Source organism: Marmota flaviventris, chromosome 9 (assembly GCF_047511675.1).
Source record: "Marmota flaviventris isolate mMarFla1 chromosome 9, mMarFla1.hap1, whole genome shotgun sequence".
Lineage (NCBI taxonomy): Eukaryota > Metazoa > Chordata > Mammalia > Rodentia > Sciuridae > Marmota > Marmota flaviventris.
Window position 1 is genome coordinate 118,063,689 of NC_092506.1, and position 144,179 is coordinate 118,207,867.

Sequence of the window (144,179 nt, forward strand, 5' to 3'; positions counted from 1 at the left end):
AAGAAATAAATGAACCTCTAAGAAATAAATGAAAAAAAAATTTATATATTAAAGTGGGAATATATGAAATGAAGAATGGAAAAACAATAGAGAAAATTAGTACAAATGCTAATTATTCAAACAGCTTAACAAAATTAACAAATTTTAGTGAAACTCACTAAGAAAAAAAGAAATACTCAAATTAGTAAAATTATAAATGAAAGAAAGAACATCATTGCCTACCTTACAGAAATATGGAGTATTTATAAATAATACATGTCAACAAATTAGATAATCTATATGAAGTAGACAAATTCCTAGAAATACACAAACCACCAGTCTCATATAAAAAGAAATAGAAAATCTGAATAGACCTACAAAAGGTAAAAAGATTAAATTAGCAATCAAAAAGCTTCTCAAAAATAAAAGCGTCACTTGTCAATTGTACCAAATATTAAAATCAGAATTAACATCAATCCTCCATAAACTCTTCCAAATAATAGAAGAGGAGGACACACTTTCCAACTCACTTTGTAAGGATTCTACTACCCTCATACCAAGAAGTAGACAAACACCCATCTGAAGAAAACAAAACTACATGCCAATATACACTAGGGAGATAAGAAAATCCTTGAATGTCATCAAAATGCTATCAAACTAAATTTAGTAATATATAGCTAATTAAAACAAAGAGAAAAAACTATACACCATTAACAAGTGAAATTTATTCCAAGAATTCCTGATTGATTTAATTTATAAAAGTCTATATCATATACTATAGTAATAGAATCCAGGGCAAAATCAATAGACAAAGCATTAGCAAAACTCACCAACTTGGTTAATGACAAAAATACATACTATTAAAGGTAGAGGAAAACTTCGTAAATCTGATAAGGTTATTATGAAAAATCCACTCTTAACATCACACTTAACTGACAGAAGACTGGCTGTTTTTCCCTTAAGATCAGCTATAAGACAAGATGTCTTGTCTTTTTACTTCTTTTCAAAATGGCACTGGAAATTCCATCCAGAAGGATTCAACAACAAAACAACAAAAAGTCTGACTTAGTTGCAGAATATAACATCAATATACAGAAGAGTTGTATTTCTATTTACTAACAATGAAAAGTCCAAAAGTGAAATTAAGAAATTTTTTCACAAAAACATCAACAAGAATAAAATACTTAAAGCTGATACAATACATGTAACATTTATACATTTAAAAACTACAAACTATTTCTGAAAGCAAATCTAAGTGAATAGGAACACTTACCATGTTTATTGGCAGAAAAATAATATTAATAAGTGGTAATACCCTCTAATGTTGATTTATAGATTCAATGCAAGCCTAATCAAAATCTCAGCAGTACATTTTGAAGAAATTGGTAAGTTTATCAAAACTGATACAGAAATGTAAGGGATTCAAATATTCAATTCTGGGAAAAAAGAAAAAAAAGGCAAAGTTAGAGAATTTGTACTTCTTGTTTTCAAAATTTACCAGAAAGCTATAGTGATGAAGGTAGTATGGTACTGGCATTAGAAGAGATATATAAACCAATGGAATAGAGTTGAGAGTATAAAAATAAACCTAAATATTTATAGTCAACTAATTTTAAAAGGATATCAAGACAACTCACTGGGGAAAGAATATTCTTTTCATCAAATGGTGCTGGGAAAATGGAATACCCTATGCAAAGGGAAGAAATTGGATCCCTACCTCATACCATATGCAAAATATAGGAGGTTAAAGTGTATTAAAAACCTAATAAGAACTAAAATATAAAACTCTTTGAATAAAACATGATCTTGGATTAGATAATGGTTTCTTAGAAATCACGCGCGTGTGCACACACACACACACACACAAACATGAGCAATGAAACAAATGGACTTAATAAAAGTTAGATATTTGTGAGTTTCAAGTGATCCCATCAAGAAAGCTAAAATAATATCATGCTAAGTAAGTGAAATAAGCCAGATTCAGAAAGCCAAAGTTCAAATGTTTTCTCTCATATGCCTCATATGTAGAAGTTAGAGAAGAAAAAAGGACTAAAAAATGGGCATCTTACAAAAATAGAAGATAAATCAGTAGAATAGAATTAGTGGACCATAGGGGACAGAGGAAGATGGAAAGAAGAAGAACTGAGAAATAAAATTGACCAAGCTATGCTATATGCATGTATGAATTTATTACTATGAATCCAATTTTTGACTAAAATTATAATGCACCAATTAAAATAATATATATGTATTATATATATATATATATATATATATATATATATATATATATATATATAGTATATGTGCATATATACACATGAACAAAGAGAAGGAAAATCAGAAGAGTAGAAGAAGGGAAACAGGGAGAGAAAGGAGGGAAAGGATAGGGAAATACTGGATAATAAATTGGAGCAAATTATTTTGTGTGCACATACAAATATATCACAATAAGCTAGACTATTATGAATAATTTAATGCAATAATAAAAACAGAGAAAGAAAATTCACAAAGTGTAAGATATTTGTAAATCATATATTGGATAAAAGTCTTATATAAAGAATGTGTAAATAACTACTACATCTAAACAATAAGAAGTCAACACAGCCAGGCACGATTGTGCTTGCCTGTAATCCCTGATGCTTGGGAGGCTGAAGCAGGAGGATCATGAATTCAAAGCCAGCCTCAGCAAAGTGAGATGCTAAACAACTCAGTGAGACCTGTCTCTAAATAAAATACAAAATAGGGCTCAGTGGTTGAGTACCCCCTGAGTTCAAAATCCCTTATACCCCCCAAAAAAAATCAATCCAATTTTTAAATTGGTGATTCATTTAAATACATTTCCCCAAAGACATATATATATATATATATATATATATATATATGTATATATATATATATATATATATATATATATATATATATATTATATTAAAATGTGCTTACTATCATTAATCATTAGGAAAATCCAAATGAAAACTTTATACCCATTAGGATGGCTGAAATGAAAAAAAATAATAAGAGGAGAAGGAAGATGGCGGCGAGGGGAGTGCATTGCCCCCGTGTGCTGCTTCACTGTGTGGGAGTATGACAAGTCAGGACGGCTAAAGGATATCTTGTTAGGAATTTCCAGCAATAGTGGGGTGCTCCGGAACCTGGAGGAAGGATTTCCATCGCACGAGGATCGGCTACGGGGACTCAAACACGAGAGGTTTGTTGCACGGAGGGTAACACTGCTTATTCAGCAAATCGCCCCGCGGCTAGAGTCTGCAGCGCGCGCTGGGATAGAGACGCAGGGTAACAGCGCTGCAGTTTCTGCCAGCCGCGCAAGCACCGTACTCAGGGCTGAATTCTGGGTTCGAGACGGGGGAAGGAAGCGGTCCATCTCGGTTCTCCACACCGGTCAGACCACAGAGGAGGCCAGCAGCCACCATGTTGGTAAACTGACGTCACCATCCCTGTTTTCGACTGACCGCAGCTCATTCAGCCATAGAACAGGTAATTTCAGGCTGCAATTCGCCTGCGGCTTGCAGACAGATTGCTAGGGTTCAGCGCCTGGGTGCTTCTTAGAACCTGATCTTATCGGAGAGAACCGAGCGCGGGGCGGCCGAGTTCCGGCTCCCGGAACTGTCCCGGAACCACCCTGGCCCAGGGCTGCGGAGCCTGTGGAGGCTGCTTCTTGGACCCTGCTCCTATCAGAGCATACACCAAGCACTAAGCAGCCGAATTCCGGCTCCCGGAACTGAGCCCGGGGGGACTGCTTCTTGGAGCTTACACTTATAGGAGCTTACACCGAGCACGGAGCGGCCGAGTTCCGGCTCCCGGAACTTCCCTGGACCGGGGCTAGGAGCCCGCGGAAACTGCTTCTCGGTCCGGGTCCTGCTGAGGGCCGGTCAGGACTCACCCGTTGCTTTGGTTGCCCGGCAAGGGGAACGAAATGCTGCCATTCGCATAGGATACCAACATGGCAGAGATCTGATGTCAGCAAAAAGTGGCGGAGGAGAGAACTTCATCAATACCAGCGGTGACATAAGCAGTTGGTCTCCTGGTAGGGGGGGTGAGGCACAGTCACCCGAGTCTCCTCAATTTGTCGTCGAGCCAGAGGGGAGGAGCCGGGCCGCCGCCAGCGCCCGGAGCAGGCCCAGCGGCTCGCCAGCGTGGTGACCGCGTGACCCCAATTGGAGAGGGGGCGGAGCGGAGCCGCCACCCGCACCCGCAAGGTGGGCAGACCCGCGACCCAGTGGTACATGGGCATGGTAGGAGGGGCAGGGCAGAGCCGCCGTTCGGGCTTGCAAGGTAAACAGACCTGTGACAGCCTGGCGGGTCAGGCCCAGTGGCCTGCCAGTGTGGTACACACGTCACCCCAACTGGAGTAGGGGCAGAGCAGATCCTTCTCCCACGCCCGGATCAGGCCCTGCGGTGTGGTGGTCACGTGCCCCCAATTGAAGTGGGGGCGGAGCGGAACCGCCACCCGTGCCCGCAGGGTGAGCAGACCAGTGATCAACCTGCAGATCAGGCCCAGGGGTCCGCAGGCGTGGTAGGAGGGGCAGGGCAGATCCGCCGCCCGCGCCTCCAAGGTAGGCAGACCTACAACAGACCGGCGGATCAGGCCCAGGAGCCTGCCGGCGTGGTACAAACACCACCCTAATTGGAGTAGTGGCAGAGCAGAGTCGCCGCCCGTGCCAGGAACAGGCCCAGCGTCCTGCAGACGGGGTAGTCACGACACCCCAATTGGAGTAGGGGCAGAGCAGAGCCTCCACCCGTGCCCGAAAGGTGGGCAGATCTGCGACCGACCAGCGGGACAGGCCCAGTGGCCTGCCAGTACGACAGACACGTCACCCCATTTGGAGTAGGGGCAGAGTAGAGCCGCCGCCCGCACCTGCAGGGTAGGCAAACCTGCAACCGACCGGCGGATCAGGCCCGGTGGCCTGCCGGCGTGGTACACTCGTGACCCCAATTGGAGTAGGGGCAGAACAGAGCCGCCGCCAGCTCCCAGAACAGGCCCAGTGACCTGCCGGCGTGGTAGCCACGAAACCCCAATTGGAATAAGGAGAGAGCAGAGCCGCCGCCCGCACCTGCAGGAAAGATACGCAAGCAGTATGAAAAGACAAGGAAAGAAAGGACCACAAGCAATGCAGGTCAACGCAACTTTAGAAGAGGTAACAGCTGCAGCAGATGGAATGTCAGATAAAGAATTCAGGATATACATGCTTCAGATGATCTGGAGTATCAAGGAAGACATTAAACAGCAAAATCAGACAATGAAAGATCACTTCGACAACGAATTACGCAAACAAATCCAGGAAGCAAAGGATCAACTATACAGGGAGATAGAGGTTATAAAAAACAAACAAACAGAAATCCTAGAAATGCAGGAAGCAATAAACCAACTTAAAAACTCAATGGAGAATACTACCAGCAGAGTAGAACACTTAGAAGATAGAACATCAGACAATGAAGACAAAGTATTTCAACTGGAAAAGAACATAGACAGCTCAGCAAGACTGTTAAGAAACCATGAGCAGAACATCCAAGAAATATGGGATAACATTAAGAGACCAAACTTAAGAGTCATTGGGATACAGGAAGGTACAGAGCTCCAAACCAAAGGAATGAGCAGTCTATTCAATGAAGTAATACAAGAAAACTTCCCAGACTAGAAGAATGAGACAGAATCCCAAATCCTAGAAGCCTACAGGACGCCGAATGTGCAAAATCATAAGAGATCCACACCTACACACATTATAATGAAGATGCCCAACATACAGAATAAGGAGAGAATTTTAAAAGCTACAAGAGAAAGGAAGCAGATTACATTTAGGGGTAAGCCAATCAGGATAACAGCTGATCTTTCAACACAGACTCTGAAAGCTAGAAGATCCTGGAATAACATATTTCAAACACTGAAAGAAAATGGGTTCCAACCAAGAATTGTGTATCCAGCGAAATTAAGCTTCAGGATGGAGGATGAAATTAAAACCTTCCACGATAAACAAAAGTTTAAAGAATTCGCAGCTAGAAAACCATCTCTTCAAAACATCCTCGCCAAAGCATTACAGGAAGAGGAAATGGAAAATAACAATGAAAACCAACAGTGGGAGGTAGGACAGTAAAGGGGGGGGGGAAATAATCAAAGAGGAAAACAAACCATGTTTAGTAACAAAAATAAACAAATATGGCTGGAAGAACAACCCATATCTCAATAATAACCCTAAATGTTAATGGCTTAAACTCACCAATTAAGAGACACAGACTAGTAGAATGGATCACAAAACAAGACCCAACAATATGCTTCCTACAGGAGACGCATTTGATAGGAAAAGACATACATAGGCTGAAGGTGAAAGGTTGGGAAAAATCATATCACTCATATGGACCTCGGAAACAAGCAGGAGTGTCCATACTCATATCAAATAAAATAGATTTCAAGCCAAAGTTAATCAAAAGAGATAAAGAGGGACACTACATACTGCTTAAGGGAACCATACACCAACAAGACATAACAATCATAAATATTTATGCCCCAAACAATGGTGCAGCTATGTTCGTCAAACAAACTCTTCTCAAGTTAAGAGTCTAATAGACCACCATACCATAATCATGGGAGACTTCAACACACCTCTCTCGCCACTGGACAGATCTTCCAAACAAAAGTTGAATAAGGAAACTATAGAACTCAATAACACTATTAATAACCTAGACCTAATTGACATATATAGAGTATACCACCCAACATCAAGCAGTTACACTTTTTTCTCAGCAGCACATGGATCCTTCTCAAAAATAGATCATATATTATGTCACAGGGCAACTCTTAGACAATATAAAAGAGTAGAGATAATACCATGCATCTTATCTGATCATAATGGAATGAAACTGAAAATCAATGATAAAAGAAGGAAGGAAAAATCATGCATCACTTGGAGAATGAACAATAGGTTACTGAATGATCAATGGGTTATAGAAGACATCAAGAAGGAAATTAAAAAATTCTTAGAGATAAATGAAAACACAGACACAACATATCGGAATCTATGGGACACATTGAAAGCAGTTCTAAGAGGAAAATTCATTGCTTGAAGTTCATTCCTTAAAAAAAGAAAAAACCAACAAATAAATGATCTCATACTTCATCTCAAAATCCTTGAAAAAGAAGAGCAAAACAACAGCAAAAGAAGTAGAAGGCAAGAAATAATTAAAATCAGAGCTGAAATTAATGAAATCGAAACAAAAGAAACAATTGAAAAAATTGACAAAACTAAAAGTTGGTTCTTTGAAAAAATAAACAAAATCGACAGACCCTTAGCGATGCTAGCGAAGAGAAGAAGAGAGAGAACTCAAATTACTAGCATACGGGATGAAAAAGGCAATATCACAACAGACACTTCAGAAATACAGAAGATAATCAAAAACTATTTTGAATCCTTATACTCCAATAAATTAGAAGATAGTGAAGGCATAGATAAATTTCTTAAGTCATATGATCTGCCCAGATTGAGTCAGGAGGATATAGAAAACCTAAACAGACCAATATCAATTGAGGAAATAGAAGAAACCATAAAAAGACTACCAACTAAGAAAAGCCCAGGTCCGGATGGGTATACAGCAGAATTTTACAAAACCTTTAAAGAAGAACTAATACCAATACTTTTCAAGCTACTTCAGGAAATAGAAAAGGAGGGAGAACTTCCAAATTCATTCTATGAGGCCAACATCACCCTGATACCTAAACCAGACAAAGACACTTCAAAGAAAGAAAACTACAGACAAATATCTCTAATGAACCTAGGTGCAAAAATCCTCAATAAAATTCTGGCGAATCGGATACAAAAACATATGAAAAAAATTGTACACCATGATCAAGTAGGATTCATCCCTGGGATGCAAGGCTGGTTCAATATACGGAATTCAGTAAATGTTATTCACCACATCAATAGACTTAAAAATAAGAACCATATGATCATCTCGATAGATGCGGAAAAATCATTCGACAAAGTACAGCATCCCTTTATGTTCAAAACTCTAGAAAAACTAGGGATAACAGGAACATACCTCAATATTGTAAAAGCAATCTATGCTAAGCCTCAGGCTAGCATCATTCTGAATGGAGAAAAACTGAAGGCATTCCCTCTAAAATCTGGAACAAGACAGGGATGCCCTCTCTCTCCACTTCTGTTCAACATAGTTCTTGAAACACTGGCCAGAGCAATTAGACAGACGAAAGAAATTAAAGGCATAAAAATAGGAAAAGAAGAACTTAAATTATCACTATTTGCAGATGATATGATTCTATACCTAGCAGACCCAAAAGGCTCTACAAAGAAACTATCAGAGCTAATAAATGAATTCAGCAAAGTGGCAGGATATAAAATCAACACACATAAATCAAAGGCATTCCTCTATATCAGTGACAAATCCTCTGAAATGGAAATGAGGACAAACACTCCATTCACAATATCTTCAAAAAAAATAAAATACTTGGGAATCAACCTAACAAAAGAGGTGAAAGACTTATACAATGAAAACTACAGAACCCTAAAGAGAGAAATAGAAGAAGATCTTAGAAGATGGAAAAATATACCCTGTTCATGGATAGGCAGAACTAACATCATCAAAATGGTGATATTACCAAAAGTTCTCTATAGGTTTAATGCAATGCCAATCAAAATCCCAACAGCATTTCTTGTAGAAATAGAGAAAGCAATCATGAAATTCATATGGAAAAATAAAAGACCCAGAATAGCAAAAACAATGCTAAGCAGGAAGTGTGAATCAGGCGGTATAGCGATACTAGACTTCAAACTATACTACAGAGCAATAGTAACAAAAACAGCATGGTACTGGTACCAAAACAGGCGGGTGGACCAATGGTACAGAATAGAGGACACAGAAACCAATCCACAAAACTACAACTATCTTATATTTGATAAAGGGGCTAAAAGCATGCAATGGAGGAAGGATAGCATCTTCAACAAATGGTGCTGGGAAAACTGGAAATCCATATGCAACAAAATGAAACTGAATCCCTTTCTCTCGCCATGCACATAAGTGAATTCAAAATGGATCAAGGAGCTTGATATCAAATCAGAGACGCGCCGTCTGATAGAAGAAAAAGTTGGCTACGATCTACAGTCGGTGGGGTCGGGCTCCAAATTCCTCAATAGGACACCCATAGCACAAAAGTTAATAACTAGAATCAACAAATGGGACTTACTCAAACTAAAAAGTTTTTTCTCAGCAAAAGAAACAATAAGAGAGGTAAATAGGGAGCCTACACCCTGGGAACAAATCTTTACTCCTCACACTTCAGATAGAGCCCTAATATCCAGAGTATACAAAGAACTCAAAAAATTAGACAATAAGAGAACAAACAACCCAATCAACAAATGGGCCAAGGACCTGAACAGACACTTCTCAGAGGAGGACATACAGTCAATCAACAAGTACATGAAAAAATGCTCAACATCTCTAGCTGTCAGAGAAATGCAAATCAAAACCACCCTAAGATACCATCTCACTCCAGTAAGATTGGCAGCCATTAGGAAGTCAAACAACAACAAGTGCTGGCGAGGATGTGGGGAAAAGGGTACACTTGTACATTGCTGGTGGGACTGCATATTGGTGCAGCCAATTTGGAAAGCAGTATGGAGATTTCTTGGAAAGCTGGGAATGGAGCCACCATTTGACCCAGCTATTCCCCTTCTTGGTCTAGTCCCTAAAGACCTAAAAAGAGCATGCTACAGCGACACTGCTACATCGATGTTCATAGCAGCACAGTTCACAATAGCAAGACTGTGGAACCAACCTAGATGCCCTTCAATAGACGAATGGATTAAAAAAATGTGGCATTTATACACAATGGAGTATTACTCTGCATTAAAAAATGACAAAATCATAGAATTTACAGGGAAATGGATGGCATTAGAGCAGATTATGCTAAGTGAAGCTAGCCAATCCCTAAAAAACAAATGCCAAATGTCTTCTTTGATATAAGGAGAGTAACTAAGAACAGAGTAGGGACGAAGAGCAGGAGAAGAAGATTAACATTTAACAGGGATGAGAGGTGGGAGGGAAAGGGAGAGAGAAGGGAAATTGCATGGTAATGGAAGGAGACCCTCAGGGTTATACAGTGGAGGGGGTAGAGAGAGAGGATGGGAGGGGAGGGGAGAGGTGGGGAGGGGGGAGGGGGGAGGATGGGAAAGGCAGCGGAGCACAACAGACACTAGTATGGCAATTTGTAAATCAATGGATGTGTAACTGATGTGATTCTGCAATCTGTGTATGGGGTGAAGGTGGGAGTTCATAACCCACTTGAATCAAAGTGTGGAATATGATATGTCAAGAAATTTGTAATGTTTTGAACAACCCACAATAAAAAATTAAAAAAAAAATAATAAATGTTGGTGAGGTTGTAGAAACTTCATATGTTGCTAATGATAATGTACAAGAGGGTAAGCACTTTAAGAAATAATTTGGCAGTTATTCAAACAGATGGGGTTATCAAATAACCAAAAGAAATCTACAAATTCAATTCAACTTCCATCAAAATACCAATAATATTCTTCTCAGAACTAGAAAAATAAATTCTAGAATTCATATAGAAGAACAAAAGACTCAGAATAGCTAAAGCAATGCTGAACAAAAAGACCAAAATTGGAGGCATCACAATACCCAACTTCAAATTATACTGCAGAGCCATAGCGATACAAACAGTACAATACTGATATAAGGAATAGACACAAAGTCCAACATAACAGAATAGAAGACACAGAGAAACCCTCCAGCTATAGTCATCTAATTCTTGACAAAGGTGCTGAAAGAATACATTGGGGAAAGACAAGCTTCTTTAGCAAATGGTGCCAGGGAAAGTGAATATTCATATGTATAAGACCGAAACCAGATTTCTCTCTCACCCTGCACAAAAGTCAACTAAAATGGATCGAAGACCTAGGTAGGAATAATACCAAAACTCTGCAACTGATAGAAGAAAGCACTGGGGAAACACTCCAATGTAAAGACCTAACAGTGACTTCTTCAAAAGGATTCCTATAGTTCAGGAAATAATACGAAGAATAAATAAATAGGACAGCATAAAATTAAAAGCTTCTATAGTGATACGGAAACATTAACATTTTTAGCAGTGCAATTCACAATAGTCAAGTTAAAGTGCCAGACCAGGTACCCATCAACAAATGAATAATAGATAAAGAAAATATGGTATATATTCATAATGGAGTTTTACTCAGACATAAAAAAATAAAATTATGGCATTTTTCAGGAAAATGGAGAACATAATGCTAAAGGAAATAAGCCAGACTCAGAAAACCAGTGTCATATGTTTTCTCTCATATTAGGGGGAAAAGATTTAATTAAACAAAAAGGTTCTCATGAAAATAGAAGGAAGATCACTAGAATATAGAAAGGGGATAAGTGGGAGGGAGAAGGAGAGGACAGAGAGGACAAGAGGAGGTACTTGTGAGTGATATGATCAAATGTCATGTGCATGTGTGAATATGCCACAATAAAAATATTTTGTATAATTAGTATGCACCAATAAATAAATAAAAATTTAACAGATGGGGTCTTTAAAGGATATAGGGTTACCATGTGACCCAGAAATATTTCCTCTAGGTATATACCCCAGAGAATTAAAAACATGTCCACACAAAAGTCTGCACAAAATATTCATAGCAGCATTATTGATAATAGCAAACTATGGAAACAAACCAAATGTCCATCAACTGCTTAATAGGTAAACCAAATTTGGCATATGCATACAGTGGATATTATCTGGTCACAAATAGAAATGAAGAACTAATCCTTGCTATAGCCTAGAATAACTTTGAACACATTTCACTAAGTGAAAGAAGCCACTCACAAAAGCTATCTGTTGCATGTCTCCCTACACATTAAATGTCCAGTAGAAGCAATTCTTGTAAAGACAGAAAGTAGATTAGTGGTTTCCAGAGGTGAGAGAAGGAAAACAGACTATAACTGTTAATGGGTAGGGAGTTTCTTAGGAGCAATGAAATATTCTGGAATTGGATAGTGGCGATGATTATATGATATGTTATGAATACACTAACAGCAACTGAATTGTACACTTTAAAGGAGATAATGTTATGCTATATGAATCATAACTCAATAAAACTGTGCTAACTACACACACACACACACACACTTACACTATGTAGCCAGCAGTGACCTTCTGGCTGCATCAAAGAAAACTACTGTTATCCGACCAACTTTCCATGAGCATGCTGGGAATTGTAGTAGCTCCCAGCGCTTAGGGCTGATGAAAACTAGACAGAGTGTTCCAAAAAGGGAAAGAATGTGAATAGCAACAGCAATTTTAAAAATGGAAAATCCAAGGTATGCATACTCATGGGAAGAACTGGTGCCATCTATCACACATCACACTTAAAGGCCACACCTCTCTGAGGGGAGCAGCTTTTCTCTGAGGTGTTATTTTAAATATATGGGAACTGATATGGGTGTAAAAGACTGTAATAACAACCACTTACTTTTGACCTACATCCTACAGTTTATGAAATATTTTTTAATTCATTCATATATCAATTTTTAAAACCTCCCTGACAATCACCATTCCTGCTCTGAATTTGTGGAAACAAAAAGGTTTCCAAGAATTGCCTAAAATAACTCACTATAGGCAGTGACATGGAGCCCAGAAACCAGCTCTGCAAGGGATGGACAACAAATGGCAGGGAGAAACTGTGCTGCTGGAAAGTTACAAATCCAACAATTTTGCAAATTAAACTGCTTTTCCTCCCCTGGCCTACTAGGAAAAGATTTGGGCCACCTTCCAACAACTTATGCTGCTCTTCTATTGCCATGTCCTCAACAACAAGTGCACATGCAGGTCAGAAGCTGGCTCTGGGAAAGAGTAGTCCCTGAAGAACAAGCATCACAGCGTGGCCAAGCTGGACCCAGATTTCCTGCAGGCAGAATGCTTCATGTTATGTCACACAGTGACCACTCTGTATGTTACATCACCCTGGCTGGGTGTCTGCTGGGTGATCGTCCTCTTGGGGTAAGCACAGGCTCATGTCTGCTCTCCAGGCTCTTACAAAGTACAGTGCTCACTCTCGTTCACTCTGCCACTACCACCTGTATCCTTTTTTGCTTTATTTTAAGGATCAGGAGCAGGCCTTGGGCCAGCAAAGACTCAGAGTGGGGCATGGGATGAACATAGCTGGCCCAAATTTTCAGAGGTATAACAGTTGTGACTTCTCTTAGAAAGCAGTGAATCCCGTAAAGGGAAGTAATTCAGCCTTGTCAGAAGTTTATCAACTATACATTTACTAATGTTAAATCATTGTCATTCTTGCCTCAGGAAGGCATGGATTTATTATCCTCATTTTACATAAGAAAAAGTGAGACACAGAGAGCAAAAGAGACATGCACATGGTCTCAGAGGAAGAGGCAAACTTCAGAGGAGATCATGAGATATGTTGTGTTCAGGGATAAAAGCTTAGTGGGGTGGACTTGGAAAGATCTCTTACCATCTCTACGTCTCTGATCTCTCATCTGTAAAAATAACAGCAGACTTATGATTTGGCAGGTGTACTTCAGGATATTTTTGTGAAACCCAAATCTAACATTCCTGTGAATGCTCTTTGCATCGTAGCTTGCCAAGTGCTAGCGATCATTATTCTTGCCCAGGGGTTCTACAACCAGTGATTGCTTCCTTCAGGACTATCCTTGGGTAGGAAGGGGAAAAAAGCTACATTTATTGAGAAATAATTATATGGCAGACACTGGATGAATCTTTCACATACACTATCTTAATAAATCCAACCCATGCCTCAAAATGTATCATAGTATCCCCTTCTGCAGAAGAAAAATTTATAGCCCAGGAGCACACAAGAAACAAGAGGGGGATGTAATTCAGGATGTAAACCCTGAATCCCAAGCTCACATCCTCTCCATTACTTAGGATAAACTATAGTCTTAGCCCACAAAGGTCAAATCCCCCCTTCTCCACTCTGTGTATTGTCCAGTGCTGTTCTCTCACAGCAAAGGCAAAATTGAGTGGCTACACAGGCTCTTGCAATTAACTCTGCATAGCCTAAAATATTTACCCTCTGGTCCTGTATAGAAAATGTTTGCTCATCCATGGCTACTAACTGCTAAGAAAGTGGATACAACACTTGACCACTGAGTTTGAGGATCAGTGCTCCAACTGAACAGTGTGCAATTAAGGGAGAGTTCTATGGTTTGGATATAGTTTAAGTGTCTCCCAAGGTCCATGTGTTGCAGACGTGGTCCTGAGGATGGTGGTATTGGGAAGTGGTATATCCTTTAAAAGGTGGGGCTTAAAGGAAGGTTTTAGGTTAGGTGGAGAGTTCATGAGACATTTTCTCTGAGGCTATGAGTCAAATGAGCTTTGTTCAGGTCTAAAACCAACAGGGAGAGAGGAGGAGAGGGGGTCAGTCACGAGGGACAAAGGAAATGAAGGACAGAGCTAATGGCCCAGGAACAGATGAAGAGCCTCCAGTTTTCTGGGGAAACTTGAGAGCATTTTTGTTGAACATCCTGGGCAGCGACAGGCTGGTAAAGCTGTCTATTTTTGACTGTCTAATCTGTTCTCCTGGGTCTTTAAAGACTGTGGTTCAAATACATCTTTCAAATAGAACTGCCCTCCTTTGAAAGTAGTTGTGGTCTTTTAAAGGCAGCATTGAGAGATTTTTAAATCAGATTCTCTAGTTCCAACCCTGCAAAGATTCTTTGGGTAACTCAAAATGGGATTTGCCTCCCTGGTTCTAAAGACTCCTGCTGTCAGCACCAAAGGCAGGAACCAGGAGCTGAGCCACCGAAGCCATCCCATAGGAAGCTCACTTTCAGCCCTGCCTTCAATGTGGGGCGGAGAGGGGGCTGCCTTTTCTGAGTGATAGCCTTTGATCTCTAGGAGAGCTGGAAAGAGGACCACAGCCTTGGGCTCACTAGACTACTCACTGGGACCATAGAGGAGACACGTGGCTAAAACACCTGGCAGTTAGACCTAAGCACCTGATTCTCCCCCTGGACCTTCTCCCTGTCTCAGCTGCTCTCTTTCCTGGAATGATCAGTAACGAATGGCAACTAACTGCTGTTGCCTTCTGGCCTTGCGGGAGTCCTAAGAGTCTTTCTGTCACTACTGGTAATGGATTGACTGAGTGTTCCAGGTCTCCCAATGGGCCGTCAGCTAGGAAATGCTGGCATTAGGGCTTGATCCCAGTTTGTCCTGCTGCAAAGCTCCTGAAATCTTTAGTCTGCTCTATCCTTCCTTTTCCATATACCAAACAGGTGACCCCCAGGACCTCTCCTCCCATCTGGAACAGTTAAGCATGCAAACAGGCACATGGGCTAACCTGTGAAGGGTTCTCTGCTGCCCCAGTAGACCTGGGCTCTTTACCTGTGGTGGGTGTTAGCTTCAAATTGAAAGAATTAAAGGGAGGTGGAGCCCTGAGGGGAAGGAGGCATGCCTTTTATGGAATACTGTAGTTGTTTTAGGCAGCTTTTTCACTGCTATGACTAAAAGACCTGACAAGAACAATTTTAGAGGAGGAAAGATTTATTTGGGGGCTCATAGTTTTAGAGGTCTCAGTCCATAGTCAGCTGGCTCCATTCTTCAAGGCTCTAGGTGAAGCAGAACATCAGAGCAAAAGAAGAGTATGGCAGAGGGAAGTGGCTCACATGATGGTTAGACAGCAGAGAGAGAGACTCTACTTGCCAGATACAAAATATATACCAAAGGCATATCCCCAGTGACTCACCTTCTTCGGCCACACCCTACCTGCCTTCAGTTACCACTCAGTTAATCCCACTAGGGGACTAACTCATTTATTGGGTTAAGGCTCTCATAATCCAATCATTTCTACACTGAACCTTCTTGCATTGGCTGACACATGAACATTTGGGAGATACCTCACATCCAAAGCATAACAGTAGGGTAAAACAAATACCTGCAGAAATGCTAGATAAAATATCTATGAAGAGTTCAATAGTGACAACAGTAGAGAAAACCGAACAAGCCCCAGTCCACATCATCTCTAGCTATCCATGCTTGTTTCCCAGGTTATTAGAACAAAATACCTCAACCTCTAGTTATCCAGATTTTTTAGTATAGGTTGATTTTAAGGGCATTTAGTTGTGCTCCTGGCCTCAACTTTGGTCTTCTCAGTTCTTACTCCACTCTGTCCCCTTAGATATAAGAACATAACAAGGAGTATGAATAAGGGATGGACCCTCAAAATTACTGGACATTGAAATCATAGACTCAGATCTCAGAAGGAAAGCATGTGCTGAGAATGAAAGGAGCAAGAAGAATCCCCAGCAACAATAGCTAGAATAGACTAAACCACAAAACTCAAAAAAAGGCTCTCAGGGTTTCAAGTCCTTCCTCCTGGGACTTGTCAGAAGAGGCCCTCTGTCCTTATCTCTTCCCAGAAACCAACAGCTCCACAGACATCGAGTCCCATAAGAACAGGAAGTAGCATTCCCTGCCTGGGTGTAAGGCTCCTGCTTCTCATTTTCAGAAAGCTTTCACAGACATTAGCTAATTAATTTTGTTCCACACAACTTGACACTACACCAGAGCTGCACGTGTAGGGAGAGATGTGTCAAAGTGTCAGTGAGTATTGACAGAGCCAGGAAATCATCAGTGAACACAAACTGTCTGCAGTCAAGGATGGAGAGAGCACAGGGGCATGAGTTGAAGGGGATGCAACAAAGTACACTCCCTTCCAAGGCTACTGAGGATTAGAGTTTTTATACTCTCCTATCCTCCTCTAGAATAAACATCAGGGCAAGTGTCCTGACCTGCCATAGTTTGGATGTAAAATGTCCCCCAAAGTTCCATGTGTTAAGGCTTGATTCTCAGAGTGGCCCTATTGGGAAGGAGCAGAACCTTTAGGAGGTAGGGCCTACTGGGAGGTCATTTGGTCACGAGGCGTGTACCCTTAAAGTGGAGTGTGTGAACCTGGCTCCTTCTTTTCCTCCATTAGGAAATGTTTTCCTGACCATTAGGTGAGGAGTTAACCACCATGCACTCTTCACCCTGGCCATCCTGCACACACAGCAGAGGCCCAATCTTGGATAGGTTTCTTGGACAGGAACCACCTGAGCTTGAATGGGAACCTCCGAAACTGTGAGCCAAGATAAACTCTTTCTCTTCATTAGTTAATTAGCTGAGTATTTTGTGATCATGTTAAAAAGCTGACTAGCACACGTTCCTGGGTGTAGTCATGCCTCTACTGCTTAGGAAGCATGTAGCCTTGAATAAGTTCCTCAGAATTTTGTGGACCCTGTTTCTTTGTTTTCAAGCCTCTAACATCCTGTGATTCCACACTTTTAAAAGTTCTTGTCCAGGATTCTGGATATACCAGAAAGTGTGGAACAATGGGAAGAAAGGATGATACTGGTAAACATGTGACCCAGGGCCACTAGAGCCCCTCTAATGACTGTCCTCAACGCCTCTGTAATGGTTAATTTCAAATATAGACAGAGCCGTGGAGTGCCTAATATTTGGTCAAACTTTATTCTGGGAGTGTGTGTGAGAGCTTGTGTCTAAATGAGATTAATGTTTAAATCTGTGGACTGAGTCAAGCACATCGCCCTTCCTGGTGTGGGTGAGCCTAATCCAGCATGCTGAAGGCCCAAGTAGAGTGTAAAAAGGCTCCTTACAATGGGATTCCTCCTACCTACCTGCTTGAGTTTGGGACGTTTTTCTTTTCCTGCCTTGAAACTCAAACTCAAACCTCAGCTCTTCTTGAGTTTCGATCCTGCCAGCCTCAGCCTAGGATGGCACCAGGGGCTCTCCATCTCGTTGACTCCAGAACTGAGGACTTTGTGGCCTCCATGATTTTGTGAGTGAATTCTTTTTAATAAATTATTTTAGTAAGATATTTAGCTGCTGTGACTAAAGGACCCAAAGGAAAATTTTATTTGAGGGCTTATGTTTTCAGAGGTCTTAATCCATGGACAGCCGACTCCAGTCCTTGGGGCTTGAGGTGAGGCAGAACATCGTAGCAGAAGAGTGTGGGAGAGGAATGTGGCTCACATGATGATAAGGAAGCAAAATATATACCCCATAGCCACACCCCCAATGAGCCACTTTCTCCAGCTACACCCCACCTGCCTCTACTTAGCACTCAGTTTATCCCATCAGGGATTAATTATTTACTGATCAGGATAAGGCTATATAGCCCAATCATTTCTCCTCTAAACCTTGCATTGTCTCACACGTGAGCTTTTGGGGGACACCTCACATCCAAATCATAACATAAATACACCCACATAGACACATATAAAATATATCTAGAAAACCCTAACTAGCATAGCCAATAAGAGTATCTTGGAGAGGCTGGGACTGGGGCTCAGCAGTAGCACACTTGCCTGGCATGTGGGAGGCACGAGTTTCGATCCTTAGCGCCACATAAAAATAAATAAATAAAACAAAGGTATTGTGTCCAACTTTAACCAAAAAAATAAAATATTAAAAAAAAAAGAGTATCTTGGATACATATGTGTCAGAAAAGATGATTGAAACCCCTGATCGCAACCATTCCTCACCTGATAGGCATTAAAAACAGCAAAGATGATCTCATACTGTTAGTCATATGCAAAAATAACCATAGAAGTTGGTATTGGTTGTACCTTTATTGAGATCATATGCCACAGGTGAAAAGCCTAAACCTGAGCCCAAACGTGGATGTTAGGAAGAAAGACACCACCATGATAAAAGAGAAAATTGTAGATCCCTAGCAGAAAGAGTGGGTAGGGCAAGTGGGTAAGTTCAATTGGAGAGCAGAGGCCTGGGAGTGGATTACAGAGCTAAAGCATATGTGGCATTACTTTTGAAAATATTCTTTTACCATGACAGTAAAGATTGGTTTTCTTTTGTTTGTTTATTTAGAGCTGGAATTACTCTGTATCTTTGTTATGATATAGACACATGAAATCACATGAGTAAAATTGCATGGAATGATCAAAAATACAAACATGTACAAGTAAAACCAGAAAATCTGATGATCATTGGATCATTTCAATGCCAATTTTCTGGTTTGGATGGAGTAACTTCAGGGTTACATGGGATCACTAAATTATTTCCTACAGCTTCATGTAAATCTATACATATTGCAAACTAAAAACTTTACTTTGAAAAATATAAAGCATTAGTTTTAAATGAAGAACACAAGAAGCAGTTGGCAGGCATCTAGAGGAAACTGTTGAATGGTTTGTAAGAGAAAAATGGTACCAACAGTTTGCTACATATGTTTTCCTAAGCTTTCTCTAGATTCAGCTTTCTCTCCCTCCCCCATCTCTCCTCATACCTCACTCAGTTTTATATACTATTTCTTTCACTTATAAAAACATAATGAACATTTTTCTAAATCACCAACTACTTCTGGGCACCATAATTTTTAAGTAGATGTATGTCATTCTATCACACAGATAAATCACAATTTCTTTAACAAATTCCCTATTTGGGGGCTTTTAGATTTCTTCCCATTTTTCACTATTTTAAAGAATACTATGATGAATAGCCATACCCTCAGATTAATGTTTCCACCTTTCTGATTATTTCCTTCGAATAGATTTTCAGATGCAGAATTGCTGACTGAAAATTTATGAACCTATTTGAGGATGTTGAAAACTATGCCTAAACTCCCTCAGTAAATAGATAGTTGCCACGATCACCAGTAATGGAGAGAGGATCCATTCCTCCATGGCCTTACCAGCACAAGGCATATTTCTTTTGCTTGATCTTTGTATGAATTAATTTGGAGTGGGTGAACATCAAAGACTTTATGAACGAAGTGATATTTGAGCTAGCCCTTGAAGGAGTGGTAAGATTTCAATCACTGAAAAAGGTGGAGAAGGACATTTCAAGGCAAGAAATTTAGCACAGCAGCTTAGACGGAATGCTGTTTTTGGAAAATCTGGATGTACTCAAGTGTAGGGTTCCTAGGTAACATAGAGGAGCATTTGACTAAAAAGGCAGGCTAGAACAGGATCACAGAGGGCCTTGAATGGCATCCTAAGGAGCTTATATTTTAGTCTACTGCAATTGGAAGCCATTAGCAGCTTCTGAGCAGGGGAGCGATGTGTTTTTGCACGCTATCCTGAGGGTGCCAAGAACCTGCCAGAAGGTTGTTAAGTGGCAGGATTGGGTTTCATAGTTTTGACAGTAACCAGGAGACATGTCTATTTTTCCTACTCTGGTGTGACACTGGAGCTAGAGCAGTTCACTAGTGTTCCAACATGCTTCCTATTAAGAGGACAAAACCCCATCTGAACAAATCAAAACTGGAGAGAGAACAAATGGGTGCAGATCAGGCAGCCCAGACTGCAGCAGGTCTGCAAGTAGCATTTGATAATTCATCTTAGTCCTTATTTCTCTCATCAATATTTTATGTCGCTAGGAAACTCCAGCTTCATTTTCTGGTAATGAATTTATCATGAGCCTAAGAGCAAGTTGCTGAAGCAGATGCCTGGGGAAGCCAAGGAGAAGGGCAGTTCCCCGTCTCAGCCTGCTGGCTCTGCCGCCTGCAGGGCCGAGGTGCCATGAGACCCAGGAAGAGAGCCCTAGCCCTGGGAGTGGGGTTTCCAGCTAAGTGGATCACTGATTCCCCAAATATACCCTCTTCAGAAAATGCCTTCCCTCCATGGGGGGCTGAGTAGTGTTGGGGAAGGTTCGTCAACACCACTGATTAATCACCCACTGGGCAAAGAACCCTGTAATGAAACTGGGAGAAAATAAAAGTATTCAAATATAGGCCCTTGTTTTCACAGAATTTGCAATCTTTGCTCACATTCTAGCATCCAGCAGAATGCTTGGGGCATAGTAGGGTTTCAAAACGCCTTCCGGGAAAGGTGAATGACTGCCAACAGCTGTCCCACAAGGATATAAGTCAACCCTAACTCTGAATTTCTGTGTGTCTGAGTTGAGTCACTTAATACAGTCTAGTTTCAAGAAATATAATTTTACAAATAAAAAAATAGCAAAAGCATCAACTTAAATAGCAGTTACTATGTCTGCTTCCCATATATTCAATTAAGTTCCACAATAATTGCAAGGTAGATACTATTATCACTTATATTTTAGAAAAGGAAATACCCATCTAAGTAGGATAAGGACTTTGCCCAAGGTCATTAGCTACTTCTGAATACAGGGGTTTTAGTCTTAATCAGTACACCACACCATATTGTATCACCTGTATACATTATAAAAAGTTCCTCTTATTACATAGTTAACAAAAAGGAAAGAGAAGAAGAAAAAAACTTTAATCCCATTCAAGCAGGTTTAGGCAATAATGGAATTTATTGGTTCACAGAAAATTCAAAGTATATTACTGGTTTTGAATAAGTGGGCTTCAATGCAAGCCTTTGTAGTTCATCTCCAGGACTCGGTTTCTCTCTGTCTTAGCTATACTTCCTATAGGAGAATTGCACTCTCAGTCATCTGAACCAAGCCTGGAGGTGAGGAAAGTCCTTTGACCCCTCCTTTCTCAGACCAAAATCGTACCATCATACAACTGTATCTTCAAAGAGATTGTGAGGTGAAGATTTCTGAAGAATGGTAATCAAATTCCTGGTCTTACTGAGCAAGTAAATCTGTTTTCATTGAGAAAACTAAAATAAGATTATGATTCATCAATGACATTTACTATACAGATTAATTAATTACCTAAGTAGAACTGAATTCGAAAAAGGAGATAATTTTGGATAATCATAGCATAGAACATTCACAATTTCAGGGAAATATATGAAAAAGTCACTCTACAAGGCATATGGGATAATATTAGTTCATTTTACCTCTTTAAAATTAAGTTTTGTCTTTTCTCATTTCCCATTTCCCCATAGGGTAACCTCTGATATCTATTGAATATGTAAAGTTCATTATTGCAAGGTAACATTATTGCATGTACTGCGCCTCTGGAAGGTCATAAATACCCTGCAAACAGTCCCATCTTGTTCTATGAGGCAGAAATTATCTTTCCCACTTCTTATTAAATTTCTGATGAACAAAATAATGATTGAAAAGTGCTTTGCAAGAATGATGTAGTGCATGCACAAGGGGAGCACTGACCCTTACAGCCAGGCAGTACAGTGGCATCAAGACTAAATGTTTAAGATTATAATTGAAGACTATTGGTCAAAGGGCAGCAAGGTATGGAAAAGGCAATAAGCATGTAGGTTCAAAACCCTGGGACCCTCCCACTTCAGAACTAGTCTTCAGTTGCCAGGCTCATCTTTCTTCTTTAGTCCTGCCACTGGCATGTCAGAAGTTTAACCTTTCTGCAGGAATGCATATTGTCAGAGAAAGAAGTCTTTTACTCCAGTAAGGCTCATCGTTTCTGTTCCCAAACATACCAGCCATCTACCCACTTCTGCATCTTGCTGGAATTCCCTTCATTTCTCCTTAACAAACAACCCAAGGCCTCCTCCTCTATGCTGACAGTGGCTGTGTATTGTACTAAATGTTCAGTACCCTTTACTTTTCACCTCATTCTCACAACAACCCATGTGGGAAAAATAACATTATTCCGTTTCACAGGTAAGAAAATAGAGGCCTACTATAGGTTGCTATAGTTTGGATCTAATATGTCCTCAAAGGCTCATGTGTTTGGATCTTAGCCTGTGGTTCTATTTGGAGTGGAGGAATCCTTAAGGGGGTGGGGCATAGTGGGAGGAAGTTAAGTCATTGGGGTCTTCCCTTGAAGGGGATTGTGGGATTCTAGTCTCTTCCTCTCTTCTTTCCAATTACTAGTCTGAAATAAAGTTTCCTTTACCACACATTTCTGCTATGACATACTGTGCTGCCACACACCTAAAGCAAGGGAGCCAATTGGTCAAAATTGTGAACAAAAATAATCTTTTATATGTTGGCTATCTCAAGTATTGTTACAGAAATGGAAAAATGACTAATACAGAAGCTGAGAAACAGAAGCTGAGTTAGCAACAATTGGTAACACTTGCTTAAGAACCCAAGTCTGGGGCTCTCAAACACTTCAGGGAACCTTGGTCTCCTACCTGACACCAGCCTCCAGTGATCACACCCATTATGAAACTCCTTGAGCAATGTGTCTCTTCAATTGCTTTGACAGTTAGTCATAAACTGCCTATGATAGCTCAGTTATTATTATCTTGAACTAGTCATTTTTTCCTTTATTTAGATATTTATGCCTCATCTTCTTGACAAGCCTGTAAGCTCCTTAAAGGAATTTATCTTCCTAGTATCACTCCCACCACATATAAAAGACTTACGAATTACATCTTGATTATTTTGTCAGTGCTCAAGATGGTAAAGCACAGACCCAGGTCCAAAGCCCTTAGATTTGCAGTGTTTCCCCATCATAAGTGCGTATTACTTACCCCCTCATCTTTGTTCTCTCTTGTAAATCAGCAACACTGTCATCAGGTCTTACAGGCTTCTCTTGACCCCATAAATTATTACTTGTCAATTTAATTAATTAATTTTAAAAAGGAGTACATAAACTTTAACAAAAATAAATTAGAGTTGAAGGTAAAAATACACAGCTAGGTCCTAGTCTCTTTCCAACCAAGACTTTGCAAGATGTCATTTCCTCATCTGGGATGTAGAGTTCCACCTGGTCTGTGACATGTTGTGCTGTGATATCTCCTCAGGTCCTGTTCAGTGGTCTGGGATCTCATAGGTCCACAGGGAAAACTAAGTGCTATTTTTTTCTATTGAAGTGAAAAAGACAGCATGTAACTAATCACTTTAACCATTTTTAGGCATATAATTCAGTGGCATTAAGTGCATCCACATTGCTGTGCAGCCACCATCACTGTATTTGTCATCATTCCAAACTGAAACTCTGTACCCATTAAACAGTAATTTCACATTCTATATTTAATTTGTTTGAAGAACTGCCATACTGTTTTCCACAGGGGCTGTACCATTTCACATTCCCACAAGCAATATACAAGGATTCTAATTTCTGAGTAACCCGGACAACTTTTGTCTTTTTAGTTGTTTTTCTTTTATTGCATTTATTGTTGTCTTTAATAGTAGCCATTTTAATGGGTGTGAAGTGTTACCTCATTTTGATTTTAAATTGCATTTTCCCAATGACGAATGATATTGAGCATCTTTTCATGTGCTTATTGGCCACATGTGTATCTTCTTTGGATCAATGTCTATTCAAGTCCTTTGCTCATTCTTAATTTTTTTTTCATTTTTGACTTATAGGAATTCATTATAATTTCCAGTAGTAAGACATTATCAGATGTGACCAGCAAATATTTTATCCTATTCTGTGAGTTGCCTTTCCACTTTTTTAATAATGTCTTTTGACGAAGTCTAATTTATCAATTTTCCTTTTGTTGCCAATGTTTTCGGTATCACATCCAAGATAACTGTGGAATCCAATGTCATGAAGATTTCCCCCCTGTTTTCTTCTAGCAGTTTTATTGTTTCATGTCTTATAAGTTAGATCTATAATTCATTTTTAGTTAGCTTTTGTAAATTGTATAAAGTGAGAGTGCAGTTTTGTTTCTTTGCATGTGCTTAAACGGTTTTTCTAGCACAATTTGTTGAAAACACTGTACTTTTCTTATTTAGTGGTCTTGACACCCTCTTAAAAATATTGTTTGACCATATATGTGAGGACTTATTTGGGGGCTCTCTATTCTATTCCATTGTGTCTCTATTTTTGTCTTTATGCCGAGGCCATACAAAGTATATAAATAATAGTAAGTTTTAGAATCAGGAAATGTGAATCCTCCAACTATATTCTTTTCTACATTTTTGGCTATTTTGGATTAGGTATTTCATATGAATTTTAAGATAGATTTTTCTATTTCTGAAAGAAAACACCATTGTGATGTTGACAGGGATTGAACTGAATCTGTAGTTCTTTGGTGGTATTGTCATCTCAATAGCATTAAGTCTTTTCATCCATGAACAAGGGATATCTTCCCAGTGATACCTCTTTAACTATGAAATAATCATTTCAAAACAAAAAGTATTTTTGTTTACCCCAAAAGTTTGTGCAGGTGAAATATAATCAAATTATAGAAACTATAATGACAAATCCATAACCAGGTTAAAGGAAAGCTAGACATAATAAATGGTGACCATTTGGAGAGGGCTAACTATGAGCCAAGCGCTTTCTTCAGTGCATTATGCATATTAAATATTTTTACATATTAAATTATTTAACCCTCACAACTAACTTACAAAGTTGACATTATTTATTTCTTCCTTTTTGCAAATAAAAGAAATCAAGATCCCTCAGTTAAAAGATTATGGGGCTAGAATAACAAAGTGGGAGTCTGGCTCTGGAAGTATAGTATGGCCTATCCTTCCATAGTCAGCTGAATAATTATCCCCAAAATATATCAAGTCCTAGTCCCTGGAACTTGCAAATGTGATGTTATAGGGAAAAGGGTCTTTTGCAGATGTAATTGAATTAAGGCTCTTAACATTAGAAAAACACCCCAGATTATATGGGGTGAGTCCTAAACACCATCATAGATGTCCTCATAAGAAATACACAGAGACAGATACACAGAAGAGAAGGCCATGCGAAGACAGAGGCAGAGACTGGAATGATGTGGCAAGGAAGCTGGAAGAGACAAGGAACAAATATTCCCCTGAAGTCACCAGAGAGTGCATGACCCTGAGCATTTTGAAATTCCAGAACTGTGAGCGAATAAATTTTTCTTGTTTTAAGCTATCGAGTTCTTGGTTACTTTCTACAGCAGCCACAGGAAACTCCTCTTACTCCTAATCAGGGTTATGGGGAGACTCATATGGAAGATTTCAGACTTACCTACACCAAGTGAAATCATAGCAGCTACCAGAACAATTCACAGAAGGATCTTGGTGAAGAGAACATATCAAAGCTGGTTGGGTCAGTAGCTAAACAAGTAGTTCAACAACTTGACACTTTTCAGACCACCCTCCCATTGATTCTATCATTCAACCACCTCCCCGACCTGCTCTCCCCATACACAAAAGAACAAAGATCAGTATACAGTTTTCAAAGTTCAAGATTTTTTAAAATATATTTCCACCTTTCACTTCAGAGCTCTACCCTTCCCATCGCATCACCTTCCAACTACTAAAGAGGGAACAAGAGGGAAACCCCAATATCTGTGATAGCCATTTATAGTTTAAAGTATTCATGCATCTACATTATTCAATTATTACAACAATATGAGGTTACTCTCATTCTCCCTGTCCTTAGAAGAAAAAAAAATCAAGGCCAAGAGAAGTCTGGGGACTTTCTTCACAACACACAAGGACCAGAAATTATTTGATCTTCAATCCACCCCAGCTACTCCAGTATCCTGCATTCTTAGGGGCCCAGACGGAAATGCACAAATACTCTACCCAAATGCACATGATATTTTTTTTTGCATTTAAAAATAAAAATAGCCTTGATGTAAAGTTAAAAACAGGAGGATGATTTGCATGAGACCCTGAGCTCTCAATTACACCAATTACTTTATAATTACAGGCAATGCCATCTTGGGTTTTTCAAAACCTACATCTATTCTTAAAGAATCTGTCAGGAAGAGGCTTCTTCTCTGGGAGAGATCCCAATTAGTATGCATGTTATATTCAGAGGAAGAGAAAACCTGCTGGAGCTCTGAGGAGAAGCAAAGAGACAGGAGCTTTAAATGCTTCAAGCTCAGCAAATGGGCCTTTTGGTCCAATGGGAAACCAGAACCTTCACAAAATCCCCCGTCTCTCAGCTCTAGGGGAGTGTTATATCAAGAAAAACTCTGTCTGAACCCTCTCATCCCTGCCTCCTCTCCTCCCACCTGTCTGATGCCCCGGCAGCCACCTCTTAAGGTGGGTGGGGAACCACTTAACCTGCTGAGCTCGGATTTCTCAGAGCTACCCTTAGAAGCCCTAGGGAGAAACAGATGGAATGGGTCTTTCTCAGATCCCTCCTGCTACAAACACTGTCATCTTTATGATGTTAGATGAGCCCTGAATATGAAAATATCACTATCTTCTCTCTCCACGGAGTTAGTGACATTTCCTAGCTCGGGAACTTTCTTGGAACGGAGGGTGGAAGAGTGATCATGTGCAGACCATAATCCCAGCACTTCGTATCATCAACACTCTTGCTCCAGGGTCTAGTTGCTTTCCCAGCCCCAACAACCATGCCAACAGCTCAATGTTCAGACACCATCTCTCAAAGAACAGTTTGCTGTCATGAGGCCCAATTTAACTCAGAGTTAGAAAGGGAATCTTGGGAAGTTAGAGCACCAAGGGATCTTGGTGCAAGTAGGGTCTCTGACTCTACCATTTTGGAGCAAAGTCCATTTGAACAAATGGCAATGTTGCCACATAAAGTCACTGCTCTATAAAGCATGCAACATTGAGCCTCACTCCCTGGCTGCTACTAATATGTAATGTGATACGTGGAGTCCACCACAGACTTGGTACTCAGATCTAGATAAGCACCTTATAAAGGTCTGTCTTTCTTTCTCCCTGTCTGTAAAAGGAACTAACATATTCCCACAATTAAAAAATCTCTAGGATTAACTGACTCTCCTAAAGATCTATGATCCATAACTGAAACCTCATTTTTTTCCAATGCCAATGTCTCTTTTCCACACTGTATTTTTATAATGACAACACCTCCAGTTACAGTTTGCCAAGCACCTTCATTTCTGTTATCTCCATCTCCAGGGCATAGCATTACTGGGAAGACATTTTTCTCTCTATTCCTCTACCTTCTGCTCTCCCCATATCTGCTCTTCAGAAAACTGCCAAAAAAATAATAGAACAAGAAAAGAAAGAAGCAAGCCTGGATCCTGAGAGATTGGAGTTCTCAGCAGGTTTAATCCTTGAGTGGCTCCCTTTAAGCAGAAAACAAAGTCTGAGCTCTTTGGTGATGTCTTGCATTAGCGACTTTGCTCTCCTCCCGCCCCCTAAATTCCAATCAGACTTCTCATGAATGAAAAGACCTTTCCTGCTTGACTCACCAGGAATTCCTATTTCTCTTTCTTTGCTTCCCTACCATGTGGTGCCTCTATTAAAATGGTATTTCTTATCCATCCTCTTACAGGCATGTGCCTGTTTCACCTTCCCTGCTAATTTTCTGTGTCACCCACAACACATACTAGGTGTAGCATCATTCGTTCTCATATCATCATTCATACTCTGTACAATTTGAAAGTGAAAGTTTAACCAATTTTCCTAAGGTCACTCAGCTAATAAGGGACTACCAAGCATGAAAGCAGAGTGAAATAGTGGTGGGCAGCATGGACTCTGGAAATTCTGCCCCCAGGTTCAAATTCTGCCTCTGAATTCAACAAGATGTATGGCCAGGGGTGATTTTTCAACCTGTTTATACTTCCTTGTCTTAGCCATTACATGAAACTAATAACAGTGCCTTTTGTAAAAAGTTGTGAAAATTCAATGAGTTAATTCATGTTAAATGATTCTTTAAATGTCTGGCACATAGAATACAATCCCAGAATTTTAGCCGCTTAGATCAATCATTTCCCTTCTTAATTCCAGTCTTCACAAGCAGCCCTCATACCCAGACTCAGACTCTGACACTGGTAAGTTCTTACCTTGTCACCCTCTGTCCCCTTCTACTAACACCACTGACCTCTAGAACTCAAGGAAATTATTAGTAGGAACTACATTCTTGCAAGACCTCCAAAGTGTCACCTTCTACCTATAGGATGCTGAAACCTTAACCTTCATCTATGAATACCCTTCTACCTAGTACTACTTAAATACCCTTATAACTAGTACTACTTAAAACCTGGCTTTACCCTGGAGACTGGTTTCCTTGGCGGTTTTCTTGCAAAGGACTTCTTTGTCCTTTGAGGACTCCTGGTACATACTTTTCTGACCCTCAGGGCTGCCTTTTCCTATTCTATATCCTCCCCCATAAAAGTACCTTGCTTAGAATCTCAATTCATCTGACCAAACCACATAAGTCACTCTCATTCTTGTCACAGTTATCTGGTACCACTCTTACCTTGAAGAACGTAGCCCTTCATTCTTCCTTTCTCTGAGATTATTCTCCTCCTATTTGAGTGACTGCATATACAAACAACCATGCTTCAAATATCCTGTCCTCTTCTTCTCCATGGAGCTTTCCTGTTTCCTGACTTATCCAGTCACTCTTATGGTTGTACCTTTGATCTTGCCATTATTAACAACTGCTGACTATCCCTAAGCACAATCTCAATCATCTCGTATTCTGACTACGACATCCTGTACTTCACGTCTTCTCCCTCAAGCAGTCCCTTTCCAGCATTCCTCTCCCTGCATCCTGAGCTTTCAGGTACATGAACAACACAACAAGCTCCCTGACTCTTACTTCCCCGCCCTGCAACTTAAACTCCATGTCAATCATTACATCGTACCCCATCCTCACCCTCAGCATTCTGGCCCTCATTCTCTCTACTACCATGTACTTTCTTGTACTCAGTTCAGTCACAATCTAGTTTTGTCCAACCAGATTGCACTCATACAACTGAACATGTTTAAGAAAAGCCCACAGCCCTGCTAGCTTATTTTAATTCATGATCAATCCACTCAAGGAGGCCCGTGATGCTGTCTGGCATTCATAACTAAGTACACTTGCATGCTCACTCTGCTGCTCCGCTAGATGGCTATGTCATGCATTCTCATTCTTGATGTGGAATGTCTGCTCACAAATCCTCACTCTCAGCTGATGACCTTGTTTGTATTTGATTGAGAAAAGTGAACAACATGAAAAGAATATCCACGCACTCTCACCACCACATCTATCTGCCTTCAAGTATTTGCACACATAAGGCTTCCCTCTCTTCTGTTACACTGACTGATTCTGCTCCTACCTACAGCTGGCCTTTCTACTTGGCTATTAGATGCATTCCTCCTCATCTATTCAAGGACAATGCTCTAGCAATTCCCTCCTTTCTCTTGCAGCATCAATTTTTCTCACTCTGCTAGACCTTTTCCATTAACATACAAATACATTGTGTTTTTCTATTAGGAAGCCCTCTTACTCTTGCTTTCTCCTCCAGCTACCCCCCCCCCATTTCTCTGTTTCCCTGAAATCTTGTCTTTCCAGTGTGTCTCCTCACATTCTCTCTTGAGAGAGATAATAGGGGCACAATGTATTATCTCTTGAGAGAGATAATAGGGGCACAATGTATTGTGGCTGAACAAATAATTTGATAGCCAAATAATTTGATAGCAAATAATTTGATAACCTCTACTATGGTTTCCATTCCCACTCTTCATCAACACTGCTCTTATGAATGCCACAGTTGTCATCCATGTTTCCAAAATCAATGTCAATTTTCCATCCTCATTTTCTTAATAATCACATTTTTCCTGCTTAAATACCTTCCCTGACGTGGATCCATGAATCACACACCCTCCCGGGTTCCAAAAACATCCCTATTGCCTATTCCTTCTTGTTTCCTCTTGTGGTTCTCTCACCTCACCCCTAAGTACTGGAATGACCCAGGACTCACATTCTGGGTCCATTTATCTTTATCCTGTGTCTGATTTTCAATATCATCTTTGTGCTAATGACTCCAAGATTTTGTATTTCTAGCCCATGCCTTTGCTATAGACTCAATTCAGATACTACACTGACAGTGAAACATTCTAAATAGGGTGACTGGTGGACATCTTAACCCTAACATCTTTAAACTATGCTCTTGCCATACTATAACCTTGTGCTTCCCATTTTCTTCCAAATATCAGTTAATGCAACTTCATCCTTTCAGTTGTAGGGCTAAAAACACTAGAATGGCCTTTGGCATTTCTCATTTCTTCATCCCTGCATCCAATCCATTGGCATATGCAGTCATCATCCCTTTAACGCATATACACAGAATCACACTCCTTATCCCCACCCCCCCACCGCTCTAAGTCCCTATGATCCAGCCACCCTGGGATTATTCCAAAACCCACTGGTCCTTCCTACCTTCTGCCCTGCCCTCACCTCTATCACCTATTCTCAGCACAGGTTATCAGAGAAGTATTCAATATACCACATCCTTTCAGTTCTCTGGTTGAAAACCCCCACTAAGTCCCAATTCTGTCCAAGAATATCACAAGGCCTTGTCCTAACCTCCCAGACCCATGCACTCTGCCCTCCCACTGTGATGCATCCATGCTCAGCTTCATTCATTCTGCTCCAGCCACACTGGCCTCCTCTCTGTTGAAGGACCACCACAGGCTACTATGGTCTTCAAACTCATGCACTTGCTGTGTCTCTGTAAGGAAAATAAAAAAGAGACACAGAGCAAGATGCAGAGGCAGGAAAAATGACAGAATGTTCAAGCTTCCAGCTTTATTTATATCAATAGGTTACATTAGGTCATTGGCATCAGTAGTACATTATTATTCATTGTGTCATTAGACAGGTTACAGAGTTAGCAACATTATGCAGCTTATTCCTCAGTTACATACTATAATTGCAATGTGCAATGTTAGGAGATTTGTGTAGCTCTCAAGAAAGTCCATTGTTTAAAATTTCTGTTATGTGGACAGGTTCAGGCACAGCAGATCTTGGTGAAACATTGTGGTGGTCTAACAAGAGAGTTTCTTTATATCTGGGAGCTGTGTGCCTGAGATCAAGGTCGAGGTTGACAAGACTCTAGCACATAGCCTCCTCATACAGGGCATTGCTACAGCAGCCAGGCATCCTGTGTCTTTGCACAGAAGTTTTCCCAGCAGCCAGGCATTCTGTGTCTTTGCACAGAAGCATCCTAGACACCAAGCATGCCACAATCATGAAGCTATCAGAGACCTCATTCCCAAACACAGATCCCTTATATCTCTCCTGCCTAGAAGATATTCCTCTAAACTCCACTCATTGCTTAAAACTGCCTAAATTTTACCATCTAAAAAGAACCCTCTAGACATCCCATCTAAAACTTTAGCTCTCTTTATTTTTCCCTCCTCTGTTTTTCTCCAAGGCACTGTTCCCCCTTTAGTCATTCTATATATTTTATTATTTATCTTGGGTGTTTGTTTCCTGTCTCCTCTAGAATGCATGCTCCATGAGTGAGCCAAGTTTTATCTGCTTTGGTACCTGCTATATCCCCGGTTCCCAGATCAATGCTGACACATAATAGGGGCACAATGTATTGTGGCTGAACAAATAATTTGATAGCCATTATTATGTTTGACAGCAATACATCCAGACTATAGTTTTTTATTTCCACCACCTAAATACTCACCTACACACTTCATTGTCCAGATTCCTCAGTCAAAACTAGAAACCTGGGGCTCATCCTTGATTCCCCTTTCCCCCTGGTATCCTGGCTCAATCCATCATAAGCCTGGCTACTCTGCCTTCAAACAGGGTACACCTCCAGCCCCTGAATCCATCCTCCATCCTCTTCACTCTCTGCCACCACCCTTCCAAAGCAAAGCTCTCTCCAAAATGTTGAAGTAGCTCCTAGATGCCTCTCCTTGGACTGCACCCTTCCACATTCACTTGGTTCTCATGATTTTGATCTCTGCCCAACCTCAGGCATTTCTCTAAAGCATCTTCCACACAGGCCAGATGTCCTTGCCCCATGTGCCTTCCCTGACTCTCTACCTGACTGGCTTTTCTTCCTTTGGGTCACTTCAGTGAATCTCTAAGCAGGTCACACCCACCTACAACTTCCCTCCACTACTCCCATCATCAGTTTATTTCCCTCTGGGCAATTATCATACTGCAATTACCTCATTTATTTGTGTGTTTCTTTTCTATGTCCCTATTGAAACTGTGACATCAAAGGTAGAGACAGCACAGAATCAATAAACAGTAGGTCTCCAAATATACAGAGGGTTGGGTGAAAGCTAGTTTCAAACTGCAGCAATCTCAGAGCCATCAGTGGTCCCCATCTGCCCCAGGAGCAGCTGTTATACAGAAGTGGTGATAAGGATGAAGCAGTTTCTAAAACATCTGGCCTCAAGACTGAGTGATCTTGTTTCCCACTCTTAACCCAGCCTTGGACTTTTGCTATAGTAATTGTTTTCCTTGCGTTTCATGGAAATGAGAAGAGCCTTCTCCATCAAACAGCACCATCCTAGACAATATTCTTTTAAAAGGGCTTAAGATGCAAGAAATAACTCATCCTAAAATAACCCCTCCTTGGCTTCCAGCTGCTCTGAACAGCTGGATGCTTTCTCCTAGCCAGATACTTCTGTCTTTATACTAATAACATGGGGAGAAACCAAAATCATTGAGATATGCTAAACAAGGTCATTGTTGCTAATTCCCCTAGGATGATAAATGCCATCAACATTTTCCATGCAGATTTTCAACAAAAAGTTTTAGACTCTGTGCTTAGCATCAGGTTGGGTACCATCCAAGAATAATGAAGCGACCACCCTTATGAAATTTATAAACTAGCTGTGCTAAGAAAAAAAAATGGCACACATTAGACAATTAGCAAACAATATGATGGAGCATAATTAAGCACTAAGTAGTGTCATTAGGGTTCAGAGAGGATTGAGGGCTAGAGTAATTGAGAAAGGCCTCTTGGAGGAATTTCAATCTATGTTTGAAGGGTCTGAAAAGTTGAAGAAAAAGGAAGTATCTAGAGGAGAAAGCATTCAAAAGCTCCAGAGGCAGGAATGAAGCAAGGGCCTGATTTGAGCCTACGAGTGGTGAGAGGGGAACACACAGAATTAATACCTGGGGTGAATCTCAAATTTACCACTTACATAAAATTGCTTAACCTTTCTGAGCCCTTTTCTTCAACTTTCAAATAAAAATATTGCCTTCAATACCTCCCTACTGGGCTCACACAGACTATGTGGGGATCAGAAGATGAAGTCCCTCTATAATCATGCAGAGGGATTTGCATATAGGATTCTGGTACTACTGCACACACACCCCAAAAGATGTGAGGACAGTGGGTGGGATGGGACCAGCCAGTCCAAGGTTTGAAAACCAAGCTGAGATTTAGAAATGCTTGCCTTGGAAAACCAGCGAAGTCTTCTCAGTTTGGATGTAACGGATGCCTGCTTTGTGGAAACACATTTCTTTTCTCACATTGAATACGAGATGGCTGGTAAGCCAAGGCTACATGCTAACAAAGCAAGATTAGCTCCTTACTTGACAAGAAAAAGATTTTATAAAGGGCACAACCCCAAGATTGAAAAGGCATCTGGTGCTCTTTCAGGAAAGCTATGATGCCCCAAAGTTACACTTTCCCTGCCTCATGGATGTCTTACAGCACTTTCTCTGGAAAAGAGTCTTTGGCAACTTTCTGTGGCAAGGCTTTGTTCCCTCATAAATACCGCCATCTGTATTTAGCGTATGAGAAACGCACGAGTTCATCTGGCATTTCGTTAGCCTCCAAGTAGGAAAACGCGACCTTCCAGGAATGAAGCAAACTGCAGTCCGGAGCAGGTGGGGTTAACAGAGGATAGAAATAGCAAGCGGAGAGTAATGGAAATTTGCCAAACATCCCAACTTTTTGAATGTGCATCTTGAGTCCCACAAAATACTTTGCCCTAATGTAGACTCTAGTGTGGTATGGGGTCCAAGCTTACTTAATGCATCTCCTGCTAAATGACACTGAAGGAGAGGGTACTGAATTTGGGAATCAGCAATTCTGAACTCAGATCCCAGTGCTACCACTTACCAGCCACTTGTTTTGAACCAGCTAGTACACCCCTCCATTGTTCAGTCCAAATTGCCTTCTCTATGAAAGCAGGAAGGGGTCTCTTTCAGATTTAGTGTATTGCCAGAATCACCTGAAATATTTGTCTAAATAGAGTCCCTCATCTTTCTGGAACTCTTCACTTGGACCATCTCAGGTGCAGTCCTTGTCATCTATGTTTTATTTAACAAGGACTTGGAAAAATTGCAAAATTTGGAAATTTCTCAAAGACCCCTCCCATTCTTTTATCCTCTGACCTTCTGACCAGTTTTGGTAGAGATGCCTGTGCTGCATGCATAAAGAAGGTAAGAAACTTGTTTCTGCTTCAGAGACCTCCTTGAGCCCTTTCCTTAGCCAAGAAGAATTAATAGTTGCCTCCTGCATGATCATGGATGTCTCTGGGCACATGACTAGTACTGCAAATAGTTGCATTGCTTGATGTGATCTTGCTCTGAGGGAGTGGGCATGTCTGATTTATGTCTTTACTGCAAAATCTAGCACAGTACCTGGTATGAAGTACTCACACAACTGCAATTTTGAATGATGATGCCCTTAATTGTAGCTCTGTGTTCTTTCTATTCTTTCCAACTCCTTTTGTGATGAAGGTGACACTTGAATTAGAATTGGCAAGCCAAATGTCTGCATTTTCAAACTGGGGCGTATGTTCCAGACTCAAGCCACCCTTGAATCAACAAGTGCAGCCATGGCCTTAAGATCATTAGTTGCCCTCTCTCCCACCCTACCACTCACTACCTCCCTTCCCCATCAATCCTGGCACAGCATGAACCATAAGGTTAGGGTAGATTGAACAATAAAGGGAAGCTGTGGGTCCAGGAGGGTTATGATTCAGCCCAGCATTCTGAGGCATGGCTTGGGAAGAAAGCTGACCACTCCAGCAGAGAGCTGGACTGCAGCCCTTCAGCCACAGACTCTGCTCTACAGCTTTGCTCATCTCTCCTAGCTCAGACCAGTACCCTCTCCCCTAGCCGCACCCCTCTTGAGAAAGGAGTGTGTTTAAGATTCCCGGCACGGGTATCTTAAGCGATTCCAAGCATCTTGCTGCAGAGTGAACTAATCCTACCAGGTTAATTCTCCCTCTCAGTTCATTCCATCTTATTAGAGCTGGCAGGCACCCTGTGATGCTTCATTACCTGTGCCACTCGAAGGCAAGGCTTTCTTTTAATGAGCTAAGCAATGTGGGGAGCCCCCTACTAAGCACCCCAGATGATGCATTTGTCCCAAAAAGGGGAAAACCCTGAAGTGCCCAGTCTGTCCAGAGGCAAAACTATTAAGAAAAGAAGGGAAGGGGCTAAAGAGCTGATGGTGTCTCTGTGCCTGTTGAGGTCAGAGAGGAAAGAGGGCCACTGAATGAGAGGGACCATGCTGTCTCTCCTAGCCCACCCCCATCTCTTCCTTCTCACACTCTTGACGGCTTATAGGAAATGTTTAGTCTATATCAACAGCCCTGAAACTGGAATGATTCCACCCTTTGCCCACTTAATCCAACTATTGCCTCAATCACCACACCTATTTTCCAACAGAAAAAGCACAAACCTTCCTTCATTTTCAGGCCTTTAAAATGACCCCAGGGAGAAGGACAGAAAGGGAAAAAGAGGCTGCACAAGTGAGCACAGACTTGCATCATCCAGGCACCAGGAGGTGGGGTCCACAGGTAGGGGATGGATGGTGGGAGGAGCGGAGCAAGAGGCAGTGCCAGCCCCGTGGACACTAGATGTCTTCATCCCTAAATAGCTCTGCCCTCCCCTCCAGCCAGCTGTCTGTGTGAAAGAGATCTCCCTTAATTAATCAGGTCCTCTCTTCCTCCTCCTTGGTGAGTGAGGGCTCCCATCAGAAGATAATATACTGCAGCGGCTAACAGAGGATGGCCGACTTGGCACAGAGAACTGGGATAAAGCAGAGGATCCATCAGGAGGGCACAATTATGTCACCAGCATGCTATGCCTCTGTTCCCAGAAACCTTGCTGCCAAGCACACTCTCCCACTCTCCTGCACTCTCCTGCTTTGCTTTGTTTGATCTGCATTTCATTCACCCCTCCCTGCTCAGCAATCAGGCCCCCTACCCTTGCTGGGTGGCATTTAATTTGTTACATTCCATGTGCTCCTTTTCATGAGTTTGTGTCTGTGAACATTTCTATCTTTCACTACATTTCTCAATTTTTGTTGTCCAAAGGGAGGAGGAAAAAAAGAACTAAGGCCAGAGGGAGAATAGTGGGGGTGGGGGAGAGCTGCAGGGTGGGGACAGCTCCCCAGATGAAAGGGCCTTTGCATGCATTGCATGAAGGAGGAAAAAAATTCTGAGAGGAGTGGAAGGCAGTGGGGGGTGGGGGGAATAGTTCACTGAATGCACTATGGTTTTTCGCATAAAAGGGTTACAGACAGAACAGCCCCTGTGAGCCTTTACTCATAGGGGAACAGCAAGTAACATTCCAGAAGAAAACCAAAGTAAAAATACTCCTGAAAAACAAAACCAAATGGGCTCTGGACACCTGGCAGTAAATCAAAAGGAATGATGAGACTTTAAGACCCTTTGCCATGTCTTTAGTCCCTTATGCTGCTGCTCATCTCCCACCCTACCCCCAACCTCAACAGAGATTCTTAAATTTCTCTTTGCCCTTTCACTATAGATCCAGATACCTCTATTAGCTTTGCATCAATGTGAAGAAATGGCTGACACAGTCTTATGAAGCAAAAAGAGTAAAGTATTTATAAAGTTAAGAGGTAAATTTAGCTCCCAGTAATAGAGGTTCAAGTCCAAAATCAGGCAGCCCCACCACTTTGGGCCTCTATTGACAGTGGCATGTCCTGGCCAGGAGAGCATGTCAGAGCAAACCACTCACATCATGAGCCAGAAAGCAGAGAGAATAGAAAAGATGGGGGTCCTACAGTCCCTCTGGAGGGCATACCCCAATAGCCTCTCTCAGGTGCCCCTTCTTAAATGTCTCACCGGCTCCAAATTGGGCCACTCTGGGGATCAAGACTTAAGCACATGGACTTTCAGGAGACACATATCCAAATCAGCAGTGTCCAAAGAACTTACCAGAACGGACCCCTTTACTGGACAAGTCTGTGGGTACCTCAGTTTCTCTTCCTGTAAAAGGGGTACTCTGATAGCTTCCACATTTACATCAAGGAAATTAAGAGACTAACATTTAGATGCAAAAGTATTTTCCACTTTCTGGCTGCAGAGCCCTAGTCCAATGAAGGAAGTTGAGTGAATTTTGTTGCTTTGGGGGACAGCAGGTAAGGAGGTGTATGAAATAGTTGGAATCCTAGGCTTTCAACTGGCACAGCTTTCTACAAAAAGAGAAACTCAGAAATCTTACTCCAAGCCATCATAAACTCATGATTCTGTTCTCTGCCGCTTCAGCCTCCCACCTCTCCTTGTCCTGTTCCTCTCAGCTCTTACCAGCTTCTAGCTCCTAACATGCTAAGACATAAGATTCTCCCTTCCCTCTTCACTACTACTCCCCCAGCCTCCCTTTCCAGGCATCCACAGAGAAAGGGGTGATTAATGAAAAGGCCACATGAGCATTGCATTACTAGATTAAATTCTATAAAGAGCAGCACCTGCAAGATTGAAGAACACTGCGTCAGCATCCGGGTCACACCTGGGCCACTGCAGGGTTTCTGCTGGCGTAAGAAATGGCCCAGACAAAGGGCAAGAAACTGCTCTTGGAGTCATCAAATCACAGAAGCTTTGAGCTGAACAGGGTGTCAGAGGCCATCAGGTCCATTTCCCTAATCAACTCAAATCTCCCACAACCTATTAGATTAAATGATCATCCAAACTGCTTATGGAATTCCTCCAATGTAAGAGACTTCCCCTCTCTATAAGGTGGTCTGCCCCAAGGCTATAACTTGTTGGAAAAGTAAATTCAAGCTTGCCTAACTTTTACTGCTATTGACTTTTACTGCTAATGAATGGTCTCATTCATTCATTCACTCATTCAGCATATGTATGTGGATTATTTTCTATGCACCAGGCATTGTCTACATGTCAGAGACACCATGGTGAACAAGACGGATTAGTCCCTGTCCTTGCAAAAGTTAGTCATGTATGTAGCGACACACTAGCTAATCTATGGGAACACATGGGGGAAATGCCAATTGAATTTTTAGGGGGAGAGGTTACAGGGGTACTGTTCAGAAAAGGCATCTGACAGAAGCAACACCTAAGCTGAAAAGGGACCTAAGAGTTAACAAGTTAAATGGGGAGTAAAGGATAGGAATACAGTGGGAGTGTCAGGACCAAGTTGGACCTGTAAGGAAGCTGAACAGAAGATGAACTAGGGTGGTGCCAGAGGGTGAAGGGAGGGGATAGGGGAGAAGGCGTTTGCTCTTGAAATTCCATAAGCTACTTAGCTTTATATGGCCAGCCTGGGTCCTACACCCTGGTCTTCGTCCATTCAGGCTGTTATAACAAAGTATAATAGTCTGGATGATTTACAAACAACGGAAATTAACATGTCACAGTTCTGGAACCTGGGAAGACCACATTCAAGGTACTGGCAGATTGAGTGTCTGATGAAGGGCCTTTTCCTGGTTCATGGATGATGCCTTATACTATCTTCATGCGCAGAAGCTGGAGGGAGAGTTTGATGAGTATAGAACCTTCTCTCTCTTTCTTGCAGTCGGTGCTATTGTTTGAATGCCCAAACCAAAACTCACATGGAAATTTAATCACCATTGTTATATATTAAAAGGGTAGAAACTTAATCCAATTATGGTTCTGGGAAGCAGGACTTTGGGGAGGTAATTAAAATTAAATAAAGCCATAAGGGTGTGGCACTAATTCAATGGGATTGTGGCATTCTAAGAACAAGAGGAGACCTGAGCTAGGACATCCATGTCACATGTGATGCCCTCTGTCACCTTGGAACTCTGTAGAGAGTCTGCACCAGCAAAAAGGACCTCATGAGATATGTCCACCTGATCTTGACCCTCCAACCTTCAGAATAAAGAATAAATCTTTATTCCTTTTCTATGTTTTTTTTATAATAACAGGGTTCATTATGACATATTCATACCTGCACAAACACACTTTTGTCCAATTCATTCCCCAGTTTCTCTCCTCTCTCCATTTCCCTCCTCTCCTCCATCCCCCTGTTCTCTTTCCTCTACTCTTCTGGTCTTCCTTCTATTTATCAACAAATAAATTTTCATTGATGCACTATAATTATACAATGTATCACAGTGAATTCTACTCTTATATTAATTATAATGAACCTTTATTTCTTATAATTTACCCAGTCTGTGGTTTTCAGTTATAGCAACAGCAAGTAGATTTTGGCATTCAGGAGTCTCTTACTAGAGAGGATGAGTGTAGAAGATCATGTGGTGAGGCAGGGGAAGAGACACCTAGAATTCTGATAAAGGCACCAAAAAAGGAGGCAGGATTGGGAAACATGAGTAAAAGTAGGGATGGGAGGGCAAGCAGGAGGAAGAGCAATGAGAACAGCTACTGATAGAGAGAAGGTAGGTATTAATCTGAAGGGGTCTCAGTCTTTACAGATGGGCAGACTATGGAGAAAATATGACCACTACAGTCTTCCCTTCTCCTGACAGCTCCAGAGTGTAGGGAAGTTCACATTACACTGAACTGGGAACTTTCTCTGCTAAAGTTCCTTTCTTATCTTACTGGCTACGAATAGCTATTAGGACCAGTCTAACCCTATATGCCAGTGGCAGGTGAGGGGACAGAGAGAGGATAAGCCAGGACTGACTGTCAACTTAGAAGGAAGTTGCCACTGAGAAGTGATGTTGGGCAGGGGGCCCCTGGAGAGCTGGGATCAACCAGGACTCAGCCCTTTGACATGGCCCATGGGGCCCTCAGGGAGGCACAGAGACTGCATTCTGGGACTGCCAGAGTAAGGATAAATGGAGGTCCCAAGTCCTAGAGACTTGCATTATCATACTCAGAGCCATATAGCAAAATAAACAAAAGACTTGCAAATGTTATTGAATTTACTCTTTATAAGAATTTCTCAGACACTGAGGCTTTGGTTTTGTAAAGGATTTGAGCACACAGCTGAGGCACAGGAATTTGAACCTAAGTTAATCACATTTCAAGTGGTTTCCCTTCCTGTCCCCCAGGGTTAGAATTCAGGTCTTAGGACAAAAAGCAATGAGGTGGGGGATGAGGGGTGAGGGGCAGGAATGACCAAAAGGCAAAACTGTGCTTTCTGACCTCAGGTGCTGAGCATGGAGCTAAAGGTGTGGGGCAGGGAGGACACCCTGTCAGTGTAGACATGGGAAGGGAGAGAAGAGTGCCCGCCTAGCACATGCTAGAGACACTACCAGGCACAGTCCCAAGCACACTTGGGCAGGAAGGCCCACAAGGAAGCCTGCCCGGAGCAGCAGTTCTGTCAGATCCACCCATTAAAACTGCTGGACTGTTCGCTCTCCTCCTGAGCTTTTCAATCTGTCTTCAGTAAAGGGGATTTCCCATAACTGTGCCCTGGCCTCAATCTAAGGACATGTTTCTTACCTATGATTCCTATTTTGCAGACAGGAAATAATTAAGAGAGGTCAAATAAGACACCTAAGACCACCTGGCTAATAATGATGGGGCAGATATTTAGTTCTCACATACTTTGACTCCACCTGCTTTCCCCCCCCCCGCCCCCGACACAGACTGCATGCTAATTTCTCATTGACATTGTCCTTGAAAATTAGTGCCTAATCAGGTTAAAAAATTCCCAAGGGACAAATGCAAAAGAAAAGCTGTGTGAAGCCCCACATGGCACTCCAACCCACGGTGTGTCATGGAGTCAGTGGTGGCCCATCACCAACAAGTTTGCCACTTCTAAGTCCAAATTCTTCTGGGCCTGAAACCACTACCAGAACCATGTTCAAAAAAAAAAAAAAAAAAAAGAAGAAGTCACCTAACAGCAGGAACTATTCGTGTCTCTTTCTAATTTATTTCGAATTCAAAGTGTATTTCTTTTAGAAAACTAGAAACTGTAGTCCAAAGCCCAAGTTGCAGGTTTTGGTACAGGATGCAAAACATAATCATCCAGATTTTTTTCACCCATTTTGATATTCTTGGGAGACTGGAGACTTTTGTTTCAGGAAATCTTCATCATCTGCCACTCTGAGGAAAGTATTGCCCTGAATCCAGCAATGTCTCCTTCTACCCAGACACATCAAGTAAAACATTTAGCCAGCCTGTGCCTCACTTTTCCCATCTGAAACACAGATGAGAGGAGCTCAACACATTGATGCAAAACCCTGTTTTGCTGACTTTGAGATCTGTGGCCCTAACCAAGCCCTCAACCTCTCTGAGCCAGTTTCCTCATCCATAAAATGGTTATTTAACCACTGCATACTTTGTTCCTTTTGTGTCTGCCCAGAATTATCTTCCCTTATCCTGGAAACATCTTTCTTCCTTTGGGTCTCATGAACCAATTTTTTAAGGGGCTGTCCTGTGCCCCAGATCCTTCCAATCCATATATTCCAGCCCTCTGTCCCCTGCAATCAGCATGGAACTTAATTCCAGGACATTTTTTGGAAATGCTGTTCATGTTTCAGGAAGGATGATGTTAGCTTGGGGTGGCCTTGGGGTCACTCACTCTAAGGAAAGAATTTTCCAGGCTGAAACCAACACATAGGAAAGCAGAGTCAAGTTTGGGAGGGAGACAGGGAAAGAAAAAGAAAAGGAGAAAGATGGAGTCCCTGTGGCATTATGAGAGTCTCTGAGACCAGCTGTGTTTTGAAACCAATCCTAACTCCTTCACTTTCTGTTTACATGAATGACTTGAATTGAATTTTTGACACTAAAACTAAAATGATGCCCATATAATACACTTTCCAGGAATCTTGATTGAGATAATATAAGCAAAGCACTTAGCCCATTGCCTGGCACATAGTAAGCCCTCAATAAATACTGATAGCTATTATGGGCAGCAAATAAGATGATGGATGTCAAAAACACTCAGAAAGGCATAAAATGTTATATAAAACTAAGGTACCTATTATATGCTTTCCTGTTCTCCAATGATCTATACCTCACATTGTGGCTTTATTGCCCACTCTTTCTTTTGCTAAATATTTCATGTGCCCAATTATACTGTGAGAACCTTGTAGCAGGAGCCACAGTTTATATTCTGTTTTAGCCATCATAGAACATAACTTGGTTGTCAATTGTACCATAGCATAGGAAAGTGGTTGAGATCAGAAACTTTAGCTGGCTCTGATTCTTGCTTAGCTGGTTGACCACAGGGAGATGATTTCACTCTTTTGAGTCCATTTTCTGCTATAAAAAGTGAGGCTACTGCTGGTGTCTACCTCATTTGATTGTTATGTGGTTTAAGTTAATTTAATTCATGAAGTAAATTAGTTACAACTATTGTTAAAATTGTTTTAAAGCATTGTATAACGGCACTTGGCAGATATTCATTTCTATGAAAGCGTTTGATAAGTAAACACCTCCCAATTATCTTATTATTGTACTTCAAATGTGTTTATTGAAAATTCAAGGCATATGCAACTGTGATGGAGAAGGCAAGCCCCTGCCTTTAGAATTATAACAGCTATCACTCACTAAGGCCATTCTACATCCCTTCACCTGTAATCCCTGTGTTCTACTTATTTGCCTCAAAACTGCAAGAAACAAAGAAGATATCTACCTTTGCAGACAAGAAAAGAGAGATCCAGAAGGCTACATGATTTATCCAAGGTACACAGCTTGTTAGAAACAGCATGTGTGAGAATCCAGGCCCTCTGACTCCAGACTCATCATGCCCTCCCCACTATACCACACTGCCTAAGGAGATGATACACAAGCATATGGCTAAAACATATAAACACAAACAACTGCAGCTGCACAGATTCCTCCCTTCCTTTAACAAATATTTATTTAGCGCTGAAATATGTACAACTGCCAAGAAATTGGGAAATGGACTAGAATGAAGCAGAACCACTCCCCACTTTGTTGTTCTTAGGAAACAGGTGGTATAGCTACCTTTCATTCATTCGCTCGGCAAATATTGAACCATTTACAATTTGCCAAATGCTAGAGATAGATACAGTGTTGACAGAGCTTAAAATATCTTGAGTTTAAGCATATCAGAAGTGTTCAATAATAAGCCAAGGAATGAATCATTCAAAGTATCAATGAATCAATGAAAATATGGATGATTGAATGAATGGATGGATGGGTGGATGGGATGGATGGACTAATGAATGACTGGAAGGAAGGAAGGAAGTATGTTTGGATGGATATATAGATGATTGGATTCATGGGTGAATGGATGGATGGGTTTTTCCACAGGCACACATAGTTTTGAATTATGTACATGGAAGAGTTTACAATTGTCCTACCATGGCTTTTCCCACAAAAGACTTCATATGTAATCTGAGAGATCAAAAATGCTAATTTAGGAGATGGAAGAAATCTAAGAGGTCAAAAAGCCTAATTCTCTATCTTTATAGATGAGGAAAGTGATGCCCTGAAAGATGGGCTCATATATGAGCATTTGAATCTGTAAACTACTTTGAAAACATATACATTCAGCAATATAGATTTCTACTCCTTGAATGGGATAACATCCTAGGGAAGTTAAGTCTCATCCTCAGAGGCCCCCTTGACCCAGAGAAGCCATGCTTCATGAGAGCCTCTCTTAGAATATGCTTATCCAGGAGAGTTGATCAGGACTTTATTCCATTGGGAGAGGATAGATTTTGATTAAAGAGTCAAAGATCATCAGATAGGTCTTGGAGCACCGATTTATAAAGCTGCTAATAAAGTCCATCTGCTTATAACAGGAGTCTGCCTCTGCTTGTGATTACTGTTCGATAATTGTTCTTGAGGGAAAACATCTGCTGCTCCTATCCTGTTGCTTATTGTCATCTCCTATTTGTCTCATCTCTAATGTCTATCCAATCCTGGCTGGGCTGGCATTCGGTGACTAGGTAAGACATGGCAGGAGCTCTGGTCTCCTCCTTCTTTGCAATTGCCTACTGTCCTTTTGTCCCTTCATCCTTCCCCTTTTAGCCCATGTATATTCTCTATCGCTTCTTGCACTTTCAGTATCTTGGTTCAGGAGGCATGTAAGCATCTATTTCAACCCAAAATTACTGGGCCCACTTTCGTAATTCATTGACTATGTTGGAACTTCAATACCTATGTCTCCCATGCCAAGGCATTCCATGAAAGCACACCCTCACACTTTAGGGAATTATATTAGTGTTCTTGGTTTGCAATGAGATACTATCATGACCAAATATATCCCAAACTCAGACTTACAGGTAATAGTGTAAATCCCAAAAACTTTTGAGACAGGACACAGAGCATCTATTTCTTGAAATTTTGTTGCAAACCACCAAGTCTAATGTAGAATTCCTAGTGCACTTTAACTGCTAGAAGGCAGTGAAATTCCTCATGTTTCCCTGTGGAAGCAAAACATCAAATGACACAGGTTAAGAAATGCAAACTGAGCCACCTGCTGTGCTCTTCAAATATTTCTAACGATTTTTCTGATGCTTTGAACTGATTTAACCCAAAGTGTATTTGGCCCCTAAACAGTTATTCCTTTGATTTTTAAACTGGGGTGTAATTTGATTCAGATTCCCAACTCTTCACAACTTCTCAGTACAAGGCTAGAAGCAAAAAGCCTCTAAATCCAGTGGTATTATTTTTCTTATGGTTTATTTCTTTCCAAAGCATATGACCAAGTCAGGAGGCAAAATGGGCAAGACTACAAAACTACTGTGAAAGGAGTTATGTTGAACTTGGAGAAACCAGGTGTGGTTTGTGAAGGAATTTAACTACCAAATGGGAAATGTGTTCTATTATTGACCCCTACTCCTGTCCTTCTTCAACATACTCATATTACTCAACAGCAGAAGAATGATCAGGACATGGGAAATTAAGAAAGACTGGAGATCATTAGGGAAGATGGTTAAAAATTAGATCATCCTCCTCCCCTTGTCTTTATCTCTAAACCAGAAGATATGCCACCACAACCAGTTTGAGGTGCACTACATCTCATAAGGCAGTGAACTAAAATAATCATCTATGTACAGGAAGGTGGGCAGAGGTCAGAGACTCACACTTGCAACAATTGTAAGCAATATACTAAGAAAGCAAAGGGATGCCAACCTGCATTTGTAATGTCCAGCTTCTGGTGTGATCCCAGTCCTTCTAACTCCACTTATTTGTGTTGAAGAGCTAGTGTATTTGTTCTCAATCAAGAGTTTCCCTGTAACCACATTCAGAACCGTTTGCAGAGCCTGTGTCCTTAAATGTTCACAGTATTTTTATCAAACATTAGGAAAGCCCTTGGTAATTTGCAGCAATTTAGTATGCTTGCTTTGCTTTTAGAAAATCCACAGCAATTCAATAAACACCCAGTCACTGTGGCAGTTAACACACACACACTATCTCTACAGCTGCCTGCCAGCTGTCACTCCAGGAAAGACAGCCATCAGAACCTTTCCACAGCCTCCCCTATCTTTGTGACCCTTAATCCATTCTCTCTCATATTCAGTGTGAACACCACCCACAGAAAGCCACATATCCCCATTACATGACTTCCATGCCACATTTCTCCAGGGTATTGGGAAACAATGGGCACACAGATGAGTGGGGTAGGCCTATTGTGTGCCCCAACTTGGCCTCATTTGGCTGTTAGGTGCCATCTGTTGCATTTCCGGGGTTTGAGCAAGACCCAAGAAGAAGGATCCACCTCTCCATCTGCTGTCTTTAGCACAAGCCGGTTTGGACTTGCTGAGCCTGGCTGAAAACATAAACGTAAAAAAGCAATAATCTGAACTCTACTACCAAACCCTGTTTCTGATAGTCCATCAATTTAATTGCTGATCTTTAAATTCTTAATAATTTTGTCTTTACACATTTTTTCCCACTTATCTGAAGTTCTGGGGGTAACCACAGAGATTTCTCCCTGAATAAAGTTCTACTCTTTTCTGTTTTCCAAAGAATGTACTTATGTAAACTATCCAATAAGATTTATGGGTATCATTCTATTGATGAAGCCCAAGTTTTGGTAAAGACTGACTGCTTTAGGAAGCAAAGGACACATCTTTTCTGCTTTATACCCATGCCCTCAGCAGAAGGCCTGATATATAATAAGCACTTAGTAAATATGCATTGACTTTGATACCTGAAATAATTTGTTATTGAGCACCATTGTCTATAAGACTTAGACAGTTGACATAAAAAGTTTCCATGATTTTTGCACCTTGACCCCTCGATGAATCCAAACAAAACACCTTCCTGGAAATCTCTATGAGCAACATTCCATCAATCTCAGCACCGCCTCCAAAGAAGACTGGAATCCTTGACATTACCCCAAAAGCACATGTGCCTGATCTTCTTTTGTCATCATGTGACACAGAGCCATCAAGTAGCTAGAAGGAAGTGTATGACAATGGCAGCTATAGGAGTGCTTCTTCAATACAGCTCCTACCTCTGTTCTCTTCTCTAACTTCCTACGACAACTAAGAGCTAGGTAGATCTGGCCACCTACATCACCCAGCTGTAGCACTCCCTGAGCACAGAGCCAAGTGCTTGTCCTCAGAGGCACAGAGTTTTAAAGTTGAGTAGCATCTTCTATTTGGGCCACCCTCTCCCTTGTGGCAGGACACAGACCTCAAAATCTGTATATCAATGGCTGCTCTGCAGTCTCTCCAGGGTAAAAATTTCACTGCCACAAAAAGACTTCAGCACTGAACCAGTAACTTTCCTAATCCGTGTCATGTTCTATGTTCAACACACTGCTTCCCAGCTGCAGATGCACACTGTGACCAACACCTGTGACGTATGCCAATGGCCCAGATGGCCCCCACCCCCAGCACTGTCCTCCCAAAAAGCACAGTCTCCCCTCTGGCCACATGCTATCATGTCCTCCGTTGCGCCAAGAAGAGAATGGAACTTGAATTTTTAAATGGTGCTTCCTGTATCTATGGCCTGGATCAGAAGTCCCTAAAAAGGCACGTTTGATAAATTCATCCAAAAATCACAGGCGACGAGGAGCTGGGTGAGGACAAATCCTTCACACACATACGCTGTATTAAATATTTAAAGTTGCTACATAGATCTAAAGAGCCAGGTTATTTATTTTTGCAGGGTTGATCAATCATTTGTTTCCCTAAAGAATGCCAGACCTTTAACTACTCATCTGATTATGTCTGCGGCAACCACATTGCTGCGATCCTGGTACTTAATATTTTATCCACCCAGCTCCCAGGAAGACCAATGTCTGCAGGAGGCTGATTCTCCAATGGGACTCTTATTTGCTTTGAGGAATCATTCTGCCCACCCCTATTGCACACAGCTCCCCCCTCCCCAAAATTAAAAGGTAAAGGACAGAATTGGAATAATAACTGTTTATTTCCTTTCCTTCTCACTTCAAACGGGAGATTTACTTTCAAAAACCCCATTAAGGGCTTGATGTGTTTGCCGGGGGAAAAAAACTGCTGCTGACTTAAAAAGCACCAGCAAATTACATTGCCCTGCAGCTCCCAGTAGCTGTAAGGCTTCAAGATAAGGCGAAGTTCTTGTCTCAGCAGCCGTGGTATGGTTTGAATTGATACCAGCCCAAGCAGCAATTACCTTTCCACATGTTGGGTGGCAGGAGGGATTCCATTATTTGTCAGTCTCAATGATAAGGATGAATAGGTGTTAAGTGCCTATAGGTAAGCTAGACATGGGACCAGATAGAGAAACAAGGACACTGCCCTCAAGTTGCTTCATCCTGGAAGGGACAAGACAATTAATCTGTCACTATTTTGGGTTCCCCATCTCATCAGAGATTTAGTGTCTTCCTGGGGCCAGTTATTTCCTGCTATTATTCATTATTCAGTCGAAGCATACCTTTATTTTGGCATGGAAAGAAATGGGGGAGATAAGTATGCCATTCAAATATACGGTATAAATAAGAGAGTGATACAATTTATATTAACATGGAAAAACCTGCCTGATTTAAATATTTAGTAGTGGGCACCTGCATTATCTTGTTTCATATGGGCTACTATAACAGATACTCTGAATTGGATGGCTTATAAAAAACAGAAGTTTCTCTCAGTTCTAGAGGCTGGCAAAACCAACATCAAGGCATTTTTGGATTCAATGTCTGGTTAGGACCCACTTTCTTGTTCTTGGATGACTCTTTCTTACTGTGTTCCTACATGATAGAAGAGACAGGAGTGTCGCTCAGATCTCTTTCATCCTATTCATGATGCCTCTACCCTCATGATTTAATCACCTTCTAAAGGCCTCATTTTCTAATACCATATCCTTGGGGATTCATTTTCAACATACATATTTTATAGGGGACACAAACATTCAGACCACAGCATGCATAATTATTAATGTCCCAATTCTATGGGCCAAGGGGGATTTGATCAAAGTTTGTTAGACACTAACAAACTTTGTGAATACATATGAAATCAGAGATTTTGTTCACATACAAGCTGAAAGGAACCATTTTGATCTAATGTGAACATTTTACAGATATAGAAATTGAGGTCCAACAAAAAAAAAATACTTTCCTAGAGTATCTGTTTGCTTCCACTTTGCTGATTATCAGTGCTTCATCTTTTGTTTGCAGGAATACACAAATTGAGTGCTTTAGAAGTCAATTTGAGATAGGGCTGACATGTGTACACACACACACACACACACACACACTTATTCCTACACTAGCATCTTTCTCTGGGTCTATAACTTAATCAGGCATACACAGCTATGGGCATAGTAATTTACTTTGAACACACAATCTGATTAAGATGATCTGGTTCAAGGAAAAAATTACAGAATGGAAATACAGTAGACTACCTGTTAAAGTGGACAACATAGACTCTAAGGGACTCTGCATCAAATAAGATGTACAGAACCAGTGAGTGTGACCAGTACAGGTGACCATCAAGAAATGTCTCAACCCAGCTGGTCAGGACTTGACACCATCACATCACCATCATCTCTTCCCTGTGCTATAGAAAACTTTAAACTCTTCTCTCCACTTCTACTATTACCTACATGACTCCTCCTTCTCTAATTTATTCTCAATAAAGGAGTCACAGAACATCCTGATACATGTCAGATCATATCATTCTCCTGAGTAAACCCCCAGCCACATGGCTTCCCATTGCACTTGGAATAACTCCTTACCATGAACTCCAAGGCTCTTCATGATTTGAACCCAGAAAACCTCTCCAAGTTCATCAGCAACCTTGCTTTTTCATGTTCACCTGGTTCTAGCCCTCTCTGGCCCTTAAGCACTTCAGGGTGGTTCATATCTCAGGGCCCTGGATGTTTCTTCTGTCAAGGACATTGTTATCCATGAATATCTCTCTGACCATCCTGTCACCTTCCATCACACCTCATTTCCTTAATTATTTTACTTTTTTGTATAGCTTTTGTCTGCTTACATGTAAAGTATTTCTAGTGGCCATGGAATGGCAGGAAAGAACACACCCACATAGTACAGTGAGGTTGAATTAAAGCAGAAGATAAATGGCCACCCAGAGATGAACGCAGATGCAGGCCAGCAGCATGCAGTGGTGTGGGCCAAAGGTGGTCACAGCCAGTGCTGAGAAGCTCAATGCTTCCTGAATTCTCATATGCAGAGCTTCTTTCACCACTCTGGAAGTATCTGCACAAACAACTCATTGCAATTCAAGGAACTATTTACAAAATCAATTTCTCCCGATCCTTAAGACCTGGCTCATTTTTGGTGGGACCACTTACCCACTGGGACGAAGAAGTTCAGTGCCCAAATGTTTCTAGGCAATGTCTGTATATTCATCTGCCTTTTACCTGGAAAGTACATTTTTCTATCTCCTCCACCTGTAAAGGTGAAGTCCCAAAGAGAAAGAACCCCAAGGTCATGCACTAAGTAGGTATGCAGTCAGTTCTCACTGAATGAACCAAAAACGTGCAGAGATATTCACAAGTGATGTCCACAAAATCTGACAATTTCTCTTCAGCTATGTTAATTTAGGAAGATTAACAGTAAGTGGTTTCTCACATCCTCTGAGTAAATTCCATAATAATTTCTAACTCATTGACTGATTTACTCTGTGTCTCAAGTTACCAAAAATTTGCAGGAACTTTTAAATAATCGAGGAACTAGAGGTAAAAAGATAGATGTGAAAATAATAAAGCCCAGTGATGATGTGTTCACAGAAATGCATATAAAGTAGACCTACCTAATTGCTAAAGATCAGCTGCAAACTGGGCTCCATATTTCCTAGTAATTAAAGAAAACATTAGGTACTCAAGCAATACAATCCTGTCCATTGTTCCCAGAGGATCCTGAAGAAGAAACAGTACAGCCATCTTTGTGGCTCTATTCATATGTGTTAGTAGGCATAATCTACTTGTATTTATCTTTTTTAATATTTATTTTTTAGTAGTAGTTGGACACAACACCTTTATTTTATTTATTTGTTTGTTTGTTTTTATGTGGTGCTGAGGATCGAACCCAGATCCTTGCATTGTGCAAGGCGAGCACTCTACCGCTGAGCCACAACCCCAGCCCCTACTTGTATTTCTATCCATTACAACATTTAAAAAAAAAAAAAGTTTTACATTTTCTCATTTATCTTTTCTCTTCACTCTGAATTCCTCAATTTTAAGCCTATTGTCTTTTATGTATTTTGGAAGTTCCTGTACATCTTTACTGCCTTGAGGCACGAGGGCAAAGCAGCCCTGGTGTTTGTTTGACAGTGTCTCTATGAGTTGCTTAGCACCTTGCTTTTGCTGAAGCTGGCTTTGTACTCATGATCCTCCTGCCTCAGCCTCCTGAGCTGCTGGGATTACAGTCAGGTGCCACCACGCCAGGCTTTCTTGTGAACTTTTTAAACAGAATTCTTTTCAATGAATTGATTCACTCAGTCTTCCATTTACTCATTTACCATGAGTACAGTTACATGGTGGTCTTCCTTGGAATCAGCCTCCAAGGGGCAGCTAAGCTGTGTAGTTAACAATGCTAATAGGACAAAAAAAGCACCCCAGGAGCAGCATAGCTGCAAAGCCCATCAACTCAAAAAACCCTCACTCTGGAGCAGCATGGGTGTTTAGTAAGGACGGTGAGTCCCAGCTTAATTGCAAAATGATGGCCCTGCTAAGTAGGCCCAAGGTCTGAAACAGGACTCGGTGCAATCTTAAAATCATGTAATTTCTCGCCTCAATGAACATGCAAATGTATTAGGGGGAGAAAAGGGTCTTGATTCAAAGACTTCTGAAATGGCAAGGATGAATGATAAAGGGGTTTTTAGATCATAGACACAGGAAAGTGGTTCCATCCCCCACCTCTCTCCCACTCAATGAAAAAAGATAGACCCCTAAGGTACGTAGCTTGTGCCTGGCCTGAATAAACTCAGAATGCCTGGAGAAGCAGATCTCAGAAGTATATGCCACTGATTCCTCTCCTACTGTCCTAAGCACTGGTCTGGGACTGCAGGACAGCGTGATGACACCAAGGATACGAGAGGGTGCAAACAAATCCCCTGCCTTGAAAGAGGCATAGCAGGCGGGCAGGACAGAGTCGTTTGGAGCTCAGCTAACAGTGTGCATCCTTCAGTTCTCCTCAACACAAAGAGCAAACAGGCCGCATCTCCACTGTAGAATTTTCCAGAGCCACAGGCTTCTCCTCTGATGGTTCAGATATGTCCTGGCCCTACAATTAGAAAACCAAGTGATTTTCAAATATCCACTCTAAACTAGAAGGGGAAACTATTTAGAGATTTTCTGACAATGTCAGAGGAGTCAGGAAAGACAACCTGCAGGGTAATTCTGTAATTTTCTAGGATATACTGTTGGGACCACAGAAAAATGAGGAACCTATGTTCCTCACAAGTGCCCACACCAGTCTTTGCATGCCCCTGATTAGCCAGAGGTGCCCTTTATGTGTGTGAAATGCCCAGACCTGAGAGAGCAACACACTCATCTAGGATGAGAGGTGCTCCACGAGTATGTGTTCTTTTAATTCCAGAAAACCAGTTCGTGCATAAATCCAGGGATTGAGAAATGTAACCTCTGAGTCTCCAGCATAACACCAGCATAACACCACTAAGGTACATTAACATTCTCAGCACTTACAAATCTAAAAATTCCAAGTGTACAATGTGTGCACCCTCCCAAATCCTTTGGGAAGTAGGCTCCCTGGATTCAGCACCGGTAAGGAAGGCAAGGAAGGGTGATATCACACCTGATGAGGATCTGTGTGGCATTTTGGCATACAAAATCCTAGCTCACTGTTCTATAGGAGTTAAGACCTGGGTAACAACATACTCATCAAGAATTTAGATTATAAGAAGCAGAATATCCCTAAGCAAGAGCATGTGTCTTTTCCTTCCTATGTTCTTTAATTCCAAAGTAATCCCATTTTAATTACATTTATAAATATAAAATGGTTGATGTTGTACCATGTAAGACACCCACACCCACCTTAAAACCGCACTTTAATTTCCAACTCAATTGCACATATAAATTTGAAAACTGAATACTGGGCAGATGAGAACAATTTCACAGCCTCCCTCACATGAGCCGCTTTGAAAACCACAGTTGCACTTTAATTCCTTCAATTGCATGTATAAATTTTTTAAAAGTTAATGCCATACTGTAGAGAAGAGCTTTAATTGAGTGTTAACGAGCTGCCAGATCAGCTTCTAGCCAGCCCCATTACACAGCAGGGAGTCTCAGAGGGGTCCCTGTGATACAGAACTGAGAGCATCTAGATAAACCATATGCACCAGCCACCTTCCATGCAACCCACATTGACACTTGGCCCTTAGGCCTGGCCTTTTCTTTGAAAGAAGATGGAATTGGGTATACACAAGAGCACATCAGCCTCAGAGGGGAAGTCAACTTCAGGCGATCCTGGGATTCAAGGCCATTCTGTTTAATATGGTCATGTACTTGTAGCCTTTAGAACTCTAGACTAGGAGGGCCAGAAAGAACCTTAAAAGGCCTCTAGGCATAGACTGCCCTATTTTGTAAATGAAGAAACAAGAAATTACTTACAGAAGAGGTTGAATGATTGATCAAGGTCACACTCTAAATTAATGGTCAGAATCAAATACCAACCTCGTGAGTGTTTGCTTTTCTTTTCCTCAATTTATAATTCACTGCTACACAGAGATGCTTTTAAATTGGGGTGGGGGTATTCTCACAAAATAATATATACATATCATTTAGAAAAACTCAAAGGCTGTAACTCAAGTTAGAGCACTTGCTTAGCATATTCAGGGTCTGAGTTTGAACCCTAGAAGCATAAAAAAAAAAAAATAAAGAAGGAGGAGAAACAACAAGGCTTATGATGTACACAGCTCTCTGGCCCACTGCTCCTCATGACTTATTCTTACCCTCAGCCCTACCCCCCAGGACTCCATTTCCCTGATCCAAGAGGGTCTGCTGTGCAGCTGTAATCCTCCATTTTCCTACTGGGAGTTCCTTTTGACTCTGCTCTATAGTTCCCTGGACCCCAGGTCTTCAGCTTCAGATTTTATTCTAGCTTCTGAGTTGCTGTTTACAAGATTAATACCAGTCTGATGCCACAACTGCCCTCTCCACAGGAAGCTTCTAGAAGCATCTCCTTATTACTAGTATCCTGAACATTGGCAGAGATTGGCCTTGGGTAGATCTTTTTGCCTTCATTATTTTGGGCACTGTTTAGTCTCTCCAATATAGAGAAAAAAGTACTGTCAGCACTGTGATATTTTTGAAAATAATTCTTTGAAAAATATCTTCTTTCTCTTTTACTTATCTTCTCTCTGTGTAACCCCTATTAACTGAAGGATGGGATTTCCTGATGGATTCACATTTTTTCTCCTCTGTGTGTCACCTACTGGATGTTCTGTTCTGCTTTATCAACCTTTTTTTTTCAAACTTCTCCATTGAATTTTAATATTTCTTTTATCATGAATTCAACGGTTAAGGCCTGTTCCTTGTCTTTTGATTGTTCCTTTTCATGGCAACCTGTTCTTTTTTTCAGGGAAACAACATTTTTATTCCAATATCAATTAGAGGATCGTTTTTTAAGTTATTTCTGTTTCCTACATTGTTTCTTTTCTCCCCTTTTAAACCTTTGTTTATGTTCGTCTCTTATATTAGTGTTTTCCTCAAGTGTCTGGCTGTCCTAGTCCTTTTTCTGCTGTTATAACAAAGTACCACAGGCTGGGTAATCCACAATGAAGGGAAAGTTATAGGCTTATGATTCCAGAGGCTAGAAAATCAAAGATCAAGGGAGTGGCTGCATGTGGTGAGGGCATTCTTACTGCATCATCCCATGATAGGAAAGCACATCAGGGAAACATAAAAAGCACAAACTCATCATTTTGGAAGGAATTCACTCCCATAATAACAGCATTAATCCATTCATGAGGACAGATTCCCCCATGGCCTAATAATGTCACATTAGGCTCCACCTCCCAGTACTGTTGCGTTGGGGAAAGTTTCCAACACAATGCTTTTTAGAGGGCACATTTAAACCATAGCTCTTAGGATTCTTGGTGCTCTGTTCACATTTAGGAGAAAGCCACTAAAAAAGGTAATTAACACCAAAAGAACAAATTACCCAATCAATAAATGGGCCAAGGAACTGAATAGACACTTCACAGAAGAAAAACAATCTGTCAACAAATACATGAAAAAGTGTTCAACATCTTTAGCAATTAGAGAAATGCAAATCAAAACTACATTGATATTCCATCTCACTCCAGTCAGAATGGCAATTATCAAGAATACAAGCAACATTGTTGTCATATATACCTAGTTAGAATAAATAAATATTTTTTTTTAAAAAAAGAATACAAGCAACAATTAATGTTTGAAAGGATATGGGGGGAAAAGATTCACTCATACATTGCTGGTGGGACTGCAAATTGGTACAACCTCTATGGAAAGCAGTATGGAGATTCCTCTGAAAACTTGGAATGGAACTGTCATTTGACCCAGTTATCAGATTTCGGTTTATACCCAAAGGGCTTAAAATCAGCATACTACAGTGATGCAGCCACATCAATGTTTATATCAGCTCAATTCATAATAGCTAAACCATGGAACCAACCTAGATGCCTTTCAACAGATGAATGAAGAAAATGTGATATATATACACAATGGAATATTACTCAGCCATAAAGAAAAGTAAAGGTATGGCATTTGCTGGTAAATGGATGGAAATGGAGAATATCATGTGCAATAAGCCAATCCCCAGAAAACAAAGGCCAGATGTTTTCTCTGATACGTGGGTGCTATTTCACAATAGATGGGTGGGGCATAGGAAAGAATAGAAGTGCTTTGGATTAGACAAAGGGGAATGAAGGGAGAGGATGGGAAATGAGAATAGGAAAAATAGTAGAATGAATCAGATATTACTATCCTATGCACACATATGATTACATGAAAATATGTACATAATTCTACACTATGTACAACCAGAAGAATGAGAAGTTATACTCCATATATGTATAATATGTCAAAATACATTCTACTATCATGTTTAACCAAAGAGAACAAATAAAAATTATTTTAAAAATAAAGTAACTTTAAAAAAGCTAACTGGAAGCTTTGTGTGGTATTGCCCACATATTTTGCTTCTGCTCTTTTCAGGCACATGTATGAATCTCAACCACCAAAGGTAGTTGTGGCCACATGATTTGCTTTGACCAGGGGAGTGAGAACAGGTGTGAGTCCTCTTCCCCTATGCCAGGGCAGTAGCAGATCTCCAGATGGTAGCTACATCAGCAAGAATAATTCAGAGAAGAATTAATGAATTAATTAACTTAAATGATCCACCAGGAATAGTTAATGTGAATGAAGAAAAAAAGTCATTGAGATTTAGATTTGTTTGTGCTATAACACAACATACACCAACCTGAAGGATGCAGACAGTGACACACAGAAGTGGGGGGGCTGCCACATCAAACAAATATGTGACATTATCTTAATGGTCTGGCAGTGGACAATAACTTGTCAGGGCTTAGAGAAATGGTGATCTATATTAGGTAATGGGTAAACATTTGGTAAAACTTTCACAAGATATAACTTGGGAAACAGATAATAACTGTGAAAGTTAATTTTCGTGTAACTTGACTAGACATGGAGTGCCCAGAATTTTTATTACACATTATTCTGGGTGTGTCTGTGAAGGTGTTTCTGGATGACATTAACATTAGAACCCGTAGAATGAGTAAAGCAAATTGCCTTCCCCAGTGTGGGTGGATCTCATCCAATCTGGAATAGAATAATGCGCTTATAACAAAGAATTATTTTTCTCTGCCTTATTATATTTTAGCTGGGACATCAGGCTTGTGTCTTCAGACTCAGATTTGAACTACAACTTATATCACCTGCTCTCTTGCTCCTCAGGTTTTCAGACAACTTTGACTCTTCTGTGTTTTCATTGCTGTTACTTGCATCATGCATAAAGTCAAATATGAAAGATAATTATGAGTTTAGAAAAGAATTTTTGAGTTTCCAAGCAGCAAATCAAAGGAATTGAGGGTCGATAATTTGAGTATTTCATGATCGAAACAGAGAGCTGGTTCTCATTCAAATAATAATAGAAAAAAATAAAAAGGCTGATAAAAAAAATTAAAGGATGATCATATATTAATCTTTAAGTAAGGCTCACAACAGCATTTCCACCATACCCCAAACTGGAATTCCTGAATGGACAATGGTTTCCATATAAAAAGAAGGAAGAGGACAAGAAGGGGGAGGAGGTAGGGGTGGAGGAGGAGACTAGATGGCATCCAGAGAATCCTTTCAAATTAAAACAAATGCTCAGAGAAGAGGTTAAAGGGATGGTTTTCCCCAACCATCAGAAAGACCTGATCAGGTCTTTCTATGGCCCTTGTAATTAAATTAAAAGGAGGCATGAGAGCCAAGAAGCAAATATACAGAGAGGCTTATATAGAAAAATTAAGAAAATTTCCTGCAAAAGAACTGGGTGTGGCTCTTAGTAATCAGAACTGACTACAATCATAGAAAATAAGCTATTTTAAGAGGTTTCTATGGTTAAAAGAACTATAAGTCTGGACTGTGACTCTTCAATACTTAAAATTATCCATGAGCTCCCATCACCTAGGTATAAAAAACAGGTTCAGAGGCCTGATCCATTCCAAAAAAAATAAACCAAGTGTGTTCCCCAAAGTTCACCTCAGGTGAGGAAAATGAGTGGAGTGGAAGAACATTGAAAAGGGGAGAGCAAATGACTGCAGAAACCAATGGATAAGGAAACAAGTCCAGGAAAAGGAATGAAAGCATAATCAAAGGACATTCCCTTCTCTTAGACCAGGGAACCCTGAACATGGATGCCCTATGAGATTACCTCAAGCTGCTGCAGGACTCTCCTTTCTGTGTATTAAAGTTGTTCTGTCCTTATTCATGACTATGTATGAATCTATGTGTTTAATTCTAGGGTCACCAGATTGCTAGAAGCCATGTAAGAAACTGAAACAGAGTCCAGAGTTTTATCCTTTGAGGAAGAGTTAGTATCACATACTAGAGATCATGTACAATGTCATCACTAGATAGGAGTAAAGTGATCTACTTCAGGGAAACAAGTATGTTTTGCATATAGGAAAGAAAGGATATAGACTATTTGATGATGAGATGGGAAAACTCTTCTGCAAGTTGTTCATAAATATCTTAGTTCTCTTCATTCCAGGCACTGGCAAAATTTCACTCCCTTACCACTTCTAAAGTTATGCATATGACTTTCCCTGACCAATAAAAAGTATGTGAGAATGTGTGTCATTTCCATGGGGAAATTCAAGAATCACTGTATACACTGCTGGTAGGAATGTAAATTAGTACAGCCATTATGGAAAACAGTATGGAGGTTCCTAAAAAGCTGAAAATAGAACGGCCATATGATCCAGCAATCCCACTTCTGGGTATATATCCAAGGAAATGGAATCAATATGTTGGAAAGATATCTGCACACCCATGTTCACTGCAGCATTATTCACAGTATCTAGGATGTGTAATCAACCTCAGTGTTCTTTCAATAGATAAGTAGATAAAGAAATTGCATGTACACAAACATAAAATAGAGTACTAGTCAGTCTTCATACAGAAGAAGGTCCTGTCATTTGTGACAAGATGAGTGAACTTGGAAAGCATTATGTTCCGTGAAATAAGCAAGGAATAGTAAGACAAATACTGCATAATCTCATTTATATGTAGAATTTTAAAAGCTGAATTCATAGAAGTAAAAAGTCACTACCCTACTAATGTATAAAGACATGTGTAAAGACACGAATGGTGTGACTTTACTTTGTATAAAACCAGAGATATGAAAAATTGTGCTGTATATGTGTAATATGAACTGTAATGCACTCTGCTGTCATATATAACAAATTAAAATGAAAAATGAAAAAAATAATAGAGTGATAGCAGGGCTGGGGAGGGGAAGTGAAGGGTTCAAAAGACCTTGTCAAGGACATAAAAATTCATTTAAACAAGAGGAATAAGTTCAAGAGATCTATTGTACAGCATCATGATAATAGTGAATAATAATGTATACTTGAAAACTGCTAGAAGAGTCAATTTTAATTGTTTTCACCACAAAGAAACTGAGAGAATATAGATGTTAATTAACTTCATTTAGCCATTCCATAATCTAAACATGTATCAAAACATCATGTTGCACATTATAAACATATACATCTTTTATTTGTTAATGTTTAAAGTAATTTAATTAATACATTAAAAATTTACAAAAGCACTTGAAATATGCAGAATCCAACACACATTATTTTCTTCATGATGGCCATCATGCCTTATAATAGCTGCTCCATTAAATTGAGCCCTTGGGTAAGGACAACTTGGAGTAGAACCCCAGTCAACCAATGATGGCATGCAGTTCAAGTGAGAAACAAATGTTTATTGGTGCAGATCAGAAAGATTAATGGCTTGTCTGTTACAATAGCATAGCCTAGCCTGTGCAGCCTGCTAAGCTTATCAATTATGGGCTTCACTGCAGATTGGCAAAAAAATTGATTGTTTTACACTCAATATCTGAAAATCTTTTATTAAATGACAGTAAGTTTTCCTAGAGAAGAACCATCCAATGTCCTGTGTAGGAGGATTGGTTGCCTAATTTGGGGAGCAGGATAAGAGAAGGAGGCTGGAAATCTCACTGTTTAGTATACAAACTTTCATTTGGTCCTGCTTTATTTTCAGAACAATTTCTCACCTCTCCTCCTCTGTGAAAACTTCCCAGTTTCTGCTGGGTAGGAGTAGAGCAGTCACACAGCTACACAGGCGGGGGGTAGGGGAGGAGTGGGGTGTTAGGCAATCTGGGTTCTAGTGCTTTTTAGCAATAAAACCTTCTCTTTTCAGCCACAGGGGTACTAGTGCATTCAAATCCAAGGCTGTGACTTTTCAGTTAACAGTCTTTCCAGTTCCTAATATTTATGGTCTTTTCTCATATATAAGTGTCTTTTTTCTTAATCTCTTTGTATATTATTAATATTTCTTACTTTTTGGATCCTTTATTATCATTTTAGTGGGCTATGGGGAAGGAACCAAGATAAAACCACACATCCACAGCCTCAAGTTTAACCAAAGATCCTCTACCAGTTACTAATTCTACTTAAAATTCATATCATTAGCTGCCATAGGGAATTAGGCTTATTTATCAGTCAATTTATAAGTATTTACTGAGAATTTCACATACCATATGGAAGACCCTGTCATAGGAACAAGATAAAGTGGAAGCCAATTTCTTAATTCTCTCTCTTCCTCTCTCTCTCTCTCTCTTTCCCTCTTCTTCTCTCTCTCTCTCTCCCTCTCCCCCCTCCCTCTCTCTTTCTCTCTTCCTCCTTCCCCCCACCCCCGCTTCCTATAGTGTAAGGAATTATAATCATGTATCATTCGTCTCTGTGACCTCAAAACAAGCTTAATATGATTATTAAATAATCAATGAATGTTTAGAATATCTATAGCACAATTCCAGCCCTCAAAAAACTTCATGTAAAGAATGGATATGTTGTAGGTCAGTAGATGTTAAGGGGGCAAATACCGGTGAAGTCAAGCTGATTATTTTTCAACAGTTAAATTTTTTCAACACAAAAATCAGAGGTTCAGAGGATTTAGGCCAATTATTAAGCACTCTAACATACTGTAAATATAAAGTGTATATTTATATAAACATAAAGTATTATGATTACTATCTACTTACATATTTAAACCATACTTGGTTTTTGTCAACTAGCTTCCAGTTAGCTAATGGCATAGACAGGGCATTTGGCACTCAGGCAAATAACTAGACTCTTAACCCCGCATCTCACAGAGCTTAAGATTGACCTTGACCTTGTTCCATGAAAGCTTCAGGAAGAAGTTTCAATTTCAACAGAAAGCTGAGAGATCAAGAGGATGCATCCTACCCGCAAGGCAACTCTGAAGGAAAGCTACCAATATGAAGTCATTCTGAAAAGTGTAGGAGCTCTCCTAAACCATGGAAGTCATTCTTCCCACCAATACCCTAGTCTGTTTGTGCTACTATAAAAAGAATACCATAGACTGGTTAATTTATAATGTACAGAAATTCATTTTCTCACAGTTTTGGAGGCTGGGAAATCCAAATTCAAGGTGCCGGCATCTTCTTGCTGTATCATAACATGGTGGAAGGTATCATTTGGGGTGGGAAGTTGATCTCATTCATTCAGGGAATAATAAATCCACTCCTACCTTAAAGGCATTAATCACTTTATGAGGGCTAATCTCTTCTTAAAAGCTCCACCTCTCAACACGATTGCATTAGAGAGTAAGTGTCAGTACATGAACTTTAAGAGGCCTGTTCACACCTAGCACTCTACCTCTGACCCCCAAAATTCATGTGCTGGATACTTAATCCCCAATGCAATGGTGTTGAAAGGTGTGGCCTTTAAGATTAGGTAATGAGAACTCTGCCCTCAATAATGAATTAAAGCCATCTCTTAATAAAGAGGGTGCCTAATAAAAGGATGGGTTTGGCCCCTTCTTTCTTTTTGGGATGCCTTCTGCCATGTAATGATACAGCAAGAAGGCCCTCACCAGATATAGCCCCTCCACCTTAGACTTCCCAACCTCCAGAATCATGAGCCAAATAAATTTCTATTCATTATAAAATATCCAGTCTCTAGTATTCTGTTACATCAACACAAAATGGATGTAAACACCCGTCTAGTTCTTTCTTTTAAATTCCCCAAAACACAAACTGAAGTCTCCGTATCCTCAGAGGGGACAACAAATCTGGATGATTAAATCTAGGGCATGTGTGCCATTTATTGAGTATCCTCTCCTGGTCATCATCTCCACACAATTTAATTCATAAGATCCAATCAACCCTAATGACAACCTTTTCCAGCAAAAAAAAAAAAAAAAAAAAAGAACCCAAGACTTCCTCAAAGTCAAGCATCCCATACTATAGCCCGGAGATCTGGTCCTCACCCATGACTTCTCTCACTAGGTATGCTTCCTCCATGCACTTTATTTTAAATCCCACTATTTCTCTAGTTTCCATTTTCTCTTCCATGTCCCCTATACTTGCCTTATTAGATCAAGCACCTATATAAACAATGGGAGAGCCCAAAAGCAGGCAGAGGAAGGGCCAGCAGCAATAGAATTCCTGAATCACCAAGATATGCTGAAACTTAAGCCCAGAGGGGCTCTATAAGAAGTCAAAATAACAAAGGAGCTCTGACAGATGCTCTGTACCCAGCCCTGACCACTAAGGTGACTTTGGGAAGATCTAAAACACAGAGCTTCTTAACAATGTCTCTTGTTTAAGATCAAAGGGAAGAATTTAGGGGCCACAGCATAGAGCATGCAGGTACTTACAGATAAGAGAGTAAGAGACCAGAGAGAGATGATGGACAGGAAGAGGGAGGCACTAGATGCCCTGTATTTGTATGAAAATACAACCACTGGCTGTATTTACTGAGATTATTTCCTAGAATGCATCAGAGGGTTTACACAGAGGTGGGTCTGTGAACTCCCACCCAGATGGCTCCAGTGTCTGAGGACAAGAAACAGCCTTTCAAACCTGCCTGAACACACAGATTGGAGTAGGAGGATTGAGTCAGAAACAGTCAAGGAGCTGGTATGCACTGACATGATGGAGTTTTCAAATCAGGTTGAAAATCTCCACTCCAGTAGTCTGATTGCTAGGATTTTGATGGCTCATCTACTAGTTTTTGTAGTCCCAAGAGTTTCAGGCTTCTGTTCCTAATCCTGGTTAGAATTAACCATCAGAAGCAGATGTGTGAATCAGGCAGAAAATCACAATAAACTTTCACAAAATGAAGAGTCCAAGGTAGAATCCAGTAAAAATAAAATTGCCTGAGGCTTTCTGCTTTGGTTCATTTTTATAGTCCCTAACCAAATATCTAACTACGATAGTAAATTTTAGGCACCAACTCAACTAGATTAAGAACATAAGGAAAACTGATAAAGTATTATCAATTGGGTTGTATCTGTGAGAGAGTTTCCAGTGAAGATGAGCATGTGAATTTTAGTGAACTAGGTAGAGAATATTTGCCCTCATTGTGGGTATGCACCCCAATCAGCCCAGCCCTGGAGAGAACTATGCAAGAGGTGGACTCTGTTCTCTGAAAGTTGGGACAGGCATTTTGGGGTTTGTTTTTGTTTGTTTGTTTGTTTTTTCTGTTGCTTTGGACATCAGAAGACCAGACTCATCAGCCTTTGGACTTCAGGACCTAGACCAGTGGTCCAACAAATTCTCAGTCTTTCAGTCTCAGCCTGCCCTTGTTCTAAGGCCTTTGAACTTGGCCTGAGCCATGCTACTGACACCAAAGGCTCTCCAACTTGCAGACAGTCTATCACAGAACTCAGCAGCCAAAATCATGTGAGCCAATTCCTCTAATAAATCTACTTTTATGTGCCTATCTATAAACACATCCTACTGGTCTCTTTGCAGAATCTTGAAAACCATAGGTCTTCTAAGTCAATGGGTATGATCAGATAGTGCCAGCCAATGTGAGAAAGGATTGAAGATATGACATAAATTCAATAAAAAACAGTGGAAGGCCCTTCCACGATAGGAAGAGACCCCTGCTTGCTAAAACTTCCTCTATTCCAAATAGCAGTGTGAGACCTTTTATGAAGGTCTCCCTATTTAAGCCCATGAGAACTAAAGAAGGTATTTACAGATGAGGAAATTAAGGTTCAGAGTAGTTAAATGGCTAAGAAGATAACAAATATAGAAAATTGCAGTTGAGTCCCAAACTGTTTGATTCTGAAGATTATGCTATTTCCCCCACACCACACAAGAAGAGAAGCACCATGTTCTGAAACTCCAAACCACATCTACAGCAAATAAGTTTCTTCGTCTCAGTCTCTCATGAGAAGAATTCAAATTGGAGAAAGTCCTAAAATATGGTATCCCTAGGATGCCACTCCACTTCAACTCTTTCTGCCATCTTCTACTTGTAAATTAGGATGGGCAAAGCATTGGGGAAGAGTTAGCATTCTGTCTCTTTCTCTCTGTAGCATTCTCTCTCACCCACCCCCTTTAGTGAGTGAAGTCACTCAGTTTTTGCCAACTCATTTCCCCCACCCCCACCCCCACTCTAACATTCTCTCTTGCCTTCTGATCTTCAGCAATGTATTCATGTATTCATTTAAAAGTTCTGTCTGTGCTGAAGCCGGTGCTGCTTGTAATTGCTGGCGGCCAAAAGCTGTTCTGTTTTTTCTGGCTGAGTGTACCAGGCAATCATCAGCTGTAATTATTTCGAGTCTTGTTACAGATGGAACTTCGAGGTTTTCAGTCTTAAACAGAATTCATTATTCAAATGTCTCCAGAACTGACAGTAAAGGGTATGGGGCAAGCCTCCTAGTGAGCCCAGGAAACTGCAGAAAGTTCAGGAGAAGAGAAACAGCCATGGCCACAGCCACATTATGCGACACACCCTGGTGACCATGTGTAGCTTTTAGTCCCAGATCTGGAAACCTGAGTCCCAGGCACTTATTCCATCATCCTACCCTGGGGCTCTATTTTCTTCCTGTTAACTCTTCAGTTTCTGTGCCTCAGCCTTTCCCAGGGACACCAAGTGTGACCTGACACATCTCCCAGCTGTAAACCTAGAAGACCATGTTAGATGTATCTTCAGTTCCCATCTGTATCATAACACTTTTTAGGTTAACAGCGAGGTTCCTGGGAGCAGAGCTCATTGAAAGATGGCAACACCAGAGCTTTGAGAGAAAAGAAGGTGACACCTGGCCCCAGGTTCCAGACCAGCTTTGGAAACTGACACAAGATATTTCCTGGTTCCTGAGAGTGTCATGATGAGGTGGGTAAAGCACTCCTCAATGTCTAACCAACTCCCCAGAAGTCTTCAGCATGGAAAGTGAGGAAGAAAGACCTCTGATAAAGGTTTGATTTCTTAGGAGCCCTCCAAGAACCAGATTTGCATAGAAAGATGCCATATGGCCATGCTCTGGAAAAGAAAATGGGGATGAAATTATTAAGAGTCTGGGCCCTGTGTAATAAAGGTGATGCCCTTCTAAGGAGACTCCATTGGCAAATGCCTGCATCCCCATTCCAAAATGACAAAGTACAGCTGGCAGACAATCTCTCTCTGCATCTTGCCCTGGGGGACAGAACAAAATGCCCAATATGGATCCTTATGATAAGAAGCCCTGTGCTCCCAGACAGGGCAGGACAGCATTGCTGATGCAGGTGGTAACTGCGTCTCAGATGCTTCTTCCACTGCTCTGGGAAATTTCAGATGTGTCTTCAGTCTGCCCTTTCCTCCTGCCATGTCCTGATATCCATATCTCATCCTTCAGCCCTTAACTCCAACTCCTGGATGCAGATTCTTGCTTGTACAATTAAACTTTTCTCTCTCACACAAAGATTTTCTCCTCCTCCATCCTTCTCACCCAGCCCCCTTCCTCCATTTCTCTTTCACATTCCCATTTTCTCACCCTCCTCCTCGTTTCATTTCTCCTGCCCAGTTTTTCTCACTTAGTCTCATTTTCTCTGGCTCCTACTCACTCCCTTCCCCACTTCTACACAAAAGCACACACACACACACCCCTAACCTATCCCCTTCCCTCTCTACCAGGGTCATACAGGGAGAATGGTCCTCTGCTAGCAAGGGGTGTAGCAGGAGCAGAGTGGCAGGAGATTGGCAAAGACAAGGAAGAAGCAGCAGGAAAAGGTAGATGAAGATGTCAGCTCTGTCTTCACAGAAGCAGAGGTAGCACCCCTATGCACCCTGTAATTTCTGAACAACCCTTTACACTCTTCCCCCCCCATCCTCCATGACTTCCATCTTTTGCAACAGCAAAACTCTATCTACTCAACTTAGCAAGTTGAGCAGACAGGTAAATAAAGTGCTGAGAACGCCAGAAGCTCTTCCAAGTGATTAATTTACAACCTAAGTGGGAATTTTGCAATGACCCAGATGGTTTCCTGGCAGAGCCCATGTCCATGCCTTGTAACCAGGGAGTAAAACACACGCAGGCCTGTGCCACTGGTTCTAACTAGAAAATAAAACTGTGATTCTCTGTGTTTCTTTTATCAGATGATACTATGCAGATAGTATAGGGAATAATTGATAGTGGAAGCCACCTATAAAAATAACTATTGTCATCAGAAAAGAAAGGAACCAATATCTTTGATAAACCTGCTAGCACCATCCTGGAAACATAATACATATGAGCTATGTAATCTTTAAGAATCCTATTATGTAAATACCCCCACTATAGTAATACAGAAACTAAGTCTAAAAGGTGCTACAAACCTTGATTGGGCAGAACTTAACCTCTGGACTTGGTGAGGCCAAAATCTAGACACTGGATGAATGATGTCTGTAGCTCTGTGTTCATTCATTTCTATACATAGCATCTAATTACTGCCCAGCCATATTGCTTAGCCATAGGTATAAAGAGCCATGGAATTACAAATCCAAATATGAGCTTACTGATGGTATTGAGCAGTTACTGTATGTAGGGCATGGCTTTGTCTTTGTTCACAAGAGTTGTACGGTTGTATTAGGCTACATGTGACATAATGGAATACTCATATGTGACAATATGTAATTAAGTCCCAAAGTAAATATTACATGCCATGAACTTCAGAAGATTCTGCAGCCTGGAATAACTGACCGGGTATCTTAGTCCATTCAGGCTGCTGTAACAAAATACCATAAACTAGGCGGTTCATAAACAGTGGACATTTATAACTCCCAGTTCTGGAGGTTCAAGAACAAAACATCAGCAAAATCAATGTCTGATAACGGCCCAGTTTGTGGTTCATAGAGGGTGATTTTGTGCTGCATCCTAACATGGTGAAAGTGGCAAGGCAGCTTTCTGGAGCTTTATTAGAAAAGCATTAATTTCACTCCTGAGAAATTTACCTTTATAGCCTAGTTACCTTCCAAGTGTCCCACGTCCACATTGGTTATTAGATTTCAACATTTAAATGTTGGGGTAACACAGTTATTAGATCACAGCACTGGGCTTTTTTGTTTGTTTGTTCCCCAGGATTAGGGATGGAATCCAGAGCCTCATGCATGCTAGGCAGCAGCTCTACCACTGAGCTACATGCACAGCCCCAGCACTAGGATTCTATTGAGAGAAGACCATTAACTGGACCCTGAATGCGGATAGATGGATGGACAGCAGGAAACCTGTCAGGGTAGGCCTAAACTGAGGCTGACTGGGTACAGCACTATCTACTTTGGGCAAAGTGAGCTTTACTCAACTAGAGAAACATGGGAAACGTGGAAAATCCAGTCCTGGAATGCTAGAGCAGTGAGGGAGAGTGAATTCACCTCTTTACTGAACAGAGGAATATGCCCTATGATATTACACTTCCTTTCAGGGAGATGAAACAAGTAGCAGGTAAAAAGAATAGCAGAAAAGAAAACTCCAAAGACACAATTGCAATAACCCAGGTACTAAGTGATGAAAGTCAGAACTGAAATGGTAGAGGAAGAAACAATGGAGAATGCAATCTATGAAACAATAGGACTTGAGGACTTCAGGAAAAGAAGGAACTGGAGGATGAAGTTAGGGACAATAAGATTTTGGACAGTATGTAAACAAAAGGAACTGCTAATGGGGCTGAGGGTCAAAGAGAACAAAGCTAGGGTCTGGGGGAGAGCTATGAATTTACACATTTACTTCATTCCACACAAAAGACTATAGTCAGCATCCAGTTTGGAAGATAAAATATATACATATGAAAACAACCAGAACGCAAGCTGCATATGGACGAGATGAACAAATGGAAAATACTGTAGTGTAAACTCTATACATAAATACTAAAATCGCATTCTAAAGGGTGGGAAGTGAGGCTCAGCAACTTTTCCTGCATTTAGGAATAAAAGAATAAATTGAAACAATTTTGAGCACTGTTCTATTCTTCCCTCATTTGTTCCCTTAATCCCTCCCTCCCTCTCTTTTCTCTTTTCCTCCCGCTCCTGTATACCACCCCCCACCCAACCTCACCTCTATTTCTTCCCTTCTCTCTGTCTTTGCCTCATGAATTTTCAGGCTCACACTACCTGGAAATCAGACGGAAGGCCTCCATGACCTCTGATGAGCTCTACATCTTTCTGTTCCTACCACACCCAAGTATCATGGCCTCTTTTTTTTTTTTTCTTTTGTAATTTCATTGTGTAACAGTTCTGAGGATTTCAGGCCGATGTTTCTCCTTTTTAAGCATTGGGAGGATTGAAGAGAGGCGTGTTGGACAGGGAAAAGGGATGACATACATAATTGTGAATATCATTAAGTGAATTTGGATTTGAGAGCTTTTCTGATATCTTCCCTCAGGAGCCCTGGTGGGTGAAAGCAGCACAGAACAAGGTGGGTGTGGGAGGGTCCAATCTGCCCCTGATGAGGGCACTGGACCCTGGGAAAGAGCCAGCACCTAAAGACATGCCCAAGAAAGTCACCATTAGGGCCAAGTTAGAGCAAGCGGTCACAGGGAATGACCCAGAAAAAAGAACAGGAAGGTTTGGAAGCTGAATAGAGCCAGTGGTGTAGAACTCAGAGCTGGCCATACTGGGGACCCCAGAGAGACAATAGCACCAGGCATTGTCTAGCAAAAAAGAAAAAGTCCCCTCATCCAGACTGGGGAACAGAATAGCATTCCAGCTCCAGGGAAAGGGCTGGCAGGAAGAGGCAAGGCTGCATTCCTAAGAAGGGTCAAGAGAGGTACAATGTGGTGGCACATATCTGTAATCCCAGCAGCTAAAGGTGCTGGGGCAGGAGAATCACAAGTTCAAGGACAGTCTGGGCAATTTAGAGAGACCCGTCTCAAAATAAAAAAGGTTGCGGATATAGTTCAGTGGTAGAGAACCCCTGGGTTTAATCTCCAGTACTGGGGGTAGGGGAGAAAGGAGGCCGAGAGAATAATAAATAATACCCAGACCCTTTACTATATCAACAGACCTTAAATAACAATACTAACATCCTATGAAATAGGATCATTATCCTCACTCTTCAAAGCAGCAAACTGACTTGAGAGGCTTTTTTTTTTTTTTTTTTTGGTCTAAATCATATATAGTAAGGAGCAAAGCTAAAACTTCAATCCCAGTCCTGATTACCTGAAAAGGAGGAGTTTTAGAGAAAGTCAGGAGAGAAATTACAAGAGCTAGAGGAATTCCTTGCTCCTAGAAAAGGGGGGAACACACAAAATCCAGACAGTGACCCCACATCAATACCTGATTAGTGAACCCTAAGCAACTCTCCTGCCTACATGAGAATTGGACTGGGGTTCCTGCACATGGTACCCATACTGACCTGACTGGGAATGAAGGAAGGAATCCAGTGGCTAAGAACCCACCTGGGTTTGACTCTATTTGCCTAAGATTTTGGAGCTACTTCAAAGCTACTCCCAGAGCTATGATTTTCCAAAAGGAAAAAATTGTGACCCAAAAGGATTGATCATCTCAGACAATTTGTAAGTTTATTTGAGCCTCCAATGAAATAAGGAAATTTGAAAGCACCTTCCAGCAATATGATCTGATGATGATCTGATGATGATTAGATAAGATGCTTTAGAATCTGATGATGGCTGTAGCTGACTCTGAAGAGTGAAGGAGCTTCTTCTCAGAATGATGCCTTGAGGGAAACTGAACATATATCCACAGTAGAATGATCTTGGGGGTGGTCTTCCCATTCCTGTGGTTCCTGGCCACTCTGCAATAACACAGATGAGGTTGGAGCCCAGAGAGAGAGCCCCTTTACTCTCTAGTCTGCAGATGTCTTTGAATCCTCCAGACCCCTTACATCTCTGGTATTCTAAGATCCATGGCATGTATATGATGTTACTACTCATATGTTGGTTGAGTGAGTTCAATTCCAAAGCATTTATTAAACTCCCTACTATGTGGCATGTGCTGTGCTAGTGAGCAAGTAGGCAAGTGGGTGAGTGACAAAATACTACAGAACCAAACAACTGTGACTGCCTTCTCTAAACAGGTTTCCATGCTCCAGACCTGTATCCCTAGCATTCTTGTCACGCAAAGAGAGATAAGCAAGCCACGTCAGCACCTTCTTTCCTCGTGTAATTTAAGATAAACAGTTGGTTGTACCAGAATCTTTGCCACTTACTACGCTGACTTTGTCTTCTATGTGTTTATTTTTAAAAATTAAAGCCCTGAAGAAATGTAATTAAAATATTCTAATTATTTGCATTGAAGTATTTGTTTTCAACAGCCCCTATTAAAAATATGTATGCAAATCTGAAGAGTTTTCAGCATTTTCATGAGCCTGCTGCCTCTTTCTAATCCCAACATACTTGCTGTATGGAAATATGCTGTTTGGGTTCCTTTAAAAATTATTGTTATTTGGTTTTGAAGGGTCACCCCCCCCGCGCGCTTTCCCCTCAAACAGACAAAATAATTAATCAGTTGCAGAGGGTTTTTGTCTTTGTGTGTTTTCTTTTCTATACCAAATTGGCAAATCAATAGGAAAGAGTGTGGTAGAATAAGAAATGTAAGGAAACACCTTTCTCATAGGAATCCCAATCAGATATTTAAGACTGGCTAAGAAGACAAGGCCAGCCAGGATTTTCATACCATCTTAGATTAATTTTTTGCCTTTTTCCAGAATCATCAGTGAACTTCGTAATGTTACATATTCTAGAAATATCCCTGGAAGACAGACAAAGAACTGGCACTGTAAATGAGGAAACAAAGGGTCAGAACAGTACAGAAACATGGCTCTAGGTCTCAGGGACTTGGAGAACTTGTTATGCACCTGGTATCTTAGTGGAAAGTACTGCCTCAGCTTTGATTAAAAAAAAATAAGTGGTTCTGTATTTCTTCCTTCAACTTTCTCTTTCCATCACTGTGATGTCCTCTCCCCTAATATCAGATATCCTTCTTTGTCAAAAAATAACCAAAGGAGATTGATTTACTTATGGTTAAGAAGGGGGAAAAAGTATTCACAGGAAGAATCCTGGAAAATCTCACCAATCTAATGAAATCCCTCAACATTCAAAACTTGGGAAGGCCAGGAAGCAACATCAGAATGAATCACAGATTTCTCTGATGTGGCATCTTCATGGTTCTATTCTGGCCATCTTTCTCTCCTCCTCATCCTGTCAGTCTGGGAGATGATCTGTCCTAGGCTGGCCTGACTTGGGTATTCTCAGCAAGTCTGAGTTCTCTGATCAGCAGCCCTGCCAAAATACATACAGAATGAAGAACACTAAGCTCCCTGAAGGAGGGGTTGACCCGTGTTGTTACCACCTGGAAGGGGAGAAAGGAGAGTGCTCGGATGGACAGTGTACCTCTCTTCTCACAGACAAGCATACCCACATCTCTAGCCCTAACACGACTCCACTGCCCCATCACAGTACTCCCCATCAGGTACTGGCCTTTCCCCATGTCTACTGACAACAATCTTTTGAATCAAAATTGACAAGTTTCAATGAAAAGGAAGCATAGAGAAGGGAAATAAACAAGCTGTTCATACATTAAGATTTCCCATGTCTCATTTTCCCAAACATCTCCTCCTTCTTGTCAGTTGCTAGTTCTGCAGGGTCTTCATCATTTCCTAATTGTCCCCATTGCTTTCTTTCTCTTGCTGGGAACTGATTAGCCAAGTGCACTCAGAATCCCAGGTAGTAGAGAGTCAGCATTAATTTTATCCTCTCCTTTATTAGTAGGTCAATTTTTCTCTCTGAATCTTTTTCCCATAATATAATTTTAACTACAAAAAGACTGCCTAAGTCTCCTCAGGCGGTTTTTCTAGCACTGTGGAGTGAGGACTTTTCTTCTATTGTGATCTTGATCTCTCCCTCCCGGCTTTCTCAGAGGAAGCACATTCCGTGTCTCTGCTGTCCTGCACATGTTCAAGAAGGACATGTTCTTTACCTGGAAATCTGATTTCAAATCATCTTTTATGAGGCAGGTCTGAAGGGATCTGATCCCTGAATTTTTTTCCTCAGCAAAAAGAATATTTATTTCCTGCACTGCAAGGACAAAAACCTTCCTTAGACAACCTCAGTTTTGCCCCCATGAATGAAAGTTCACTCTCCCTAATGTTTATCAGTAGTTTTCTACAATTTCCAATGTATTGTTTAAGGAGTCAAGCACTTGTGAATCAAAAGTTCACAAAAGTAGGGTTACTGAATTTGCAAGTGACCTACACTAAGTGACTCCAGAGAAACACTGGACCTTAAAACTGGTAACTGGATGAAATCTTCAGCCAAATTTAATCATATAAAATTCAATAGGAAATAAGGCAAAGAACTGCTCATGGGTCAAAAAGCAAAGTACAAAAGGAATTGTACGAGGTGTGGTTTTGAAGTAGCTCATGGATTCAGGTGCTAGTCCATGGTAAAGTGACTGCAAGGAAATGGTATTGTTCAAGCTACCTATGGCTAAGGAACAGACCACCCCCAATCCCAACGTGGTGTTTTTTCAGGAATTGATAACCATATTGTAAAATTTATATGGAAGTGCAAAATCCAAAACAGTATTTTTTTTAAATGACAATTTTGGAGTACTCACACTTCCGGATTTCAAAATTTACTGTAATGCTACAGTTATCGAGACAGCATGGAGATAAAAATATAGTTCAATGGAACAGAGTTGAGAATCCAAAAATAAATCCTTATGTTTGTAGTCAATTGATTTTGTCAAAAGTGCCAAGGCAATTCATTGGACAGAGGGTACTATGCTCAACAAATGATGACGGGACAACTGGCTATGGGGGGAAAAAAGTGAATTTAGGTCCTCACCTCCTATCACACACACAAAGAAACAACTCAAAACAAATCACTCCATATCACATGCATGGAAATCATCTTTTTTATATGATGCAATGAAGCAGAATTTAAAATAATGGTTAGAAACTATAGGAGGAAAGATTGAGACACACAAGGAAGAACTTTCTAATCAAATAAAGAGGAGATATCAAAAGCTCCATACTTAAGAAAATTCAAGAACAGGTAGAATAACCATTTGACAATGACTAACAGAAGATAATAAGGTATTACAGTCAGAACTCTTTAATTATACTGCTGGAATCTCTTATATTGCTAATTTTTGGTCCATTCAATTTATCAGTTACCAACAAATGGTGGAAATCTCCCACAATGAAAGTGAATTTTTCAGTTACTTCCTGTGGCTCTATCAATTTTTGCTTCATAGATTTTGAAAGATTTCTGTTAGATGTACACACATGTGTCATCTCGGTGAATCAAACAGTTTACAATATAGTGATCCTCTACAACCCTAGAAAGGTCTAACAATCCTCTCACTTTCAATCTTTGTATGTTACTTCATACACAGGCGACTTGCACTTGGGTCAACAATTTGTTCCTGACAATCAGACATCCTATGTAAAACAACAATCAGAAGCCTAATCTGCGTTATTTAATTTTTCTAATAATCTACTAAATATCAATCCAAAACCCCAATCTAGTTCCTAAAATAAATATACACAGTAAAATGCCTGTTTGTCAGTCACAAACTCATTAGGTTGCAAAATATTTAAAATATCCATTGTCAATCATCAAAAAAATCAACATGGTTATTAATGAAAAGTTTCCTCATTTGCAGTAATATCTCCTCCATTTGGTCATTTTTCATATTCACTTGATCTCTTTCCCACAATTTCTTTCAACATTTTCTCAGTTTTCTTGGGGACAGGTCTTCTAACATGAGCTAAATATGAAAAGCACTGTAGAAACATGTTCTGTACAAGTGTACAGTGCAGAGAATTGCTCAGCTAACTCTTGAGTTGCCTTTCAGCAACATCTAAAGTGAACATTCTCCCTGCTAACACTTGTCAAGATTTTCAAAGTCTCTACACATGATTTCACCAATTGTATTTAGAAAATAACTTATTTTTCCCTGAAATCATTCTGCTAAAAATTGAGTTGAGTTTGATGGGTATAAATATAAAATTTCCCCATATAACATTGGATGAAAAATGTGTACTGAGAGGTTTGTATATTCCATAAGGTTTGGCTAGTAAAAGAAGTTTCTACCAGGAAGATTTAAACTAGAAAAAAATTCCATAATTATGCTTGAATATTTCCAATTTCAATTTATATTTGTCTTGTATATGGTGAGTTTGGCCTATTTATATTTATTGTAATATTGATATTTTTAAACCTGTTCCTGCCATATAATTTGCTTTTTTGGTGTGCTCCACATTGCATATTTTAACTTATACTTACCTTTTCAAAAAAATTGTTTACCCTAATGAAATAGAACTTTTAGTTTGCTTATATATCCTTTGACATCCTTCCCAATGTCTATCATGTATCGTATTCTAGATGTTTAATTGTGAGTTATCATGAACAAATTACCCCTTTTAAAAAGACAATTTACCCTATATACATGTATGACTATACTATTGGTGTGATGCTGTACCATGTTGAGCCAGAGGAAGGAAAAATTGTGCTCAATTTGTGTACAATGTGTCAAAATGTATTAAATTGTCATGTATAACTAATTAGAACAAATTTTAAACTTAAAAAAAAGACAAAACACTTAGGTGTTGTATTTTCTTTACTTCTGCTACATTGGTAAAATATTCTGAATTATTCTGTTAGTATTTAAATATCTCATCCCAACTGTTTTCAACGAGAATATCCATGTGACAAAGCTCAATGGTCTGAAAATATTTCTATTATGTCTTTATATTTAAATTTGGCTAGATCAGTTCTAGAATAAAATACTCTTCAATATTTAAAAAAAATACTATTTCAGACTTTTGCTTTCCTCTCAATGTGGTAGAGATCAAGGTAGAGGACTACTCCACCCCATAAGGAACAATCAACAAGCTTATGATTTTTCTAGGAACATCTGGAGTGCTGAGCTCAAGGGATGCCAACAGGTCCAAAGTCTAAGGAGAGCTATGTGCCTACTGGAAAGGTGAGAGACAGAAACAGGTTTACCTTAATGAGAGGTATTCAGTCACTAGGAAGGAGAATTCAGCCAGGAGAACCAGCAAACTGGAGAATAAGGGCATTGGTTATAGGTGATTAACATTCAGGGGGCTCAAGAATTAGGGTGTCCACACTGTCTCGCAGTGTCTTTCTTTATAAACCCTACTGAATGCACACAAAAAAGATTGGGAGGTGCTCCAAAGTCCCCTGTGGTCTAGACCTAAGGAGGGAAAGAGGAAGCTCGGCAGGAGGAGCAATAAAACATCAGTCAGTCCCTTACTGTCTCTCCCATTTCTAGAACAAAAGCCTTCATTGATGGGAAAGAAATACTGTCACCTTTGGGACCCTGGTGAAGACCCACTGCAGTTTGAGAAATGTGACAGGAAATAAAATCCCTCTCTACCTCAGGTGAAGGGAACCACAATGGGGAGGAGAGCCAGCATAGAAAAGCCATTAACCCTGAGACCTAGGGACATATGTCTGCCAAAGATGTAAGCTCAATCATAGCAAAAAGAATGTCCTTCACCGCTGTGGTGAGACCAGCAAGCATGGAGTAACAAAGACATTGGAAGAGACAGACCTTATCCCAAGTGCAGGACATAGTGAAGACCTCAAGCTGGAAAATGGAACACACGTTGAAAAATACCCTTGGGCAAACCCATCCCATCCTGAACACAAACTATTGCTAGAGAAATGTGAAGTCTGCAATTCACTAAAAGCATAACCATAGCAACAAAGAACCTCAAATTCAGCCCAATTTCTAGTGAGATTAACACAAACTGCTGTTTTAAAGTCTTAGCAGAAGAAAATAAATATCTTCTTTTTAGACATGAAAAATATTTACCTCAGTCCCTAATGTCCTTCACAAGATGTCTGCCTTTCAACAAAAAATCATAATGCATACAGAGGCAAGAAAAAGCGGCACACTCCCAAGAGAAAAAGTAATTATCAGAACAGATTCAGATGTGACATGTATGTTGGAATTATATGACAGTGAATTTTAAGTAAGTATAATTACTTTGTTAAGGGCTCTACTGGAAAAGGTAAACCAGATGTAAGACTTAATGGATAATGTCAGCAGATAAATGCAACTATTAGAAAGAATAAAATAAAAATGCTGGAAATGAAAACTGCAGTAACAGACATGAAAAAATGTCCTCAATTGGCTTATCAATAGAATCCACGACCCAAAGAAAAAACCAAGGAACTTGAGGAGCTCAAGAAATTATTGAAACTGAAGTTCGTATACAAAAAGAAAAAGAAAAACTGAACAGAGAATCCAAGAGTTATGGAATCAATCCTATGGTCTAAAAAACCAGAAGAAGATAGAGGGCAATGAGGCAGAAGTAATCATAAATTTCCAAATATGAATGATAGATGCCCAAATTACAGATGTAAGAAACTCAGAAAACATCAAGCAGGATAAATACAAAAATAAACTAGTGACTAAAAACACACCTATTCATAGCATTCAAATAGCTGAAAATAAAAGACAAAAAGAAAAATCTTGAAGGCAACTAGAATGGGAGGGATTGCATAGTGGGGAAAAAAGAATTTTATCACTTATCTCCCACTTTCTTTAAGATGAATTTGTTACCAAAAGCTCAGTCCTTATCCCCATGCCAATCCAATAACAAGGATATGGTTTTGAGAAAAAGGAAAAAGAAAATTTATTGCTTTGCTAGCAAAGGAGAAAAGGAGACTCCAATCCCAGAGGCTGTAATTCTGCCCCTCAGCAGAAACAGGGGGCTTTTGGAGAGGTGATTCAAAAGCTACCTTCTACATTTCTCTGTTGGAGTTGTAATTCACTTGTTAATTTGGGAGACAGTCATTTCTGAGATCATCTGGTACCATCCCCAAAGTCTGGATTACTTTATTCCTATAGTGGATGTGAACTCAAGGACAGATCTGCCTAAAATGGGAAAGAAAGTAGAGTCACATCATTCATGTCGTCATACATGTACTTAGGGTAATAATGTTCATCTCATTCCATCATCTTTCCTACCCGCTTCCCCGTTCCCTACCCTTCCCTCCCCTTCGCCTTATGTAAAGTTCCTTCGTTCTTTCCATGCTCCCCCAACCCATCCCCATTATGGATCAGCATCCACATATCAGAGAAAACATTTGGCCTTTGGTTTTGGGGGATTGGCTTACTTCGCTTAGCATAATATTCTCCAACTCCATCCATTTACCTGCAAATGCCATGATTTTATTCTGTTTTATTGCTGAGTAATATTCCATTGTGTATATATACCATAGATTCTTTATACATTCGTCTATTGAAGGGAATCTAAGTTGGTTCTACAATTTAGCTATTTAGCTATTGTGAATTGTGCTGCTATAAACATTGATGTGGCTGTTTCACTTATATGTGTACTATGAATTAAAATGCATTCTGCTATCATATAACAAATTAAATAAACAAATTTTTTAAAAAGAGTGTTTATGGGACTGAATTATAAAATATGTGTGTGTGTGTGTGTGTGTGTGTGTGTGTGTGTGTATGGAAGAAAGGTAATCCTGTATTCCCTGAGATTAGGGAGGGGGATAGATAAAGGAGGAGCAGGGAGAGGAAAAGAAAAAAATGTGTCCATTTTAAAAATAAGTTGGAGATTAGTGCTCTATCTGATGTGAGTGTGATAAAAATTTGCTCCCATTCTGTAGGTTCTCTCTTCACCTCATTGATTATTTCTTTTGCTGAGAAGAAGCCTTTTAGTTTTAATCCATCCCATTTATTGATTCTTGATTTTATTTCTTGCACTTTAGGAATCTTGTTAAGTAAGTCAGGGCCTAATCCAACATGATGAAGATTTGGGCCTACTTTTTCTTCCATTAGGGTCTCTGGCGTAATTCCAGGTCCTTAATCCACCTTAATCCACTTAATCCACAAGTTGGGTTTTGTGCATGGTGAGAGATAGGGATTTAATTTCATTTTGTTGCATATGGTTTTCCAGTTTTCCCAGCATCATTTGTTGAAGGGGCTATCTTTTCTCCAGTGTATGTTTTTGGCACCTTTTTCTAATATGAGATAACTATATTTATGTACGATGCCTCTGTGTCTTCTATTCTGTACCATTGATCTACTTGTCTGTTTTGGTGTCAATATCATGCTGTTTTTTGTTACTATTGCTCTGTAGTATAGATTAAGGTCTGGTATCGTAATGCCTCCTGCTTCACTCTTCTTGCTAAGGATTTCTTTGGCTATTCTGGGTTTCCTTTTTATCCAAATGAATTTCATGATGCTTTTTCTATTTCTTTTTGTTGTTATTGTTGTTTGAATAAATTTTTATATATGACAGTGGAATGCATTACAATTCATATTACACATATAGAGAACAATGTCAGAATGGCAGCTATTATGAATACAAAAACAATAGTGTTGGCGAGGATATGGAGAAAAGGTACACTCATACATTGCTGGTGGAACTGCAAATTGGTGCAGCCAACATGGAAAGAAGTATGAAGATCCTTGGAAAACTGGGAATGGAACCACTACTTGACCCAGCTCTCTCTCTCCTCAATCTATACCCAAAGGACTTACAAACAGCATACTACAGGGACACAGCCACATCAGTGTTTATAGCGACACAATTCACGATAGCTAAACTGTGGAACCAACCCAGATGCCCTTCAGTGGATGAATGGATAAAAAAATGTAGCATATATACACAATAGGATATTATTCAGCAATAAAAGAGAATAAAATCATGGCATTTGCTGGTAAATGGATGGAGTTGGAGAAGATAATGCTAAGTGAAGCTAGCCAATCCCAAATAACCAAATGCCAAATGTTTTCTTTGATATAAGGAGGCTGACTCATAATGGGAGAGGGAGAGGGAACATGGGATGAATAGATGAACTCTAGATAGGGCAGAGGGGTTGGAGGGGGAATGGAGGGGGCATGGGGTTGGAAATGATAGTGGAACGTGATGATCAGTATTATCCAAAGTACATGTATGAAGACACAAATTGGTATGAATATATTTTGTATACAACCAGCGATATTAAAAATGGTGCTCTATATGTGTAATAAGAATTGTAATGCATTCCACTGTCATATATAAATTTAAAAAAATAAGATAAATAAAAAATTTCTTAAAGTGTGGCATATATATATGATAGAATATTACTCACCAAAAAAAAGAAAAAGAGAGAGAATAAAATCATGGCATTTGCAGGTACATAGATGGAGTTGGAGAAGATAATGCTAAGTGAATTTAGCCAACCCCCCCCCCAAAAAAAAATGCCAAATGTTTTCTCTAATATAAGGAGGCTGATTCATAGTGGGGTGGGGAGAGGGAGCATGGGAGGTGAAAGAACAAACAAGGCTCATCGTTGGAGAAAATGCCTGTTTATTGAGGAACAGCTCTGCATATCTATAGAGCCTGGAGTGGTTTGACAGTTATGACAGTTTAATGGTTGAATGGTTTGACAGTTGGCATGGGGTGCTTTCTGATTGGTGGGTAAGGATCATGTGAGTCAGCAGGGCTAGTCTGATTGGTGAGTAAGGATCATGTGAGTCAGAAGGGCTAGTCTGATTGGTGGGTAAGGATCATGTGAGCCAGCAGGGCTAGTCTGATTGGTGGGTAAGGATCATGTGAGCCATCAGGGCTAGTCTAATTGGTGGGTAAGGATCATGTGAGCCAGCAGGGCTCACCATTGGATGACTCTTATTGGGGGATGGGGAAGTTAGTCTTTGGAGCCAGAGCGACTCCCAACATTCCCCTCTCTTTGTTATTAAATGAGAGTGGGTGTTGACTCATTCTGGCTGCTTCCTGCTGAGATGGAGCAGCATGGGAGAATAGGAGGGAAGTAGGGAGCCCCCACCGGAGGGCAGAAAAGACTGGTATAACTTCAGGAACCAGATAAATGAAGATTCCTTGCCACCACAATTCCATGATGATGTCAGTCCATTTGGCATAGATCTCGACTGGAGGTATCATCAGTAGCCAAGAGTTGGTAATTCCTGAGAAGAAGCTGGTTAAAAGCTTGATTAGAAATTTTTTACCCACCTGAGTCTGAATGAACTTTATGATAAAGGGAAGGAACAGGCACAGGGAGTTTTTATAGCCCAAATCTAATGGGGTCTCTGGGTCTGCAAGCTGCCTTGTTGGCACAAGTGTTCAGCCTTGAGTGGGGGCTTGGGCATTTGGGCCTGAAGCAAACAGGTGATAAAGAACCAGACAGAGGGTTTGAGAACCCAGGTCATCCTGCAGCTAACTTTGTTTGGCATGCCCTGCAGACCAGCCTGTCCTGCACCTAACACCCTCAATTCCACTCTTCATTTCTAATTCAATCAAGCTCTCTCCTACCTGGATGTCTCTGAAACCAGCTTGCTTCTCTCTTTACCTTTATCAAAATATCCCAGCTTTCCAAACCAGCTTGCTTCTCTCTTTACCTATCTCTGGCCCTTGGATCCCAAAATATCTGATCCCAGCTTTCCCTAATCTTGTCTCTCTTCACACCAAGAAAGCACAGGCTTTGTAATAAAGAAGACAGCTTCTCCCACGCTCTGAACAAAGGCGGCCAAGGGAGGACGGTGGCCCATTGTTACCAGATTTCCCTTTGAGAGAAGTCAGATCTCTCCAGGTTTTATGTGAAACACCTCAACCTTAAATGCTGATACTTGAAATTCTTATGAAACTGGAAGGGTAAACAAAACACACATGTTCCTCCTTAGGCCCAGAAGGCAACTGATAAAGTGCTCTCTTATAATAAAGGTAGTTCACACTTATCCAGGGGTCACCATGCTCCGGACACCTAAGTGGTTTGTCAGAAGGACAACACACAATGGTTCCACTACCAGCCAGATCCAAGCAAGTAGGGGGTCAATAAGGAGGAGAAGGGGGTCTGGCTGGAGGGAGCCCTTAGGGTCACTTGCTTTGAATCTCCAGACATAGGGCAAAGAGAGGACCCAAGAGGGGCCAGAAATGAGGGGGAGCATTAGGTATTGGGCTAAGAACAGAGACACAGGAGAGGCAGACCTTGAGGGGATCGTCGGAGCTTGAGGGGATCTTGTGGGGAGGGATGAAAGAGTACTTAATGACAGGTGACGATTGTTGGCTTTTCCAATGAAGGTGTAGGAGTGTGGGGCTTAAGCTTGGAAATGTGAATCCACAGGGTAAGTTGGCCACCAAGGGAGTGCACATAATCACCTCCCATTTTGGTTTTAGAGGGGGCTTTTCCCCCAGTGAGCCATAGTAAACAAGTTGACCAGGTGTTAAGGAGTTAGGGTTTTGAAAGAGACTGGGATCAGGAAGGAGCCAGTCTTGATAGTGCCAGAGTTCAGAGCATAGATGGAAGAAGAGGGGCAAGGCATAAGTTTCGGAGATGGGTAGGGGTTCTGTAGGCAATCCAGGAGGAACGAGGGGATGGCTGTACATGACTTCGAAAGGTGAGAAATTAGAAGGCTTCTTTAGCAAGGCCCTAATATGCAATAAAGCCAAGGGGAGCACCTTTACCCAGTCCAGGCTTAATTCCATGGTGAGCTTGGTGAGGGTCTCTTTAAGGGACCGATTGCCCTTTCAACTTTTCCAGAAGCCTGGCAGCGGTAAGGGCAATGGAAATGCCAAGGGAGTGATAGCGTGTGAGCCAGTCCCTGAGTTATCTGCAAGGTGAATTCTGGGCCATTGTCTGATTGGATAGAAGTGGGCATCCTGAAACGGGGGATTATGTGAGTAAGCAACAGATCAACTACTGTAGAGGCCCGCTTGTTAGAAGTGGGAAAGGTTTCAGCCCATCCCGAAAAAGTATCTACCAATACAAGAAGATATTTTATGTTTTTTACTCGGGGCATGTTGGTGAAATCCATCTGCCAGTCTGCAGCCAGGGTATGACCGCGGGCCTGATGAGAAGGGAAAGGTTTAGGTTTTAATGGAGTATTGGTATTGGTTCTCTGGCAGATCTGACAAGCGGAAGTGATCTATTGTAGGAGGGTCTTATCGCGTGGGGAAAGGGTGAAAAAGGAGTGAAGGAAAGTAGTGAGACTCTGTGGACTAGAATGGAATAGAGAGTGAAGAAACTGGAAGAGTTGTTGGGGATCTTTGGGCCAATCCCCGGAAGTAACAAAGAGTAGCGGAGAGGAGGTAAAGCTCTGTAGGGCGGCTGATAGAGCCGCTTGATCGGCCTTGGAATTCCCCATAGTAGTAAGGGAGGAGTCAGTTTGGTGGATCTTGCAATGGATTCCCAGTTGGGAAGGCAGCCTGGAGGCTTGTAGTAGGCCAGAAATAAGTGTGGAATTAATGACTGCCGTCCCTCTGGTGGTCAATAGCCCCCTTTCTTTCTAAATGGCTGTGTGGGAGATCAGGATATGGAAGACGTATTATACAGGGAGAGGGTTTTTCCCTCCGCTAGCCTGCATGCCCTTATGGCAGCTATGAGTTCAGCTTGTTGGTTGGTGGTGTTGGGTGGGAGAGGTTTTGCCTCTATGATGGATGAGAGGGAAACATCAGCATACCCTGCCACTTTAACCTCTTTGTGTATAAAGGAGCTACCATCTGAGAACAAGACTAGGTCCGAAGAGGGCAGGGATCCCTCAGAAATGGTGGTAGGGCAGGGTAAAATCGTACCTCCAGGCATTTGTGGATGGGATCTTGTGAGGGAGAAGATGGGAGGAGGGAGGCAGGGTTTAATGGAGAGCATGGGCTGAAAAGAGATGGAGGGATTTTAAAGGAATGAGATAAGGAGGGAAAGAACCCTGGAAGGAGGAAGTGACTGTAGCCCCTTGTGAGGAAATCCTTTAGATAGTGAGGAGATGAGATGATTAGTGCAGAGCCAAAGGTAAGATGGTGTACTTCTTTCTGGAGGTCATGGGCCGCTGCTAGGGCTCTGAGGTATGGGGACCAGCCCCTGTCGGTGGGGTTGGATAGGTAGGCCACTGGTGCAAATGTGGGGCCATATTCCTGACCCAGAACGCCCAGACTTTGTCCCTGTTTCTCATGTACATAGAGAGTGAAGGGTCGGGAGAGTTCAGGGAGATGCAGGGCGGGTGCCCGTAGGAGGGCCTGATTTTTAAGGATTGTAAAGGGCTTCCCTGCCGCTGAGGGTAGGGGTTCATCTTGGGGGCCCTTGGCCAGATTATATCTTTGGTGTAGGTATAGTCACAATAAGCTGTTTTCTGTCTACTGTAATGGCCTTTTTCCCTTGAGAGACATGTGACCTCTTTACATGCTATTTGGGCCTTTTGTGGAGAGGCCCGATATCCCTTTAAGGCCAAGAAATTAAGTAGGAGAACTGTGTCATCTGTTGAGCGCCCTTTGGATGGGCTAGAAGAATTTGTAGAGGTTTGCAAGAGGTGCAGAGAGCAGGATTGGGTCAGAGCAAGAAGAAAGCCTGGACATAAGTGATCTCTACCCATTTTTCTTGAATGCTTACAGTAATTGTAGAGATCCCTTAGAATGGAGGGATCCAGGGACCCAAAAAGGGGTCATCTGCTTTGGTTGTCTAAGAGATAAGTGGGCCATGCCTGGGTGCTATATTTGATCCAAGAGACATTGTAGGGGAGAGTCAACTGGCAGAGAAGACACATTACCCATGTAAGGAGGAGGGAAGAGGATGCAGAGAAGGAGGAAACTGATTTATTGGCAAAGGGGGCATCCCCGCTAGAGCCGAAAAATCAGGAGTGCCTAAGTGGCAGGTTCAAGCTGCAGAGATTGGTCATCACCGAATCCTGACAGTCGAAGCTCTCATCCTGGACGGAGCCAGAGCCATGGGAACCTTGGCCAAGGCTTTTTGGGACCCCTCCTGGAGAGGCCGGATACTCCCAGGGCCGGAAAGAGGGGAGAGGCAGGGCAAGAGAGAGTAAGGGTAAGCGTCTCTCTAGCAGCCGAGTCTTAAAGGTGAGAGGACTAGGACTTTCGAATCTGCCCAAGGAAGGAGTCCCTGAGGGCCACCGTAGCCTTAAAGGCTGTGGTGGGTGCTTTCCTCCCCACAGGTGGGCAAAGATATTTGCTGGATGATAATCAACATATTGCAAGAGGGTGGCTTCGGGGTACTAGGGGTGAAAAGATTGGAGGTCGGAGGCCAAGGTTTGTCCAAAGAGGTGTGGATTATCTCGAAATCCCTGAGGAAGGACAGTCCAGGTTAGTTGTCGAGAATGTCTGGTGGTGGGATCTCTCCAGGTAAAGGCAAAAAGATCTTGTGATTCTGGGGCAAGGGGAATGGAGAAGAAAGCATCCTTTAAATCTATGACCAAGAAGTGGTAGCAGTATGGGGGATCTGAGACAGCAGGGTGTATGAATTGGGAACCAAAGGATGTATGGGCCTAACGGAGGTAAGGGGAATGAGCAGGACAGAGGTACCCCTTGCTAAGAAGGTCCTGAATAATAGGTTGTAGGCCCAGAAGAGCTTTTTTGGACAGGGAGTATTGAGCCTGATTGGGGAAGGTGTTAGGATCTTTGAGATGAATGTTAACTGATGGGCAGGAAATGGTGGAGGGGGTGTGGGTATCCCATACAATCAGGTCAACCAGGTTTATAGGTAAGGGGTCCTTTTTAGTATGGTGTTTCATGTCAGCCTCACAAGGGGAGCAGAATGGCCAGTTTTCTGCCAAAAGAGCCAGAAAAGATGAACAGACCAATTTGGGGGCCTGACTGATGCCAGGAGCCTGGATGTTGATTGTTGTATTGAATTTAGAGAGAATATCTTGGCTGAGCAAAGGAACTGGATATTGGGGCATAACTAGGAATGTCTGAAAAAATGGGAAGTTGTCTATGGAACAGGGTAATAGGGGAGTCTTTTTTGGATAGATGATCTTTCCTCCTACCCTGACAATAGGAGAGGTGGACGGCACTGTTTGCCCTCAGAATTCTGTCAGGACTGAGAAGGTAGCCCCCAAGTCAAGGAGAAAGTCAACCTTGCACCTATCCACCAGAATCCGCACCCTTGGTCCCTGTCTATTGATCATTATGGCCGGGGACAAGGACCCAAGGCACCATCAATTGATTGCCATGCCCAGAAGGTCGGAGGGTTCCCTGGCCATAGGCCTCCTACGGGATCTAGGACAGTCAGAGCCCCAATTACCTTGTTGTTGACACTTAGGGCTGGGGTACATGGAGTGCATGGTGCAAGGCATGCCCTGGCACAATGTCCCTCCTTGCCACACTTGAAGCAGGTGCTGGGGGTGGGGCAGTTTCAGTGATGGGAAGCAACCCAAGGAAGCACCCTGTAGGGCCTGGGCGAGCATCTGAAATTTCTCAATCTGGGGGGTAGCAGGGCCTTGTTTGAGCTTTTTTAGTTTGGCCTGGATGTCGGGGTAGCTCTGCGAGTGGAAATATGTCATAAGGACATGACAGCCATCTCGGGTTTCAGGATCTAGGTTGTTGCTGAAGGGCTTTCGTAAGCCGATCCAGAAATTCCGATGGGGTCTCTAGTAATTTTTGGAAATTGACGGCCTTACGTGCTGCTTTTTTGAGCCCAGCAATAATACATGCGGAGAATTGGTCTCTGTATGCCAGCTTGTGTATAATCCCAGTCGGGAGTTTCTGGGGCAGCAAGTGGCCCCAGAGAGTGATTGGGATTAACTCAGTGAGTTTCATTCTCATCGGCCCTGGCAAGTTCCCAGACTCTGGTACATTCCTCAAGATATGTTATTATATTAGGCAATAACATATTATATTATATTAGGCAATAACATATTATATTATATTAGGCAATAACATATATATATATATATATCATGGTGAGTGAGGCTATAAGCCTGGAGGACTCATTGAAACTCTCTGCTGTGGTGAATGAGCCCAACCTTCACTCAAGTTGCGTGAGGTCATTCATAGAGAATGGGAATGTACCCAGATAATGCCCTCAGGTCCAGCAACCTCTCTTAAGGGGGCCATGGTTTGTGGGACTAGGGAGCGGGACCTAGTTGGGGGGGGGGGGGGCTAAAGGTGCCGGCTGAGTCAGGGGGAGCACCTGAGGGGGCTGGACAGAGCCAACGAGGGAGGTTGGTAGGGAGGGTTTCATCTGCCAGATAGGTCGGGGTGAAAACAAAGAAGAGAAAAAGCTCAACATAGGGGATCTCCTTCCACTTTTTCGAGTGCTCGCAGAAGTTAAACAGATCTCTGAGAATTGCGGGATCTAGGGATCCTCCTGGGGGCCATTGATTTTGATTGTCTAATTGATAGTAAGGCCAATCTTGTGTGCAGAATTTAATAAGGGGGAGTCTGCAAGGAGGGAATAAGAGGCCCCCATAGGTCAGGAGAAGGACAAGGGTGGTTGAGAGAGAGAGAGAGAGAGAGAGAGAGAGAGAGAGGAGTACCTGTTCTTCCACACCTCAGTACCTCCTGCTCATGAACTGGGTTCCAGAGAGTCCACCATGACTGTGAAGGTCGTGGTGGGGTGTGTTCTCTCCTCCAGATTGGGCATCAGAGGTTTGCTAGATGATCACGGTCAAAGCCCCTGTGTATAGCCCCTGCATATAGTTGGATACCCGATAGGGGAACTCACCTACTGAAGAGCCAGTGTTGTGTGAGTAGTAGCAGCACTTGAAAGAGTGGACAAGGATGGCAAGCCTTGAGAGAGGGGGCCCTCAAGCAGCGAGGCATTCCCCCTCCTGGGTTTCAGCACCAATGAAAGAACAAACAAGGCTCTTCAATGGAGAAAATGCCCGTTTATTGAGGAACAGTTCTGCATATTTATAGAGCCGGGGGTGGTTTGACAGTTATGACAGTTTAATGGTTGAACAGTTTGACAGTTCGCATGGGGTGCTTTCTGATTGGTGGGTAAGGATCATGTGAGCCAGCAGGGCTGGTCTGATTGGTGGGTAAGGATCATGTGAGTCAGCAGGGCTAGTCTGATTGGTAGATAAGGATCATGTGAGCCAGCAGGGCTCACCATTGGACGGCTCTTCTCAGGGGATGGAGAAGTTAGTCTTTGGAGCTGGGGTGACTCCCACCAGGAGGAATAGACAAACTCTAGATAAGGCAGAGGGGTGGGAGGGTAAGGGAGGGGGCATGGGGTTAGAAATGCTGGTGGAATGTGATAAACATCATATCCAAAGTACATGTATGAAGACACAAATTGGTGTGAATATTCTTCGTATACAACCAGAGATATGAAAAATTGTACTTTTTCTATTTCTAGGAAGAATGATGTTGAGACTTTAATTAGTATCACATTGAATCTGTATAGCAATTTTGGTAGTATGGCCATTTTGACAATATTAATTCTGCCTGTTCAAGAGCCTGGGAGATCTTTTTATCTTCTAAGTTCTTCTTCAATTTCTTTCTTTAGTGTTCAAAAACACCAAAAAAACAAACAATGCAATCAATAAATGGGCTAAAGAACTAAACAGACACTTCTCAGAAGATATACAATCAATAAACAAATATATAAAAAATGTTCAACATCTCTAGTAATTAGAGAAATGCAAATCTCACTCTAGTCAGAAGAGCAGTTATCAAGAATACAAGCAACAATAAGTGTTGGCAAGAATGTGGGGGGAAAGGCACACTCATACATTGCTGGTGGCACTGCAAATTTGTGCAACCAATCTGAAAAATAGTATGGAGATTCCTTTAAAAAACTTGAAATGAAACCACCATTTAATCCAGCTATCCCACTCCTTGGTCTATACCCAAAGGACATAAAAATAGCCTACTACAGTGATGCATCCACATCAATGTCTGTAGCAGCATAATTCACAATTGCCAAACTGTGGGACCAACTTATATACCCTTCTATAGATGAATGTATAAATAAACTGTGGTATATATACACAATGGAATATTACTCAGCATTGAAAGAGAATAAAATTATGGCATTTGCAGGTAAGTGGATGGAGTTGGAGAATATCATGCTAAGAGAAGTAAGCCAATCCCAAAAAACAAATGTTTTCTCCGATAAGTGGGTGCTAATACATAATGGGGGGTGGGGGGCATGGGATGAGTGGAGAAAGTTTGTATTGGGCATGGTGGGAAGAGAAGGGGGAATAAGGATAGGAAAGATGGTGAAATGAGACAGACATCATTACCCCAGGTACATGTATGATTGCACGAATGGTGTGACCCTACTTTGTGTACAACCAGAGAAGCGAAAAACTGTGCTTGATTTGTATACAGTGAGTCAAAGAGCATTCAGCTGTCATTTATAACTGATTAAAACAAATAAAACAGGTTTTTTTAAAAGTTGAAAAAGCAGAACAGCAAGGACTATCTTCAAAGCATAAAGTAGACCACTTTTATACTTTGAAAATTAGAAAACAATGGTTGTAAAACATTCAAAATGCTGAAAGAAAGAAGCATTGTCAACCAGAATTCTACTCTAAGCAAAAGTATTGTTGACAAATAAATGAGATTTTTTCAGATAAAGCAAAACAGAAAGTTGACTACCAATAGATCTACAGTACAGGACATATTAAATAAAATTTTTCCTTCAAAAAGAATATAATGCAAGTCAGAAACTTGGATCTTAACAAAGAAATGGAATATCACCAGAAATGGAAAACATGAAAGTAAAACTTAAAATAATAATTTTTCTTTGTTTTCGTTATTATAAAAAGTAACTGATGGGCTGGGAGTGTGGCTCAGCGGCAGAGTGTTCACCTAGCATGGGCAGGGCCCGGGTTCCAGCATCAGCACAATATAAAAATAAAGGTATTGTATTGTGTCCATCTACACCTAAAAAATAAATATTTTAAAAAAATAACTGATGGTCTAAAGCAAAAATGGTAGCAATGTTGTACATATTAGGCAGCAATTACCCCTTTCCTTTGGAGAGCAATGTCAGCCAAAGCCAGTTCAAACAGATGTAAATAATACCCAGAGTCTCATGACATTTTATGAAAATGTTTCTGTGTATACACAGAATCAGGGAAATCTTAACTGAGTTTTAGAAATAAAGCAAAAAGTTACTCTCTAGATGCCAATACTAAAATAGCAGAGATGTTGGAATGACTTAACAAAGATTTTAAAGTAGACATGATAAAAAATGTTTTAACAAGTATTTATAAACACACTTGAAACAAATGAAAATGGAGTTTCACCATAGAAATAGAAAGCCTTAGCAAAGGAGTGGAAAAAATGAAAAAGAATCCCATGGAAAATTTAGAATGAGAGAGAGAGAGAATAACCAGGAAAGAAAAAATCAGAAGTCAGACTTAATAGCAAGAATGCAAAAGACAAAGAAAAGAATACATTAATTAAACTATAAAGCAATAAAAGTTACTCAATGTGAATAACAAAAATAAAAGAGAGTGGAAGAAAAAAGAAGATAATCAGTAATCTGTGGGACTGTAACAAAAACAAAAAAAAAATCTAATATTTATGTTTACTGAAGTCCAAAGAGAGAAAAAAAGAAGGCAGAGCTGAAAAAGTACTCAAAGAAATTATGACTGTAAACTTCCCAAAGTTGGCCAAAAACAAAAACATTCAAGAACTGAAAAAAATCTAAAAACTTATTAATTTAGTGTGATCCAAACCAAAACACAACCTAATCTAATTGAGAAAACTGAAGACAAAGGAAAAAAATCTTGTAGTCAACAGAGAAAATTGTCACCATAAGTACATGGCAGAAAACAATTTAAATGATATTAGATTTATTATCAGAAACAATGAAAGACAAAAGGAAGTGCACAGTATTTTTTAAGTATGGAATTTAAAAGGTTGTCACCCCAGAATTCTATACCCAGTAAAAACATCCTTCAGGAATGAAGAGAAAAATCAAAATATTCTCAGATGAAGAGAACGTTAGAAAAATTGTTATCAACAGCCATAATCTAAATGAATGAGTTACTTGTCTAAACAGAAAGAAAATTTAAAAGAAGGAAAATTGGAACATCAGGAAGTAAGAAAGAACATGGTAAGCAAATATATAGTTAAATAAGATAGGTTTTTCCCTCTCCAGTTGAGATATCTTATTTGTGTTTAATAGCTGAAACAAAAATAATAACACTGCCTCATGTGGTTCTAAACTATACACAGAGGAAATATTAGGACAATTGCATTATAAATGCAGAAAAATAAAAAAACATAAGGGAGTTTCTACACTTGAATTAAAAAAAAATGGCAACATCAGTACATTGTGGCAAATTATGTGTATTTAGAGATGCCACTTAAAAAGGTAAACAAAGAGACACTCAAAAACATTATGGATAAGTCAAAATGAAATTCTGAAAAGTGTGAGGCGCCGTGCCTGTGGCGCGCCGTGATCGTATAGTGGTCAGTACTCTGCGTTGTGAAAAGTGTTGCAAAAGAAACCACAAATAGAAATGGGAAAGCAAACACAACAAAATAACATATTTAAACTTTATTGTGCTGGAAATTACATTAAATCTAAATAATCCAAATAGATCATTTTAAAGGATATTGACAGAGTGGATGTTTTAAAATGATCTAGCCATTTTCAGTTTACAGGAAAATCATTTCAACTATGGCAATAGAGGCAAGGCAAGAATAGAAAGGTAGAGAAAGGCATATCATGCTGACCTTAATCAGAGGAAGAGCTATGTTAATATCAGATAAAATGACATCAGAGCAAAGAAAATTACTAGACACAAAGAGGGACTTTACATAATGGTTTAAAAATGAATTCACTAAGAAAATACAGCAATCCTACATCTGTATGTACCAAGCAACAGAGCTGCAAAATATGTGAAACAAAATTTATAGAACTGAAAGGAGAATTAAACAATCTCAGAATTATAGTTGGAGATTTCAACACAGTTGATTAAACAAAATGACAGAAAATCAGCAAGCATCGAGAAACACTGTCAATCCATAGGACATAATAGAATAATCCACACAACACCAATAGAATGAATTTTTTTTTTCAAGAGACCAAAAAAATATTCATGAAGGCAGACCATATCCTGGGCCATAAATAAATCTCAACAAATCTAAAAGACATCATCATACACTATGGTCTCTAATTACAATAGAATAAATCTAGAAATAGAAAACAGAAAGATAATTATATATTCAAATATTTTAAAACTACATATAACATTTCTAAATAACCCATGGGCCAAAGACGAAAACTCAAGAAAAAATTTTAATAAAGTATGTTTAACCAAGTGAAAATGAAAATACAATAAAAATGTGCTAAAGCAGACCTTAATGTGAAATTTACAGTACTAAATGCATGAATCAGAAAGGGGGGAAGACTCAAATCAATAATCTAAATTACCACCTCAAGCATGAAAAGCAAGCAAAAACAACCTAAACACAAAGCCAGTAGAAAGACAGAAATAGTAAAGATAGGAGCAGGCAGGAATCAATAAAATTGAGACAAAAACAATAGAGAAATTCAATGAAACAAAGAGAAAAGATCAATAAAAATTAAAGACAAGACACAAATTATAATATCAAGAATAAAAATGTTATGTCATCACAGACCTTGCAGTCATCAAAAGGATAACATGAAAATCCTACTAACAACTTTATGCATATACATTTGAAAACTTAGATAAAATGAACCAAATCCTCCAAAATTGCAAACTATCACAATTCACCTAATATGACATAGATAATTTGAATATCCTTATAAGTATTAAGGAAATTGAACTCATAATTTTAAAATTTCCCCAAAAAAGATCTCCAGGACCAGATGGTTTTGGCATTCTACCAAACACTTAAACAAGAATTAACACCAATTCTGCACTATTTCTTCCAGAAAATAGAAGAGGGAGGAAAACATCTCAATTCATTTTATAAAGCTGATATTATCCTGATACCAAAATCAAAGATGGTATGAAAAATAAAACTCCAGACTGATATTATTCATGAATATGGATTCAAAACAAATTCTTAACAAAATATTAGCAAATAGGATTTAGCACTATATAAAAAGAACTATATACTGTGTCCAAATGGGGTTTATTCCAGAGATGCCATATTCAAATTTTCAAAATCAATATTTTGTCCAATATTTCAAAATGAATAAATGTAAACCACCATATCGACAGGCTAAAGAAGAAAAAATCACATAATTTTTCAATTGATGTAGAAAATGGTTTTGCAAAAACTCGAAACATTGAAACAACCAAAATGTGAACAGATATGAATTAGTAAGTGAATGAATGAATGAACCATGTACATCTAGACAATGAAATATTATTCATAAAAAGAAATGAATTATTGAGCTATGAAATGACATTGAGGAAACTTAAATGCATGTGAAAAGTCAATCTGAAAAGGCTGGATATTGTACATAACATTCTAGAAAAGAAAAAATATGGAAACAGTGAAAATATCACGGGTTTCCCAGGGTTATTGAGGGTAGGGGAACGTGAATGAGTGAAACACAGAGGATTTTAAGGCAATGAAATTACTCTGCCTGATAAAGTAATGGTGGGTACATGCCATTTTACATTTGTCCAGACCCACAGAATATTAACACCAAGAGTAAACCCTAATGTAGACTTTGCGTAGTGATGATGTGTCAGTGAAGGTTCATCAATTGTAATAAATGTTCCAGTCTGGTGGGAGATAGTCTCCAAAAATAAGATGAATATATTTTTTTAAAAATTCAATGCCCATTCATGATAAAAATTTTCAGAATATTAAGAAAAGGACACTTTCTTCACCTTATAAAGAATATCTACAAAATACCTACAGCTTTCATTATATGTAATGATAAAAGATTATTTTGCCTCTAAGATCAGAAACAAGGAATAATGTCTGCTTTCACCACTCTTATTCAACATAGTTCTGGAGGTAGGAAATAAAAGACAGAAAGATCAGAAAGAAAAAAATTATACTCTTCCCTACATGCAGATGATATGATAGTATATGTAGAAAACCCCAAGAAATATTGTTTAAAACTCCCTATAATTTATGTCTAGTTCATCAAGGTCTCAGTATATAAGATAATATGCAGAAATTGACTGTATTTCTATATGCTATCAATGAACACAGGGACGCTGAAATTAAAATGCAATACCACTACAATATCTAATACAGAGAAAGACCTAGGTATAAATCTAAGAAAATACATAGTCTTGTATGCTGAAACTGATTTAAATGTAAATCTCAAAATATATGTACAATCTTATATGCTGAAAATTACACAATTCCAATGAAAAGAAATTTTTTAAAATATCTTTTAAAAATGAAAAAACATACAATTTTCATTGATTGAAAAACTTGAAAGTGTTAACATATGCGGTGATGTCAATTCTTTCCAAAATGACATACAGATTTAATGCAATGTCTATCTAAATTCCATCAACATATTTTGTACCATAGACAGAATCTTTTTGAAATTTAGATGGGAAGGCAAATGAACTAGAGTTACTAAAAATTAAAAAAAGAAGAAGAAAGTGGTCATTCTACTTGGTTTCAAGAATTATTAAAAAGCTACAATAATCTTTTTTTTAATGTGACAATGGAATGCATTACAATTCTGATTACATATATAGAGCACAATTTTTCATATCTCTGGTTGTATACAAAGTATATTCACACAATTTTGTGTCTTCGTACATGTACTTTGGATAATAATGTCCATCTTTTACTCTGGGGTATTGGTGCTAAGAAACACACAGATCAGTGAAACAGAACAGAGAAACTCCAAATTGTTCCACACAGTGGCAGAAAAAATCAGCCTTTTCAACAATATGCACAAGCAAAAAGAAAATGAATCTCAATCTAAGTTTCACACTTCTATAGATATTAACACAATGATCATGGACATTTTAAAGTGAAAACTATAAAAATTAGAAAGAAAGTAGGAGAATGTTTGAGGTATCTAGGACTAGGCAGAGTTCCTAGACTTGACACCAAAACACAGTCCATAAAAGGAAGAATTAATAAAATGAATATAATCAGAAAATTTTAAAATTGCTTTGCAAAAGATCATGTTAATTGAATAAAAGACAAATGACAGATTGGAAGAAAATATCTGCAAACCACATAGTTGAGAAAAGACTAATACACAAAGAACTTTCAAAACTCAACAATGAAAAAAAATATAATAATCTTAGGAAATGGTCACAGAAAAAGTAAAGAGATATTTCACTAAAGAGATGTTCAGCAAAATTAACCATCAAGGAAATTCAAATCAAAACCAGCATTTATCAGAGAATCTAAAATGAAAAATAGGGACAATACCAAATCTTGGTGAGAATGCAGAGAAACTGGATCACTCATATAGTCACTGCCGATGGTATTGCAAAATATTACAACCACTCTGGAAAAGTTGGGCAGTTTCTTGAAAAACTAAATATGCAACTCTCATATAACTCAATCTTTTCTCTCCTGGGCCTTTATCCCAGAGAAATAAACATACCTTCATACAAACATCTGTGCATTACTATTTTAAATAGTAGTTCCAAACTGGAAGCAACCAAGATGCTCTTCAGTGTGTGAATAAACAAATTGTGGTATACCTATATTCAGTAATGAAAAAAAATCCATTAATGCACACAATTTGTTTGGACATAAAGGGCATTGTACCGAGTGAAAAAAGTCAATCTCAAAAGGCCAGATACTGTGTAGTTCCCATTTATATAACAGTTTTGAAATGGCAAAAATTATAGCAATGGATAGCAGGTTAATGGTTGTCAAGGGTTAAAAGGGGTTAGGTACAGGAGGGAAGTAAATGTAGCTACAACAGGGTGCTCTGTGGGATTTTTGTGCTGATGGAACTGTTCTGTATCTTGACTCTATCAATGTTAGTATCCTGACTGTGATATTGGATTATAGTTTTACAAGATGCTACCATTCAGGGAAATATAGAAAAGGGTACATGGAACTACTCTGTGTTATTTTGTACAACTGCATGTAAATTATCTCAAAATAAAAAAAAAGTATATTAAAAGAAAAACAATGCAAGCAACAACATAGAATGAAATTCATATCCCAAGTGCACTGGAAGTCCCCAGACCTCCACCATGTCTGAAGATCTCAGCATGTAATTGTATTCACAGCCAAGACTTATTACAACAGGTAATAAGAACAGAGAGACCACAAAAGGAAAAGGCAGAGGCCAGTGTAAAGGAATCCATATTTAGGCTTCCTTCAACTCTCTCCCTTCCAGGAGGAGTCATATGGCACATATTTCTCCCAGCAATGAAAATGCAAATCACATATGTGATATTTTTGTCTGAGGAAGCTCTCTAGAAAGGTCTTAACTGGGAGCTGGATCTGTCAACACTCTCTGCCTAGTACATACCAAAATCTCAGTCTCCCAGAAAGTAGTCAGGTGTCCAGCATAAACCACATTGCTTGTATACTCAAGGCTTTTGGAGTCATCTTTATTTGCAAGGGAATAATAGGAATACCCTTTAAATCCCAATTCCCAGATGTGACCAAAGAGCCAGCCTTGCTACAGGCCTCTATAAGGAGAGCAGCTTCAGGCCCACTGTTAACTTTGCACCACACACCATGCATACACTAGCCAAAAGAGAGCTAAAAGAGCTGCTTTAATCAGACAAAGCAGACTTGCAAATAAAGAATATTATCAGGAATAAATAAGGCCATGACATAATAAAGAAGGGTTCAATTCTCAAAAAAAAGAAAGAAAGAAAGAAAAAGTAGCCTATCTGTGCATAAAATAGAGCTTCAAAATATAAGTGAAAGCTTATGATTTGGTGAAAAAGGTACACTCATATATTGCTGGTGGGACTGCAAATTGGTGGGACTACAACCACTATGGAAAGCAGTATAGAGATTCCTCAGAAAACTGGGAATGGAACCACAATTTGACACAGCTATTCCACTTCCTGGTTTATATCCAAAGAACTTAAAATCAGCATACTATAGTGACACAGCCACATCAATGTTTACAGCAGCTCAATTCCCAATAGCTAGACTATGGAACCAACCTAGATGTCCTTCAGTAGATGAATGGATAAGGAAAATGTGGTATATGTACTCAATGGAATATTACTCAGCTTTAAAGAAGAGTAAAATTATGGCATTTGTTAGTAAATGGTTGGAGTTGGAGAATATCATGCTAAGCGAAATAAGACAATAGACCCAAGTCTATTCCTCCACCAGCCGACTCCCGCCAGAGCTCAGGCTCGGCCCAGATCCACCTTGCTGACCTGTCAGGGCCCAGGGTAAGCTTGGGTCTGCACTACCACCACCACCTGGGAGCCCAGGTTACCCACTTCCATCTTGAGACATTGCAGCCATCCCCATAGTCTTCCCCATGCAGTAGCCTCCACCTTTTCAGTCTGATCTCTGAAAGACATTGCATCCATCTTGGGGCACCTACACTGCTATCTGGAGTTACCTCCTGCTATTGCCACCACCACCTATAGTTGTAGTAGCACCCATCCTAGGACACCAGCAGGGTCTGGAAGTCCAACACCAAGGTGAGATACACATAATCTGCACAGATACTACAAGATTATAGGGTAGAAACTGTAATACATCAGATCCACATTGCAAGTAAGAAAATCGCAGAGAAACATGAAAAAACAAGGAAGAAAAGTGCCCCAAACAAACCAGGATACTATAATAACAGAACCCATGGACAGCAGAGTTGATGAAATGTCAGAGAAAGAGTTATGAATGTTCATAATTAAAATTATCTGTGAATTAAAGAATGACCTAAATGAGCAAAGACAGGCATCTATTGATCACACTAACAAAGAGATAAGAGAGCAAATACAGGTAGCATAAGATTACTTCAAGAAATAGAGATTCTGAAAAAAAAAAAAAAAAACAGAAATACTTGAAATGAAGGAAACAATAAACCAAATGAAAAACTCATTAGAAAGCATCACCAACAGACTAGATCACTTGGAAGACAGAACATCAGATAACAAAAATAAAGTATACAATCTGGAAAATAAGGTTGACCACACAGTGAAAATGGTAAGGAACCATGAGCAACACATCCAAGAATTATGGGATAGCAGCAAAAGACCAAATCTGAGTTATTGGGATAGAGGAAGGCACAGAGTTTCGAACCAAAGGAATGCACAATCTCTTTAATGAGATAATTCAGAAAATTTCCCAAACATGAAGAATGAATTGAAAAATCAAATACAAGAGGCTTACAGGACACCAAATATACAAAATTACCACAGGTCTACACCAAGACACATTATAATGTAAATGCCTAGCTTACAGAATAAGGATAGAATCTTAAAGGCTAAAAGAAAGATGAATCAGATCACATATAGAGAGAGATCAACTTGTATCTCAGCAGATTTTTCAACCCTGACCCTCAAAGCCAGGAGATCCTGGAACAACATATACCAATCTCTGAAAGAAAATGGATGCCAACTAAGAATCTTATATCCCACAAAATTAAGCTTTAGATTTGATGATAAAATAAAAACCTTCCATGATAAACAAAAGTTAAAAAGAATTTACAACTAGAAAGCATGCACTACAGAACATCCTTGGCAAAATATTCCATGAAGAGGAATTTAAAAACAACAATGAAAATCAACAGAGGGAGGTATTACACTAAAGGAAAAACTAGTCAAAAGAGAAACTAAGTCATGTTAAATACCAAAAATAAACAAATATGCCTGGAAATATAAATCATGTCTCAATAGTAATCCTGAATGTTAATGGCCTAAAACTCACAAATCAAAAGACATAGGTTAGGGGCTGGAGTTTCTGCTCAGTGATAGAGCACTTGCCTAGCATGTGTGAGACCCTGGGTTCAATCCTCAGCACCACATATAAATAAAAGTATTGTGTGCAACTACAACTAAAAAATAAATAAATGTTTTTTTTTAAAAAGACATAGACTAGCAGACTGGATAAAAAAATCCAACAATATGCTGCCTTCAAGAGATTCATCTCATAGGAAAAGACACACAGGTGAAAGGTTGGGAAAAATCATACCACTCACATGGACTGCAGAAGAAAGCAGGGTTTTTTATCCTAATATCAAAAAAAAAAAAATAGACTTCATGCCAAAGTTAATGAAAAGGGATAAAGAAAGATATTTCATACTGCTTAAGGGGAACATACACCAATAAGACATAACAATTATAAATATATATGCCCCAAGCAATGGAGCTTCTATGTTCATCAAACAAATTCATCTCAAGTTCAAGAGTTAAATTGACCACAACACAATAATTCTGGGTGACTACACACATTTTTCACCACTGGATAAATCTTCCAAACAAAAGCTTAACAAAGAAACTATAGAACTCAATAATACAATCAATAACTTAGACTTAACTGACATATAAAGGATATTTCATCCTTCAATGAGCGAATACACTTTCTTCTCAGCAGCACATGGATCCTTGTCTAAAATAGGCCATATATTATGCCACAAAGCAACTCTTAGCAAATATAAAAACATAGAAATACTACCCTGCATTCTATCAGATCATAATGAAATGAAATTAGAAATCAGTGATAAAATAAAAAATAAAATCCACTCCAACACCTGGAGACTAAATAATATGTTACTGAATAAAAAAAAATGGGTTGCAAAAGACATCAAGGAGGAGACTAAAAAATTCTTAGAGGTAAATGAGAACACAGATACAGAATATCAAAATCTCTGGGACACTATAAAGTCAGTACTAAGAGGAAAATTCATTGCATGGAGTTCATTCCTTAAAAGAATAAAAAGTCAACAAATAAATGACTTAAGATTACATCTCAAAGTCCTAGAAAAAGAAGAACAAATCAACATCAAAAGTACTAGTAGACAGAAATAATTAAAATCAGAGCTGAAATCAATGAAATTGAAACAAAAGAAACAATTGAAAAAATTGATAAAACAAAAGTTGGTTCTTTGAAAAAATAAATAAAATTGACAGACCATGCTAATGAAGAGAAAGAGAGAGAAAGCTCAAATTACTAACATATGTCATGAAAAAGGAAATATCACAACAGACACTACAGAAATACAGAAAAAAAATAGAAATTATTTTGAAAACATGTACTCCAAAAAATAGAAAATATTGAAGGCATTGACAATTTTCTATAGATATATAATCTGCCCAATCTGAATCAGGAGGACATACACAATACACAATTTAAACAGATCAATTTCAAGCAATGAAATAGAAAATGTCATCAGAAGCCTACCAACCAAGAAAAGCCCAGGACCAAACGGATACACAGCTAAGTTCTATAAGATCTTTAAAGAAGAACTAATACCAATACACTTCAATTTATTTCAGAAAACAGAAAAAAAGAGGGAGCATTTCCAAACTCATTCTATGAGGCCAATATGACCCTGATTCCAAAACCAGGCAAAGACACATCAAAGAAAGAAAACTTCAGACCAATATCTCTAATGAACACAGATTCAAAAATTCTCAATAAAATCCTGGCAAATCAACTACAAAAACATATAAAAAAGATAGTACACCACAATCAAGTGGAAACTTGATCCAGGGATGCAAGGTTTGTTCATATATGAAAATCAGTAAATGTAATTCATCACATCAGTAGACTTAAAGAATTATATAATCATCTCAATAGGTGCAGAAAAAGCATTCGACAAAATACAGAAACACTTCATGTTCAAAATACTAGAAAAACTAGGGATAAAAGGAACATATCTCAACATTGTAAAAGCTAACTATGCTAAGCCTCTGGCCAACATCATTCTAAATGGTGAAAAATTAAAAGCATTCCCTCTAAAATCTGGAACAAGACAGGATGTTCTCTTTCACAACTTCTACTTAACATAGTTTTTGAAACACTGGCCAGAGCAATTAGACAAACAAAAGAAATTGAAGGGATACAGATAGAAAAAGAATAACTCAAATTATCATTATATGCAGACAATATGATTCTATACCTAGAGGACTCAAAAAAATCCACCCAGAAAACTTCTAGAACTCGTAAATAAATTCAGCAAAGTAGTAGGATACAAAATCAACACCCATAAATCAAAGGCATTTCTGTATATCAATGACAAATCCTCAAAAAGGGAAATAAGGAAAACTACCACATTTATAATAGCCTCAAAAAAAAAAATAAATAAAATAAAATGCTTGGGAATCAACTTAACAAAAGAGGTGAAAGACCTCTACAATGAGCGGCCTGCTGAGGGGCAGAGGCGCCACCTCCCCCCGCGCCTGCAAGGTAGGCGGAACTGTGACCACCCACAGAACAGGCCAAGTGGCCCGCGGAGGGGCAGAGCTGCAAACCAGCCCTGCAAGGTAGGCGGAACTGTGACCACCAACAGAACAGGTGCAACGGCCTGCTGAGGGGCAGAGCCGCCCCTTCCCCCCGCGCCTGCAAGGTAGGCGGAACTGTGACCACCCACAGAACAGGCCAAGTGGCCTGAGGAGGGGCAGAGCTGCCAACCAGCCCTGCAAGGTAGGCGGACCTGCGACCCACCGGCAGAACAGGCGCAGCGGCCTGCTGAGGGGCAGAGCCGCACGCCCCGCCCCTCGCCTGCAAGGTAGGCGGAACTGTGACCACCGACAGAACAGGAGCAGCGGCCTGCTGAGGGGCAGAGCCGTCCCCTCCACCGCGCCTGCAAGGTAGGCGGAACTGTGACCACCGACAGAACAGGCCCTGCGGCCAGCGGAGGGGCAGAGCTGCCCCCTCCACCGTGCCTGCAAGGTAGGCGGACCCGTGACCCACCGGAAGAACAGGCCCAGAATTCCGCGGAGGGGCAGAGCTGCCCCATGCGCCTCCAAGGTAGGCGGACCTGCGACCACCCACAGAACAGGCCAAGTGGCCCGCGGAGGGGCAGAGATGCAAACCAGCCCTGCAAGGTAGGCGGACCTGCGACCACCGACAGAACAGGCCCTGCGGCCCGCGGAGGGGCAGAGCCGCCACCCACCCCTGCAAGGTAGGCGGACCTATGACCACCAACAGAACAGGCCAGACCTGCAACAAACAGACAGAACAGGCCCAGCGGCCTACAGAAGGGTAGAGCCGCCCCCGCCCCCCCGCACCTGCAAGGTAGGCGGACGTGCGACCCACCGGCAGAACAGGCCCAGCGGCCTGCAGAGGGTCAGTGCCGCTGCCCGCTCCTGCAAAGTAGGCAGAACTGCGACCACCGACAGAACAAGCCTAGGGGCCTGCAGAGGGGCAGAGCTGCCGCCCGCGCCTGCAAGGTAGGCGGACATGCTACCCACCAGCAGAACAGGCCCAGCGGCCTGCCGGCGTGGTAGGCACATTGCCCCAATTGGAGGAGGGGCAGAGCCGCCGCCCGCGCATGCGAGGGAGACTTTGCAACTATACAAGAGCAATACAAATATATAGGGGGAAAATTCAATAGCACAACAGTTTCACCAAGCAGAAAGAAACGCGAACAGTATGAAGAGACAAGGAAAGAAAGGAACACAAGCAATGCAGGTCAACTCAACGTTAGAAGAGGTAATATCTGCAGCAGATGGAATGTCAGATAAAGAATTCAGGATATACATGCTTCAGATGATCTGGAGTCTCAAGGAAGATATCAGACAGCAAAATCAGACAATGAAAGATCACTTCAACAATGAATTACATAAACAAATCCAAGAAGCAAAAGATCAACTATACAGGGAGATAGAGGTTATAAAAAACAAACAAACAGAAATCCTAGAAATGCAAGAAGCAATAAACCAACTTAAAAACTCAATTGAGAATACTACCAGCAGAGTAGAACACTTAGAAGATAGAACATCAGACAATGAAGACAAAGTATTTCAACTTGAAAAGAACATAGACAGCTCAGCAAGACTGTTAAGAAACCATGAGCAGAACATCCAAGAAATATGGGATAACATAAAGAGACCAAATTTAAGAGTCATTGGGATACAGGAAGGGATAGAGTTTCAAACCAAAGGAATGAGCAATCTATTCGATGAAATAATATGAGAAAACTTCCCAGACTTGAAGAATGAGACAGAATCAAAAATCCTAGATGCCTACAGGACGCCGAATATGCAAAATCATAAGAGATCCACACCTAGACACATTATAATGAAGATGCCCAACATACAGAATAAGGAGAGAATTTTAAAAGCTACAAGAGAAAGGAAGCAGATCACATTTAGGGGTAAGCAAATCAGGATAACAGCTGATCTTTCAACACAGACTCTGAAAGCTAGAAGATCCTGGAATAACATATTTCAAACACTGAAAGAAAATGGGTTCCAACCAAGAATTGTGTATCCAGCGAAATTAAGCTTCAGGATGGAAGATGAAATTAAAACCTTCCACGATAAACAAAAGTTAAAAGAATTTGCAGCTAGAAAACCATCTCTTCAAAACATCCTCGGCAAAACATTACAGGAAGAGGAAGTGGAAAATAACAATTAAAACCAACAGTGGGAGGTAGGACACTAAAGGGGGAAAAATAATCAAAGAGGAAAACAAACCATGTTTAGTAACATAAATAAACAAATATGGCTGGAAGAACAACCCATATCTCAATAATAACCCTAAATGTTAATGGCTTAAACTCACCAATTAAGAGACACAGGCTAGTAGAATGGATCACAAAACAAGACCCAACAATATGCTGCCTACAGGAGACGCATTTGATAGGAAAAGACATACATAGGCTGAAGGTGAAAGGTTGGGAAAAATCATATCACTCATATGGACTTCGGAAACAAGCAGGAGTGTCCATACTCATATCAAATAAAATAGATTTCAAGCCAAAGTTAATCAAAAGGGATAAAGAGGGACACTACATACTGCTCAAGGGAACCATACACCAACAAGACATAACAATCATAAATATATATGCCCCAAACAATGGTGCAGCTATGTTTATCAAACAAACTCTTCTCAAGTTCAAGAGTCTAATAGACCACCATACAATAATCATGGGAGACTTCAACACACCTCTCTCACCAATGGACAGATCTTCCAAACAAAAGTTGAATAAGGAAACTATAGAACTCAATAACACAATTAATAACCTAGACTTAATTGACATATATAGAATATACTACCCAACATCAAGCAGTTACACTTTTTTCTCGGCAGCACATGGATCCTTCTCAAAAATAGATCATATATTATGTCACAGTGCAACTCTTAGACAATAAAAACGAGTAGAGATAATACCATGCAACTTATCTGATCATAATGGAATGAAACTGAAAATCAACAATAAAAGAAGGAAGGAAAAATCATGCATCACTTGGAGAATGAACAATAGGTTACTGAATGATCAATGGGTTATAGAAGACATCAAGGAGAAAATTAAAAAATTCTTAGAGATAAATGAAAACACAGACACAACATATCAGAATCTATGGGACACATTGAAAGCACTTCTAAGAGGAAAATTCATTGCTTGGAGTTCATTCCTTAAAAAAAGGAAAAACCAACAAATAAATGATCTCATACTTCATCTCAAAATCCTAGAAAAAGAAGAGCAAAACAAGGGCAAAAGAAGTAGAAGGCAAGAAATAATTAAAATCAGAGCTGAAATTAATGAAATCGAAACAAAAGAAACAATTGAAATAATTGACAAAACTAAAAGTTGGTTCTTTGAAAAAATAAATAAAATCGACAGACCCTTAGCCATGCTAATGAAGAGAAGAAGAGAGAGAACTCAAATTACTAGCATATGGGATGAAAAAGGCAATATCACAACAGACATTTCAGAAATACAGAAGATAATTAGAAATTATTTTGAATCCTTGTACTCCAATAAATTAGAAGACAGTGAAGGCATCGATAAATTTCTTAAGTCATATGATCTGCCCAGATTGAGTCAGGAGGATATAGACAACCTAAACAAACCAATATCAATTGAGGAAATAGAAGAAACCATCAAAAGATTACCAACTAAGAAAAGCCCAGAACCGGATGGGTATACAGCAGAGTTTTACAAAACCTTTAAAGAGGAACTAATACCAATACTTTTCAAGCTACTTCAGGAAATAGAAAAAGAGGGAGAACTTCCAAATTCATTCTTTGAGGCCAACATCACCCTGATTCCTAAAACAGACAAAGACCCTTCAAAGAAAGAAAACTACAGACCAAAATCTCTAATGAACCTAGATGCAAAAATCCTCAATAAAATTCTGGCAAATCAGATACAAAAACATATCAAAAAAAATTATGCACCATGATCAAGTAGGATTCATCCCTGGGATGCAAGGCTGGTTCAATATACGGACATCAATAAATGTTATTCACCACATCAATAGACTTAAAAATAAGAACCATATGATCATCTCGATAGATGCGGAAAAAGCATTCGACAAAGTACAGCATCCCTTTATGTTCAAAACTCTAGAAAAACTAGGGATAACAGGAACATACCTCAATATTGTAAAAGCAATCTATGCTAAGCCTCAGGCTAGCATCATTCTGAATGGAGAAAAACTGAAGGCATTCCCTCTAAAATCTGGAACAAGACAGGGATGCCCTCTCTCACCACTTCTGTTCAACATAGTTCTCGAAACACTGGCCAGAGCAATTAGACAGACGAAAGAAATTAAAGGCACAAAAATAGGAAAAGAAGAAATTAAATTATCACTATTTGCAGTGACATGATTCTATACCTAGCAGACCCAAAAGGGTCTACAAAGAAACTATTAGGGCTAATAAATGAATTCAGCAAAGTGGCAGGATATAAAATCAACACGCATAAATCAAAGGCATTCCTGTATATCAGCGACAAATCCTCTGAAATGGAAATGAGGACAACCACTCCATTCACAATATCCTCAAAAAAAATAGAATACTTGGGAATCAACCTAACAAAAGAGGTGAAAGACTTATACAATGAAAACTACAGAACCCTAAAGAGACAAATAGAAGATCTTAGAAGATGGAAAAATATACCCTGTTCATGGATAGGCAGAACTAACATCATCAAAATGGCGATATTACCAAAAGTTCTCTATAGGTTTAATGCAATGCCAATCAAAATCCCAATGGCATTTCTTGTAGAAATAGAGAAAGCAATCATGAAATTCATATGGAAAAATAAAAGACCCAGAATAGCAAAAACAATGCTAAGCAGGAAGTGTGAATCAGGCGGTATAGCGATACCAGACTTCAAACTATACTACAGAGCAATAGTAACAAAAACAGCATGGTACTGGTACCAAAACAGGCGGGTGGACCAATGGTACAGAATAGAGGACACAGAAACCAAGCCACAAAACTACAACTATCTTATATTTGATAAAGGGTCTAAAAGCATGCAATGGAGGAAGGATAACGTCTTCAACAAATGGTGCTGGGAAAACTGGAAATCCATATGCAACAAAATGAAACTGAATCCCTTTCTCTCACCATGCACAAAAGTTAACTCAAAATGGATCAAGGAGCTTGATATCAAATCAGACACGCAGTCTGATAGAAGAAAAAGTTGGCTACGATCTACATACAGTGGGGTCGGGCTCCTAATTCCTCAATAGGACACCCATAGCACAAGACTTAATAACTAGAATCAACAAATGGGACTTACTCAAACTAAAAAGTTTTTTCTCAGCAAAAGAAACAATAAGAGAGGTAAATAGGGAGCCTACATCCTGGGAACAAATATTTACTCCTCACACTTCAGATAGAGCCCTAATATCTAGAATATACAAAGAACTCAAAAAATTAGACAATAAGATAACAAATAACCCAATCAGCAAATGGGCCAAGGACCTGAACAGACACTTCTCAGAGGACAACATACAATCAATCAACAAGTACATGAAAAAATGCTCAACATCTCTAGCTGTCAGAGAAATGCAAATCAAAACCACCCTAAGATACCATCCCACTCCAGTAAGATTGGCAGCCATTATGAAGTCAAACAACAAGTGCTGGCGAGGATGTGGGGAAAAGGGTACACTTGTACATTGCTGGTGGGACTGCAAATTGGTGCAGCCAATTTGGAAAGCAGTATGGAGATTTCTTGGAAAGCTGGGAATGGAACCACCATTTGACCCAGCTATTCCCCTTCTAGGTCTATTCCCTAAAGACCTAAAAAGAGCATGCTACAGCGACACTGCTACATCAATGTTCATAGCAGCACAATTCACAATAGCAAGACTGTGGAACCAACCTAGATGCCCTTCAATAGATGAATGGACAAAAATAATGTGGCATTTATACACAATGGAGTATTACTCTGCATTAAAAAATGACAAAATCATAGAATTTGCAGGGAAATGGATGGCATTAGAGCAGATTATGCTAAGTGAAGCTAGCCAATCCCTAAAAAAACAAATGCCAAATGTCTTCTTTGATATAAGGAGAGTAACTAAGAACAGAGTAGGGATGAAGAACATGAGAAGAAGATTAACATTAAACTGGGATGAGAGGTGGGAGGGAAAGGGAGAGAGAAGGGAAATTATATGGAAATGGAAGGAGACCCTCAGGGTTATACAAAATTTCATACAAGAGGAAGTGAGGGGAAAGGGGAAAATAATACAAGGGGGAGAAATGAATGACAGTAGAGGGGGTAGAGAGAGAAGAGGGGAGGGGAGGGGAGGGGAGGGGGGATAGTAGAGGATAGGAAAGGCAGCAGAATACAACAGACACTAGTATGGCAATATGTAAATCAATGAATGTGTAACTGATGTGATTCTGCAATTTGTATACTGGGTAAAAATGGGAGTTCATAACCCACTTGAATCAAAGTGTGAAATATGATATATCAAGAACTATGTAATGTTTTGAACAACCAGCAATAAAAATTTTTTTAAAAAAGACCTCTACAATGAAAACTACAGAATGCTAAAGAAAGAAATTAAATACCTTAGAAGATGGAAAGATGTACTTTGCTCTTGGATAGGCAGAATTAATTTTGTCAAAATGACCATACTATCAAGTGAACTCAACATAGACTTCTCAGAAGAAAAATATAAAAATCAATCAACAAATATATGACAAAATGTTCAACATCTCTAGCAATTAGAGAAATGCAAATAAAAACTACTCTAAGATTTCATCTAACTCCAGTTAGAATGGCAGCTATTAAGAATACAAACAATAATAAGTGTTTGTGAGGATGTGGAGAAAAAAGGCACACATATATTGCTGGTGGGACTACAAATTTGTGCCGCCAATATGGAAAGCAGTATGGAGAGCCCTTGGAAAACTGGGAATGGAACCACCCTTTCATCCAGCTATCCCACTCCTCGGTCTACAACCAAAGAACTTAAAAACAGCATACTACAGGGACACAGACACATCAATGCTCATTACAGCATAGTTAACAATATCTAACCTGTGGAACCAACCTAGATGCCCTTCAGTAGATAAAGAAAAAGTGGTATATATACACAATGGAATATTATTCAACATTAAAAGAGAATAAAATCATGGAATTTTCGGATAAATGGATGGAGTTGGAGAATATTATGCTAAGTGAAGTTATACAATGGAGGGGGGCGAATGCTAAATGTTTTTTCTAATTTAAGGATGCTGATTCAAAATGTGTTGGGGGATGGGCATGGGAGGATTAGATGAACTCTAGATAGGTCAAAGGGTAAACAGGTAGGGAGGGGAAGGGAGGGGAAATGGGGATAGGAAAGATGGTGGAATGAGATGGACATCATTACCATAAGTACTATATAAAGACATGAATGGTGTGACTCTACTTTGTGTACAACCAGAAATATGAAAAAAATGTGTTCTATATGTGTAATATGAATCATAATTCATTCTGCTGTCATATATAACAAATTATAATTTTTAAAAATGAAAAAAAACATACATAACCTGGATAGTCATATACCTACTAAGGAAATTAAATTTGTTGTTGAAATCCTCTAAAAATGAAAACTCCAGTTCCATATAGTTTACCAGAAAATGGTATCAAGGAAGAAAGTATACCAACTTTTTCTCACCCTCCACCAGAAAACAGGAATATACACTTCCAAATTCCTTTGAAGCTGTCATTACCCTAATACTAAGACCAAGGATTTATAAATGTGTGATTTCCATAGAATCCAAATTATTTTTTTCTTATTTATTTTACTTTTGATGTTGTAGCTAAAATATTTTTGCCTAACCCAAGGTCACACATATTATTTTATCTTTTCTTTGGAAGTTTATAAATTTCCACAAAAATGTGCAAGAAAATATTTGTAAGTCATATATTTGGTTTGTTTCCAGAAAATATGAAGAACTCTCAAAGCACAAGAAAAAAATTCAAGTTAAAAAAGTAAACTAAAGTTCTAAACAGATACTTCCTCATGTAAATGGCAAATAAGCAATGACAAAGTTCTCCAAGTTAGTAAGTCTTTAGAGAAATACAAATCAAAACCACAATGTAGTACCACTATATATCTGTTAGAATGTCCAAATTGATAAAGATTATCCATAACATGCGTTCGTGAGGAGGTGGAGCCATTCAGACATACAGTCAATAGTTCTGTTATCACATTTTAATCACTGAATATAATTTGATAGGCATTTTTAAATTTTAATCTTTTTATTTTTAAAGAACTGTAGCCTCATAGAAGCGTTACGAAGACAGTAAAGAAATTTCACTGCTCCCTCCACCCAGTTTTCCTTAATCTTAGCATCTTACCTAAATATAGCAAAATTAACAAAGCTAATAAATTAATGATGATACAATACCATGAACCAAACTACAGACATTATTCATATATTGTCAATGTTTTCACTAATGCTCAATTTTTGTTCAGGATCTTACATTACCTTTAGATGTTATGCCCCATAGTTTCCTCCAATCTGTGATAGTTAGTCAGTTTTCCATTGTTTTTCATGACCTTGACATTTTTAAAGAATACTAGTCAGATATTTGGTCAAAGCCCCCCCACCCCCAGTTGGGCTTGCCTGATGTTTTCCAATGAGTAGATCGTGGTTACAGAATTTGGGAAATAATATCACAGAAGTGATGTGCTCTTCTAATTGCATTCAACCAGAGGTAAATAATGTTGATATTCATATCTAAATTTTCACTGTTTTATGTTTCCTTATTCTTGATTTGTTTTTCTCTTTTAGATTGTTTATTAGGCTCATTTTAAAATTTTGATCTAAATGCTTCTGATTCTACCTTTCTTATGAAACAGCTAGGCTTCCTTCTCTCATGTCTCATTGCTTCAGCATCTAAGCTCCTTATCCCTAGTGGCATCAGCTACTCTGTGTGACATTAGTGTGGGGAAGCCAGAACCCCACTTAGAGACATTAGTCTAATTAGCTCAGATGAATGACCCTAGATTAAAAAATTGGGGTGCCAGAAAACTACATACAATCAATCTCTGCTCCACAAAGCAACTACTTAGTTTAAGATGTTACTATTTGTCCACGCAGAAGAACAACAGTAAAGCAAGACAATCCTTAAAAAACATAATTCATCATGGGGTAGGGAGGGGAGGGAAGGAAGATGGTTAGATGGGAAGAGGTAGGAGCAACAGACCAAAGTATGTGAGTTCCCACCTATTTTTGCTAGTTCTTAACAAGCACAGGGCTTTTATGCTGCACTAATTTTTCCTTGAGAACACCTGAACTAGAGCTTGAGTTGTCATTGGTACAAAAAGAGGCTCTGGTCTTCCTAAAGAAATGATGAAGGGAAAGCAAAACAGACTCCATTGGTTCTCATCTTCCTGTCGCTATTCTCAACTGTTGCCCCAAGATAACACTATCATTTCTCTCAATCATGAGTTCAAAAATTCTGTTCAGTCCCAGGAATTTTCTCACAGTTTTCCATTCAAGTTCCTGTTTTCACTCTAGAACAAAACATCTCAAACTCAACACCACTGACATTTGAGACCAGATAGTTCTTTGTGGTGGCAGCTGTCCTGAGCATTGTAGGATTCCCTGGCTTCTACCCACTAAGTGCAAGTAGCATTCCCACCCCAGCTGGGACAGTAAAAAGTCTCCATGCACTGCTAGATGTCTCTTTGGGGATCTTCCTAGGGTAAGAGCCTCTGCTTTTAACTTGTTCTGGAATTGATCTTTACCCATTTGGTGTCTTGGTAGAAAATATCAGGCCACAAACTAGACCCACAATGGTGCTGAGAACAACCAAGTGGAGAAATTATAAGGGAGGTCATTAGCCATCTGCCTTTGAGGACATGTGACCCAGCCAGGACCTTGATTGAGGGTGAGGGGCTTCTCTGCCTGCTAATACTATAGGGTCCACTGGTCCACAGAGTTCCCTGTCTCCCAAGGCCTGGTGCAGTCACTAGAGCCAAGAAATCCATGCTGGACAGCTCAAAGTATCAGCTGATGGCTGTCTCATCTGGGCAATACACAGCTTCAGCTCCCCTGCATTTAATTGGTATTAAAGATTAAAAAGCAAATTACCAAAGCAATCACACAGAATCCACTTGTCTATATCTCACTACAGCTCCCAAGCAGTTTGATATTTACTGTCAGCTGGCATTTAATTACTCAGCCAGATTTGGAGGCCATAATTGACAGAATGCTGAAGACTAATTCTTTAAAAGAACGCTTTCCCCATACAAGAACACTTGGGCTCAGAGGTGGCGCCGACTCTTGTTCCAAGGATCAGGGAGACAGACACCAGAGCAGATTGGCTCCCTCTCCCCACTCCTCCTGACTGTTCTCTAGTTGATTTTGGTCCTTGTGCCTGTTGGGGAAAAGCAAATGAGACATTGAGATATGAAACATTTCCCCTTCCAAATCCATTCAAGTCCCAATTCTACAGAAAAAAAAAAAAACCCACATCCTGGAGACAGACTTGCCCCCACGTCAGAACCCCACAGCAAAGAGAACTACATTGTTTCTGGGTACAAAGGAAGAATCTTCATTTAGAGGCATAGTTGGTGGGACATCAGACTGCTGCTGATTATTTAATTACGTATTTCTGAAACGTCACTGCACTTTGTAAAAATCTGCAGCTCACCCTTGCTGCCCATGTCTCATGTCACTGAACGTTCATTGTTCTGACTTCCTAATCATGCATCAATTACATCATGTACTGTTTAATAATTTAGACATTTAAAACTGGATTGGCCTCAGCTGCATAAAACACAGAAAAGAGGGCATGCAGTTCTAAGAAAATATGGAAAAGATAGTAACAGATTAGTTATTCTTCTCTCTAATCTTTCAAGGTTGTTGTTCATCAAAATTTGCTCAGTGCTATATTGAAAATATGGAGATCTTAATGCAAAGAGAAAAGCACATTTGTCCTAGCATTTGGTTTTGGGGGAAAGGATTTTTAAAATAAAATTTACCAAAATTCTAAATAGGGCAAGTTTTCAAAAAGAAAGAAAAAAATTTCCCAAATGTTCCTAAATTTCAACTAGTGATTGATTATGGTCAAGCACTAATCTAAGTAAATATGCTTTTGTTTTCTGGCTCCTTTTTAAAAACACCAAACATTTAAGCCCAAGAGAGGAGAACATATTTTAAAAAAAAGAAGAGGGATAGATATTAGAATTTCTTCATTTTAAAATATTGAAACTCATGTTGTCCTGGCCTCAGCACTCACTGCCCTCCTTTTCAACATTATTTCAACATCTGCCTTCCTTTTCTGCATTAGGAAACAGTGAGATCTGTTGCAGTCATATCTGAATCTGTATAAGGCCAAACTTTTCAAGCCTAGATGAAATATCATAGCTAGGAATTTTACAAACTAGATTTGCATACAAATCCACCTGGCTTGAAATGGAGAGAGAGAAAAACCAGTGCTATTTTGGATGTCCCATTTAAAGCCAGCATTGCCCTGCTCAGATAGTGATGTGCAATCTGGGCTTAGGGTTCACAGCGCAGCTGTCAGCGAGCCTGGGCAGAACCATAGAGAGCAGATGCTCACCATGCAGCACGAGTTGGGGTGGATTAGGTACCTGGCTTCCCTCCAGCAATTCTGTGCCTGTATATCTGGCCATGCTGTTCCCTGCCCTGATTTTCCTCACTCACCTCTTTCCAAAGTGCTCTTCTTACAGAAACATCCATGAACACAATTTCCCTTTCGGTCTTAAGAGTGCTGAATGATTGCCTCTTATGAAATTAACAAAAGCAGCTGGGGATATAGCTCAGCTGGTAGAGTGCTTGCCTTGCATGCACAAGGTCCTGGGTTCAATTCTCAGCACACACAAAAAGAAAGAAATGAAATTAACAAAAGCAAGCATAGTTCTTCCTTTCAAAAGTTTTTTTTTTTTTTTTTTTTTTTACTATACCATGTTTGCTCATTCAGGAGTGAAGGCATGAACCCCACTCCATTTCCAGATGCCTGATGTTTCACTCTTAGATCTTTTAGCTTTGAGAGGGGAAGCTCTGCCTGCCCCTTTCTATTTACACCTTGTTTCAGGGCATTTTCCTTATTGACTCCAATTCTACCAAACTGGCACACTCAGAGCTTCCATGATCTTCAGGTCCCAACAAAAAATATGTACTTTTAAAACAATAACTTAATATACATTTATCAAAAAATGATGTAAAAACCAGGATTTTTAGTTTTAAAAAGTAAGCAAATACCCACAATCCCAACAAATATTATTTTTGATGTATTTCCTTCTAATGTTTTTCAAAAATAAAATTTATTTTTTGCATAGTTATGATGATATAATTATTTATTTTCAGACTCTGGATTTCTTAATTTTTGAAAGCATTTTCCCATTGAAAAGTTTTTAAAAGTTCCATTTTTAAATTGAAATAAACCCTCCTATAGGGCAAAGGCACCCTCATTTATTTAATCATTTGCCTATTGTTAGGCAGTTAGGTGATTCCATTTCTTTCATTATGATGAATAGCCTAGAATGAACATCTTTGGGTTTAAATCTCTGACCCTATCATTGATTACATTCACAGGTTTCTAAGAGTGGAATTACTGAGTCAAAAGACATGAACATGTTAAAGTCTTAAAATAAATTCCCAAATTTATATCCAGAGAGGTTGTTTCAATTTGCTCTCCTACCAACATATATTATCTTCATTTAAAAAAAAAATCTTTAGTAATCTGATGGCCCCAAATAGTCAAACTTATTGATCTGTTCCTTTGTGATTATTTCCACCATCCGACTGCTAAAAAAAAAAAAAAAAAAAAAGCCAGTCTTATCACTCTCATTCTAAAGGCAGAAAAATAATCATCAGAATAGTCTTTTATTTTTTTGCAAGTATTTATTCTTACATTTAACTCTATAGTCTATGTGAAATTAATGGATGTGTAAAAAAACGAATCTTTTAGGGGGAGGGTACTTTATTTCTTCATTCTTACAAACTTCCAGGTTGGAGAGATGTCTTCCTCACATTTGTTTTTTGATTTGTTTCTATTTGATTTTCTTAACTGGGGCAGATAAGTTACCTGATGGATATGTGTGGGAGGTGGGAAGATCTTCCATCTTCTTTGGGCCTGCCCTCCCTGCAGGAGCTCTCTGTCCACTCTGCCCTGCAGCTTCAGAGGATATGACCCCATGGGAAGAATGAAAGTGTTTAATGCTGCCAGGGGCTAACTCTCAGTAAGTCTGCCTTATTCAGGTGCAAAATATTAGCAATCCTGCTTTCTTAACAGATCTAGACCCACATTCTCTGCTCAATCTTTATCAGTGATCAGTGCAATTAATATATAGTCAGTCCTCCATATACACAATTGCACATCCTCCAGTTCAAAAAAAAAAACATAGACTTTCCTCTTGTCATTATTCCATAAATGATACAATATTACAACTATTTGCATAGAATTTACCTTGTTTTGTGTCATTATTAGTAATCTAGAGATGACTTAAAGTATACAGGAGGATGTGCACAAGTTATATGCAAATGTTACATCATTTTGTATAAGGGAGCATCCACAGGGGTCCTGGAGCAAATCCCTCATGGATACCAAGGGAAAACTGTATTAATCTGCATCTTTATGACTCTGTGTCCATCTTCAACTCATTTTGAACATGGACAGCATAAAGGAGGGTTTTATCAAGCCCCCTAAAACCCCAACAATTTAAATTGATTTTTAAAAATAGCAAGGCAGGGCTGGGAATGTGGCTCAAGTGGTAGTGCACTCCCCTGGCATGCGCGGGGTGCTGGGTTCGATCCTCAGCACCAAATACAAGTAAAATAAAGATGTTGTGTCCACCGAAAAATAAAAAATAAATATTTAAAAAATTCTCTCTCTCTCTCTCTAAAAAAAAAAAATAGCAAGGCAATATTTCTAAATAATAGCTCCCCTCTTCACTAATCCATGAGATTTTCTTCACTGGATATTATTTTTAAGTAACAATTATCTTTATTACTTTTTTATGTGGTGCTGAGGATTGAACCCAGTGCCTCATACATGAGAGGCAGCAAGCACTCTACCACTGAGCTACAGCCCCAGCCCTTCACTGGATATCATGTTATACTTTAGACTATTTGGTCTTTTCTGTATACTATTTACAGTACTGGTTTTTCAATGCCATACAATACCATAAATACTATAAGGTATAATTATATTGATGATACCCTATTTATGATACTGTTTCAAAAGTCAGTATCATATGAATTTATAATATATTTCATTATTTGTGTTTCAAAAGATGCAGTTATTGTGATATTTATTTGAATTGCCAGAGAGAAACCCTGAGGACAGTGATTCCCAAACTTTGCTGCACATTAGAATCATCTGAAGAGTTTGTGAAAATAATGATGCTGAGGCTGCATACAGATTAAATCAGAATGTCTGGGGATGGAGGCCAGGCATCCATTGTATGTATGTATGTATGTGTGTATTTATTTATTTATTTTTGGTGGTGCTGGGGATTGAACCCCAGGGCCTTTTGCATATGAGACAGGCACTCTACCAACTGAGCTATATCCCCACCCCAAATTTTTTGATGTTCAAGGGATTGTAAAGTACAATAAAGTTTAGTAGAAGACATCTTCTCCAGACCAGAGGAACAGAAGCCAGGATTTTATCACAAATATTTTCCATGACTATCCTGATCACTGCTTCCCACACTAGAAAGGGTTTCCATTAGTTAAAATGTTTTAAAATAGCTCTCACTATTCAAAAGAAAATACTGAATTATCTTTAGTCATAAGCTTTGCTGGACAATACAAAGTATATTGATATAGACCTGATGTCTGTTTTCTCAAGGGATAATATGGTATAACAGACAATGGAAGTATAAACCAATCATAAACACAGACTGCATCAAAAAAGCATGATGCTTAAACCCATAAATTAAGAGTAAACTGCTCAATAATTGCAGGATGGGTTTATTTTATTTATTTGAAATATTATGAAAGGTTGGGTATTTTTCCTTTTTGTCTATAACATTTGCAGAGCCTTGAACTTGGTCCAGAATATAGAAAAAAGCCTTGACTTTATAGAGCATGTTTCTTCAAAGGAGTCATCATCTCCACCCCCAGCTTCAAATGTGTATCTATAGATCAAGTTTTTTGAGCCTCTCTATTAGTCCATCTTTGTGTACCAGAATTACAGCAGATTTCCCTGCATAGCTGATGCCCAGGTTATAATCCAGCTGAATCATGTCTACTGGGAAGAACTTTAACATGTTGCCCTAGTACCCTCTGAAAGCTGCAGGAACTTCCTTCACCTTCCAGGGTTTTGGTGCCCAAAGAAAAATTCCCACCTTGGCAACCCTTTCTTAACAATGGTCTGACTGAGGTCCACACAGGGCTGTAACTTACAGTCATTTCATCATAGTCCAAAAGGTATGTCCTGTGTTTCTACCTCTGCCCTTTGGGTTGCCTCAGAATCCAACATCCTAGTGTTTGGCTTTGGACTTGACTCCTCCATCCCTTATTCTCCTACAGCTCTACCTCTTGGTCCCCTTCTTCCTAGGCAGCATCTTCTCCTTTACTCATTGCATGCCATTAAGCAGAGTTACAGTTGAGCCAGCTCCCCATGAGGGTCATGTAAGCTGACAGTGTCAAAAGAACCCCCTCCTTTGGAGCTAACACAAATTGTAGCATTTTTTTCACATTCTGTACTGTCAATGAGACATTACTATCAAGACTTCTGGATCCCCATTTTCTGTCCAGCCATTCCCTGCCTAAGTACACATGTGCTTCAGAGTTTTGTCTATAACCTCCCTCTCTCCTTGTTTTCAGCCTATTACAAGCTCACTGGTTCATATTCATGGTTTTTACAGCTACTGTGTCAAAGTCTTCATTCTCCTGGCATTCACAAAAACTTCGGGTCTATATCTTTGCTGACTTCCAGAGACTCTCCAGTGCCTATTCCAAAGGCCTTAATTGCAAAGACTCTAAGGCCAAATTCTTTCACTTCCCCTAGTCCTCTTACAACACTCTCATTTCAACTTAGCCTCTTCAACTATGGCCAGAAGCAGGATATTATGATAGTAATAGCAAGAACAACAACTTGTGACTTATCAGACATTTACAGGGGGCCAGCCACTATGCTGAAATTCTTACATTCATCATATCATTTAGCTGGTTTCGGTCACTCTTTCCAGAAAGAAGCCTCATCTCCATTTTATAGCTGCTCAAGCAAAAACTTAAAGAAGATAAGTACATTGGTCCAAGTAACACAGCCCACATAGACTCTGCCCAGGCTCTGGAAACCTTATTTCTGCTAGGTGCTGAGTTATCCCATTCCTCTCCCAGTATCCTGGAGTAAAGTGAAAAGCTCCCTGTCATCCATCTAATCCCAGGGCACTTAAATCAATCACATCTCTCCTTCTGCCCTGTCTGATCCAGGGACAGGCTATAGTTATCAGTTGAATAGTCACCCTCCAAAAAAAGATATGTAGTCCTAACTCCCAGTAATCCATAATGCAGCCTTACTTGGAGATATGGTCTTTTCAGAGATAATCAAGTTAAAATTTGGTAATTATGATATAATCCCATCCCTAATCCAATATGACTACTCTGTAAAAAGGGAAAATTTAGACACAGTGCTACACAAGAAAAATATCACGTGATGATGGGAAGTTTTGCCTCACATGCTAAGGTATTACAGAAGCTAGGAGAGAGGCCTGTAACATTCTTCCCCAGAGCTTTTAGAGGGATTGTGGTCCTGTCAACAACTTTATTCCAGCGTTCCAGTCTCCAGACTGTGAGACAATGGATTTCTCTTGTTCTAAGCCACACAGTTTGCTGTAGTTTGTTACAGCAGCAATACGAAACTAGTATGACTGATTTCAGCCACCTTGGAATGACAACAAATGAGAGAAGAGCTGTTCAAGAAATCTAAGAAGCCATTCCCCTTCTCTCACCAGTTGTGAGAAAATGAGCACATTATCTCCAGTCAATGCTGGTAACCATCTTACAAGCGTGAGTTGGGGTAAATGAGGCAGATCCAAAAGATGGCCTTGCAAGTATCAGGGGTCCTGACTCCCTGCACCTGAGTACGCCCAAGCTGGGGGCTTCCTGTCCTCTGATGCTATAGGTCCTTGCTGTTCAGTTTGAATTGCAGTTGCAGCATCAAGCAAAATATCCTCAAATTTCAGACAGCTTCAGGAGGTAAAACTCCGCCCAAGAACCTATAATTAATATATGGCAGAAGTGGAATTTGAAGAAGTCCATCAAACCCCAAATTCAGCCTACTATATAATATTGAGTTCCATTTAATGTATCCTAGGCTGCTTCAGGCAGTAGCAATCTTCTAGCTTCTCCATTTGTTTACCTCTTCTCCATTTGTTTACCTCTTCTCCATTTGTTTACCTCTTCCTATTTTAGTCCATCCTTAGCTTGTTCCCATAATCTTGATTCTAACACAGCATGCTTTCCTCTTTAATCTTTGGCACTTTGCCTCAGGCATATACCACTGACCTGGGGTACCTCTCACTTTTGGCTGCTCAGGATCACCAGTACATTGGGTAAGCCCTGTCCTCCCCTCTGACTGGATTCTGACTGGATTTGTTGAGCTCCCAAGGAGGCTTGCAAATTATAACCAGGCACAGTCCACAACAGACTCAATTTCTAAAAATCTAGTTGGTGGAGAAAAATCACTTGCAAATCCTCATTCTGATTGCTAAGATGTTGCAGGGACAACATTTGACTACAGACCCAATGATTAAAAGCTTTATGAGCACTTCACATTCAGACCAAAAATTTAGAACACAGATTGACAATAGACCAAGGGTAACTCATGTAACCAATTCACAATTATAATCTCAAAAGCTGTCTTTTAATTCTGATTTGATTTTGAAAATAAAGGCAATAACTCATTACTTTGCCGTGATATATTTTTTCCACCGATTTACCAAATATTTGAAAACCTATTATGTGGAATGTATTGTGTTAGATGGGATTACAAGAAACCATGTTCACATTAAGCTGAGCTAACTGTCTAGAAGAGAAGAGAGAGAAATCAACATCAGCATTATTCAAGGAAAGACAACACATTTCGTGTATTTGTACATAAAATTATAAAAGATGAAATTGGACAAGTGGGTAAAAACCATGCCTTGTAAGCCATATTAATTGCTAAAAACTCATTATCTTCATGTATGAAGTATAACTCATTCACACTAAAATACATATGTGTAAATTTTCTCTTCTCTATCAGGAGGAGAATGAGCAACCTTGGAGATCCTTGCAGGGAGTTTGAAGAGTCAACCAGTAGATGCTGACTTAGAAGACAGGGCTCTGCCTCCCTCTCCACTTCAATCCTTTTTCTCCAAGTCTGTTAGTACTGCTGATCCAGGAAGAAAGATTTAAAAAAAAAAAAAAAAAAAAAAAAGCTGTTTTCCATCAGCTGTACTGGGCTTGGCCCCAGCCCTGCTGAGCTGCAGGGCACTGGGCTGTGAGAGCCATGTTGGAAGTGACTTCTTTGATGTTTTCAAAGGTCGGAGCACATTGCTCCCCTTTTGGAGTGTCACTTGGCTGTAGGCAGAGGATGTTTCAGCAACTGGGAGAGCCAATTAGAGCCAATTATAACCCAACTAACCTCCCATGACACCGAAATTCCTTGTAGAATTTGCCAGGTCCTTGCAAAAATAGTGTGCATGTGGGCCTAACTCCAGCATGGAATGTGCCCCAACCACAGGATCACTGGTTACTCAGTATTTTCCAGCACGGCTGCATACTGCAATTACTTCTGCAGATTTTAAATTGTGACACCTAGTATCCATGCCCAGCCTGTCTAATTTAAATGGTCTGAGTTGTGGGTCCAGGCATCAGAATTTTTAAAAATATCCCAGGTATGAAAATACCCAAAGATATAGCTGGGCTGCTCTGAAATCTAACTTCTGCTTCTCCTCCCCTGTTATGGATACATTCTTCTGGATTAGTTTGCACCTGTCAACTAACTTATTAACATCAGGTCCTTATATTTTATTTTCTTTTTTAATTAATTTTTTATTTATATATGTCAGCACAATGCATTACAACTCTTATTACACATATAGAACAGAAATTTTATATCTCTGGTTGTATACAAGTATAATCACACCAATTCGTGTCTTCATACATGTACTTTGGATAATAATGTCCATCACAGTCCACCATCATTTCTAACCCCACACCCCCTCCCTTTCTTTGCACCCTTCTGCCCTATCTGGAGTTCATCTATTCCTCCTATGCTCCCTCTCCCTACCCCACTATGAATTAGCCTCCTTATATCAGAGAAAACATTTGGCATTTGGTTTTTTGGGATTGGCTAACTTCACTTAGCATTATCTTCTCTAACACCATTCATTTACCTGCAAATGCCATGATTTTATTCTCTTTTATTGCTGAGTAATATTCCATTGTGACACATTTTTAACCATTCTTCTATTAAAGGACATCTAGGTTGGTTCCATAGTTTAGCTATTGTGAATTGTGCTGCTATAAACATTGATGTGGCTATGTCCCTGTAGTATGCTGTTTTTAAGTCCTTTGGGTATAGACCAAAGAGAGGAATAGCTGGGTCAAATGGTGGTTCCATTCCCAGTTTTCCAAGAAATCTCCAACACCCATAAATAAAGGCATTTTTGTATATCAATGACAAATCCTCAGAAAGAGAAATGAGGAAAACTACTCCATTTACAATAGCCTCAAAAAATAAAATAAAATGTTTGGGAATCAACTTAATGAAAGAAGTAAAAGATCTGTAAAATGAAAATTGCAGAACCCTAAAGAAAGAGGTCAAAGAAGACCTTAGATGATGGAAAGATCTATCTTGATCTTGGATAGGCAGAATTTGTATTATCAAATGACCATACTACCAAAAGCACTATACAGATTTAATGCAATTTAGATCAAAATCCCAATGACATTCCTCATAGAAATAGAAAGGGCAGTTGTGAAATTCATCACAAGACTCAGAATAGATAAAGCAATCCTTAGCAAGAAGAGTAAAGCAGGTAGTATAACTATACCAGACCTTAACTATACTACAGAGCAATAGTAACAAAAACAGCATGGTATTGGCACCAAAACAGACTGGTAGACAAATAGTACAGAATAGAGGACACAGAGACTAACCCACAAAATTACAATTATAATATAATTAATATAAGATAAGATAAGGTATTAGACAAAGGTGCCAAAAACATGCATTGGAGAAAAGATAGCCTCTTCAACAAATGGCACTGGGAACTGGAAAGGCATATGCAACAAAATGAAATTAAACCCCTATCTCTTACCATGCACACAACTCAAAGTGGATCAAGGACTTAGGAATAAAAACAGAGACCCTGAGTCTAATAGAAGAAAAAGTAGGCCCAAATCTCCATCATGTGGGATTAGACCCCAACTTCCTTAATAAGACTCCTTTGGCTTAAGAATTAAAATCATGAATCAATAAATGGGGTGGACTCAAACTAAAAAGTTTCTTCTCAGCAAAAAAAAAACAACAAAAAAAAAAAAAAAACCAGTCTGTGAGGTGAATAGAGAGCCTACATCCTGGGAGCAAATTTTTACCCCTCACACATCAGATAGAGCACTAAATCTCTAGGGTATATAAAGAACTCAAAAAGCTAAACACCAAAAAACAAATAACCCAATCAATAAATGGGCCAAAGACTTGAACAGACCCTTCTCAGAAAATTATATACAATCAATCAACAAATATATAAAAAAAAGTTCATCATCACTAACAATTAGAGAAATGCAAATCAAAACTACTCTAAGATTTCATCTCATTCCAGTCAGAATGGCAGCTATTATGAAGACAAACAACAATAAGTGTTGTCGAGGATGTGGAGGGAAAAGGTACACTCATACACTGCTGGTGGGACTGCAAATTGGTGCAGTCAATCTGGAAAGCAGTATGAAGATTCCTTATATTTTCTCTTTTGAGGGTTAGATGGCTAGAAATGAAACCCACGTCCTCATGCATGCTAAGCATGTGTTCTATCACTGAGCTACACTCCCAGTCCAAGCATTAATTCTTTCAGATATGTTCCAAATAAATCTATATTTTCATCTGATTTTATTCTTTCTTTTTTTTATTGGTTGTTCAAAACATTACAAAGCTCATGATATATCATCTTTCATACATTTGACTCAATTGGGTTATGAACTCCCATTTTAACAAAATATATGTCTGGTATCCTAAACTCATGTGAACAAAGTAAAAGGTTTTTTTAAAATGTTTTTACAAAATAGTCTTGAAAAACTATTTTTATCTAGTAGAAAGAAAATTGAATCTACAGCATCTAAAAATAAATTGGCATTTTTGACAATTATAGACACATGTTTGATATGAGTATGCATACTTTTCTATATTTATCTCTAAGCATATACATATATATATACACATATCTCTAAGTATATACATATGTACTATATTCATATTTCTCATATACACAAACACATACAAATATCTCCCATAGCACAAAGTCTTGTGCAAAGCAGATAACCAATAGGAAGTAATGAGTGAAGAGACATGAAAATTGATACATGGAAGATGAAACTATAAGATAAATAACTTTTATTTGCACATATAGATATATGAATATGTAGCTTATATGTAAATACAACCTTATTTCCAGCTGGCATCTGATAATAACAAGACATCTGTTATAAATTTCAATTTTTTATTCAATCATTCTATGTAAATAACTGATATATGCAATATAGCAGGATGTGACTTTTACTTTTTTAAATGTTAGTATATTACATTGATGATTTTAATAATGATTAAAATTAAACTTCATTATATTCTTAAATGGGTATTTTCAAGATGAATGCTAAAATATAAAGGGAATTTGCTTGACTCCAAGATGTCAAATGTAAAGAAATAATGGCTCCCAGAATAAATCAGGCTCCAGATTATGAGAATAATGTCAAACAGCATAAGAGACAATTGAGTCCAATCAATTTTTTCAAAAAATTGGTTTGGTTTATAGCAGCAGAACTCTTTCTTTTCACAAAGTATTAAGCGGAAAAGAAATATAAATATATATACACATATATGTATACATACATATGTACACATATATTGTATTATTTGCAATGCATACACACAGATACACATAAAAGATCTTTGTTATTTTATTAACATCAGGTCCTTATTTGTATAAAAAAGATCTTATGTGTGTATGTGTGTATATATATATATATATATTGTATATAATAAAAGAGAAGCCATATGATTAGCATGCTAGTAACGTTAATAAAAACTAAGACTGTTTCATTAAGTATTTTATAATATACTCTCATTTAATCTGTAAACAAACCAATGAAATCAATAACCATGTGGATGAGGAAACCTAAAGCCCTAGTTCTTAAAGAGGTCTAGTTATTTGTTCAAGTGGTAGAAATTTAATTATCTGAACCGAGAGTTAAATATGGGTCCATCAATTTGAGTGCTTGCATTTTTAACCACCAGAGTATACAACAAAATATGAAACTTGCCTTGATTTTAGGGGCCCTCAATTGAACCCAAGTTCATGAAAATTCATCCCCAACTCTCCTTCCCAAAACCTGGAGTTTCTTTTGCATCGAGGAAACCCATCCTCTGGCCAGAAAACCCTTCCAGCCTCCTTGAAAAAAGCATTGCTGTAAATGAGTCACATTAGCTCTCTTTGTTTTGTGTATTTATTTCTTTATTATTTGCTCTCATTATCTAGAAATCTATATTTTAACCCTAATTGTCTCCCTGCGGTAATGATTAAGGCATGACTCTGAGATTTGCATTGCAAACACCATGAGGCCTTCAACGGGAGCAGATGAATTCTGAACTTGGCGTCTAACAACATTTATTGCTTCATTTTCATGTCTTCCTGGCTTCGTTCTGGGCCAAAGTTGTTAATATTTTTTTGAAGTTCCAAAAGGATGGGAGGAGGTGGAATTTAGGATAATGATTTCAAGTCTGCATTGACTCTACCCAGTAGATCAAAATTGAACTTTTTATTGCTGCAACCATATCTTTGAATAAGAAAACCCATGGATCAGTGCTTTATGTACATTTTACTAATGAATATTTATAGGACCACCCACAGAGTGTACAATCTCACACAAGCTACTCTATTTAGACAATGGTTATTTGGGAAAACCAGAAGGGGCCTTAGAAAAAGGCATGCTATAAGTGAGATGCATTTTTATCCTTCCCAAGGGGAGGTGAGAAGCCTTCAATGGATACCTATACTTCTTCAGTTTTGTTGTCTTAAAAGTTTTATTTATTTTAGAAACAGTTACAACCTAGTCAGGTAAATACATGGCCATAAATTCCATTTAACTTTTTTCCCTCACTGGAATAGGCTCATAAAAGACAACAAAAACCTGCGGAAAATTCAATGAGGGAATAAGATTGTCAATACAGTGTGTGTATTTGAAAATAAAATGGCACAATCAGGTATAAAAAAGAGTCTGCATTCAAGTTAATAAAAATCAATCTAGAAGAAAGCAGACTACATTTTGGTATCTAAGTAATCCTATCTTTTAATAACAATAAAACTTTCTAAGTCTCTAAGACTTTGTCATCCAAGTGCTGTGATAGGATATACAGAGCACTCAGAAGCTACAGATGCATTCAAAATCCTTTTCCTGGTCTCCATCACTAAGAATGGGGAGACCTCATCTCTGGGGCACATCCTACACAACAGACTCCCCAATATTGCCATGGCTCAACTCATTAACCAGGAACGTTGACAGGCAAGTCTTATTCCAACTACAAAAATAAGTACAATTAGGAGGAAATAGGAATTCTGTAGAAAAATACTTGTATGAGCCACTATTTTGTTGCAAATAATGGATGAACTTAATAAATGGTAGCTATGACATGTAAATAGAAGATTTTGAATACTCAAGTGAAAAATAATAAATCTGACCTCCAGAGCCCAATAAACTATTTTATTTTTGTTGAAATACATATTTTCATATCTCTAAGAAGCCACTGATTGTAAGATATGTCATCTATTTAATAACATTCCTGGGGAAAGAGGAAAACATGACTACCTTGAAAAAATATTTTTTTTTCATTGATTTTAGAAATGTTAAAACATGGGGAAATGTGCCTTGCAAATGATGAAATAAAATTATACTTAGTTCAAAGAATATTTTTTATTATTTATTCTAATTTGTTATACACAATGGCAAAACACAATTCATTTCATATTACACATATAGAGCACAATTTTTCAAGTCACTGATTGTACACAAAGTATTTTCACACCATTCGAGTCTTCATACATGTACTTAGGGTAATGATATGTAACTCATTCCACCATAATTCCTACCCCCTTCCCGCTTTCCTTCCCCTCCTTCCCCTTTGCCCTATCTAAAGTTCCTTTATTCCTCCCATGCTCCACCCTGCATCACCTTTATGAGTCAGCATCCTCATATCAAAGAAAACATTCGGCTTTTGTTTTTTGGGGATTGGCTTACTTCACTTAAGCATTATATTATCCAACTCCATCCATTTACCTGCAAATGCCATGATTTTATTCTCTTTTAATGCTGAGTAATATTCCATTGTATAGATATACCAAAGTTTTCCTGTCCATTCATCTACTGAAGGGCATCTGGGTTGCTTCCACAGGTTAGCTATTGTGAACTATACTGTAATGAGCATTGATGTGTCTGTGTCCCTATAGTATGCTGATTTTAAGTCCTTTGGGTGTAAACCAAGGAGCAGGATAGCTGGGTCAAGGGTGGTTCCATTCCAAGTTTTCTAAGAAATCTCCATACTGTTTTCCAGATTGGCTGCACCAGTTTGCAGTCCCACCAGCAATGTGTGAGTGTGCCTTTTTCCCCACATCCTTGCCAAAACTTATTGTTGTTTGTATTCTTGGTAGCTGCCATTCTAACTGGAGTGAGATGAAATCTTTACAAAGTAGTTTTGATTTGCATTTCTCTAATTGCTAGAGATATTGAACATTTTTTCATGTTTGTTGGTTGATTTTATATCCTCTTCTGAGAAGTGTGTGTTCAGTTCCTTGGCCCATTTATTGATTGGATTATTTGTTTTTTTGGTGTTAAGTTTTTTGAGTTCTTTATATGTTCTACAGATTAGTGCTCTATCTAATGTGCTTGAGGTAAAGATTTGCTCCCATTCTGTAGGCTCTCTATTCACCACATAACTACAATTATCTTATATTAGACTATGGTGCCAAAAACCTAAATTGGAGAAAAGATAGCCTCTTCAACAAATAGTGCTAGGGAGACTGGAAATCCACATGTAACAAAATGAAATTAAACTTTTATCTCTCACCATGCACAAAACTCAACTCAAAGTGGATCAAGGACCTAGGAATTAAACCAGAGACCTTGTGCCTAATGGAAGAAAAAGTAAGCCCTAAATCTCCATCATGTTGGATTAGGCCTCAACTTTCTTAATAAGGCTCCTATAGAACAAGAATTAAAACCAAGAATCCATAAATGGAATGAATTCAAAGAGTATTTTATGTCCATTATCTAATTTTTACCAACTTCATAAGGTTGCTTTGGTTATTATTCCCATGATATAGATGAAAAAGAGTCAAGCCTCTGAGATGTTTAGTAAGTTTCTCAGAATCACACAGCTAATAATCCAGTACTCTTAGCTCTTTGCTTCTAGACTCAATTTCTTTCCACCATTTCATACTATCTTTCTATCCTCAAATAGTAGAACCTTTTTTATCGGTAATGTTTTGCTGAACACTAGCAAAGAAAGACACATGTTTTTGAAAACTAGTTAGAGTTGAATCTTTCCAACATTTCTTGAAATTCTTTCATGTCTAACTAAGATGTTCTTCATAGAAAACCTAGAAATCAAGTTCTCTACTCATTGGGAGCAGTTGTGTTGATAAAGAGGCAGCTTATCCCACAGGAATGCTGTCCTCCAGGAGAAGATAGAGTTGGCAGTACATTTATCTAATAGAGATATGTCCCTTGTTGGCAGTCTCCTGGGCCTGAGTAAGGGAAGGATGGCATTGGGGATAACTGACAGCACCACAATGCGTGCCAGCCAGCACAGTGGCTGCAAAATTCAGAAGCAGAGGAATAAGTGCACACCTTCCTCGACACAATCAGTGCCCACCTGAAAGAAAGTAAAACACCTTTAAGATTAGAAAGGATGCTGTCTCTGCTCCTTCCCTCCAAGTACCAGCCCCACCCCCCAGGCTGCTTCCTCAATCATGGTCCCACCTTAAACCAAAGGTAAGTGTGTCTTGCAATCAATCTCCCATCTCACTGCAGGGATGCTGTCCTGAAAACTATAAAAGCAAATGGGGAATTTCTTTTTGTGTTCAAGAAAGTATTGATAAGTATGTGAGACTATTTATTTATTTTTATTAGTGAAAGATTCTCTCTAAACTACAAGTTTAGTGATAATTATTTCAAGTTTGGAATTGCCATTATTATTCAGGGACTGCTTTGTACTTTGGACCTAATGCTCTTACTAGGTCACTTTTGACCTTTTAAAGAAAAGAAACAAAAAAAACATAAATTGAGTAAGCAGTGTGGGAAAGGCACAGAGAATAAGGACAAAGAAGGAGGACCTGGTGATGAACTTGGAGCCCACTGGAAGTTCCAAAATAGCACCAAAGTGACCTCTTTATGAGATGATCAGATCCTCTAGGAGTCCAGTGGGCCCTTTGTATAGGCACAAATGAAAACAACACAGAAAAGGGAGAGAAATTTTTAAATGCAAGAGAAATTGTATTTGATTTTTATTTTTAAATGTGCTTTAGAAATAGAATAATAGTTACAAAATAAATAAAAAAGTTGAAATTGGTCATTAAAAATCCACAATGCAATACCATGTTAGAATGACTATTAACAAAATGACCAAAAGATAACTAGTATTGGAGAGGATGTTCAGAAAGAGAATCCTTGCACATGGTTGATGGGAATGTAGATTGACACGGTCCTAATGGAAAACAGTATGAAGGTTCTCCAGAAATTAAAAATAAAACTACAACATAATCTAAAAAAAATCCCAGTTCTCTGTCTATACAAGGTAAATGAAATCAGTATTCAAGAGATATCTGTATTCTCACATTCACTGCATAATGGCCAAGATATGGAATCAACCTGGGTCCCACCAATGGATGAAAAGATAAATGTGTGTGCATGTGTGTGTGTGCACTCACACAACACAGCCTTTATAAATAAAGAAATCCTGCTTGCAGCAACATGTTGGAATCTGAAGGATATTGTGCTAATCGAACTAACCCAGGCGCAGAAGGACAAATACTGTATGATCTTACTTAAAGGTGAAATCTAAAAATGTTGAAGTCATAGAAGCTCAAAATAAAATGGTGAAAGCCAGTAGCTGAAGTATGGCCAAAAAATAAGGAGGTATTAGTCACAAATACAAATTCACAGTAATTTGAACAAGTTCTGAGGCTTTAAGGTACAACATGAGTGGTAAAGGATGATTGTGGTAATCCTTTCATAGTATATGCTTCTGTAAAAATTGAATATATACAACATCATCACTTAAAAATTTGTAATTGACTAATTTTTAAATGCCCTTCCTTTGAAGAAAATTCAAACCATATACTTCCAGAGAAAACCCTTTCCCTAGTCCCTGTAAAACTGACCTGCTGCTCCTTGGTGTGAACTTCAGCCCTGTCCAGAAACCAAGAAACAGACAGAGGGGGAAAGTACTTTAGCAGTCCCCATTCGCCTCAGGAGATGTGGATTTTACTCTGCTATGGACTCTTCCCTCTGTTGTAGCAAAAGAACAGATGTCCTCCAGGCAATTTTTCTCCAAAGGACTTTAGAAAGTAGCATCTGCTACAGGCTTCAGCCACCCCTTCCAGACGCTTCTGAAGATGAGGGAATTTCCTTCCTTCCTTGGCTGCCCCTCCCTGAGTCTCCACCCACAGAGCTGAGCTTGCCTGGTCTGCTCCACCATGGAGCGCGAGGACAGATCTGATATACATAAATCAACATATTACTCATTTTCTAGCACTGCCTTTGACAGCTGTTACATGAGCACATTGTTAGAAACTGTCAAGCAATGATACACAGTGCCTTTTACAACATATGTTGACTTTTATCTAATGTAGTTCCATAATTAGCCCCAGGGAAAGCGAATCCAGGCATCCACCTGGCTGTGTGATCTCAGTTAACCTTTGCTTTGCTCTGAGGAAAGTTAGCAGGGATGGGGATGGAGACCCAAGCAGCTGAGGCCCCAGCACTCAGAAAAAGCAAGTGCTTGGGCTGGGTTCAAAAAGATACACTTCTTATGCCTTCCCACTCTCTAGTCCACAGAAAATATATCATCAGTCAGAGACCCTCGGATCTGTAGAACTAGTCAGGTTACTCAGGGACCCCAGGCCTGGATGAGTTCTGAAATCATTCATTATTGAAAATATTCTTCCTGGAACCTGGACCATTCAATGTGAAAGGACTTGAAAGAAAAAAAAAAACAAAACTATGTGTTGCTTCAAACATTATTTTTGGTGCTTCTCTATATTTTTCTTTCATAAAACGACAAAACTTACAGACGACACATGGCAAGAAAACAAAATTCCACTAAGTTTCAGGGCTCAACACATTTCTTTAGCCAGGCAAGATGGCACGTGGGCTTGGGTTAAGAGGGTCTGAATTGAATTCATTCACTCACAGAGTAAACATGAAAAACATTATAATTTTCCAGGGCCTCTATTTCCCTATATTCCAGTGGAAGTAAAATCTATATCCATGTCATTAAAGCTAGTGATACAGGAGTTTTTTTGGCTCCTCCAGTACTCTGGATAATTCCTAGACTAAGAACTACTATCGTTAAATTAATTCATACAGTGGTCTTCTAATGATGACCAAATGAAAGGTGTAGAAACATTCTGAAGACATAAATATTAGTGTTCAAATATGAGTTTTCTGATTTAACTTTCCATGTCTAGTATTGGGAGCCAGTTAGTAATACAACTCTAGTTATCTTAGAAGAAATTCACCAAAATAAATATGAGGGAATCTAAAAAGCATACATTAGCCCAAAGGCATGAGGGTTTTCTAAATATTTTTTTATAAGGTCCCTGTATAGATACACTCCAAGAAAAAATAAATAAATTCCTAAGAGGATCTTCTTCAAAAAGCACTATACCTCTGCCCTCACTCTGTAATTATGAATCCTGTCTAAGCTAGCCATGAGCATCATCAGCTCTGCCTTCCTCTCCCCATGAGCATCTTCCTCATACACTGAAGTATCAGAGCAACTATTGTAATTCACAAGTCATACAAGAAAGATACCCATTCTCCAAGAATGCATTCCACAAGTCTCTGGGTTAGACCCTGGAGTTAACATGAAGACAAGATACTATGCTTGACCTCAGGAAGATAACAGTCCAATGCAAGAGAAAATCCAATAAAGTGGCAACAAAGTAAGAGTTTTGACACATAGACATTAAGGGGGATAGAGAGCTGAAGGAAGAATCAAAAAAGAAAGAAATTTAGGGAGTAGATGAAGAGGAGGGTCCAAAAACAGAAAGAAAACTAGGAGATTAAGATATCCTAGAAAATGATAGAGAAAAAAAATCTAAGGTTATTCCTTGCATACAAGGCAAAAATACTACAAAATACAAGTAAGATAAGACATTAAAATAAATCAGGGGATGGAATAACTAGCAATGAGCAAGTGATTTTATTAAGATATGTGAATAAAATTAAGGAGCATTATAATGAGGGATCTCTAACCAGGTGTCAAATGATAAAAATGATACTTTCAGTAAGAACTTAGAAAATGGAGGAAAAGATCTCATGGAACAGAGGGTATAAAGAGTGATGGATTTAGAAAATATGAATTGAGATGGGTCTTCAAAGATTAGTAAAATTTGGGGTAAGGGAAGACCTCAGGGGAGTAGTTCATAGTTAGGGACAAAGGTTTAAAGTCCAGCACAAGGCTGTATCTATTCTATTGACATCCAAGACCCAGAGAAGAAAGAGTGTGGGAGATGAGACTTGATAGGCATTTAGGATCAAACTGAGAAAGGACTTAGATGCTAGAGGCCCAATTTATTCCATGGGACTGGGCAGGGTCTATCTAATGGGATGAATTCAAACATAGAATGTGACTTAGGTAATAGCAGGGTACTGGAGATTGGAGAGCTGAAAAACAGCTGGCTAGGCCACAGTGCTAGGAGGAAGAGATCAGGTTTAACTTGGCATAAAGGTCACTCTTTCATCCATTAAACAATGTATTCATTATAAAAGAAATAAGAAACCACTTGCCTGTCTATTATCGCAAGAAACAAATCTCCTTGACCTTGAATCAGTATGCTGAGTTTTCTTGGTGTTTAAGTACATGAGCTCTGAGTCCAACAGAGGTGGTTCAAAGACCAAATTATTGACCTTCATACTCTGTGACCTTCTTAGGTTGCATAACTCCTATGAACATCAATTTTCTGATCTGTGAATTGGAGAAATCAATAGTACCTACTCAAAGTACTTCAAGTATATTAAAAGAGGTTACCCATGTAAATGGCTGACAAAAAATAAGTACTCAATAAATGCTATCTGTGATAATATTTCATTATTAAAAAAATATTGCTCAACCAGGTCAGAAAAATTTCTACAAATAATGAGCATATAAAAGTATGAATCATCAATGAATGAATGTATGAAAAACTTGTCTGCCTTCAGACATTCAAAAATTAAACAATTTAATTATTGAAAATCAAACTATCTGTCAATACCAAGGGTGATTGGCAGAATTCTAAGGCAATCTCTAAGACTTCCCACCCCCTGTATTAGCACACACTGTATTATCCCTTCCCTTTGAGTGTGGGCAGAACCTGTAAATAGAACATCAGTCCTATGAGTAGATTACTAATCCATTGACTTTTAGTTCATCAAAAGGAAGCTTATACTTGAGGGTGGGACTGAGTTAATCAAAGTCACCTTTAGAAGAAGGTCAAGTGGGGCTGGGGTTGTGGCTCAGTAGTAGAGTGCTTGCCTAGCATGTGTGAGGCCCTGGGTTCAATTCTCAGCACCACATATAAATAAATAAAGGTTCATCGAGATATATATATCAAGTGCCTGAGAAGTAAGCTCCCCTTGGCCTTGATGATGTGGCCTTCCTCACTCCCGAGACTACAGTGAAATAGATTTCATCAACAGTCATGTAAGCTTAAAAGAGAGCCCCAAGTCTCAGATGGAACCCCATCACAGGCCAACCTCCTGAATGTAGCTTTGTGATAACAAGCAAAGTACCCTGTTAAACTGCACCCAGACACCATCCTATGCAAAGAGCAAAATAATAAATTCAAATTCTTTTAAGCCACCAAGTTTGTGGCAATTTGTTAGGCAGCAAAAGAAAACTAATACACTAAAAGCTGGAAAAAATGTAAAGAATTAGGAAATTTTATTCTCCAATTTTAGGAATGCTCTTAGATTTGATCTGGAAATCAGGTTGACATTATATACTAAACTTGAAGATGCACATATGTTATGTCGTACGTATGTTATGTCCATTCAATGTGGGCTTCAGTGTATATCCCAGTAAATTCCTGCATAGGTGCATATGTACAAAAATGTTCATAGCAATGTGGTTTCAATAGTCATATGCCAAAAACAACCTAAATTAAATATCCATCATAATAAGAATAAATTGTGTTATTTTAGAAAATAAAATAGTAATTAATAACAAAAATAAACTACAGTTACAATACGGATGAATAAAAAACTAATATTGAGTAAAGAAGCAAGATGCAATCCACACTTTCAATTTCCATTAGGTTCACAAACAGACAAGGCTAAACTATTCTTATTTAAGAGGCATTCAGAAGTATTAAAACTAGGGAAATTTTGTTTTAGAGGTAAGAAAATAATTTTTATGAACTTCATTCAGAATAGTAATTATCTCCCAATAGAGGAAAGAAAAGCATTATGTTTTGGAAAGGGTGATGAGGGACCTTCTGGGAGCTAGCAATGTTTGTCTTATAATTACTTTTTACACAGGTGTGTGCTTTATAATTTTAAAAATTGTACTCTTATGTTGTATGCACTCCTGTGGAAGATCTCACAATAAAAAGGAGACAGAAGAACTCCAAGTGGCAAGTCTTACACTTTACCTGAGACATCTGCCTGAGAATGTCCTGGGAACACAGATTTGGGGCTCCCCTGATGGGCAGGAGCCCCCAGTGGGAGTCAGGCTTCCCAGGAGCCTGCACAGGGCCTGAGGCTGATGGTTCAGTGGGTCTTCCCCTCCCCCTCCATACATACAGAACCATCAGCTTCCTGACACCTGTGCCTGCCCAGCAGCTGCAGTGGGAGGAGGGAACTGTCAGGAGCAGTCACTGGCAGCAGACTAATAATAAGATTCATTTCTCTGACACTCCCAGGACACAACCAAGGGAGACTGGAGAATGCTAATACTGCCTGCTAGGGCTCTGGGGGCTGGTTACTTATTTTTATTTTTTAAGGTCAATTGTTTCAGGTCGGTACACTTATTAGAGGAGGGATCCATGGAAAAAGAGCATGTGCCTCTGTTATAAGCTTAAAGGGAAAAAAAAGAAGACATTCATTCAGGAATCATGCCTAAGTCCTCTTTCTACAGGATGCCTGAAGGGGCTGGGGCAGAATGAAGACCTGTAGTCAGTCATTCTGGAACTTGGAGCAGGGAAAGCCTGAGTCATAATTGAGATACAAAACTTAAGGCTTTTCCCTGACTCTCTTATTGTTCCAATCCTTGCAGGAAGTTTGTTTCTCTTTTGCTTCATTAGCATCACTGCATCAGTTTCCTACTGCTGTTTAACTAATTCCCACACTGAATGGTTTTAAACAGCAACAGTTTTTATCACAAGATTTTCATAGATCAGAAGTATGGGCATGGCATGGTTGGAATCTCAGCTCAAAGTCTGACCAGGTTGAAGTCCAGGTATTGACTAGGGCTGTGGTTCTCCTCTGAAGCTAAAAAGAAACTGTTTCTAAGCTTCCGTGGTTGTGGCAGAATTTAGTTCCTCACAGTTTGTAACACAGAGGTTCTGGTTCCCTTGCTAGCTATCATGCAGGAGTTGTCCTTAGTTCCTAGCAGATACTCACATTCTTTACTACATAGTCTTTTTCCATCTTCAAAGTCAGCAACAGAGAATTCTTATGATCTAATATCCTCATACTGCAAATCACTGAATTTTATTTTGTGACCAAAGAAAACACTCCACTTTATAGGGCTCAAGTGGTTAGGTTCAGCCCACTTGAACAGTCTCCCTAGCTTAAGGTCAATTGATAAAGTACTTTACATGTATCTGTAAAACCTCTGCACAACAATATCTAGATTCATGTTTTGACTAACTGGGAAAACATGTGTATACTAGAGCCTGGGAATCTTGAAAGATGTCTTAGAATTCTGCCTATCCCAAACACCAAATGCTAGTATTGTTATTCTGAAAACAGAGTTCATAGGGATGCAAACAAAGCAATGTACCCAAAGAGATAAGGAATGTCATGGAATGTTTCATGCAATAGGGATATTTATTGGTTATTTGAGTTAAACTATACCCTGAAATTGGGAAGAATGCCTTCCCTTCATTCACTTATTTGACAAACATTAGATACTATGGAGGTGACACAGATAAATAAAACACAGACCCTTCTATGACATTTATAGCTTAAAAAGAGAACAAAACTGTAATATTCATCCATTTAACAAATATTTATTGGGTGCCTACTATTTGACAAGTGCTAGATACTGAGGATATTGTTAATGACTATAATATATGAATGATGCAATCCTAAAAGAACATAAAAGAGATACAAAATCTCAGGGAAATTCGGAGAAAAATGACAGCTTCCCTAGTCAGGGAATTATGGTAAAGCATTACCCTTGCAGAATAGGAGACAGTGAACTGTGTTTTATTTGAGGAATGGAAGATATGAGGAGAATGACTTGCTAGTTAGAGAAACTGATATAAGCAGAATCCCAGAGATGAGAAAAAGCACAGAGAATTTAGACAACAATATAAAGACCACTTTGGGAGATTACAAGCAATAGAGGGGGCATTATGCAAGATGAGAATATAAAGGAAGTATGGGGACAGATTTTGAAGGATCTTGAAGGGCAATGAAAATCATTTACTAGGATGTGACTTGCCCAAAGCTTCACTCTGGGGAGGTCAATTTAATAACACCATTCATTTACTCCTTCAATATTTATTGAAAATCCAGTATGTAAACCCAGGCAATGTTTGCAGAATACAAGTTAAAATCCCTGACTTCATGACATTTTCATTCTAGGGGAGGAGACAACAATAAACAAGAAAATTAATAAATAAACAAGACAATATCAGATAGTGCTAAGTGTTAGGAATACAAAAATACAGCAAGATAGAGTAATAGAGATTAGGGAAGAACTGTTTTAAATTGGATGGTCAGAAAAGGCCTCTCTGAGAAAATGATAGCGGAGCAAACACTTTATATTCCAAAAGGTAGCAGGTGCTGCAGAGATCTAGGGGAGTCGACAGGCAAGCGAACAGGAGAGCTCCTGGTGTGGAATTGGATCTGAGCAAACACAAGAGGTCAGGGTGTCCTCATGCTGTGAGTGAGGGGCCATGGAGGAAATGATGTCAAGAAGGTAAGAAGGCTAGATGGTATGGACTTTGAAGTCATAGAAAGTACTTTGAATTTTATTCTGAATGCAATGAGAAGTTCCTGGATTCAGCAGAGAACTGAAATTATCTGGTCAAGCTGAGATGGAGAATCCTCAGGAAGCAAGAGTGAGACTATTACTGTATCAGAGTGAAAGGCAAAGTCCCCTAAGGCTGTGAGCATGGCTGTGGTGGCAGTGGGTTTGGGAATATATTTAAAGAGAGCTAAAAGGTCTTATTTGAAAGTGAGAGTGAAATAGGAAGGGGGAAATCAAACTCAGCGGGAGAAGAGCAGAAGGAAACAAGGAGGAATCTCCTGCCATTAGGACAGGAGAAGACACAGAGAGGCTGGGCTGATACTGGCAGCAAGAAGAGAGGCCTGGGGATGAATATAGTGGGCCAAATGAGGGAGTGCATGTGAGGTCAAAGAAGAAACATAGGTAACTCCAATTGTTCTAGCTTCGGTCACCTGGGAAGAGTGGTACCCACTAACAGAGACAGGGAATTCAAGAACAACAGCATACCAGGACAGATGGTGAAAGAGTTGTGATCTTTAAGCCTTGTGACAGGTTCCCCTGTGTTAAAAAATTTAAAAAAATAAATTAAAAAGGAAGAGTCCACATGGGACTTCACAAGCTACTTAGCTTTATGGGACACCTGCTAGTTACAGGGTGATCTCCAAAGTCTAGAACCAATCATCCACTGGGAACTACCAGTGATTCTCCAACATCAACTGCTGTACCTTTGACTTGTCATCGCAAGTATTGAATGCTAAACTGTTCACTCATTTCATTTTGGTTTTTGCCAAATCACAAATATTTAGGCTTGCATGCTTGCATGGTGAGAAGATGGAACAATTGGAACTCCCAACAAGACAAAAAGTAGAACAATCACTTTGGAAAACAATTTGGCTGCATCTAGTGTGTTGAAGATATACAGAGCCTTAAGACCTGGCAACTGCAGGCTCAAGCATATTCCCTAGGGAAATATGTGTGCATCAGAGGCACGCAGAATTCTTGCCAAAGCACTTCTTGTCATTGAAAAAAAAAGTATGGGGAAACATCTGAAAGACCATCAGCAAAAGAATGGATAAATTGTGGTATTTCATGCAATGGACAATAGCCATAAAGACCAAAAGGCCTCCAATGAATAACAGGGACAAGTCTAAAATATATAATGTCGAGTGAAAAGAAATTGCAGAATTTTTCACAGAATAAAACCAATTATATAAAGTTTAATACCAAGCAAAACAACACTTTGTAATGTCAATGGACACATTAAACAGGATAAGATCTTTCATAAGCAACAAATTTTGAACTAGGTATCTCTGAAGGAGAGAAGGAAGAGAATGGTACTGGGAAGGGGCATAGGGTACCTCAACTAAATGGAGCAAAAAGGGAAAATGTTAAGAGTTGGTAAATCTAGTTGGTGAGTACACAAATATCCACTCTATTTTTCTCTTAGGTTGCATGTATATCTGAAGCATTTCATAATTCTTTCAGAATTAAAAAATACATGAATAGATTAAAATAAGTCATGAATGTTTCATTCTTTGCTTGTTTCTACATAGAGAAGAGGAAAAAATTCCCATTCTCTATGTGCTGTAATTAACACATAAGGGGAAAGAAAATAAGAACCCTCCAACTCCATTAAAATGACATGTAGCTGGACCTCATAAAAATTTAGAAAGCAGTCTTTTCTCTCCCTCCAATTGGTCTCTCGTCTCTACTTTTTATGTATCTATTTCTTCTTTCTGACTCTTCACCAAGAGTCATCTATACTTCCATGACTTCAGCTGAAGCACCTACACTAACTGTGTCTCTATGTATCTCAGTCCAAAGTCCTGACTGACCACAGCTAAACACATGGATTATCTATCTGGCCTTGGGTCAAATATATACTTCTAATTCAATCAGTTTTGGCTAAGAGAAAGGGAGTAATATAATCGATAAGGATCCCTTCAAGGGTTTTGTGGACAGAATGGAAATTTCAAGAAAGGTAGGATAAGATATTCAAACTCCTCCCACCCAGTTCATCAGCTTACTTTAAAAGGGAGGAAAGAACATGGAATTAGAACAGAAACCTGCTCAGAAATAAAGAATGTTCTTGAGGCAGAAGCTTCTGTCAATCCACACTACTTCTTGAGTGACCATCTCAAGGCTAAATAAAGATAATTGCTCACATCGAATTATTGACATGGATGACAAACTCCGTGCATATATATACATGTATGAGAGTCAGATGGAAGAGTAGCACTGTACAGAGAATGGGAGCAGTGAAAGCTAGAGGTCTTCTGGGGAGCCCTTACAGGCAAGAAGTCAGACATGACACTAAACCTGATTATTGCGGTAGCCAGAGCCCAAACTGAATTCACTATCTCCACCTCCAATCCATGCAGGAAAACTCTTTTTTCTAAAACTCTTATCTCAATAAATAGTGTTCCTCTTTTAGCTAGAAACCCTAAGGGTAATCTTGTATCCCACATAATCCTAACCTACCACAACATTCTGCAACTTCCTCCCCCTTTCCATTGGTCATTGCCTTCCCCCATCATTTCAACTTGCTCTTATCTGTCACCTGGTTTTCCACAAGACATATTCCCTATCTCTTGCATTCATTCCACCGTCACTTATTACATTTCCACAACGTGTCAGCCACTGTGATGAGCATTAGAAACAGCCTGGTTACAAAAGTCACAGGGATCCAGGCATTCTCAGTGGTGGACAGACAGCCATTAACAAATAAACGTGGAAAGTTGAATTGTAAGTTGGATATTTTTTTAACCAGGTAAACTGCAGCAGTTGGGAAAAACTTCTCTGGGCAGTGGACATTTGCCCTGACATCTGACAGAGCTGCAGTTCCTTTCTCAAAATCTTTAATTACTTCCCCTTTTTAAGGATGAAGATAATACATGGCAAAGCCAGAAATAATTCAGCTTTTACTTCCCTTCTTCTCTGACTTTGTCTTCAATTTCTTCCCTGCATTCCTCTCTCCAGCCACCCTAAACACCTATCTGATCCCTGCAAATATTAAGAAAGCCCTTCTTTTCCATTTCTCTCAGACAATCATTCATCAGGTATCCATTAAATGTCACTTATTCCAGGAAGCCAAACATGAGCATCCTTTTGAAAAGGGGGTCTTCTTGTTACTTCCAAATACCAAGTGCTCTGGTGATCATCTCTTCAAAATCACTTAGAACCCTATCTTTTCTATTTTGTATTTCCCATGAGATTGGGAAATTTTGAAAGAACAGGTATTTGTTTCTTACAGTTCTGGTGGCTAGAAATTCCCTGTTGAGGGTTAGCATCTGATAAAGACCCTACTATATTATCCCCATGGTAGAAGGCAGAAGAAAAATGTGAGAGACCAAGAGATCAAACTCACAACCTAGGTCCTCTTTATAATCAACACTAATCCATTCATGAGAGTGGAGCCCTCAACCTAAACACTTCTCATTTAGGCCCCATTGCCAAACACCATTGCATTGGGAATTAAGTTTGAGGGCCACATTCAAATGCTTGCAAACTCTAAGCTCCATGTGGGCAGGAAAATTTCTGTTTTGTTTTGCATATATCCCCAGAGCCTGGCTTATTAAAGGGGCTTAAGATATAACTGCTAAATAATCAAAGAAATAAAATAAATGCCCTCACTGATGTGGCTTCGTAGAAACTCAGAACCTTAGAACTTAAAAGATCCTCAAAGTCACCTGTTTTTCTTTCCAACAGATCATGCACAGTACACATTACATCTTTTGCCAACATTGCACCTATTTCCCCAGATCATCAGTGAGTTCCTCAAGGGCAGAGACAGTGGCTTATCCAGTTTAGTATCTCCTTATCCTATAGAATCACTAACCAAAGAGTTCCAAGACAATTATTATCCCCACCACAACCTAGAAGCATGTGATATAGAATCAGCAAGTGACCTGTCTCCAGAGATTCGAACAGATTCAACTGCAAAAGCATTAACCCGGCCTCCTTCTGGTTCATTTCTCCATCGGCAGTTTCACTGAAGGTCACTCTAAACTCATGGCAACCCTGCCCTATAAGCCATTCCATAGTGCCCAAGATTCCCACTTTACGACTTTCCATTGTCTTCCCAGCACACCCATGCCAAGTTTCACAGTGCCTCTGCCATTCTGGCTAAATGCCTAGTGAGGCCCTGGGATTCTCTGCAGCACTGCAATCTCTATCATAAGGAATTACTAAGGAGCCAAAATTCAGGGGGTATGCATGCATGCGCAAGCAGACGCGTGAGCGCGCACACACACACACACACACACACAGGCACACAAAGCTCCAGAAATGGAATTTGCTTCATTTCCCCATCTTTAGGGCAGCCTCCAGCTCCAAGTCCTCTACTCTTGGCAGCAGCCTTTGCCTTTGGGAGAAAGACAAGCAACTTTAGAGTGATATGGAAATCACTCCCTAAACATTTGCAAGCCTTGCAGGACTTGGAGCTGGTCCCAAACCAAATTCAATCAGCCCTTTTTTCCCCCCACATTTGCTGCCTCCAGCTGAGATCCTTCTCATACAGTGAAGCCCAGTGAATGGGGTGCACCTGATGAGTCCCAAGAGGCCCCTGCCCCACAGAAAGTCACCGCGAGAAAGGAGGAATGGGGGAGGAAAGGAAACAGAGCCAGGCCTGGGACAGCTGCCATCCTGCGCTCGCTTATAACAGAGGCCTCTGCCTACACTGAGAAGGACCTTCGCCTAAAAACACAAATGTACACGGCAAGGAAGTGATGCTGCTAGCCTGTGGGGCCCAGTTCCTGAGCTTTTAAAGACTGAAAATGTTCAGCTTCTCAGTGTTTGACTCAGAAAGCCCTAAATCCTTCTGGCTTCTCAGGTTAATAAATGGTATTTGCAACTGGATGCTGTGATACTGGCTCTTCTCCCCATCTCTTATCCATAGAAACCTAATTGTAAAGCATTCATTGGATTCGATCCTCTGATGAAACAATGAAATTTCAAAGCATCCATAAAGAGGCTGAAGAAAGCCTTCAGCACACATTTTATGTGCTCTGAAACTATAATAGTGAATGTGTGTAATTGTGTCTCTCCTATCAATAGGAAAATTGGGTGATTCATGAGAATGGCACAATCTTAAGGACCAGAGACTGGCCAAATGAATATAGGTGAATATTGGATACAAATTTCATAGGGCAGCCACCCAGGACCTAATTCAAGCTGTTTGCCCTAATCCTTCTCAATATTGATGGTTACACAATATGTTCTCCACCTGTCACACATTACAAACTCTCTGACTGCCACGGGTACACACAAACCCAGGATTTTCCTAGCAAAGCCACCACCAAATCCTGCTATATCAAAATATTTGGAGGATTTGAAAACCCCTAAGTGATGTCTCTCTTCTAACATGGTCACTGTCTAACAGTCTAAAGTGGAATTAGAAAATCTAAATGATGGAAACCCCTCCCACTTCAGCTTTAGAAAGCTGTTATGGTCCTTTAAGCAACAAGATATTTTGTTTTGTTGTGTTCTGATCTGGTTTTTGTCCTTATTGCACCTGTGTTTAGAGAGATAAAACAGAAACACTGAGGCCAAATGGTCATGATTTTGTGACCTGAGACTAAACTCTCAACTTCTTAGCACCTTGATACCCTGGGGTATAAATAAGGGTAGGGATGGGAATGACACACTCTGTATTTTTGTGAGACCAGTAAGTGTTGTTATCAATGACATTTGTGATTTGTGAAACCTGCTAAGTTCATCACAAAGTCCCTGTGAAAAAGATCTCCAAAGCCTGCCCTGCTCTGGCAGTACAACACCAGGACCTACAAAGTTACACGAATGAGAAAGCCCTGTTTGCTGAGCCCTGCTGGTAAATGATACCAAATCCTCATGAATTATACAAAATGCTTCATGTGTAAACAGAGATATCATTTAATGCTACAAAGTCACTTCTGAATTTTGCTTCAGTGGCCATGAACTATGGATTCTTACTTAGCTGCAACTTCTGATTTCCTAATTAAATCCTGTCTCCCAAAAAGGAGACTGAAAGCATATGTTACCTCCCCCTGGAGGACGGTCATCTATGAGAATGGATTTGAGAGCACTGGTCACCTACATGTCCCTAAGGTACCCTGCTCCTTCTGCAGTGCATTCTAACAGTGGAGCTATTTCCCAGACTCAGGGTCCATGCAGACTGCTGGGGTCAAGTTCATTTCCTGCCTGCAGTCTGTTTCATTCCTTCTGAGTCCCTGCTCCTGCACTAAGTCAAGGATGCAGCTGTGTTTGTGCTGACATTCCTGCAGAGGGGAGAGAACATTGCTACAAGGCAATAAGAGGATGATAATTAAAACAAACAATAAAATGAAATTTTCATCAGCATTTTCAAAATATGAGTTTTTAACCAACAGCATTTTATACTGAGCTGGGACAATTCCATTTTGGCAGACATCCTAAATCCTTTGAAGCAGGGAGAGTACCAGTGTCCTTTCAGGAGAGAGGTCTGGCTGGGCCCTCTGGAGAACTGGCCAGGAGAGCATTTGTTGATCATGGCCTGGGTCTTCCCCTTGCTATGAGCTTGGGCTATACTGCTCTTGTAATGTGATTGCAAGAGCTCTGAAATATCATGCCTCTAAGAGGCAAATGGGAAGGAGAAGAGACATTCATCAAAGGCATTGAGCCAATCATCTCTGATTTGGGAAACCTGACAAATACAAACAAATGGGGAAGAAGATGCAACCAGATTAGATAGGACAAGGCTGGACAAAAAAAGCTAAGAATTCAAAAGGCACCTAAGGGTAAAAGCCATCCTTAAAAGCTGGCCAGGTAGTCCTCAGAAAAGCTAATAGGCCAGAGAGGAGAATGTCCAGAGTCTGGAGCAGGTGGTATAAAAGGGAAGGGAAATGGATAGAGCATAGTAGCAGAACAGTTGGAAGAAGATTAAAGAAGAGGATTGCCTGGGCTTTTCAAGATGATCTTTGATAATCAAAATGAGTAGCTAAGACTGTGGACACAGTCTAACTGAGGTCCAGTCCTAAGGAAGCACACATCTATCTTCCAAAGAGTCAGAGGCTGCAGCCCAATGGAACTGTAGCAGAATGTAGGAATGGAGCACCACAACAGGAAGCCCACAGCTGGTACACAATGGGAAGAGCAAGAATCTTCCAAATAATCAAAGCTGCTTCCGAGATGGCGAGACACGCCAAAGAGAAAGCCCCTCCAACCAGAAATGCACCAAGTGTATCCTCAACTATTTATAAATTTTTTGTATTCCTCAAGTTCCTTCTAAGGTATAGTGTATATTTAAAACCTGATTTTTTTCTAATTACCAAAGCAATATATATTCTCAGCAGAAAAAAATTAAATACAAAAAGCACAAGAAAGTGTAAAAATTACCTATACATCCCCCACTTCATGAGTAATCATTATTTATATGTTGATGTTTATCCTTTATTCTTTATATATCTATATTATAGTGTCACAAGTTCAAGATAATAATGCACAATCTATTTTGTAGCATAATATTTCACCCAAAATGGCATGAACACTCTTCTACATTGTTTCTGTCTCAATCAACAATTGTTTATGAAAAATGAAGCTGAATAAAACTCAATAACCATAGAAATTTAGGACATAAATTAGGAATCTTTCACAAAATGCAAGAAATGACAGCAGGGACATGACATTTAAGGACCCTTCCTTACTGTCCCAGGCACACAGTATCCTCTCCACTCTCTCTGCTCAGTGCATGGTGCTCTCTGTGACCCAATTCCCTGATTCTATGCACAGTAAGTAGCAAGCAACAGCAGAGCAGCCCCACCAGCTCCAGTGGACCTCTCTCATCCTGAAGGCATAACAGCAACCTCCTAAATTCCCAATTCCAGATGCCCACAGTAGGTAATCTCTGATGAACTCCATGTACATCATCTTCACACCCCTGAAGTAATCAGCATAGCTGTTGGGACTGGAAGTGGCAGGGACTGGTGTGCCAGTCCATTAGAGACTTACTTACAAATGTTATTTACTGTTTCTTCAAAGAATATGCCAGGAAAACAGCCTGCATTAGTCAGGGGAAACAATTGCTATTTACGAAAACCCCAATGACTTATTTTTTGCTCACATACCAGCCTACTCTAGACCAGTGGGGATGGTGGGGGTGGGAGTCAGGGGGTCATTCAGAGACTGGCTTCTTCCATCTGTGGCTCCCCCATATTGTAGGACTTTGGAGTCCTCTACTGGACTCTTTCAAACGAACCTGTGTGGAGAGCAAATGAAGAAGTCTATATAGAGAAGCACTGAGGGCTCAGCAAACAGGCAGAACCTGTCAACAGATATACCAGTAAATGAGCCTTCAATACTCCCAATCTCCAGCTACCATTCTCCCTGCTCAACCCTAAACATTGGGGGAGTAGAAATGAGATGTCCCTGCTATGTCCTGTTTGAATTTCTGATACACAGAAGCTAGGAGTATAATAAATGGCTTATGGTATCAAGTTGCAGGGTGATTTGTTACAGCCCTAATAGCAAGAATATATTCAATGCTTCCACATATCTGTATTCTTTCTATTTCCTTATTTTTCTTGAAAATCATCTCATTCTTTCCTAATTCTTTTTTTCTTATAATATCTCGCAAAGGCATTCAATAAAAGCCCACCATGCCTATATGCCTATATATATATATATATATATATATATATATATATATATATATACTCATGGCTAATATTCTATTTTCCAAATACTTCTCCTAGAGCTAAAATCTCCCTTCCAAATACCATTTGGTAAGCTTTTACAAATTGCTTTGCCTATGCAACATGGGATTCTTCAGCCTTTTAGTCTCTGGCCTGGGTCTTTTTCACCATCCACTGCCTGATTGTAAAATAAGTGTCCCATGTTTAAACTTTATTGTTAGGGAAGTACTCATTTCTGAAATCAATTTCTATATTATTCTAGGTAGACTAACTTCTGTAGCCAGCCACCATTTACAGAGTCCTATTTATCATTCATATCCTGGCCTGAGCCTGTGGAAGGGTCATTGCTCCTTCTGTCCAGTTGATTCTCCATCTCCAGCACTCAGCAGTCAGCCTGGGTCTTGTGCATTTGCCATTGCAGGGGATCCTGGCACTCCCAGGAGACCTGGCCTAGAAGTAGCCCCGTCATCTTACCCACATTCCATTGGCCACAACTCAGCCACATGACCCTTCATAGCTACAATTAGTGTCCCCTTACCTGTGATTTCCTTTTCTGTGATTTGTAACCCCTGAGAAATTGTGGTCTGAAAATATTAAATAGAGAATTTCAGAAATAAACAATTCATAAATTTTAAGGTATACACTATTTTAAATCTTATATGGTCTTGCTCTTCCCTGATGTGAATCAGCCCTTTGACCAACATATCCATGCTATATATACTGTCACCCATTAGTTAGTTAGTAGCTGTCTCAGGCATCAGATGGACTGTAGCTCATCCCAAAGCTTGTATTCAAGTAACTCTTTTAGAGGACCCTAATGCTACCTTATAATGCCTATACCATACACTTCATTTCATCTCATCAAAGAGTCATTGTATCATCTAACATCATTGCAAGAAAGGTAAGTACAGTACAATAAGATATTTTGAAAGAATACATTCACACAACTTCTATTATGGTATACTTTATTATTAGTTATTAT